This window comes from Phaethon aethereus, assembly GCF_964289735.1.
Source record: "Phaethon aethereus genome assembly, chromosome: Z".
In the NCBI taxonomy this organism is placed as follows: domain Eukaryota; kingdom Metazoa; phylum Chordata; class Aves; order Phaethontiformes; family Phaethontidae; genus Phaethon; species Phaethon aethereus.
Genome location: NC_138577.1, coordinates 30,580,364 through 30,724,542, shown reverse-complemented (window position 1 = coordinate 30,724,542; position 144,179 = coordinate 30,580,364). Strand labels below are relative to the sequence as shown.

The window sequence follows — 144,179 nt, the reverse complement described above, 5'->3', positions numbered from 1 at the left end:
TGCACTTTGGCCACAACAACCCCATGCAACGCTACAGGCTTGGGGAGGAGTGGCTGGAGAGCAGCCCGGCGGAAAGGGACCTGGGGGTGCTGGTTGACAGCCGGCTGAACATGAGCCGGCAGTGTGCCCAGGTGGCCAAGAAGGCCAACAGCATCCTGGCCTGTATCAGGAATAGTGCGGCCAGCAGGAGTAGGGAAGTGATTGTGCCCCTGTACTCGGCACTGGTGAGGCCGCACCTTGAGTATTGTGTTCAGTTTTGGGCCCCTCACTACAGGAAGGATGCTGAGGTGCTGGAGCGTGTCCAGAGGAGGGCAACGAAGCTGGTGAGGGGTCTGGAGCACAAGTCTTCTGAGGAGCGGCTGAGGGAACTGGGGTTGTTTAGCCTGGAGAAAAGGAGGCTGAGGGGAGACCTTATCGCTCTCTACAACTACCTGAAAGAGGGTTGTGGCGAGGTGGGTGTTGGTCTCTTCTCCCAAGTAACTAGTGATAGGACAAGAGGAAATGGCCTCAAGTTGTGCCAGGGGAGGTTTAGACTGGATATTAGGAAAAATTTCTTCACTGAGAGGGTGGTCAGGCATTGGAACAGGCTGCCCAGGGAGGTGGTGGAGTCGCCATCTCTGGAAGTGTTCAAAAAACGTGTGGATGTGGCGCTTCAGGACATGGTTTAGGGGACATGGTGGTGCTGGATTAATGGTTGGACTTGATGATCTTAAAGGTCCATTCCAACCTAGTGATTCTGTGATTCTGTGATTCTGCATTGCTAAAGGTTTAAGAGACTGGAGGAATTACTCCCTGTCCTGCTGTCCTAGCATCACATCACCTAAGACCAGAGGTGGCTCTGGAACCATGTGGTGTGACACGTCCAGAGCCTCCTCCTCCAGTGAACAGGGTGGAGAAGCAGCTCAGCTTACCCTGCAAACATTCCACTCATTTCTGTGGTGATCTGTTCGGTAACGATGCCAGAATGCAGCCAAGGAAGAGAGAGTGTGTTGCCCTTACCTATTTCCACAGCACCTCAGAGCAGAATCTAAGTAATATGAAGCCTCCTCGCATTTTGATGCATATAAAACTCTATTTGGTAGGAAGGAGACCTGTAACTACCTTTTACAAGACAGAAGAGAAACTGATTGAAATTCAGGCTTTTTGTTTCTGGTTTACCACAGGTGGCAAGATTTTTGCTGCATGAGGACAATGAAAACCAGAGCTGCTCCTTATGAAGTAATTAGTTAACTTCTACTTCTGAAGTGCTTCCTTCATGAAGTAGTTAACTTCATGTGAGAAGTGGATTTTGACTGCACCTGGTTCAATACTGGCAAAACAACAAGCTGTTTTTAAGAAGACTAAACCCATGTATGTTTCTCTGCTCAAAAACATCTCTCACAACTTCTCTTGTGACTGAGGTCAGCCTCAGATAACTGAGTCCTTGTCTGTGCTCTGCAATGGTGTGAGTGAGCCGGCAGGGAGGGGAGGCTTGCATTTATTCCCTAGGTTCACACTCGGCTCCCTTTGGCCTGGGCAAAGCAAGAAGTGTGTTCTGTGTCCCTGAACCTCATGGTGAAATTCTGCACAACTGTTATTTGCCCAAGGCCCCACTTCATTTCAAATGTCACTTGCACTGACTTCAACAAAAAACAAACACGAGAAACCTCTAGCTCTTGCTTTACTCAGTGCTGCAGTACTGCAGGGGTATCATAAGCACAGTAACAAATAAGGCACCAACAAAACATATGGTGATAATTTTCAGGAAGTTTCACATTTGAATTTTCACGTCGGCTATTTTACAGTTATACTGAATAGCAAATAGCTTCTGAATACATGCTGTAGAGAAGTAGAAACAGGATTTCCTTTTGAACCACAGACATCTAAGTACATATGTGGATAGAGCTCCCTGTCGTGGTTTAGCCCCAGCCGGCAACTAAGCATCACACAGCTGCTCACTCAGTCCCCCTCCCACAGTGGGACGGGGGAGAGAATTAGGAAAAAACCTCGTGGGTTGAGATAAACACAGCTTAATAGGACAGAAAGAAAGAAGGGAACAACAATGATAATACCAACAAAGGAATGTACAAGAACAAGTGATGCCCAATACAGCAATTGCTCACCACCCGGCGATAGAGAGCCCGTCCCCGAGCAGCGATTTCCGCCCCCCGGCCAACTCCAGTTTATGTACTGGGCATGACGTCGTATGGTAGGGAATATCTCTTTGGCCAGTCTGGGTCAGCTGTCCCGGCTGTGTCCCCTCCCAGCTCCCCGGGCACCCCCAGCCTGCTCGCTGGCAGGTCAGCACAAGAAGCCGGACTGTCCTTGACTGCTCAGCAACAACCCAAAACACCAGCACATTATCAACAGTTTCTCATCCCAAATCCTAAACACAGTCTCACACTGGCTTCTGTGAAGAAAACCAGCTCTATCCTGGCTGAAACCAGGACACTCTCCTAATAAAATTTCCCCACTGAGCAATAGACATGATGGCAATTGTGCAATTCTGCAGCCACTATAACCTGAATGGAGATTATATTTTTTTCATATTGCAATAGCAGTAACAGTATAGAATAAACTGATCTGTGGAACTTGGCTCCTGTTTAAAGAAATCACATTGTAGGTCACTGTACCATACTTTGCCTAACTGCATAAAGTTTGCAAACTTAGAGCAGGATTGTAAGTAACTTAGAGCAGTACTGTAAGTCTTTGAAAGTTTGAAAATAGGTTGAAAGACTACTGAAGTTTTGTATCTCCATACATTTCTTACCCTTAGTATCATATCCAGTCATCTAGTTTAATGGTAGTCATGTGTTTGCTATGCCTTTGAGATAGTCACCAAAGACATCGTCTGGTGTGCTTTAGTTGACTGTATATTTTTGTTGGAATCTTGAGGTAACTATGGAGAAAAGGCATCTTGAAGCTGGATCAATAAACAGAAGGAGTCTCTTCCCGTAATAGGAATTGAGACTTCTCTGAAGCAAGTCATGTCTTGGCATGTAGCATAAGGGGTGGTGGCTGGAGATGTCTTGGGCTCAGTTATTAGTTCTTTCTAGTTGCAGCTAGATATAAAATAATTGCAAAAGAGATGCTCTGACATACCTTAAACACCTCTCCTCATTCACTTCTGCTTGTAGCCAAATGGCATCTGCATTTTGCTCATGATGAAGGAAATATGACTGCAGTCTACCACTGGCATAAATTGGCATGGCTCCCTTGGCTCTTGCAGCGGTATTGGGAGGATGCAGTCCTTGGGACCTGGACAGGCTGATTTTTCAGTTGGATGTGATTGAACTGCAACTTGAAGTAGTGATTTCACGTTGTCTGAAACACAGGTACAGTGCCATGCTGTATTCAGTGCTCGATATCGAAAAGTGCATGACAGTTCCTACCAATAGTATAGATGTTAATCTGCTGCTAACTAGCAAAACATGCTCATGCAATATGTTTGCCATACTTTATGAATTAGTTTGGTCCAGCTTCTGATCTCCTCATTTCTTTTGTGATATAATGATCACTTGGACAAGGCTGGAAATTTTCTGAGGAGATGGGGTTTATCAAAAAGGAGCAAAGCTATTCCTGGGATTTAAAGGGAGATCTAGAGCTCGGATCACTCCCTTTTATTTCAGGAAAAAAACAAGTGTAGACTTTATGAAGCCATTTCTACCTGCTTCTTCAACCAACATTTCTTTTCCACAGCAACTCTTGAACAAGAAACTTCTAATTCTTCACAAGATGAAAATTGCTCTGGGGTTATTTAAAGACATCTGCTCCAGAATTTGCTCAAAAAAAGTCTATTGAAGGTGATGTGAAGGTCTCAGGGCTTGGGCCTTCATTTCTTAATGCACTGGAAATAATGAGCAGTGAATCTTTTGATGGATGAAAGGGAATGTTTCAAATCCCCCTCATCATTATTCACAGACAGTTTGGAAAGATAAGTATGGAGCAGCTTGCTGTCCAGAAGGGCATATACCCTTACTTCTCTTGTAAATTTGCCCAGGGAGCATTTCACAGGATACCAGCCTGCATTATATTGTTCCTGACAGTGATGTCAGAATGAGCAAATGCTGAGGTTATCTACAAGAAATGCTGCCAGCGTGGTACAGCAGTCTTTGGTTTGTAGACTGATTCTTTCCCTGTCTGAAGATAAACTAAAGGCAGCAGAATAACTGCCTTTCAGATGCACAGTCTGATTTCACAAGCCTCTGGCTGCAAACAGGCTCCCTGGATGCCCAGGACACCCCCCCTCCCTGAAGGGACCAGCTGCGTATGGGGACAAGCAGCAGGGACGGGGGTGGCCCCTGGCCCCCAGCAAGGCTGTCTGCAGTCCTGCTACCTGTGCTGAATCTCCACAGAATCACAGAATCATTAAGGTTGGAAAAGACCTTTAAGATCATGAAGTCCAACCATCAACCCAACACCACTATGCCCACTAAACCATATCCTGAAGTGCCACATCTACATGTTTTTTGAACACTTCCAGTGATGGTGACTCCACCACCTCCCGAGGCAGCCTGTTCCAATCTTTGACCACCCTCTCAGTAAAGAAATCTTTCCTAATATCTAGTCTAAACCTGCCCTGGTGCAACTTGCGGCCATTTCCTCTCGTTCTGTCCCTAGTTACTTGGAAGAAGAGACCAACACCCACCTCACCACAACCCCCTTTCAGGTAGTTGTAGAGAGCGATAAGGTCTCCCCTCAGCCTCCTTTTCTCCAGACTAAACAACCCCAGTTCCCTCAGCCACTCCTCATAAGACTTGTGCTCCAGACCCCTCACCAGCTTCGTTGCCCTTCTCTGGACACGCTCCAGCACCTCAACATCCTTCTTGTAGTGAGGGGCCCAAAACTGAACACAGGATTCGAAGTGTGGCCTCACCAATGCCGAGTACAGGGGCACAATCACTTCCCTACTCCTGCTGGCCACACTATTTCTGATACAGGCCAGGATGCTGTTGGCCTTCTTGGCCACCTGGGCACACTGCCGGCTCATATTCAGCCGACTGTCAACCAGCACCCCCAGGTCCTTTTCTGCCGGGCATCTCTCCAGCTACTCCTCCCCAAGCCTGTAGCGTTGCATGGGGTTGTTGTGACCGAAGTACAGGACGTGGCACTTGGCCGTGTTAAAGATCATACAGTTGACCTTGGTCGGACATTCCTCCTGACCACTGTTATGTCTTATATCTGCAGGAATCAGACCCATGGTGACCTGCTTTCTTATTTTCTGTATTTCCCATGTATTCTAGTTCCCTTGAATTTCAAAGAAATATCTGCTCTGATCCTTCTATACATGGGGGCCCATTCTGTAAGCGGCCACCGATAAACATGAAGTTTGCCATCCAGGCCAGACCTTGGTGACTTTAAAATCTCCTCTCCACAGCACCATACTCCGTAAGGTACAGCTGGTGGCAAACAGCTTACCAACGCTGCACATCCATATGTAGCTGAGAAGCCTGGTATTGCAATGTTCAAAGTAAAGCAAAAACTAGGTGAGGCTGAGCGTCAGGGTGGAGGTGTATGGTCATGGGGACAGAGCTGGCTGCAAACAGACTGGTTCTCGTCAGGGATGGCTGCATTAAAGAGCAGGGTGCCTCGGCAGAGAGCGGTGTGATTTCTCTGAAGCAAGACAGGAGAAGACCTGTGGTGGAGCAGGAGCTCCAGCAGTGTCCTCCTGTCAGCTTCAGGGACTGCAGGGCGATGGTGGCAAGGCACCGTGCAAGAAGAGAGGAAGGGTTTTAATCCCATCTTCCCCCACCTCTGCCTGGTTTCATTCACTGCCAATGTCATTTCTGATTCAGGCAGCGCCATGCGGTACTCAGTGTTGGCACAGAGCTGCTGACATGAGGATGAAACTCAAATTGTTGCCCTGCTGCTGCCTGCCCTCCTGTCTGTATTTCATTGTTATTTCCCCCACTGGTAAGGGTGAGGGTCGGTGGGAAGTGCAGGTCCCCTTGCTAGGGAGGACATTGTGAAGGACAGCCATACGACAAGCATGTCTTTTCTGCACAGCTGGCTTACTTGGGAAGGGTGGGTGCCTACGCAGAATTTGGCTGGGTTTTTTTTCATTGTCCCAGAAAGGAGAGGTATTTTCATCATAACTGTAAAAGCTCAACTCTCTACTGCTGAAGGGAAAGAGAAGGATCGGTTGTCCTTGTGGAAAGGGGATTGTAAACACATCTGGCAGCTGCTAACTGCAGTGAAAATGCTCAGCACCTCCAATTGACCTGCTTTGCGCATCTTGGATTACATGCCCGAAAACCTGCGGGCATGGGAATTTCAACCGCCAACTCCAGTGAACACAGTAATATTGCTTCCAATATTTTTTCAGAGTTATTTTTTGTACTCCAGAGATCTTGTCCACCTCCTCTAGTTCTTTATTTCCCATGCTCTCCACTATTTTCTTGCTGCTTCCACAGTACCAGGGCTAAATTAATCCTTATTTCACCTAATGCAAAGCTGGTCCCTGAGCATCGCTGTGTCTCTCCCTGCTTCTGCTGCACAGTCCTGGGTCATGGCAGAATGCTGCTATTTTGCTGTAGAGGCAAGTTAAAGGCTTTGCCCTCCCTGGTGAGTCTAGCAGTGCCTGCTGTGAGTTTGAGATTTACCTAAGGATACTCTGAAGGCAGAACTCCTCACATAAGGCATTTACAAGGAATAAAAAAATTCATTTAGGGAAAATAATTGTGAAAATTCATAGAAGAAACAAGAGTGGATGCATTTCTAGGTTTGGCACCTATCAGAGGTGCCAGAGCAACATAGGTTTAGGGACCATGCTCTGGCCTGATGTGAATAGGCATCTATAGCAGTAAAGGAGGAGCAGCACTTAGCTCAGGACACAATGACTTCAGGATTCTGCAGACTCTGCAGCTGAGAAATAGTTTTGTTACCTGCACTAAGCAACACAGTGCTGTGACCACTCCAGTAAAAAGACAGGAACTAAGCCATTTGTGTGTGTCTACACAGGAGTACTCACTATGCAGTGCTGGGACTTGCTTTTCTGGAGCTGTAAACCACTCTGCCACTGGCTGTCCCACTAGTGTCCTCTGCCAGAAGCCACTGCCTCCATCCTCAGCTGAACTAACAGGCATGAGCATGGTAATATTGTGCTTGATATGTGGATTTGTTTTTCTGCCTTTGACAAGAAAATGGCACTACAGTATTGAATATCCTCTCTAAATTTAGTACGAGGACCTGGAGTACTAGTGCATTACAGGTCTTTGAACTGAGACAAGTCATGTAATAGAGGATTCATGCCAAAGTGCCAGAAGCTGCTGCTGAAGTAGAAGCATTGAGTCTAATAAATCCTGCATTTCAGTCTGGATTTAGTAAGTAAAGCACCAATCTGGGAGAAATTTAGTAATGGTGAGTAGACTTCTTGCTCTATCCATAAAAATGAGTGTATTTCAGTGAATTATATATTAAACATTCCAGTTTATGAGATAAATTTGCACCTAGCTTGCTGGCATAAGACGAGGTTCACCTTTTTCAAAGGGGGAAGAGGGTCTTTGTTCAAAAGTTAGCAGGGCTTATTGACAGGGCTTTAAACTAGACTTGAAGGGGGAGGCGGGTAATATCAGGCTTGCCTGTGACAAACTGTGGGATGACATGTCAAGATTAGAGGGGCAGGCTGCTAGCGAGGGCCCTCAGCCTGTTGCTTTGAGACGTGCTGGCTACCCTGCACCATGCTTGAAGTCTTCATGGAGATGAGCCAGCGTCTCCTGAGCTAATAGGAGCCAAGAGGGCAACACCAGTGAAATACCTCAAAGGAACTAAGGGGTGTTCCTTAAAGGTGACATGGCCAACAGCTCAGCTGAAGCACCTCTACACCAATGCCCGCAGCATGGGCAACAAACAGGAAGAGTTGGAAGCCACCATGCTGCTAGAAAGCTACAACTTTGTTACCATTACTAAAACTTGGTGAGACGAATCCCATGACTGGAGTGCAGCTATTGATGGCTACAGGCTGTTCAGAAGGGACAGTGGTCAATGGCTCAAAGTCCAGATAGAGATCGGTGACAGATGGCATCCACAATGGCAAACTATTACAGAAATATCCTATACATGATAAGAAACAAAATAAAAAAGTAAATGAGATGATTTAGGAAAATCATGAATGCCTTCTATTTTTACCTTTGGAAGCTGAGTGTTGCCTTGCTCTGGGTCTGTTTTTCCCACAGGTTAGCAAAGTGCAAATTACGAAGTGTGAGAAGCAATCTATTTCCTAGCAGAATTTATTTTTAAACCGTTTTTAGTCTGACCCTCCCATCCACTCTCTCCACAATATACCCTCTTCAGTATTGTTTATTAATGTTTTTTGGAAACAGTCTTTTAAGAACTAGAAAAGCTTCAGCAAAAGAAACCCATTCAGAGAACGAGTATATCTGAAATACTAAAACAGTGTAACATTTCTGTTTAAAGAAACACATAACTGACTCGATCAATGGGGGCTGAAAACATGGTAAAACCAGCCTAAAAATAAAAAAATTTTAAAAGAAACTCTCTGGGATTGAGCCCATCCTTACTCAGTTAGGCAGCAGATTTTGGTGACTGAAATAGGAGCAGGAAAAGGCCAGTACATAAAATTGTGATAGCAAATGAAGGAAATATCTACATCTACAGATAGCAGGTGACACATTTTTATCGCAAAATGAATTTTCTAGCCTGGAAAAGTTCTCCCACAAATTCTTTAAGTTTAAAAAGTGATAACATCTTGCAGGCAGACTAATAAACCTTTTAAAAAGGTTGTTTTAATAGGCCATAGAATATAAAGTGAGGTTAATGAATCAGGGGCCAATCTGGTCTCATGAAGGATGTTACCTATGTCAGATGTCACCTGGGCATCAGGGCTGTGATGATCTGTGGCACCCAGAGGGGCAGGCTGAATTCTCCAGGGACAGCAAGCGCACACTCAGTAAGAGAAAGGAAGAAACTGCGGGTCATGAATCCTAATCCTAATTAAAATATTGAACACTCTAATCATGTTACCTATTATTGCTAACAATGGTTACTGGAGGCAATAGATGTGGTGATTCACATGTGATGTGGAAAATGATGAGTAGAGAGAGGAAAACTCGCAGGGCATACACACAGAAACACAACAGGGAAAAGGCATGTACAAAGCAGATCATGCTGTCCCAAGGTTAATAAGCAAAACTGTGGAATGATTGAAGATATAGAGCAAGACACTTTTAAGAAACAAATGAATTAATTATTGAAGACACACACTAAAAGAAGACAGGATAATATAAAAAATCTGTCAATTATTTACGCTTTATTGCACTGAATCTATAAGTGATGTGTCATGATACTGGCACTGTGTAGAGTGAGCAGCCACCGGAATAACACCACCAGCAATTTGTCTCCCATCAAGTTTGTGGTCATATAGACCCACTTCCTCATTTACAAGTGAGATTTCACACAGGAATGACTTACTGAAAAGTAACCTGCTGGGAAAATAGCTTCATGATCACTGGTCTGAATCTGCGTAGGCATAGCAGGCAGCTAAAGGAATGTTATTCAGAAATATCCTTTATTATTAAAAGACAAGGCTTATGCAATCTCTGTCATTGTGGAACATGGTACTATTTATTTGGCTTTTTATTTTTAAATGGTATTCTGATAACTTGTTCAGCATACTTCATTCTATTGAATTGGGCTATGATTTCTTGGACTCAGAAAATATCTGATTTTTTTCCCACTGATAGCACTCTTTCTCTCCCCTCACATACTTTGAGGTAAACCCTACATAACTGCAGTGTGCCAGTGAAGTTTGGCTGTGCAAAGAGAAAGGCAGATCTCATTTGTGTTAAGGAGATTACAACCATGTCAATAATCTGCATTTTACTGGTATATGTATGCACAGGTTTAGAGCAGGCCAGAGAGAATATTGTACTCATTATAGAGAAATCAGAGCCCAGATGTGACATTTCAGTTCTTGCCTGGAGTCTGTTGGCTATTTGCTTCTAGCGACGTAGATGCTTGCCTGGGGGAAAAGCTGTCTGAAAGTCAGCATCTGTACGTATTCCCGCTTCAGTACTTTGCTTCTTACCAGGTCTCAGGCCCCAGGACTTCCATCCGCTGAAAGTATGCTGGGGATCATGTGGCTTCGCTGCCCTCATGGAGGCAGTGTACCCTGAGTGTGGTCCTTGCACCTTGGTACACCTTTTGCCAGGAACCCCAGATGGGGTTGTGATGATTTAAAAATAGAACAGAAAGATAGCTGTGAATGGTTTTATTTGTGATTCTCACAAATTCTCAAAAGTCCTAGAGGATTGTGTACATTCCCAAACTCCTACTCACTTCTGTAAAGGCAGTTTGTTGTCTTTGTCCTATGTCTGGTGAACTTTGGGAAGAAAGTAGGTAACAGCAGCAGAAAACGTGCTTGTTAGCAAATACTGCTTGCATGAAAATAACTCTTAATCCTGCTGAATGTCTTCGTTTCGCTCAGATTTTTCATACTGTGCCTTTCAGTGGCCACTAAATGATGAAGGCACACCATATCCTGGGTAGCACGACCAGTGCTCCACAGGGAGTTGTGACCTCCCTCTCCATGGCCCCAGGGGCGCCTGCACCAGGGGTGCTGTGCAGGGGGTTTAGCCTGCTCAAGAGGGATGCGAGGAACCTGGTAAGGGTCCAGCAGGGACCCTCTGAGACTTCAGGTCGAAAGGCACATGGAGAGGCTGAGGGAGCTGGGCTCGCTTGGTCTGCAAGGAGGAGTCTAAAGTACAGTCTAAGAGTTGCCGGCAGCTGTGCGAGGGGTGACTGCCAAGGTGATGGGGCTGAGAGCATCTGGGTAGCGGCAGCTGGTGAGATGAGGCCACAGCATTGCATATTGAGAGCTCAGACCGGGCACCCTACTCACTAGGAGGTGGTGCAGCACTGGCACAGGTGACACACAGAGGAGTCTCCATCCTTAGATGCTTTCAAGGCTTGGCTAGGCAAAGCCCCAGCAACCTGTCAGAGAGCTGGAGAAGGTCCTGCCTCAAGTGGAAGGTTAGAGGAAAGACCTCCAGGGTGCCATCCCAGCCAACACTTCTGTGAATCTCTGGTATTTGAACAGCCATGCCACTGTTCTTCACACCTTAAATGCACAAAGTATTTCAATACCCTATTTAAAAGTTAAATTCACAGACGTTTTCTGCTTGTTGCCCTATAGCCCTCAGCGGAGGAGGTGTACAGAAAACTGATCTGTCTGCCTCTCCCCAGGACTGCATGCATTCAAATAGATGCCCCTGACAGAGAGGCTTCCTGGGGTGAGGTTTGCTCTTCGCGCAAGGCTCACCCTCTCTCTCATCTGCCGGCTTGTGCTTGTGGAGCTGGATTTTAACACTCCGAATGCGGCTGAAGACAAGTCACAGATACAATGTAGGTGCAATTTTTGCTTCAGAGCAATAACATATCTGCAGCAGCTAGCTGTCTCAGTAGCTGAATTCAAGGGTTTACTTTTGCTTTTTCAATCAGAAGGTTCATGTGGCTTTGAGACAAGGGCAACAGGCCTGAGTGTCTCAAGCAAGATTGAATCTTTTGTGTGTACTAGTGAAGAAGATCTCCCCAAGGAAAGAGGATATTGTGAAACAGTTGGATAAGCATGTAGTAGGCTTTCTGTCTCTCTTTTATTTCGCAAAAACATGTTTGCTCAAGTTTCTGAGATGCAGAAATTAATCTACAGGGAAAGTGATGAACCAAGGTCACACTGACCCACACATGGAAATACTTCAAATATGAGCACAGAAAGAGTATCTATATGCCTACTTATATCTGTCAATCATTTAACAATGATACTTTCATAGCAATATCAGAATTACGTCTGAAATCAGTCCACCTAATGCCTGTACCTTGACTGTTAAAAATCACTCTCACTTCAGTCAATCAGCTTTTGTACCTGCCACTGGCATGAACCACTTAATGAAGACAAGCTATGGTGGTTATCCACATGTGAATCTCTCCATCCAGGCATTTGTTCATTTACTTTCATAATTTTTATGGCTTTTTTGTCATGGGAAAGTCCTCTGTGAAGACATGCTGGCTAAGCTTACAATGAGAGAGGGAAAGTGAAAGTAATCCCCAATGGGCAATATTTCAGGTCCTGCTATAAAAAGGGATTAATTCAATTACATTAAATATACGGCATACAAGAATAGGGGTCAGGGTCAGTGACAGGAACAAAGTGACAGGAGCTAGTCTCTTATAGCAGTGGTGAGAGAGAGGAGAAAAACCTATGGCAAAGACCTAAGGAAGTAAAAAGCACCCCTTCAGACAAGTGTTTGGGACTGATTTACCTTTAAGATTGTCGCTGTGTAACTTTATGAATTCATTTACAATCACTTAATATTTCATCTTACTTAGCTTCTATTTTTGGTGCTACTTTTCAGTTACTTCCTAAACCAATGTGGTTGGTTCCTGCCCTTCTTGTTTGCCATTGTTTCCAATCTATCTCCTCTTTATCATAATTTTTTTTCTTAATAATTCTCAATAACCATAAATGTTTCACATTAGATCCAAGTAACCTATTGACTCCCAGCCTTTCCAATAGGAGTAAATTAAAATCCATTAATTTTTCTCTAGGACTTAACCTTAAAACATACATGTACCCCACAATGGAAGGCAACAATAACCCATCATGATTAAAAACTATGCATTTTTTCATACATAACACATGTGGAATTTTGCAAGTCCATCTTTGTTTAAGCTCTTAACTATCATCACAAATTTTAGCCAAATCTGCAGGCAACTCCAGAAGAAAGAAAAAAAATCCTTTTCCCATACTTTATCACTGCTACTATAATCAGCCATTTCTCCTGCCCTTTTCATCCTTGTTACTAGATCTGACATTGTCCTGGTTTCAGCCAGGATAGAGTTAATTTTCTTCATAGAAGCAAGTGTGAAGTTATGTTCTGGATTTGAGATGAGAAAATGTTGATAATGTGCTGATGTTTTGAGCTGTTGCTGAGCAGTCAAGGACAGTCCAGCTTCTCGTGCTGGCCTGCCAGCGAGCAGGCTGGGGGTGCCCGGGGAGCTGGGAGGGGACACAGCCGGGACAGCTGACCCAGGCTGGCCAGAGAGATATTCCCTACCATACAACGTCACGCTCAATGTGTAAAACTGGGACGAAGAAGAAGGAAGGGGTGGAGGGACGTTTGGATTGATGTCTGTCTTCCCAAGAAACCATCATGTGTGATGGAGCCCTGCTTCCCTGGAGATGGCTGAACACCTGCCTGCCCATGGGGAGTGATGAATGGATTCCTTGTTTTGTTCTGTTTGCGTGCGTGGCTTTTGCTTTACCTGTTAAACTGTCTTTATCTCAAACCATGAGTTTTCTCACTTTTACTCTTCTGATTCTCTCCCCCGTCCCACCGTGGGGAAGTGAGCGAGCGGCTGCATGGGGCTTAGTTGCCGGCTGGGGCAAAACCACAACAAACATGAAGCATTACAAAATGCTCGACTGCTGCTTAGAACTCACGGCTTTCTCAGAAAAATTGTCGCATCACCTTTCGCAAGCTAACACAAGTGGATTCACAGCATCAGGATTTTGCTACAAAATTTACTGCGATATCCCATTGCAAAGTAAGAAGTATCCCAGGTGTGACCATAAGGACATCTCACCTTTAACCTTGTTTTTACCCTAAGTTTTTCTTTACCCATCAAACAATTTTCTTTCCAGCTTTTGATTACACTTCTTGTCCACAGCTACCTTCAGAGCAGGAGTTGGCACACTCCTTTTGCATGGATGTGATTGAAATGAGACACCTGCAGTTTCTGCATAGTGTGTGCTCTTACGATGGAATTTCAATACGTGCAAAAAATATTGTCTTGGTTGAGGGGTATGGAAAAAACTCCCTGTCTTTTTAAATGGATGGCTATTTTAGCTCTGACTGCTGTCACTAAAAGGGACTAGCAAATGTGTCTCTAAAAATATGGAGATTATTTTTCAGCTATAAATAGACACTTTGAGAAATGAATACAAACCTCAGAGAGATTTTAGTGGTTGCAGACACATGTAATGGCTTGCCCCATGGTAGATGTAAGCCACCTCGTACTTAGAGCAAGAAGTAAGAATGAGCAGCTGGGTGGTGGATAAAAGGCTGCATGTTCAGGCTTTTGCTCAATATTGTTTGTCTGGGTATCTGTCTTGAGTCTTTTGAATAAAATGCAGCTACAAGCTTCCAGTCAGACATGGCGTGAAGGTGGGGTCAAACTGAGATCCGTCGTGTCAGCCCACGTGGTGAGCTGGTGAGGTGGTGATGGTTAAGCAGGCCAAGAGGATTCAGACCAGTGGTCCACCCACCCTTGCAAAAACTACAAGAAATTCTGGGGGATGCACAAGGGCAGCGCTTGTCCCCTGCCCTGTGATGTCTCCTTTACAGCAGAGGTCAAATAAATCAACCAGTCACAACCTGAACTTGTATTTGTCATCTCTGCCGTGGTTTAGAAACACGCACAGATTTTCATAAGCCTGCATCTGGCAAGGTAACGAGCAGTGTTATCACTTGAGCATGACAGTCCCCAAATGACAACTTAGTATTTGTTCATTTCCTTTTTATTTCTCTAACAACAACAACAAAACTGCTAAGGAATTAATAATGCTCCTCATTATCAAACTGAAACAACCAAAATTTAAGAAATGCCCATCGAAGTGGTCTTCTCTTTTTACACAAAATGAAGATGTGCCAGAAACTCCTGAAAGTGCATGTGGGACTTTGCTAAAACTTGTTGATTTATGTGGAAAGCACTGAAATGGCAGTCTTATAAATACCTTGGGTCAATACAGAGCTCGGCTTGCCAAAGCCCACAAAGGATGCTGGGGCTGGAAATCAGGAGCCACTGACTCCCCTGTCTGTTGCCAAACTGCTAGCTCATGTCTTTCTATTAACATCAGTAGTATTTTTAGAAAAGCTCCATGTTACTCTTTTCACTTACCCATTCAAATATATTTGTTTTCTCTTGACCTATTGGCTGAACTGTAGTTACTGTTTTCACCTTTTACAGCAAAAGTGGCTGACTTGTGGAGATACTGCAGCATTCTTCTGGATGACTCCTGACTGTAAACTAAGGGCAGGTTACCATAAAAACAGTGCTATCCTTGCTTCTATTTATCACTGTTTTTTAATCCTTAACTTTTACTAGGCTGATTAGTTTTCCGTGCCTTTTCTGGTGCTCTTTGTTGAGAGAGGATGTTTTGTGCTTATAAAGATTTTAATTAAAGGTTAACTCAAGTATCAGGCTTTAACAGCCTCTAGAACTCAATTTACAGTATGCTGATCTGTCTGACCTGGCTAATCATGCTGTGGGCTAATTAGCACCATGATGGGCACAGTGCTAGTGGAGACGTGATGGGAGAGATGGGAGCTGTGCCCCTGTGCAGGGAACACATTTTGCTTGGTGATGCTGGGAGGAGCACAGCTCTTTCACACAGCTTTGCTCGGGGTAGAAACCAGCATTGTGAAGGATCAGATGACAGCAAGCCTCATAATTTAGCCCGATGACTGTGGAAGACAAAGGTTTCTTCCCCTAATCAGCTGGAATTTTTTGTCAGCAAAGCCTCCCCTTTTTTATGAACTTCTGATGGATTATCAAAACTGAAACTTTTCATGGGGAAGGGGCATTTTCCCTTCGTTTCTGGACTGGCGGCACTACTGCTGTGTCCACTTGGAAATGGTGATGTACTAGATCTGTGATAGCATAAAAAAACAGGAACAGTCCAGAAAATAAACTGAATTACTCGGAAAGAGGATAGGAAAAATAGATTTGTGATACTTGTGATGTAAATCCCTGGCGTGCCCATGTGCTGGATGGTCTGTGCAATTCTCTTTCTGTGTCTCAGAGGGGATATGGCAGAAGTCAGAAAAGCCCAGCCAGGGGCAGGGGATCACCGGAGGCAAGGCACAACCTCTGCCAAAGGAATGAGAGGGGTTTACCTTGGAGAGGAGCTGACAGGGCGAAGGTGAGAGGGCCCTGTAGACCCCTGAGAGCCATGGGCACATGGGGAGAGGAACAATAGCTCAATGCCTTTTCCATCACCTGCTGTGCCGCGAGGACAGGGATCTTCACGCGACCTGCAGCTGAGCCAGGTCATTCCCAGGCTCAGAATATGGCAGGTGCTAAAATCCCACAGCGATGTAAAAGAGAATGAGCTTCTCAAAGCAACAGCCACTGGGAGCTGCTGATTACAAACCCAGCTGTCCTGGCTGAGGAAGTCCTGGGCTGCCGGTTACCGCCGTGGCAGCGTTCAGGGGCAGCCTCATGGACACACTTGCTCTGCCTTGCCCCAAGCACTGGCTTTTGGCAGCTGCCAGTGATGGAACACAAGGTGCAATGAAGATTTGGTCTAACTTGGTACAACACTTCCTATACAATAACTTTCCTTACCTCCTTTGTTTTGATACTTCCTCAGCAGAAAGTGTAAGTTTCCCAGAGAGAAAGCTTTTGTCAAGAACAAGTCTGTTTCAAAGGTCAAAAATAAATAATAGGTGATATCTGAATGAAATGTTTAGAAATTATTCTTTGCACAATTTTCCTCAGTTGTCAGGGAGATTCTTTGTAACTCAGCTGAGCAGGGCTGTGTGAGATGCTCAACCAGACATGTTGGATGTTTCTCAAGTCCTAAACACTTATGTTTTAAAAGTCTATTAAAAACTGGTTTCTGCACAAAGGACTGTAGTATGCTTCAATGGGAAATGAAAATAAACAATTTTCCCTTTAAAGAGTTCTGCTTTTTCAGTGCACATACCTTTTTCTAAATGCACAGTACCAGGAACTGCTATTAGCTGAACTGCCCCTCAGACATATAAACATAAAACATAGCAAGCATTAAAAAAACAATGTGTAAACTGGAGAATACAAGGTTTGTATTCTTCTCAAAAGGTTGAACTTACAGGATACCCAGCCAAGAATTTTGCACTGGTTGATTGTAAAAGGGAAAAGATAGATACAAATCTGCCAAAATGGGAAAGCCGATATTCTCTGTAGAATCAAAATTTTTCTCAAACCCAGCATGCACAGAGGAGGTAAGGCTCTAACTGCTGTTACACCGGGAAGGAGAGAGTTTACTATAAAGAACATTAATGAAGCTATCAAGGGTGCACCCTCATAAACCCACGTCAGGCTACCTTTGTGGCAATGGGCAAACCTCACTTTATGGTCTGACATAAAGTGCAGCTAGGGAAGCCTGTTGGAAGCAGCTGTGGATACTTATAAACTGTAACTTGCCAGATTCAACTAAAGTATCTCACAGACTGATAAGAAATGAGACAGAAACAGGATCAGATGCTCACATCTTTATCAAGGTGTTGCTTACCAGCCTTGTTGAAGGCTAGTTATTGGCCTTGGTACAGAGTTATTTTCCTTTGGGAAAAATCCTGAGGGAGATTGAGCAGTGTAAACAGCACCTGCTTCAGCAAGGGGACTGGCAAAGCAATCCCTGTGGAGCACAGCCTGCAATTAAATGCCCATGACTGGTGAAGGGGAACAGAAATCGCACTATAAACTGCCTCTTGTCACCCATCTATAGAGAGCATCCTGCTTTCATAGACTATAAGAAACAGGGCCACCAGTCTTTTAATTGCTGAAGGATACTGCATGGCTGTAAACAGTTCAGGCTGTTGTTTCTCATCCATGTGAAGTAGGCTCTGGTGGGAGTCCGTCTCACGTTGACCGTAGCACAAGTCTCTTGAGCAGGCATGCAGATGACCCAGGACCCCAACTAACAAACCCCCTGGGATTTATCACAGCGAGGTTGTCTGTGGAAGTCTTCTGCAAACACCATCCGGGTTTGAATGTGCAGATCAATGATGAAAATCTTGGTGATGGCTGGCAGGATTCATTGCTACTGCAAGGGCTGGTAGCCAGCTGCCCAGAGAAGCACAAGGCTATGGTCTGTTCTGAGATTTATAGTCTTACGTGATGCACTTGTGAACCAAAGGTAGAGAGCCGCCAATTGCAAAAGGAAAGTGAAAAGCTCTTCTTCCTAATGGAGGTGGAATTTTCTCCTAATAACATTTTGCAAGAAATAATCATGCATGAACAGAGATTTTCTAGACAAGCCTCTGCTGCAGTTACCTGCTCTTACAGGAGCTATGCAGAACATTTTGTTACTCTAATTATTTACTGAGTCGCCATAGTGTTTCATGTTTACATGCAAGCAGCCTTTACTCTGAAGAGCTCATGGGTTTATATCTGGAGTGTGCAAATGTTCAGCTTCGCTAGTGCAGTAGGATACTCAGCTGTAATGTTTCCCAGGTACGTTGTGTGACCAGGTCCGCAGTTCTGATAACTGCTAGTCTTCTGGCTATCTACAACACCCATTTTTGCTTTTATTATAAAACTCTATTTTCCCCTTTGTTTTCTTGTTAAACTTTATCTTTCTTCTCCCATACTACTTGCTCTGAAACTCTTTACTTCTTTTCTGTGCTTTTTTTTTTTTTTTTTACAACACTGTATAACTGGTTGTTCAGTGTTAGAATTCTCGCCTGCCATGCGGCACGCCTGGGTTCATTTCCCGGCCAATGAACCAGCGCTGGAGATTATATTGGATCTGGCTGAGATGGACCTAATTTTCCCCACAGCAGCCCTCACAGTGCTGTGCTTTGCATCGGTAGCTAGAAAGGTGTTGGTAACACACCAGTATTTTGGCTACCACTGAGCAGTGCTTGCACAGCATCAAGGCTGTCTCTCCAACACTTCCCCTCCTACCAGTAGGCTGGGGGTGGGCACCTGGCGTCTAGCCAAGGTCATCCCACCACAATTACATTTACTGATTTTTAAAAGGAGCCTTTTTTTACTATGAATTCAGCTTCTAGCCATTGGATCTTTTTAAGTCTCTGCCTGCTGAAGAGCTCTCTGCTAGTAGTAATCACCTCCACATGCAGCTACTCCTGGACATGCAGCAAGTCACCTCTTAACCTTTCCATGGCTAAATTGACTAGACTGTGCTTCTTTGGTAAACAGCTTTTCCTGAAACTCCCATTATTCTCCTTGTTATCCTCTGAGCTCTTTTCAATACTGCAATGTGTCCATCATGGAGGCTGCCAGCAGAGGTGTGGGATTGCATAGTGTGGGTACAAATGCCATGTATAGCTACAGGGCAACACCTTCCTACTTCTTCTTGTCATAGTCTTGTGCTTCTTACTTATTTTGTTAGGCATGCTGGCAGGACAGGGTCAGGGGGTTAACGTGCTTGACTCTGAACTGCTTTGAATCCTGGCTTTCCAAACTGTGATGGTATTTGTGTGTCCTGTAGCCTTCACTCCTACATTCACTCCTATAGCCATACACTCCTAACACTCCTATAGACATAATGCAACTTATTAATATGAAGTTATCTTACCATTGGGATACAGATCTGACAGTAGTCATGACCCAATCTATTCATCATTCCATCAGTTCTGCCTCATCTTCCAACTTTTCCTGCTTTATGTTTGCCATCATCTAGAGGAAAATGCATCAAACAGCATTGGACTGTGAACAGACTCCTTTGGCCCACCACAAATGCCTCCATTTGTCATCTACCTTTGTAGCTTTGAGATCTAGCAGCAGGCAGACATCTGAATATGGGTCTGCTAAGCTGATACACAAAAGTATCTTCTGGCAAATTTATACTTGGTGGGTAGGGTTTATCCAGTGTCTGACTGAAAACTGGACTAAAACCTCTGCTGAAGTAATGCTTGCTAGAGATCCAGGAACTGTGGACTTCATATTTCATGCCAGTTTTCAAGACCATGGACAGTCCCCTGTGGCTGGTCAACAGGCATTTTCCAAGCGTATGTTATGAAGGCATGCTTAAAAAAAAAAAAAAGACAGAAAAAACCCCAATCCAAAAATGGAGAAACAACCCCCCCCACAAGAGCCCTTCCTGGATTTGGAAGCAGCAGAGTGAGGGTTGTGGTGGCTCTAAGGAAGAGTTGAACATAGAAACGCAAGCTTGCCAGTCTTGTGTCTCTGTGCAGGACAGAGACACAGAATAGGGCAGCTGTTGCCAGCTGTGTGGGGTGGGTTGGTTGTTTTTACACCTGCTGATCTGAGCTCCTTGCCCAGGTCCTGGAGTGCTGCCACCCAGGGGGTGGTTGGTTTTGTCCCCTCTGCCCTCCACCCCACAACGTGGCCTCGGTGCCTCATGCCACTGGCTCTGCCTGCTGCTTTCTGCACCGGGCACGGGGGGCTCAGCGGGCAACCTGCGACTTTGGCTGGAGGTAAAGGCTTGGCAGCTCTGGCAGAGCTCAGCAGGCAAGAGCCTGCTTTGAGGCAAGAAAGGCAGTTGGTGCACCGGGGAGTTTCGAGATAGTGAGGGGCTGGGAAAGAGAAACAGGTAGCAATACGGGCGAGTACCACCTGAGGCTGAGCAAGGGCTCCTGAGCCTGGGCGATGGGGCAGCAGGACGTGGGGCTGAGGGAGCTGGCTGGCGTTGGTGAAAGATGGGTGTTTTGAGCTGGAGGCTGTGCTGAAGGAGTGGAAAATGTCCAGAGCGTCTCGTGAGGAAGGCGACCGGCCTGGCTGAACAGGGAGATTTTGCTGGGACTCAGGGAAAAGAGGAGAGTTTATCACCTCTGGAAGAAGGGCCAGGCAACTCACGAAGAGTACAAGGATCTTGTTAGGTCAAGCAGGGACAAAATTAGAAAGGCAAAAGCCCAGCTAGAGCTCAGGCTGGCCACAGTCATAAAGGATAATAAAAAATGTTTTTACAAATATATTAACAACAAAAAGAGAGGCAAGGAGAATCTCCATCCCCTACTGGATATGGCGGGGAACATTGTCTCCAAGGACGAGGACAAGGCTGAGGTACTTAATGCCTTCTTCGCCTCAGTCTTTAATAGCCAGTCCAGGTATCCACAGGGTATTCAGCCCCCTGAGCTGGAAGATGGGGATGGAGAGCACAATGTACTCCTCATAATCCGGGAGGAAGCAGTCAAGGACATGCTAAACCACCTGGACACCCACAAGTCTATGGGGCCTGATGGGATCCACCCGAGAGTACTGAGAGAGCTGGCGGAGGAGCTTGCCAAGCCACTCTCCATCATTTATCAGCAGTCCTGGTTAACAGGGGAGGTCCCAGAAGACTGGAGGCTTGCCAATGTGACGCCCGTCTACAAGAAAGGCCAGAAGGAGGATCCTGGGAACTACAGGCCTGTCAGCCTGACCTCTGTACCAGGGAAGATTATGGAGCGGTTGGTCTTGAGAGTGCTCACAGGGCACCTGCAGGACAACTAAAGGATCAGGCCCAGCCAGCATGGGTTCATGAAAGGCAGGTCCTGCTTGACCAACCTGATCTCCTTCTATGACCAGGTGACCCGCCTAGTGGATGAGGGAAAGACTGTGGACGTTGTCTACCTGGACTTTAGTAAAGCCTTTGACAGTGTCTCCCACAGCATTCTCCTGGAGAAACTGGCGGCTTGTGGCTTAGACGGGTTTATTCTTCGCTGGGTGAGGAACTGGCTGGATGGCCGAGCCCAGAGAGTTGTGATGAACGGCGTTAAATCCGGCTGGCAGCCAGTCACAAGCGGTGTACCCCAGGGCTCGGTTCTGGGGCCGGTCTTATTCAATATCTTTATTGATGATCTGGATGAGGGAATTGAGTGCTCCCTCAGTAAGTTTGCAGATGACACCAAGTTGAGTGGGAGTGTTGATCTGCTGGAGGGTAGGAGGGCTCTGCAGAGGGATCTGGACAGGCTGGATCGATGGGCAGAGGCCAACTGTATGAGGTTTAATAAGGCCAAGTGCAGGGTCCTGCACTTTGGCCACAACAACCCCATGCAATGCTACAGGCTTGGGGAGGAGTGACTGGAGAGCTGCCCGGCGGAAAGGGACCTGGGGGTGCTGGTTGACAGCCGGCTGAATATGAGCCGGCAGTGTGCCCAGGTGGCCAAGAAGGCCAACAGCGTCCTGGCCTGTATCAGGAATAGTGTGGCCAGCAGGAGTAGGGAAGTACTGTGGTACACTGGTGAGGCTGCACCTTGAATCCTGTGTTCAGTTTTGGGCCCCTCACTACAAGAAGGATGCTGAGGTGCTGGAGCGTGTCCAGAGAAGGGCAACGAAGCTGGTGAGGGGTCTGGAGCACAAGTCTTCTGAGGAGCGGCTGAGGGAACTGGGGTTGTTTAGTCTGGAGAAGAGGAGGCTGAGAGGAGACCTTATCGCTCTCTACAACTACCTGAAATGGGGTTGTGGCGACGAGGGTGTTGGTCTCTTCTCCCAAGTAACTAGTGATAGGACAAGAGGAAATGGCCTCAAGTTGTGCCAGGGGAGGTTTACATTGGATATTAGGAAAAATTTCTTCACTGAGAGGGTGGTCAGGCATTGGAACAGGCTGCCCAGGGAGGTGGTGGAGTCGCCGTCCCTGGAAGTGTTCAAAAAACGTGTGGATGTGGCGCTTCAGGACATGGTTTAGGGGACGTGGTGGTGCTGGATTAATGGTTGGACTTGATGATCTTAAAGGTCCTTTCCAACTTAGTGATTCTGTGATTCTGCGATTCTGAGAGAATCCCACACCTCTGAGTGTGTAATGCTTTTATTCATGCAAGTGTCCCAAGAAACACTTGACAGAAAAAAGTCATTCACTGCAGGAAAAGAGGGGGTCCAGGCAGCACAGGCTTCAGCCAAAAGTCCTCCATCCTTTCAGTGGGGAGAAATAAAAGAAAAAATAGGCCCGAGTACTGAGAGGTTAGCATTTGAACAAAAGGGAAGTTCAATGCTTTTGTGCCATCGAATGATTTATATCTTCTCAGCTTTATTGTGGTGAAGATAATAAAATAGAAATAGGTCACTGTGGTTTAAAGGTGAATGATCACTGGGAGGTTACACATACCGTGTTTTTCTTAATGTATTTACTGAGAACTTCACTGACTCTAGGTATTTTGCACGTATCAGTGCTTTTTGTGAGGTCTTATCCTTTATGTGACAGCTCAATTATCTATAAAGTCAATGCAAACAGCTAGGGCTTTTTTCTAGGTAGACATTTAGTTTTGAATTACTGGTCATCAAACTGGTATCTGCTGGACTTCTGTGCATGTGATCTCTTCACCTCTCATTCTTCTCAATGAGCTCCGCATGGACTGCTTAAATAGAACTATTTTTGTCTTCTCTTACCTGAAGAAATAATAATAATAGTTTAAAAAACCCACCACACAAACCCCCACAGCAAAGCCCAGATATTTACTGTGGAGTGTTCCTAAAGGCAGCAAAAAAATACAAACCTCTCATTAAAAAGATGTTCTGTATCTCAAAGGCCTCGTAAACAACCATATGATGTGGCAGTTTCTATAGCGACTACTCGCCTTCCTTTGAGAGATCACTAAGAAGTCAGACAAACCCAGAGCGACTGCTTGAGGTGGTGTATAATTATTTCCCCCTGTCCCCCTCCAAAAATACTGAACACACAGATTTTCTAACCTTGAATTGGAAATGCCCCTCCCTGTGAAAGAGCCTTTGTTGCATGATACAAAGGAGGGGGATGCTTGAGGCACAGCTCAGCAGTGGTGTGGAGAGCAGAAAACAAGTCAACTATCTGGTCTGGCTTCTGGCTCACGGTCTGGCATTTGGCTGGCTCCAGTGGGACCCTCGGTGGGACCGCTACCTGCCAGGCATGCCACCCCTGCCTCCGAGGCATCGCAGCCGACACAGCCTCTCTGTCGTTGGGGGCAAATTACCAAGCAGAGCACCATAAAGAGCATTAATAGAAGCACAGTAATATTTGGTTTCCTGAAAAACTCTGGGCTGTGTTGTGGGGTGACACAGAGCACGGTTACAGACCTTGGGAAAGAAATACATTTTTCCAGGAAAATGAAAAGCTGTGGGGTATTTTTTTGTTGTTGTTGTTTGAAGACATTTTTCTTTTCCAACATCTTTACCCTACATTTATTTGACAAAAATTTTTGCTTTCTGACATGAGCACTTCATGGCAGAGCATGGAGTGAAATCACATGATCAATTCATAGAATCATAGAATCAAAAAATAATTTGGGTTGGAAGGGACCTTTAAAGGTCATCTAGTCCAACCCCCCTGCAATGAGCAGGGACATCTTCAACTACACTAGGTTGCTCAGAGCCCCATCCCCCCTGACCTTGAAGAATGTTTCCAGGGATGGGGCATCTACCACCTCTATGGGCAACCTGTGCCAGTGTCTCACCACCCCCATTGTGAAAAATTTCTTCCTTATATCTAGATATACCTTGTGCTATCAACAGAGGCCCTGCTAAAAAGTCTGTCCCCATCTTTCTTGTAAATCCCCTTTAAGTACTGGCAGGCTGCAATAAGGTCTCCTTGGAGCCTTGTCTTCTCCGGGCTGGACAACCCCAATTCCCTCAGCCTGTCCTCACAGGAGGCTCATAGAATAGACTGGTCATAGACACAAAGTTTATGATTCTATGATTTTTATGAATGACTTTTTGAACACTAATTCCTAAAGAATATAGAATCAGAGACCTGATGAGCAGAAATTTAATTTTTTTTCCCCCCTTGTGACTTCTCCTACTATATTAGTAGTATTCCCCTTGACATTGTCACTCAGTGCTTCAAGAGCTGCCAGATAATCCCTGTGTCTGACTGGCACAAAGTGGGTGTAAGTACTTTAGTCATGGGGAAAAAAACCAAAGCACTTGGTGTCCAAAGTAATATGACTCACCTGACAGCACAGGCTGCAGGAACATTGAGTTTAACCTCACCTCTAAAGCAATACTGCTCCAAATATGTCCTGGCTAGTTCTGAGTAAATAATTCAGTGGTGCATGATTTATTTGATTTGTTTCAGCTCTCTGCTTACAGAATGGTAGTGAGACAATCCTGATTTCCTATCCTTGAGTTTCTCAGTAAAATTTTCGCCTTCTTCCTGAAGTCTGTATTTATGGCAAACATTTTGTTGTGAGAATTCAGTGCTTAAGACTGGAGGCACATTGACTGGAGCATCAATCATACACGCTGCTCTGTTGTGTTTTGGGTTTTATGCCTTTTCTGGATGGATATAGCTTGTGATCAAAAGCTTGTGAGATACTTCTGTTCAGAGAGAGGTGGTTTTGGGTATCAAACCTATGAATTTCAATTTTGGTCTATGCAGGTATTATGGGAATAAAGTGAAATTGCACCAATAATAATGCGAAATGACTATAAAAGGAAAGAGTGTATTGCAAGGAATAGTCAGAGAAAAACACGTGCATACCTTTATTAGTGGCACTTTAAAAGGTAAGTTGGCATACTGACCGTGAACTCTTTCTTCTCATAATTAGTTTTATTGTTGCTAAATGATGTTCTGGTGCTAAAACTGAGTACAATTTTGCTGCGCCTTTGGAAGGACAATACTGGTTTTGATGTATTAATATTCTAATACAGAATAAGACAAAAGCTTTGAAAATGAAAAAGGGATGCTGCAGGGTAGGTTTTCAGAAAGAGAAACATCATCAAAATGGTTGCTGTTTTTAACATATAATGCACTTAGAAAGCGTTTTAATTAAAAAAAGAGTGTGCTATCAAAGTAGATCTTAACTGCCTTTAAATTGAGGAGACTGAGTTGTGGATGAGATTATGATCTCAGTAACGCAGCTTCTGTCTGATGCGGTATTTTACTTCTGCATTTGTGACAAATCCAGCTGTTCTAGTCACACTTCGTAAAGAAGCACCATAAACTAACATGGTGTTCACATATAAATACTGAAGAAAGGGTGACAAGCTGGTAAAAATGGTGGTTGCAGTGCTCCAGAAATTAGAAATGCTGATACATGAGCATTTTAATATAGATATTAAAATAATATATATAATTAAAATATAGATATTTTAATATCTGGCTCTGACACTGACTTTCTCTGAGACCTTTCTCTGCCCAGACCCTTGAAGCCTGAGTAACACGAAGCAGTCTGCGGTGCATGGCCTGAGCTGCAGTACTCTCACTGATGTAGCCGTCCATAGGGCAGGGTCCAAAGTTAGGCTGGCATAAGGTGCTTTATATTGGAATGGATTATTGCCTTCTCAGAGGGGAGTATACTTTATGGGTACGAACAACAGCGTTTGTGGCTGGGATTTTCAGTATTTCTCAGAGCTGACCTAATTTTCTTCTGTGGGATCAGCATCAAGGTAATGCGAGCTGCCTTTGAAAATCTAGCCCTACAATGTCATTTCAACATTACTGCTAGCATTAACTGGTTTGTTTGCAACAGCAACTGAAAATGCCATTTACATCACTTCTGTGACTTCTACATTGTCATTGTGAAGGTGTTCGAAGAATATAAATAAATAATTTCATACCGAAGTTTGTGGGTTTACTACCTGCCAGGGTTTGTTTACAGGCTGTAAACAGATATGCTAAAGAAGCCAGCCATGCGATTAATGGAGACGTTTACCACCTCAGCTGGTTTTATTTGAGCACAGGTGTTTTTGTGAGATGTACACGCAGGCTGGAGAGGAGCTTGGAGAGACGTTACCTTTTTTTCAAGATAGACAGGCAGGCTTTTGTGTGAAACAGCATGCTTGTTTCAGAAATCACCTTCCTGATACGTATCCAGTCTTCTCGGGAGACAAGAGCAGCCAGAGACCTTGCTGCTGTGGCTCATCTGACTGCTCTGTAACCCCACGCTCTCCACTGCATGGGACCAAGCTGCTGCTTCAGCATTTTCTGCATCTGTAAGGCACTGGGTTTCCCGGCTTGTTTCCTCCCGTGGTCTCAGCCTGAGTCCCACTCGCACGGCGTAGTGCTGTTGCCCACCGGTGACCAGGCGAGTAACGGACTGGGCTAGTTTTCTCTTGCTGTTTGAGCCTGGTCATGCTGATGACAAAGGCATCTAGACATTTCTAACACATAGGAGAGGAGCCTTGGCGACTTTAAACCCTTGTGTCTCCCTAGTCTAGGGTCTGCTTCGTTCCACCCCAGGTAATGCCTCGCCCACTGTGTTTTCACGTCTTTCATGATTCATTTTGCACGCACAAGTGCCCACTTTCAATGAAAGCTCAACTTGCTTCCGTGTTGCAGAACTGAGTTTTGAATTGCTAGCAAGGTTCTGTCATCGGCTGAAATCAGAAGAGGTAAAAATGGTAACAGGATTTTTCAACTCCCAAAATGCACCTTTGCAGGTTGCCCTGTGCAAATACATCCCGTCACAGGAGGTGAGAAGGTTGCTGTGACCTTACAGGCAGGTCAGGTGGGATGCAAAACAAGCAGCACTTGCTTCAGGCAAGGGCAGGGGGAGGTTGTATACATGGTCTTGACTGATGTATATCTGGTGGGAGGGGAGCAGAGTTCATTAAAAGAGAACTCTCCTGAGCTGCAGGTGAGCATTGGGGCCCCTCTGAGGTAATTGCTGTGCCATGTTGTATGTCACGAGGAGGAGCCTGGAGCCTGAGGGTCATCAAATGATAAACTGACAAGAGACGGGAGGCACACTCACTGCTATGAAAGCTCCCACCTCAGAAAAATCTTACTTGTTGCAGAGAATAGCCTGAACCAAAATCTGAGATGCCACTGGTTGGGAGTGCAGAGGAAATACGGAATGAAATGGCTAGCCCGTCAAGGGGAGTGCAGGAAGCAGCATACGGGAACTGCCTGCACCTACAGCTACCCAAAGAGATCAAGTCCCAGAGCTCTCTTTCCTGAAGTATTATAAGAAACTCTGATATATTGGGCATTAAAGAATTACTTAGTATTATAAAAATCTCTGCTTGCAATGACATTGCCATCATGCAAGCGGTTAAAAGGCCCTGTCCACAAGAGCAGTTAATTCGTAGCATTGGAAAACAGTTCTGTTCCAAACAAGAAAGCAGAAGTATTTGCCCTGGGTTAGATGAAAAGATGCAGTAGCTGGAAATATCCTGGTATCAAAAGAGGGAGTTCCTAAATTGTTAATGAGACATCGTTTGTCTCAGCCGATACTTCAAAAAATTGTTTACATACTGAATTAGCAAGGGAGATTTATAGCTAACTCTGGTTCTCTGTAGATACTTTGACTTTCTTAACAATGAAACAATATTGTTCAAGATATTAAAAACCTAACTGGACGTGCTCTGGGCCAACCTGCTGCCCCTGACCCTGCTGGGGCAGGGAGTGGGACTAGAGGACCTCCACAAGTGCCAGTCAGTCCCCACAATTCTGTGATTCTTTTTTTCCTAATGCTAAAACTGTTATTGATTCCCCTCCCTCAAATAAACAGATCTGATTGATAGGTGTATATGTCATCTGGTTTTAGTGAGCCATTATCAATTAGGTAGAAAATCTAAAGAGGGATAAATTGAAAAAAGTATTTTTTAAAATAAAAGAAAGTTTTTTTCTTAAAAAAAAGACAATGCTCTCATGTAGACAGAGGGAATCAGTGGGGTGCTGCAAGCCATCTGCTTTTTCCGTCTCCATCCTGAACTCTGAGATATTGACCCAACTGTCCAGTTCATTCTTTTCCATTGGCTTGTCAGACCAGCCGCTTCCACACGGAGGGGAAAACCCTGACGTCAGGTCACACATGGAGGTCCAGGGCAGGTTGAATTACCGGTCCTTGAAGCAGCAAAGCTGCTGTTGGATGGAGGGGTCCTTCCTCCAGTAAAGGCACCAGCGGGATGGCTGGGGGAAGGAGGGCAAGTCCCACCAGCTCATCACCTAGCGTGCATTAATTGTGCTGCTGCTCTGCTGCTGCTGCTAATGCTCAAGTTGGCACTTGTGGGGACTGTACTGTGCCAGACCTTAGCCCAGGTGATAAAGGCAACCAAGAATAAAATCAGACATTGCTTTTAATTCAGCGTTTTCAGTTGTCAGAAGAAATGTACCATTCTTCACAGGTAGGTGCTGATTACAGGACTTGCAAAAGAATAAATGGAGTAAGATTTCTAAGCAATTATCCTGATAGTTAGAGAGGCGAATGCTCCCCCTGATCGTTAGAGAGGTGAACGCTCATGGAGCCACTTCTGAAGTCACTGGGACCAAAGGAACAGGAGTTAAACGTGTAAATCTTCTTGCCAATGGCACTGGTAGAATGTGAGATCTGTCATTTTCCTTGTGTTAGGAATAAAAGAAAAATGGCTTTGACAGTCTTGATTAAAATCCTATCCTGAAGCAAAAAAGTAGTGTTCAGACACTTGGATCGGTGATTTCATGCTGACCAATCTCTCTGTAAGGCCACCAGTTGTTTTATAATTTCTCAGCTATCTGGGACAAGTTGGCTGTGCTGGCCACATGAGAAATATCTTTGCATGAATCCTCTGTATGGTGCAAAGCTGCAGAACTTTAATAGCTGCAGTAACTGTAGTGAAACTTCAACTCCACTTGCTGGAAATAGGTCCATGCCCTGGAATAAATGCTACATGGGATGAAATTTCCGTGAACAGCTGTCCATGGCAAAACAGCCAGCAACAAGGTGTTTTGCAATGAGATTCAGTTGTGACCAGATGTCAACGGTAGTGATTTTATAATGAAATATATGCAGGAAGAGGACAGAAATCAAACTGGTACTTTCTTCTTCTTGACGTCTGAAGGATGTTTGCAAGAAAAAAAAAACTTTGTGGGAATTAAATTAGAAAACACTGACATGCATCATTAAATTTTAACACTCAACCCTAATAAAAAGAGGGATGTTAAGGGAAATTGGGCAAGTGATTGATGCAAGCTTGGCACGCTTCAATTCTATTAAGGCAGTGAGGTGACTGGTAAGCCTGAAATTCTCTGTCAATGCTACTTGAATTAACTTGCCAACTCCAGCCCTTCGCTTGCTCCTGCAGCTGTGCCACATCCAGTAGCCAGAGTGTGGATGCGGCTGCCACGGGAAGAAACAACGTTGGCGGGGGCTGTGAGGACTCGGTTTGTGACTGTTCCTCCTGTACAGCAAGATACCCTGCCTCCCTCTGAAGAGAGGGGTGGGAAGTGGGGCAGAGGCAGTGAAAATCCTCTTCTGTTCCAATAGTGAGATTTATTGATTCTTGAGAATAGTGCATTTTACAGGGATCTGCCTTTTCCAGTTAATGTAACTTGAATCTGAACCTGGAAAATTTATGATGGCTTTTTAGATCAATACAAGTCTGCCCAGAAGCACATTGTTTATGCAGTAACCAAAAAAGGGAGAGAAGACAAGGTTAGGTATTTCAGCAGCAGAGCAAGGATCAATAAATATGCTTTGGAGATTAAGCCTAATTTTGCTACAAGGTGATCCAGCTGTTTGAGAGTTCCAAGAAGAGATCACAAAATATGCTACAGCCTACAAGTAATCTTGTTTAACTGCAAACAAAAATTTTGAGCAAGGACAGCACTGAAATAACATCCTTAAAAAAAAAAAAAAATCATCTTATCTCTTTCATGCAGTGTCAGAAACGACCTGCACTGTTTTTTATGGGAAGACAAACATTGGGCCTAATAGCACAGTTGAATTCTGAGGATGAATTTTCCACATAAACATGCAGTTTAGACATTTCAGAAATCCTGTCTACTACTGAGATCTCAATCCTTCTTTGCCAATGGGCCAGTCTAGGTGACTTGTCTCAGCCTCGACAAGACTTCCCTTCCTCCTTGAGGCTGCATCTCAGGATCTGAGAGGTAAGAATACATGTCCCTTTAAGGTAAGTTATATCATAATTGTCTATTATGTTTTGGGGGTGGGGGAAGAAGGGGAGGGATGTTTAGGTCAGACCATTGCCTGAGATAGCCTGCTGAGGCAAATGAGAACTCATACGAACAGCCAGAAGAGTCCTGAGGGCTCCATACATTTTTTAGTTCAATTATTTTCTTTCAACAGGGTGCCATATTACAGCCATAAAAATAAATGCACTGCAATGGGAAATACTGCAGTATAGGAATGATGATTACATATGGTAACCCTCCATGGTATCTCATACCAGATGGAGTTGCCCGAACAATGGTGTGTGATCAACAAATGGTTGAGCAGTGCTCTCTCTTACTTTTCTTTTTTTTCCTCTTCCTTTCACAGCCATAATGATGGGCATCCGCATTTTTAATATTTCTTATCAAGGGTGTAGAAACAAGTGACCCCCCTCCCTACTCCTCCCTCTTCCCACCTCAGCTTAACCTTGATGAACTGGTGTTGCGCTGAGCCTCCAATAAACTCTGGTGAGCACTAAATGCATGTTTTACTGGGATGCATATTTAACTCTCAGTTGCATGGACCACACAAAAATGCCACTTTCAACTTCTTCACTGTGGCTCTTGATTTCCGCCTCCCCACCCCCTGCCAGAAACACGTTCCAAACATACCTGTCACAGAATTTCAAAGCCCTCCATCCCTAAACCTTCGGGTTCGGTAAAGATGCTGCTGTTGTTCTGACCACTGCAAAGGTCATTAGAACTTGCATGACTTGTCAGAACTTTGTATATAGCTAGCAGGAGAGCCCAAGAACCAGCTCAGTAGCCAGGTAAATAAAAGAAGGCATGTGCCACTAACTTCATTACCCATTTTTTGTGTTTCAGCTCTTTGCCATCTGAAGGCATTTAGGGGAAGCCGCCATAAGGTTTCCATTCTTTTGCACCCAGAGGAGCAAAGGTATCCATCTGCGGCCTGTGATGGGGCAACTACATGTGGCCTCAACACTACACACTTCCAGAGCACTACCAGTGGGGTGGGGGGCAGCAGGCAGAAGATTGGCTTAACCTCTGGTTGCCCTCCACGAATTACTTAATCCAGTGTCAGCTTCCACCTAAAACCCTGGAAAACTGTGCAGTCTCCTAAATGGCGCTCTCAGGTAGAACTTCCTTAGCTCCAAGTCTGGGTGTGAAGAGGCTTTTGTTAGGGTAATATCTGCAACAACAACACACATACACAAGCAGTCTTGTACCCACCCCATCCTTCTCCTGGTAAGAGTGCTAAACCCTCCCTTTTGTCAGGGGCACTGGTGCAGAGCTCACCCTGCTCTGCTCTGAACACAAAATGCATGTATTTCTTAAACCAAGAGCATCCTTTATGTTGCTGGGAAAAAATGCAGATGTGAGATCCTGAGTGGCTGGGGTTTAATGAATTGCTGAAATACAACCAAAATGGCTTTTTGCCTCTGTTTTGTAACATGTGATGTCCCAGCACTGCGGTTGGGTCCTTGCTGCCAAACACCGCTGAGTTCTGGAATTCACCCAGTCCCCATTTAGCTTTTGAAATGGTTCATGCAAGCACCTAGAATCCACTGAGGAGGACTGTGAGTTGCATGAACTGTAAAGATATGAAGAAAAGGACAGAAATGCCTTTAAAAGACTGAAAGGTCAACAAAGAAATGTGTTAGGGAAGCATCAAGATGTCCATTCCCAACAGGCCTTTGCTTTTATTTCAGTGAGTGTTTGAAATGTACTTGGCGCTGCAAAGGAAAGTTAGGGTCTTCCAGAATAAACTTCTAATCTCAGGCAGTTCATGGTTTTCCTTCACTGCTTTCCTGATACAGCTGCAGTAGATTGCGAAGCATTTCACAGATGCCAAGGCCCTGTGATTCAACCCTTTCACCTGACAGTCTGCAGACAAATGCATTCATTTTCAATAAAGGTCATAAGTTAAAGTGAAGCAGGAGAGCTATAAAATGAAAACGTATGCTATCTGAAACGCTGTCACAGAAACAGTATAGAGCACATATTGGTAACGCAATGTAAACATTGGATGCAAGCCCAGTAACAAATCTAGAAAAGCAGCATTTCAGCTAGAAAACCCTGAAAGAACTGGAAATGTAGGAAAGAGTTTTAAGCTTGTCAGCCTCTGTTTTGCCCTGGTGGTTTGAAATTGCAGCAGCAGGGGTTATTGTTTAGAAAGGACATCTTTCACCTCCATGCTGCCAGGGACAGTGAAAGGCGTGACACACCTATTTTTTTCCATGGCCACTTTGAACAGTGAGGCAAACCAGAAAGGAAGGTGTAGCAAAGACCTTTGTAAAATCAAGGGTGAAATGATGTGGGATAATAAGTAGTGAGCTGGAAATGGGCTTGCAGGCCACTCTCTGCAGAGCCAGCCCTGCTTTCATTTATTGCTGCTTTGTGCTGGAGGGTCATTTCCCCAGGGAAATGTCACATGTGTGTGTGTGTCAATGTCTATGTCCTTGCTTTTCTTACCCAGCTGTCCCAGGAGTAGCCCACAGGTGACAGCTAAAAGCCCCTGGTGGAGATCCCGGTCAGCAGCCCCAATGTGATTGGGGATGCTCATTTGCCAAGTTTAGAGTTTATTTAATGTTTGATCTAGAGGTTATTTGCTGCTTATGTCAATAGACACTATGAGTGAGTATTTGGATTCAGTTGCAAAAGTTTTGTGAAGAATTATTAATTGTCTTTGTTTTGTAAAAAATCTTGGTAGATTTTCAATTTTATCACTCCAAGCAAATGGAGAGTGCCTGTTGTGTTTCAGTTGGGATTAAGAGCATTTTGCCTCAGTCTTCACTGGCAGTGTCTCTTCCCATACCCCTCAAGTGAATTGACTGCAAGATGGGGACTGGAGGAACAAACTCCCTCCCACTGTCAGAGAAGATCAGGTTTGAGACCACCTGAGGAACCTGAACATAAATAAGTCTGTGGGACCTGACGAGATGCATCCGAGAGTCCTGAAGGAATTGGCTCATGTAGTGGCCAAGCCACTCTCCATCATATTTTAAAAGTCCTGGCAGTCAGGTGACGTCCCTGCAGACTGGAAAAAGGGAAACACTGCACCCATTTTTAAAAAAGGGTAGAAAGGAGAATCCTGGGAACTACTGACCGGTCAGCTTCACCTGTGTGCCTGGGAAGATCATGGAGCACATTCTAGAAGCTATGCTATGGCACATGGAGGACAGGGAGGTGATTCAAGACAGCCAGCATGGCTTCACCAAGGGCAAGTCCGGCCTGACGTGTCTCCTGGGCTGCATCCAAAGCAGTGTGGCCAGCAGGTCAAGGGAGGGGATTCTGTCCCTCTACTCTGCTCTGGTGAGACCCCACCTGGAGTCCTGCGTCCAGCTCTGGAGCCCTCAGCACAGGAAAGACGTGGACCTGTTGGAGCAGATCCAGAGGAGGGCCACCAAAATGATCAGAGGGCTGGAACACCTCTCCTGTGAGGACAGGCTGAGAGAGTTGGGGTTGTTCAGCCTGGAGAAGAGAAGGCTCTGGGGAGACCTTATTGCAGCCTTCCAATACTTCAAGGAGGAAAGATGGGGACAGACTTTTTAGCGGGGTCTGTAGCCATAGGACAAGGGGTAATGGTTTTAAACTGAAAGAGTGTACATTTCCACTAGATATAAGGAAGAAATCTTTCACACTGAGGGTGGTGAAACATTGGCACAGGTTGCTCAGAGAGGTGGTAGATGCCCCATCCCTGGAAACATTCTTCAAGGTCAGGTTGGATGGGGCTCTGAGCAATCTGATCTAGTTGAAGATGTCCCTGCTCATTGCAGGGGGCTTGGACTACATGACCTTTAAAGGTCCCTTCCAATCTAAACTGTTCTATGATTCTATGATTCTATGATTCTGTGGTTTGTACTTTCATCCAAAATAAATCTGAAATAGCTTCACTCCCTTGGTGCTTAAATGATTGCTCAATTTCAGTAGTGTCACTTATGGCTCATATTTTGGGTGAAAACATATCCCCCCCCCCCTTCTTATTTTTGCACATCCCTCCCTCTGAATTTGAGCTGGTGAGTGGTAAAGGTCAAAATGCCATCGAGATTCAAATGGATATTTGAGTTCATGTGTAGATATGCTGAACCTTCCTTTATTTCTGCTTTCAGAATTAGCATTTCTGTATGTGTGCAAAGGCCAGCTAGGAAGTAGCTAACAATGAATGCATGAATTTGAATGAATGAATACCCATTTGCATGCAAAACTACATTCCTGTACGTTTCACATACAGTTTTAGAGGCAGGAGTTTAAAAACTAGTACTGAAAATAGAACCTTCAAGTAGGCAGAAGTGGCAAGAGGCTGAAGACAACTTGATGTGAGAACTATAAAGAACTGCAGAGGTGTCATGAAACAACATCTATGGTTGACTTGCATAAGGGTGAGCGATAGAAGAATTACTATATGTGGTTCAGTGGGTAATGAATTTCAAGTTTTTAATGCTGTGTCAGTTATGGAATAAACTATTACATGGCCAAAGGGGGTTGATATAAACAGTGATTAAATCTTCTGACCCTGTAAGCAAATTCAGTATTAGTGATGCAACATGCCAAGTCTGTCACTGTTACGTTAATCTCCCATTGGCTTTTGTGGCAGTTCCCCTTTCAGGGTGATGGCAGATGGCCAAGGGCTCTGACGCAAGTGGCACTGTCCCAAAAAATAATGGGAATGGAAAAATAAGAAAATTTTGTTATCAAATATTTAGATATGTTTGGATTCAAATCCTGCTGCTGTCTTTTAATGCCTATTTGTGACTGATACTCTAGGAAGTAATTAATCCTCAATTTTAAGACCCCTCAACAATGGAAAATGAGCAAACCTGGGAGTCTTCAAAATTCTGGTAGATCACACTAAATACATTGATGGAAAAAGAGCCCAGAACATTGAAAGTTAAGTACGATGCTTTTGAAATGAGAGGGTGAGAGTACCTGAGAAAACTTTAGAGGGCAGGAAAGGCAATAGGACTCATCTTCTTGTCACTGCATCCAGACAGTGTGTGAGAGCTGCCTGGGCAGTACCTTCTCTGAAGCCTTACAGTATGAACGTCCTTACCTTGGAAAAGGCTTCCTCCCTTTTCATTTGTTTTTGCAGCTCATCCTGAGATGCTATTTAGCTGTTGATTCTGTTTCATGCAAGTAGGGCCTCTGTTTCCCTGATTAGCTGATTTTGTAGAGCTCAGGTTCTCCTCCCACATGGCACGCTAGGGTGGAGGGTATCATTTCATTACAGATCTACTGTGACTTGCAGTTTCCTGTTTTCTTGCATTGTTCCTGAGGGCTGTGATGCTGATTATTTAAATGCCCTCTTATTAGCAAACATCCTCTTGTGTTGAGCAAGCAGACGTTAGCTTTATTAAACAAAATTTCCTCTACAAATTTTGGCAATTAGAAAGTCATGAGAAAGAACAGACAGCAAACAGTAAGTTAAAAAGCTCATTTAGCAAAATGGGAATATTAAAATAATAATTAAAAAATGAGGAGAAGAGGTTTGATCAATTTTGAAAGTCCCTGATTCGTCACAAATATTTTTGTGCTCGCATTGTTCCTACATTAAGCATGGAAAGTAATAGACAGTGGTTGGAAATGACAGTGTATACAGTATCTAAGGCTGTTAAAAAAATGCATCTTGGAAGTGTCTAGTTAGGAAAAAGAAAAGGAGGAAGAGAGGAAAGCAGCACTGAGAGGTTATGAATGATGGATTGAACAAAATAAACATCAAACACAGCAAGACAGAAGAAAGCAGCAGAGATGGGGAAAGTGGCATTTACAAAACTCAAACCCGAAGGTCTTCTGCAGGCAGAGGCCATCTAGGAGGCTGCTGGAGTAGAGGAGCGTGTCCCTGCACTCTGCCACAGAGCTCATCTATGTGTTTGTATGCAAGCAATGGACGCTGGTCCTCTCCTGTTGCTAAGCCATGAGCAAGGGGACCAGCTCCCAATGCTCACCTGAAATCCACATGGGCCTGTGCATGTATTGCATCCCCTGTAGTCTTTTGGACCTTAGTATTTTTTCCTGCCCTGGCTTTTAAAGGAGATTTTTTGGGGCATGGAGGAATATCTTGGGGAAAGAATAGTGTCAGGGACAGGACATCCTTGGTTGCTTACAGCTGAGAAAAACTAGAGGCAGTATGTTTGTGGCCTTATGTTCTTGTGAAGCCAGAAGGGTTCTGTGGAGTGTAAATTAGCAGCCAAAAATATAGATGGGGCCATTTCTGAAATGTAATAATAAACATATGGGGCCTAAATTATTCACCTCTATGTTTTGCCTTCAAAACTCATAGCAAAGCATCATGATTGCTTACAAAAACTCTAAAGCTACAAGAGTGCAAATGGAGAGCTGGGATATCATGCAGTCTTGAAGTCAATTCACTGTCACTGATGATCAGTCCATGCAATTAGAAGCAAACCTAGGCTACCGAACGTGGTATCTGCAGGGCTGGGAGACCCTAATATGCCTATGACCCTTCCTGCTCATTCGTATTTCAGACCTTAAAGGATGCTTCTCTGTGGAAGAGAATAGCCTTTATAAAAGCTTGGTGGGGGTGATTGAGACGTGTGGGTGGGAGAAGGGGAGCTGACTCTTTAGGGTAGGAAAAGCCCTTTCCTCTGGAAGCCAGCAGCTCAAGGAGCTGTGGGTTCAGCTCCTCCGGGGTGAGCACTTTGAGTCCAGGTCTGAAGGTTGCAACCAGGAGCCATAGTCATAAGAGTAAAAATGATATCATCCATTACATTTTTAGCCACTGCTTTATTTTAAGCAGTTACTTCCCAATGTAATTTTAAGACAGGCTAGTCAATATGTTTGTTTCCTTCTGATACAAAACTGAATAAGCAACTCAAGCATGAAATATATCAAGCCTTGTTAATTTTCCATTAACTCTGCAAAAAGGGAATTTTCCCTACAGACAAGATGTTTATTATAATTAATACCTGACATGCTGAAACCTGGATTTGGACTTCTATTGCTGCCTTTCTCTTGTGAATGTCCAGGTATACACTTTTAATATACCTTTAAAAGACTCTTCATCCTACAGAACTCTAATCTGTAGACGCATGTATATAGAGAACTGTGTTTGCGTGTATGTACGCGTGTGTGCATACAGAGACAGCTCATGCATGTAGATATACGTATTAGTCTCTCTACATAGCATATACATTGCATATATATTTAAAGAACCACAGTGCGAGTGTACAGTTAGTGTAGCTGAAATGCAGCCATCACGTTGTGGTGGAAGGAGGACTGCTAACAAACCATTGTACAGGAAACAGCCGTTTCAGCCAAATGCATCAGGCAATATCTCACCCCTTTGTGAAACCCAGTGCTATCTTGAACACGCAGGTAACGAGGAGGCAGGTGGTGAGTTAAACTGTGTGCACAGCTAATCTACGTGAACGCACGCTCATGTTATCCCTGGTTTATCCTCCTCCTCGTGCATCTGTTTGTTTTGGGCAACTGTTTAATTCTATTATTGGTGGAAAAACGTTGGCCTTGAATACTGCATAGGTCATGCTTTTATAGGAAGAGCCAGGATTGAGCCAGAGAAGGACATTTTCATCTGTCTGAAATAGTCATTGTTGTTTCCTTTCAGATTTCTGCAGCACCCAACACCAAACTGTTCACCCTGGATTTGGGCTAGAGGGTAATGTTGTAACACAAATTAATAATTATAATAATGATAAAGTATTCCTGAGTGTAGGTGAAGCAAAACTGAATAATTCAACCAAAAAGGAAAAAAAAAGAAAGAAACATTTTCCAAGGAAAACATATACTTCTAGCCAGGTGTAGTAAGTACGGGCTTGTGACCTCTGTGTGAGTGTGTCTTGGCTCTATGTAGCACAATGAGCTTGTTTCTTACATTAGGAAACTGTATCTTCTTTGTCCTGGCAGCCTTTCTTGAAGACTGGGGAATTAAGAGGTTTACGACTTCAGTGTGGCTGTGAAAGCAGGGTCAACTTCACTGGGAATTTTTATTCCCAGCCCCTTTGCAGTGTTTTGGAGGATGGGTTCTCTGCTGCATCTGAGCTTTCTCAGGACATTGGGTGGGCAGCATCCCCACACACATACACACTAGACTGGGAGCTGGGCAGGTCCAGGCTCGTGTCCCAAAAAACCCCAGGAAAGCACTGCCTGGAGGTATTTCTCAGACTTCCAAACTCCCGCTGCGCCCCGGGAGCACATCCAGGGAGCCCACAATATGCCATGCATCAGGCACCACTTGCTGCTCGTGTCCGATGCTCTATTGTTGTTACTGGTGGAGCTTCAGCAGGGGTTGTGCTGGGGAAGAAAGGCTATTGTCCAGCCTGGCTGCAGCTGCGGGGCGAAGGCAAGAGGGGTGGGTGGGGGGTTGCGCAGCCACGGGGCTCTCCCTTGGTCCCGGACCTGTGCGGGGCTAACGTGTATGGGTGTGCGGTAGCACAGAGCACGTTCCCATGCCTCTCCCCCCGCATCCTTGTAGAACAAAGGACACGCCTGACTTCAGGCACATAGCCCCTCAGAGGGTGGGGGAAAAAAGGGATATCTTCGGAAGGCTGTGGAATAATATGTGTCTAATACAGAAGAACGATGTGCAGTGTGAAAAAAGTGCATATCTTTAGAACCACAACGCAACTGTTGTGTCAGTATACTATATACAAGATCCAGGCAAATGATCTCGCTTCTGATTTTTTTTTTGTCTTTGTAAATGAGATGGTTTCTGTGCTATAGAAACCACTTGGAAGTTAATCAAACTGTATATAAAAGGCTGGCACATGTTTCATTTTAATATGTTATCCTATTCTATATTTACACTAGCTTCACATACAGCAGGCGGGATGCTGATCTCATTTCTACCAGTACGAATGCAGAATAACTCTACTTGCTTTGATGTCAACACATGGCAGTGAGAATCTGACTGTGCAGTGTTCTCATTTATTTACCAGCTGTCACCCGGCAATTGTTGGTCACATGCTCCTAAAATGTTGCTTCACCTTAAGAGCAGCAGGGCCATCCTAGTTAATCCTATGGCCTTGGGCCCAGGTTTTGTACATGTGCGATGTCGTGTACATGCAGCAGAACCTCTGATGGGACCTCTGTGCCTGTGCAGAGCTGCCCTGTGATCTCCTCAGCGAGAGCTGGCGCCGGGTAGCATGTCAGGCTGAGTTCCTCTACGCATACCAGGCTCATTGGCCCTGCCTGCTCTGGGCGATGCAACTAGGATCAGAGCAAAAGCTAGGCACTTGCTGTGGGGCTACCTTCAAACTGTTGTTTTTTTTGGGGGGGAGATATGCTTGGAGATGAGATGGCACTGAGTAAAAAAGGGTCTGTACCAAAGAAGAAGAGATTTTAACATAGTAGACAGCTAAATGCATGTTATCTTGCCTGATGGTTCAAAAGGCCATTCTTGCCTGAAACCCTTAAATTCTGAAGAGCAGGGATTAGTCAGCTCTTCAGAAGTCTCTAAGTCACTTCAGACCCCTCAAGACTCCCCTTTTAAAAATCCTGACAGATGAGTTTTCTCTGCCCAATATCCTAAACTTTGCTGAACCACTTCTGGCAGCTCAATAGAATATCATCACAAAGTGGAAACTCTGCACTGTTTCTCATTTCATTAACAAGAATTTGACATGTGGTGTAAATCCAGCCCCATCATGATTCCTCCATGAATTTTCTGACCTGACTGTTAGTAAACTTCAGCTGTGTGCATGATCAAATAATGCCTGCTCAGGAGATGGGATTAATAAATCAGTATAGATCAGGGCAATGTCTTTTGAAAGCAGTGCCCAGTCTCACACGGATGAGATTGGCTCTGGACAATTAGACAGTGGCAACGTTTTTTTCTGACAGAAGAAAAACTGCTCTCTAATTCTGCTCCTGACGTGTCATTCTGGTGCATCCAAATGCCCATCAGTCTCCTCCTGCATCCACTGAAAAGCAGATTTTTTGTACATAAATGAATAAATAAGAAATCTGGGCAATATTTTGGAACCCCCAACATTTCATTTATTTTCTATTACTTTAATCCAGAAGTACGGCACAGAACCTGTAACTGCTGTGAATCAGTCTGTCACTACTGTGATACGAAGCATATGTCTGTGCTTTGAAAGCAAGCACTGCTCCTTTGTAGCCTTTTTTTCCTTTTGTCAGTTGTAGCATTAAAAAAAACCTTAATTTTTTACCCCCCATGAATTAAATATGAAAGGTAAACACCATTTATCAGTAAAACACAATACAATTTTCCATTTTGACAGCTGAAGGACGTCTCCTATTTATAGGATGATCTCTGTATGCATCTAACTTTTTTTATTATTGCATTCACAGCATTACCAGCTGAGGCAGCAATGTGAACCCCAGTGACATAAAGATGTCTGAGTTTTGGCAAATCAAGTGGAAAACTTTGCTGCATTGGTACTGAATAAGGAATCATACCATTGAAGGGTCTGTGTTAATGGGCTACTTTTGAGTGAAGGAAAGCAAAGTCCGTAAGGTAATAATTAAACAAATAAGGAAAAAGCACAAATAACAAGGTTTCATCATCGTTCAAAGTTATCATTAAAAATGAATAAATAGTGAGCGTTCACCACATCTGTGAACTATTTGTTGTGTGAATTGACAAGCACCACATACTCCAATTCCAGCACATGTACGCAAGAAAGTGCTAAATGACATGCAAACGTGCAAGTAAAATGACAACGCAAAGGCCATGATTCTATCTTAAAAGGAAAGAAAAAAGTGACCTATAAAGGCAGAAGTATGGAAGTGTTCCTTTCAAGGACCTTAGATCATAAGCTCATGACTGCAGGGTATAAAAATCAAAATTGCAAGGAGTGACATGCCACAACCATAAGAAATCCCATCATCAGCCTCTTGGGATATCATTAAACTGATTGAGGACAAGATCACAATGGCCTGGTTAGTCATTTTCAGAGTTACACTGATGACATCCATCCAACAGCTCCAGCATCACCCAGGTTGCAAATTAAAGGGGAGCTGTCAAAAACATCCTATGAAATCTTAGACGGTTGTTTTTTGTGTTAAAAGTGTATACTTAAAGTAAACTTTATGTAATTTTATTTTTTTCAAACACTGAATGCTATTGTACACACATACATGTGTAAGCATGCAGACAGCCTTAAACCATATTTTAGCTCAGCCATCATCAGCATGTCCCATTATTCTTTTGTTTCAGTGGAAGAGAGGGAATAGTGAATATGATGGGTTTAAGTGAAGGCAAAATGATACCCATGGTATATGCCTCTCTGTTTGGTAAATGTAGCCTTAACAAAAGAAGGAACGGAGTATTTCTTCTGTATTTATATTGCTACTATTTTTTCTGGTTTCAGGTGCCAGCAGTGAGAGGTAGATTAATGAATCACTATTCTGGGTATCATGTGTCCTGATTACCAAATACTGTGCTTGGGCAGGTGATTATAAATACAAATATTTGGTATCACACTGGAAAATAGAGGTGAACAAACATGCATTTAAAACAATATAAAAACCATCCCAGTCATTTATCTCATAAAAAGCCATTTCAATTAATGTCTCTGTGCAATGTCCCTGCCAAACCATTTTCATGTGAAGGAAAATAATACCATTGTTCACCATGGCATTGCTCTTATTTTCACTAGTGGACCTGGGGATAGCTCTGGTCCTCATCTATAGTTGTACTTACCCAAGCCTGGAAGAACTGTTTCAGAAACTCAAAGCTGTTACTTGACTAAAGTTCATTCTTAGCCAAAGGCTGATTCATCAAAGTAGTTGCTGTGCTTTGATTAGTAAAAAATAAAACCCAGTAGCTGAAACAAGCCCGGATGAGAGATCAGAGTTAAAGATATTATTCATTCTTTTTGGAGAATGAAAATGTCCATGACAACACCAAAAAAGAGGCTGTATGGTATGGCTCTTTCTTACTTTATGTCTGTTCTCATTCTCCTGTTTATTTTGGCAGAATCTGGCCCTTGGTCATCCATTAAATTCAAGAGGCTACAGGACCATTACCAAAAAGAGAGATATTTGGCCCTAAACTGATAGGATATTTTGTAAATGATGGGGTTTGGGGTTTTATGTACTTACTTATTTTGGAGGTGCATAGATTTGAGACTGTTTAGCCTGTTGCGGGGTTGCATGTAATCCACGACTTTGGATGGATTACTATTTATTGCTGCTTAGTAGCATATGAAACCGTGCAGTATCAAAGCTGTGCAGTGCCTACTGAGGTATAGAATGAGGTTCACGTTCCGTCTTGGGGCTGTTCCATGTGAGGTAGTCCAAGAGCGATGATATTGTTGTGTGCATTTGTACAAGCTGTGTGCTTCGTCAAGGAGATGTTATAACGATTCTTTCTGTGCTAGCTGCAATAATCTAAATAAAGACATTCAGACTAAAATAACGTGTGAGCTGTGAAGATGCATAATACCGGGTTTCATAAAATAACATAACAGTATTGGGCTGGAATTTCTAGTGCAAGAGTAAACTGTTTTCAGTGAAGTAGTGCAATAAACCATGAGAATTGTTCTAGCTGTAGAGCAAACAAACAACAAACTTTACTGTCAGGGTCTGTGAATGTTCTTTGTCAAAACACAAATAGTTTGAATTACCAGACGAGCCTTTTTTTAAGGTGACCCTGATGTCAGGATTGCTTTGATTTTTCTCAGGTGTTGAAATAAACAGACAATATCCCTGTCTGTTAGTGACTATGAAGAAGCTATAAGCTCCTTGAATAAGCCTTCTCAAAAAGCTCTTTGGCCAAATTCTGCTTTCGAAAACTACACTGATTAAAAATTAAAAAAAAAAAAAAAGAAGAATTGTAAAGTTTATTTTAATTTGTTAATCTTTAATCTTTCCTCACAATTTCAGCTAATAAGTTGGCTTTTGAGATTTCTTCATTGCTCTGAATGTGGTATTTCTATTTTCACACTTACTGGCGACATTAGCCTTCAAGTTACCCTCCCCTCTGTTTTGTCAGCTTGACACTCTGCTATGCTTAGGAGTAACCTGGGGGCTACTTGTCCAGTCTCAGAACCCTTCAATACTCCAGTGGAGGTGATAAAATTTACCACTGTTGTAGCACTTCCCAGACTTTTTTACCAACCGTGAATCTAACAACAGCACTGAAAATGTTGACATTTGAAAAATCCAAGAGGAAGGGCTGAAGAAACTTGCTCTTGCAGGAGAAAATCTGTAAGTCACGGCAAAGACTTTTTGCATTCGAAGTGTAAGATATTGGGAATTTAATGATCATCTAGGATTCACCTAAATGCATTTACTTTAACAGCTCATTTCACAAGGGTGGATATATGATCCTTGTACGGAGATAGATTTTAGGTTGGCTCCTGTGTGATACATACCATGCAGGAAAAGGGGCTGGGAAACAATGGTAATCTGTAGTTCATCAACTATTTATATTTTTCAAGACTACAAAACCAGTGATTCACCCTATTGTACCTCAGGAAAAGGCTGAAGCTTGACTTCTTGTTTCACCTTTCAGGCCATAAAGGGATGTTGATGGTAATTAGCAGATGATGGGTGAGTTCTGCGCACGCCTAGTGCGGATGCTTGTTTTTTTCCAAAGCACAGTTTCTATCTTGAGAAGAGAAGGAGGGAGCTGAGTTGTGCTTCATCACTCTCCTTGCAATCTGTTCTGGCACAACTCCCTGTGCTGTGCAAGGGAGTTCAGCCATCCTCCCGCACTGCCTTTGGATAGGAGTTAGGATTAATGAAGAGTGAGGACTGAAAGGGCTACATCAGAAAGAGGTGAAAATACTGACATGTTTTTAGCAGGCGAAGGATGAAAATATTGTAATATATAGCCCCTTGTTTTGTATGAGACTGATGCAGGAATGCAATACTAACCTATTTTCGTAGCAAGGTATGTGTGAGAAGCCTCCAGCTTTCCCATTTAGCTGGTCCAGATAAAATACAAGAAAAGCAAATAATACAAAGGAAATCTTAAGAGCTGTTGTTTGAGACAAGCAACATTCCTCACCTGCATCAAAAAGACTACTCTCCATCTAGCTTAGCTGACTGTGAGCTTTGCTTTATCATCACTGCTGAGCCTCCAGCTGGATGGGGTCCTAGACCTAAAAGCCTGAAACTTCCAGAAAAGGAGCACGTTTAGCAGCCGTTGCTGGTGGTATTCAGGCAAGGCAAGTTGAGATCAAACTGGAAATTTCTTCAGAGCCTGGTGGTACAGACTGAGCTTGTCTTCTGCAGTCACCTGCAGAGCTCTGGTTTTAATCCAGCTTTTGAGCCCACCACGCCACCAAGGAGAGTAGCACAGTGGGGAAATCTTCACTTATCTTCTTTTTTTCCACTCCATTCCCCTTATTCTTTATGGAAAACTTCCTGGATGGCACTTTCACTTGGGCTTACAGTAGCAAATTAAAACTTAAAGCAGGGTGTTTGCTGTATTTGTCTGTGCTCTCCAGGGCTACACGCTGTGCCAAACATTCTGATAACAAGAAGGAGAAGCTGCATTGGGCTGGCAGAAGTATAGTCACAGGTTACGTTTCTTCTAAGCTGCCAGGGAAGCGAGAGGCAGCATCAGTACTCATGGCAGGGCCAAAGCTGGGAAAAGGAGAGCTGTGGTAGCTCCACTTACACCGTGCCGCTCTGCTCTTGGAAACACGGATCGCAAGCCTCTGGTGACGGTGTTACTATAGAGACGATGCCCTGTGCCACTCGCCCTGTCACTGCAGTCAGCAACCCGCATGAATAAAGTCTGCCGAAAGATTTCTGCTAAGTGTTTTCTCTAAGATGGAGGGTTTATATGACATGTAAGTATACATTCAGATGCTCTCCTTATTAATCGTGATACAGAAATTTTGCCGGTTCCTGGTTTCCCAAAGCAGAGTGTCAGCTCTGCTTGGATTTTTTCTTTCACAAGATTGATTTAAGTGACAGGTTAATACTGTACTCCCCCAACATATGTATGCACTCACAGCACATGCAGCACTTACCTATTTTTACTGCAGCCCGATTATTGATCACAGTTACGCTGATTCTTTTTTTTTTTTTTTCCAGGTAATTATTTTACTAAGTGCTACACCAAGTATAATACAAGCAAACCAACAGACCATATGGTCACAGGCAAGAAATCAAATACCATCTTCTGTCCCCAGCTGGTCCCTCTGCTGCAATCCACCTGACCAAGGCACGTGCAAGAGCAAGCCGTTGTTAGACAGCCGCTGAGACTGGTCTGCAGCTCAGCCGGGCAACTGAAATCACCGTTGCGTCTTACGCATTCTCTTCTGTGTTACAGTGAATTGCAGAGCCGCGGTGGAGTTTGAGCTGTGTTTCCAGTTGGGTTTCGAAGGGCGTGGGACTGGCGTGATCACACTGCCTGTCTGTCTGTCTGTCAGCTTCCTTCCTTCCTCCTCCCTGTGACTTCTGGACTTATGGACAGGTTTCGACCAAGTTTGAGAGAGTGGATGATGTCGCAAATACAATTAAGTTCTTGCACATCTTACCAGCATTAGTGGCAGGGTAGCGAGAGACCAATTAGCACCCCTGTTTCAGAGAAAGGCAGTAAAATGTCATTATTATATGCTGCTTGGCAGTAATCTCCAGCTAGCCTGTGGCTGCACCCTGGTCAGGTGTCTGTCTAACATTTGGCTAACACTTGGCTGGACTCAGCAGGACTCAGCAGATGTACTCAGGTGGCGGTACCACAGAAAGCATAGCGAGGAAAAGCTGGGCTCATTGTAGCGGGATTGAAATAAAGGAGGCAAAAGATGCCAACAGGGGCTGAAATCACCCTTCTTAGAACAGTTAGCATCTTGTAAAGGAAAGTGCCTGCTCCTGCAATCCTGTGAACATGAGACTTTGAGACTCTGCTTTCATTTAACAACAATTTCCAGCTGACGTGCTTTCTGAGAAAAGTTTAGAAACAAGATTTATGAGTTTCAAAAGGCAAATTAAAACAAACAAACAAACAAACCCAATGAAATTTAAAAGTTTCTCTTTTAAAATCTCAGAATGTTTTTAAAAGTCCTTTGACCTGGAGTGAGAGGACAGAATGTATTCCTAATGCAGTAAATATGCTTGTTTTAACTTTGTAAGACAAGGTCTTCATCTAGCGCTCTGCTGAGTATGGTATCACATCTGCAATCAAACTGTTTGCCCATTTACTTCCTTGAGCTGAAACCTGCTATCGTGTGTGCTGCTCTACACGTAGAAGAGTTGACATGCAAGGAGCTGATCATAAGAGAAGCAAAATTTAAAGCATGAAGTGAGCTTGTTTTTCAGAAAATGTGTTTCTTCTAAAAAAATAAATCAGTTTAATGAGTTGGTGGGAAAGCAAGTCAATTAACCTTATACATAAAATACTGGCATAACACTTACAGTTACCAAATACTGTATATAGATGTAATAATAATATCATAAAATCATAGAATCTTTGAGTTGGAAGAGACCTTTAAAGGTCATCCAGTCCAACTCCCCTGCAATAAGCAGGGACATCTTCAACTAGATCAGGTTGCTCAAAGCCCCATCCAGCCTGATCCTGAATGTTTCCAGGGATGGGGCATCTACCACCTCTCTGGGCAACTTGTGCCAGTGTTGCACCATCCTCATTGTGAAAAATTTCTTCCTTATAAAGAGTTAGAAGATTAGCAATTTTGGCTCTAAAGATAGGAGTAATATTTTACTATATTTAAGCTGCATTTAACTTCATGTTTGGAAACAGTATTTTTTATATGTGGGCTGCTTTTAAATTACAAATTTCAGAAACCTGTCCAGCTTTCAGTGCGTTATCTGAAGGCTGAAGGTGCTGAAAAGTGTATGTCATTTTTATAGATTGCATGTATGCTTAGAAATAGAAAGCCATAAAAGCAAAATACATAAAAACTTAGAAGCAGTGAAAAAAAAGTATTTACTTTTAACATTCATATTAAAGTGTGAAGTTCTTATTAATACCTTGAAGACGGTTGAGTCAGATTCCCAAAACAATGCAGGTGTACAAACGTTGTAGGCACAAGCCTGTTCCCTTGTTCACTGATGTTCCCTTCACAGCCATAGTCATGCATGCAGAGGTTTGGCAGCAACGGCGTGTTGGGTTTTCCCCCTTGAGTCTCACTGACCATGCAGACAGTTAAGAACACAGAGAATATATTAGAATACAGTCAGCAGCTAAGTACGTTCATATTCTATTATATCATGGGTTAAACATCAGGGAACTTGTATAGCAAATGGAGGACAACTGCAAAGATGCTCCGATGCTTCAGTTGAAGAAAGTGTTGGCATTCGGGAAGGTTCAAAAGGTGTTCTGTGTTTCAGTTGCATTGAATTATGTAAAGAGTGGGAATTTGTATTTCTCTACATTTTATTTGGAAATTATCTTAGAATCATAGATTCATAAAATCATTTCGATTGGAAAAGACCTTTAAGACCATTGAGTCCAACCATAAACATAACACGCCAAGTCTACCACTAAATCATGTCCCTAAGCACCACGACTAGACATCTTTTAAATGCCTCCAGGAACAAAACCACCTCCCTGGGCAGCCTGTTCTCGTGCTTGACAACCCTTTCAGTGAAGACATTTTTCCTAATATACAACCTAAACCTCCCCTGGCACAACTTGAGACTGTTTGCTCTCGCCCCATCACTTGTCACTTGGCAAAAGAGACCAACACCCACCTCAACACAACCTCCTTTCAGGTAGTTGTAGAGAGCGATGAGGTCTCCCCTCAGCCTCCTTTTCTCCAGGCTAAACAACCCCAGTTCCCTCAGCCACTCCTCATAAGACTTGTTCTCCAGACCCTTCACCAGCTTTGTTGTCCTTCTCTAGACATGCTCCAGCAACTCAATGTCCTTCTTGTAGTGAGGGGCCCAAAACTAAACACAGGATTCGAGGTGCGACCTCACCAGTGTTGAGTACAGGGGCACGATCACTTCCCTACTCCTGCTGGCCACACTGTTTCTGATACAGGCCAGGATGCTGTTGGCCTTCTTGGCCACCTGGGCACACTGCCGGCTCATATTCAGCCGACTGTCAACCAGCAGCCCCAGGTCCTTTTCTGCCAGGCATCTCTCCAGCCACTCCTCCCCAAGCCTGTAGCGTTGCATGGGGTTGTTGTGACCCAAGTGCAGGACCTGGCACTCAGACTTGTTGATCCTTCTACATTTGGCCTCGGCCCAACGATCCTGCCTGTTCAAATCCCTCTGTAGGGACTTTCTACCCTCAAGCAGATCAATGCTTCTGCCCAACTTGGTGTCATCTGCAAACTTACTGAGGGAGCACTTGATCCCCTCATCGAGATCATTAATAAAGATATTAAACAGAACCAGCCCCAGTGCTGATCCCTGGGGAACACCGCTTGTGACCAGCCACCAATTGTATTTAACTTGATTCACCGCAACTTTTTGGACCTCGCCATCCAGATGGTTTTTACTCAGCAAAGAGTATGCCTGTGCAACCTATGAGCAGCCAGTTTCTCCAGAAGAATGCTATGGGAAATGCATTCAGAAAAAAATCTTGATTTACTACACATTCCTCTGTGGATCTATGGTATACCTATTATTGATCTGTTACTTACCCTATGTTTGTTTAAACCTGAATAACAGATTTACAAGACTCCATGGACAAAAAAGAATGTTAGAGAATATAATTCAGGGAGACAAGAGAGTTGGCAGTGTGATATGTTACATGTGTGGTCTTTTCTGCTTTCGGTGTCTATAACTGAAATACATATTGTCATATACACAACTAGGATTTTTTTTTTAAATAGGTGTCTCCAGTAAGATTCCTTTGCCTATAGGAAGCCAGTGGGGAAAATCCACTTAAAAATGAGATTATACTTTCAATACAAATACAGGTCTTTACCTCTAGGAGCACATCTTTCAAAATCTCTGCTTTCATGTTCCCAGAGTTTGGCATAGCCCTGACTTGCAACTGTTTACAGCAATATTTTCAGAAAACATCGTCCTTTTTACACTGACATGAAAGCACAGTAAACGCTCTCCGTGCACACATGTCTGTGGGTGTCCACACACATACTTGCATTTGTAGATGCTCATCATTTTCCTCATCCTGTGCGCAAGACTCAGAGCATGGGAGCAGGTGTCAAGCTGAGGTCGCAGCTCAGTGCCATCTCTTCACAAAGCTGCTGGCTCCTGCCTCATTGAGGAGTGTGTGCACAGACCCATGGGACAACAGGCTGATCAGTGAGGTTGGTCCCATCTGGCACTGTGGTCCCAGCGAGAGCTGGAGACACTGTGCCTGGAACCCAAAACCTTACATAAAGCAGGTAAAATATTCTCAGGAAATACAACCGCACTGCTTGGGTGTTTGTGACTGTGCCTGAATACAGCCCTATTAGCCTGAGTCTGGATACGAATTAAACTTTGTACGTATAGTCTGAAATGCATTAATGTTGTATTGTGACCTTGGAATATGTAGCTACATTAGGACTGGGCAGCAGGACTCTCAGGATAGAAATAATGAAGAAAAATGATGCAATGAGGATGAAAGACCTCCCCACAAACTCTTCGGAATTTGTTCAAAGATGACTTGGTGAACAGCTGATTCAAAGGGCTTGGCATGACCTTCTGTGAAGTTCAGGAAATAGGTGGTAAATGGCAGGGTAGGGAGCGGAAAACTGACAAGGCAAAACTTTGCTGTGTAAAAAGTGTCTAATTTGCAAGAGTTGTTTGGAGGCCCTTTCAGGAATTAGACAGCTTGTCTAGAGGCTTTCCTCTTCCTTTATATCATGCTCTGTTCCTATCATGAGGTTAATCAATACATTGTTTTAAGGAATCTACCATATTCATCATCAGCCACACACTCACAAAGGGAATAATGTCAATACTGGACCAAGTCAGGCCTCTTGGGTAAGGATGATCACTGCTTTCATTTAGCACTTAGCATAAAAATGGGAAAAGAACATGATAGATTTTCTGAAGGGATAGCATTGTAGAGAGGCGAAGAAGCTTAGTTGCAGCCATTTGCCTAACCATGAATACTGTTAATTTATAAAACACCTTCACTCCCATTTTATTTAGAAATATTTTCAAAGAAAATAAACCTTGTTGTAAATGGTGCATAGAAGTTTGTGTTAATGCATTTACTGAATTTGCATTCTGAAGTAGTATTCATTTCTGTAGACAAAGTAGTACAAAATGATGTTCCAGGTGCAACACTAGAGGCAAAACTGCTTATAGGCCCTTGACTTATTAAGAACAGAAAATCAATTTTTCTTCAAACATCTTATTGGACAGTACTTGTAAGCATCCAAATAACGGCATTATTAATGATTTTGTACTGTGCCTCACGGGTTCACTGTACAGATCTGGAGAAAGCTGAAAGCTTCATAAAGTCTTGTTAAGATTTTTTTATTGGGAAAGTAAAAATGCATGGCACAATCTCCTACTCCTCTGGAACTGGGCTAACTATGTCTTTCGTGCTCCAAGACAAGGATTTTTAGAAATCCAGCATAATTTGCCTACTGTTCAGTACATATTCACTGCAGGCATTTATATCAGAGACCATAGTCAGAAGGCTTCTCTTTCTCACCTTCCACACAGTCAATACAGCGGAAGGCAGGGGAGCTCTTGCAGAGTTCAGCTCAGCTCCCTGACCTCCCCAGCTGCAAATAAGACTTAAGTAACTTTTCTTGCTACTCTGGTTGTCCTATGCACTGTAATGATGACAGAGTGGTGGGGCAGATCCCACCTTGAAAAGAGGAAGAACTAAACTACAGTGCTGGTAAGTCTGAGGGAAAGAATGCAGTAATGAATAATTCAGTCATTGGTTGCTGTCAGTCATTGCATTTTATTCAGTCATTTAAATTTCACTTTCGATACCAGTGAAACTTACTTGATAGAAAACAAGCCTTTTAAAGAATGACCTGCATTACAATATGGCTGTGACCTGTGGGTGTTACTAGAGAACCAGGTGATATTCAGTGAGAACAGACCCAAATCAATATTATAGGATGAGGTTATGGGTCAGCATCTACCAATATAACATGGAGGCAGTGGAAAAAGGCAGAGTAAATGAGCTTTCTTTCACCTAAAGTATACATCAATGTTTCTTCCCTCAGGGCATCCTGGCAGTCAATGAACATTTCAAGCAAAATCAGGAGGTTCATCTCCAGTCATTTCATTAGCTACCTCTTTATTTGGACAGTTAAGTTTAGATGAAATGCAGCAATGATACCACTGAACAAGTAACGAAGTGTTCATTCACTTCAGCTGGGCTTCCTTTAGACATCAGTGGTGGATATTCAGCATCTTCTAAGAAGCAATGAGTTGTCATCAGCTGAGCACCCAAAACTGCTTTAGCCTTCATTCAAAATTAGTAACTCAATCACTTTCCACATACAATACAAAATTTTAACATTATAAGCTTAAGTTGCCACAGTTAATTTTTTAGGCATCTAACCTAATGGCCTGAATGGAAAGGTTCAGCACCCTCAGTCCCCACTGCACTGAGCAGAGGAAAAGGGGCACTCCTGCGGAGTGCTGCTTCCAGCATCCCAGCTAGGCTCCTGCTCTGAACACCACCTCATCCTCCCCTGATGATACAGGAAGCAGACAGAGATTTCGTTCCTAGCCTAGAAACCCAGGTGTGGTGTCTCAGAGAGCATGACTCTTCCCAATATTCACAGTGCAGTTTTGAAACTTAATGGCTATTGCTGAGAAATCCTGATGTGATTGTTACCCAAGGCACATGTATGCAGCATTAGTAGCAATGCACAAGGGCAGACCGTTATGTTATTAAGGCTGCAATGAAGGCAAGAGATGCAGTTTGTCCTGGTTTCAGCTGGAATGGAGTTGTTCTTTTTTTTTTTTGTCTTCCTAATAATTGATTAAACTGTACATCAGAAGATGAAGTGTCCATATTGAGGATATCACATTTTCTGGAAACATAACCTTTTAAGACGGGTTAAGTCAATTGAATGCAAAAATCTTAAGTATTTCAAAAAAGAAAACTAGAAGCTATTCAGGTCAATTTACACATTGTTGCAGCCCCTATGAAATGTCGAGCACACATTTAAATCATATGGCTCATGCACACCTTACTCCTTAGGCATACCCTACGCTTACCCAGGGATGCTGCCTTTTTCTGGCCCTTCCTCCAAACCTAAAACACCTACAGCCAGTCTCATCTTATAATAACACACACAGCTGCATTTTGGGGCTCTGCTTGAAGACTAAGGGCTTGTTGTTATGCCTTGGGCCATGTGTTTATCCCCATCAGCCATTAAACCATCAGCAATGTTCACCCCCCATCATTATTACTTAAGTTAATATTAGTCTGGTTACTAAGCAGACGAGCTCTTACCAGGGTGATTAGTGTGTCATAACTGCATAGCTGCAAGCAAGTCAGATCATTCCCTAGCACTGTCAACAATATGAGTAAAAATAATTCTTCCAGGTGGTTCAAAGCAGTTGGCTGTGTGCCTAACAACGCACCTAGGCATTCTGCGATGGCATGATAAAATAGTACTCACCATGTCTTATTGCTTAATTATTGTTATCAGCTTCCAGAATTTCAGTAAACTGGGCGTATTGCATAGTGAGTTTATACTAAGGCAGAGACATTGTATCACAGGTACAAAGAGCGTTATACCACTATACTATTACCCCAACACAGTAAATGTTTCAGTCTCTTCTATTTTGCCTAGGGAAAAAAAAAACCAAAACAGTTTACAGTAGACTTTTCTTCATTGTGACTGCATCTTAAATTCTCTGCAAACAATACATTCTCTGATACGACAAACTCCCTTTGTTAATATTACCACAGCATGCTTAAAATGTGTCTGGAGAGTAGATTAAGAGATGCCTCAGGCTAGGAAACAGCAAAAGGGAAAGCAAAAGGAGAATGATCATCCTCTCATGTTATGAAATCTCACCTTCACTCATTTGCATAGTGACATCATCTCCCTGCTTTTTGAATCATTGACATCAAGAGCATAAATGCTTAAGGTAAAAAAAAAACCAACAGAGTAAAATTAACAGAGAAATCCTTAAAAGTAAAATATACATGTAGGAGATCAAGCAGAAGGAAATAAATGTAAACAAAAATGGAGAGCAGAAATTCCTCAGGTTTTGCTGTTCTCTAAGAACTTCTATCTACCTTTTCTCCTATGTATGTCAAACAGCTTTCCAAAACCAAGCAAATCTACAGCTTATAAATGAGAAAACAGGGGAATAATGAAGATCAAGTACATGATTTAATATAAACACCTGCATGTGACAAGTGTAAAATACATTGTTTCCCTTAGCAGGTGGGCTCCTCTCATTCTTTCAGAATTACCTAAACGTACTATCCTCACTAAAGTAGGACTTTATTAATTTTTACTCCCATTAGTGGTAGAGAACAAATTCCGCTCTTAGAAGATGAGCTAGATTATATTCTGGTTTATCTATCATGAAAAGAACTGTTAGTTAAATTAACAGTGCAAAATATCACTGTAGATGCAGCATCCCAAAATAACCCAGCTTGGCTTTCAGTGTTTATTAGATTCTGGTGTATATTTTCCTGCTCATGCTCAGGAAAAAAAAAAAAGCAAAACAAAACCCTAAAAAAAGCATTTAAATGGAAATTTGTCTAGAAGCCACTGGAAAACAGTCCTTATGGAATGAAAATTTCAGTGGCTACCCCTGGTCAGACAGCAAGGCAGCACCAATTTGGAGATAAGGTTAGATGCCCCTGATTAGTCCTTGTGCACTCGCTGCTGGTACAATAGTGGATGGACAGGCCAAGCCACCGGTGGCACAACGCAGAGGTGGAGGGAGGCAGGGGTCTGCAAGCAATCTTGAGAAATTTCTCCCCAAAGACACAGAGTTCAGAGAGATCACAGTGCACTCAGTCTGGAAAGTGCTTACTCATGAGAGCATCCCATTAGCTTTTAGACTTGGAGCCAGGGCATGTTGGCACTGCTTGAAAAGAAGTTGAAGAGCAGCACACTGTAGAGCAATCCTACGACTTGATGCTGTGCCCCAGCTTTGGACAAACAGTCCTGTTGATTACAGCAGGTGTTTTAGTGCAGTCTGTAGGTGCGTAGCAATCTTCAGGTGCCCTCTCAGGAGCTGTAAAAGGCAACTCAGAAAATCTAGCCTGTCGTCAGTAGGTTTAAATTCTCACTGTGGTAATTGGCACCTCCGTAAGACAGTCCATACATCTGATAAAGGCTAAAATTGGATTAAAAGAATAAGGAGATGTTTGCTCAGTCTTAAAATCCTGCAGGCAGTTGGTGAGTGCAGTCAGTATTGGTCATCTTTCATAAGTTCCAAGAGGAGAAAATGAGAGCTGTTGCAGGGATCCTGAGCGTCATGAGATGCCAGAGGTGCTGACTGTGTGGCCAGTACTCTGCTCCACGGGGAATGCAGGTGACCATTGCTGCAAGAAACCATGCTGCTTGTCTGAGGGGATGAAGTGACTTTTTTGGCCAGTGCCCACCTTGGCTTACCCTTTGTGCAATGCCTTGGATTTTGCAGGATTGAAGCTGAAGGGGAATTGTGCCAGAATCAACCCTCTCCCCCTTTTCTCCCCAAATGATGAATTCCCATCCCACATCTGGGACACTGATTCTCCTGAGGAGAGCACAAAGGAAGAGAAGTGATCAGGTTTAATGATTGTTTAGATTCCTGCTACATCTGCCCAAATCTCTTCCTAGAGATGCCCAAATTTTATTTATGTAGTTACTTTCCAAATTCAATTGACAATGCCATGCCCTCTTCCTAGTCACCTCTTTGCTCTTACTCTACTTTTCCCCCAGTGACCACATACTGAAAGCGGGTACTAATAGGTATTATCACAGAAAGCTGCACAGTATCTGAGGCATTTTTCTCAGACAAAATCATAGAATAGAATCATAGAATCATTTAGGTTGGAAAAGACCTTTAAGATCATTAACTCCAATCATAAACATAACATGCCAAGTCTACCACTAAACCATGTCCCTAAGCACGATGTCTACACATCTTTTAAATACCTCCAGGAACAAAACCACCTCCCTGGGCAGCCTGTTCTCGTGCTTGACAACCCTTTCAGTGAAGACATTTTTCCTAATATACAACCTAAACCTCCCCTGGCACAACTTGAGACTGTTTGCTCTCGCCCCATCACTTGTCACTTGGCAAAAGAGACCAACACCCACCTCAACACAACCTCCTTTCAGGTAGTTGTAAAGAGCGATGAGGTCTCCCCTCAGCCTCCTTTTCTCCAGGCTAAACAACCTGGTTCTCTCAGCCACTCCTCATAAGACTTGTTATCCAGACCCTTCACCAGCTTTGTTGCCCTTCTCTGGACACGCTCCAGCAACTCAATGTCTTTCTTGTAGTGAGGGGCCCAAACCTGAACACAGGATTCGAGGTGCGACCTCACCAGTGCTGAGTACAGGGGCTCGATCACTTCCCTACTCCTGCTGGCCACACTATTTCTGATACAGGCCAGGATGCTGTTGGCCTTCTTGGCCACCTGGGCACACTGCCGGCTCATGTTCAGCCACCTGTTGACCAACACCCCCAGGTCCTTTTCTGCTGGGCAACTTTCCAGGTACTCTTCCCCAAGCCTGTAGCATTGCATGGGGTTGTTGTGACCCAAGTGCAGGACCTGGCACTCAGACTTGTTGATCCTTCTACAGTTGGCCTCAGCCCATTGATCCAGCCTGTCCAGATTCCTAGATCCCTGTAGAGCCTTCCTACCATTGAGCAGATCAACACTCCCACCCAGCTTGGTGCCACCTGCAAATTTACTGAGGGAGCACTCAATCCCCTCATCCAGACCGTTGATAAAGGTATGAAACTGAACCAGCCCCAGTGCTGAGCCCTGGAAACACCACTTGTGGCCAGCCACCAACTGGATTTAACTCCATTCACCACAACTCTTTGGGCTTGGCCATCCAGATGGTTTTTTACTCAGCAAAGAGTATACCTGTCTAAGCCATGAGCAGCATTTTCTCCAGGAGAATGGTGTGGCAAACGGTATCAAAGGCTTTACTAAAGTCTAGATAGACAACAACCACAGCCTTTCCCTCATCCACTAAGCAGGTCACCTTGCAATAGAAGATCAGGTTAGTAAGGACATCTGGTTAGTCATGCTTCTTTCTTGATTTCATGTTGTTCTTAATCAGAAATTTCACAGTCCTTGATGTTTACCCATTTTCTGTGCTGGATGCTAACAGAACATGGGCTTTGCCGGTTGGCAATGTCCTTCAGAGCCAGACTGGCACGCTAGCCACCTAACTCAACTTTCTGAAAAGACAAAGGCAAAAAAGCTTAACATCAACCCTGGTCATGTTTGCGAAATAAAACCAAAACCTAGAATTCAGAGAATATTTCTGAGGAAGAAAATAGCTCTTTGTCCACTTCGTTATAACTTCACCAATGTCCTTTGTACTTCGTCTCCCAATCTTTTCTTCTTCTATTCATGACTCTTCTCAGTACTTTGCACCCTAAGGTGGTTTTAGCAGTTTTCTTCTAGAAACAGTTTTGCTGGTTTAATTCTACCATGATCTTAATTTAATGTTCTATAAAAGTGGTCATGGACAGCTGCTTTATACTCCTCACTGAGTTTGTTAATATCAAATGAGATTGAGACACTAATGGAACGCAAGGAAAATGCTGTGGTCAAACTGGAAGCCTGAGCCTACAGCTTTGAGATGTTGGAGAATGAAAAGGTAATCAGAGACTCTGGAGGTAAGAAAAACTTTTCATTGAATGAATCATCTACAGTGATTTTAATGCTGTTAAAAATAGAGCATGTGAATGCAGGAATATAACAACAAAAAATTTTATGTCTTGTGGGCCATAAGGAATTGTTTGGGTGTTTTTTCTCAATGACAACAAAAGCTACTCTGACTGAACTTATCCACTGCAAATCCTCCTAAGAAAATATGTGATGCTTCTGGTAAGGATGTCCAGATAAATAACACTGTTCTCTCAATTTATTGGTAAACTTACTTCTGATTACGGAGATTGCACATTATGGTTTGCAGAACCATGATTTTCTCAGTGAAACATGAAAAAACAGCTCTGACCATGTATTGCTAAAACCCAGAGCCTTTGTATTACCCGAAAATGGAGATTACATTCTGTCTGTGCAATGTGATTCTATGACTTTGCTTGAAAAGTTCTGTCTTTTCACAAAACTGAGTGCAACTGCAGCATACTGTGTGTTATCCCAGAAATAGCAGAATTTCAGCACTGGAAAAAATTACTCCTGTATCTAAAAAGTTGTAGTTGCAGAATTATTGGGAGGAGAAAGAGGCTTTATATATATCATGTACATGATATATACAAATACATATTATTGTGCCACATAATGACAGTATAATAGCTGCTATGTCAAAAGTGTGTATGCAGGGTGACTGCAATAAAACGCATCAGACCTGGCTGACAGAAATCTTGCCTGCTTTGAGTTTTGAAGACTAAACTATGACTTTTTAAATTTGGAGTTCAAAAAGTTGTCAGAACCAGTATAAAGAGAAATTGGAAAAAAAACCACAGCCAGAGAAGTTCAATCTATCTTGGGTAAAAACTGAATGGAATATTTGGAAAAGAATATTAAAAATAATGCTCCTTTTCTGCATTTTGAGATGTGCTTGGTCATGGATCTATATTTTTGTATTGGAAGTCATACTTTCCAACAACGGCTCTAACATCGTTGCTCTACTGTCTTTGCAAGTAACGAAGAAGAACAAAATTTTCTGTATTTCAGAAATATGATAACAGCACTCTAGCATTACCCGAAGAAGTTATTATGCGATATCTGGCAAACTGGATACCTGACAAAAATCAGGACAATTCTTAGGTACAAATAGTGGCAGATTGTTGTCTGTCCCATGGCATGGTTCTATCTCCACAAGGAGTCTTGGGACACTGCTGTGGCAAGACTAGTAGAGAATCCCATGGGCACAAGGCAAACACTGATGGTGAACCCCGGTACATCAGAATGCACAGTGGTGGTGGTCTCTGCCTACTCCCAAAACAGGGGCCCTTTAGCAAAAATCTCAGCTAGCTGCCCTTTCTGGGCAGCCCTGCTGCACAGTCTCCAGTCAGGCTATGCACTAAATGTGGTGTGACCCTTACTCAGCACATCCCAATCTATTGCAAAACACTGATGACTAGGAATGACTTATTAAATTAAAGAGCAGCTGAAGTGCAAAGAAAGAAAAGATCAGAGGAAAAATATCCTTAAATCATCTTTACTTTCTATCAGTTTATTGGAATGCATGGAGCAGACAGATAAATAGTAGACAGAAATGAAAGGGAAGCCAAAAAAACCCCAAAATGATGCTGCAAAATTGTACCAATAGTAATGTTGCTATTAAGCCACGATAGAAAGTACAAGAAGATGGAAAGGAAGCAGCTGGTCAGTCTTGCAGGTGGTCTGAATGAACAACTCTGGAATTTGCTTTGAGCCATGTAAAATGAAGTTAACTACTGTTGATTCTGTAAGAGTATCAAGTTCTCTGCAAAAAATATGAGGTTTTGTTGTAGTTGAAATGGTTAAAGAACTGGATTATTGTGGCAGGAAGACTAAAGGATGCATCAGTAGAATGACTAAAACTTGCTTAGGCTGTATCAGAGTCACAAATTATTCTCATAAGAATAGGCCACATTTCATTGTAATTTACTACACATACTTAGGTGAAATCCAGAGTTGCTGAAAAAGGACTAGAATGAAAGGCCCCATCATGACTCTCGCAGGAATATAGTTTGTATGCACAAAAAAATCCTGAGAAAGTGATGCACTATCCTGGTTGCAGCTATGAAGTACGTGAAATCGCCATGGCCTTGAAGAGCTGGGATGTTCCCAGTGCAGGACCTTTGCAGTAGGCGGATCCAGCAGTTCCCCAGATTCCATGTTGTGGTGGGTTGACACTGTCTGGATGCGGGTGCCCACCAGGCAGCTCTATCACTCCCTTCCGCAGCAGGACAGGGGGGTGAGAGAACAAGATGGAAAAAACCCACATGGGTCAAGATAAAGGCAGTTTAATAAAGCAAAAGCAAAGGCCACATCTGGAAGCAAAGGAAAAACTAAAGATTTATTCTCTTCTTCCCATCAGCAGGCAATGTCCAGCCACTTTCTGGGAAGCAGAACTTCAGTACTTGTAGCGGTTGCCCTGGAAGACAGACATCGCAATAACAAACGCCCGTCCTGCTCCTCCCTTCTCTTAGCTTTTATTGCTGAGCTGGCGTCATATGGTATGAAATATCCCTTTGGTCAGTTTGGGTCATCTATCCTGCCTGTGTCCCCTCCCAAGATCTTGCCCACCCTCAGCCTACTGATGAAGGGGGAATGTTGGAGAGACAGCCTTGATGCTGTGCGAGCACTGCCCAGCGGTAGCCAAAGCACTGGTGTGTTACCAACACCTCTCTAGCTACCGATGCAAAGCACAGCACTGTGAGGGCTGCTGTGGGGAAAATTGGCTCCATCTCAGCCAGACCCAATACAGAAGCCTGCCAGTGCATTCTATGAAATAATGCTTGCCTGGATTTCTTGTTTCCTATTCAATATGCAGTAGCAATACGCCATTGCTATTGTGGTGTGCTCAAGAGAACATGAGAATGGACCCTTGTAAAATACTAAAAGTCAGTTTTAAATCCAACAGAACTAGCAGAGCTAGGCAACATGTCTTTAAGGCATGTCTTAAAGCTGATTGAGAATACAATGTAAAATATCTACTTGCTCAAGGTTCCCAGAACTTGGAACCCGAGTTCCCAGAGGCAGTTTTAGATCATTCATTCTGGAGAGGGCAGGGAAAGTCCTTTGCTCTAGAGCACTCAGTGTGCTTTTACCACCTGAGTAGCTAAAATGGAGCAGCATGTGGCTGACAGCCCATCAATATTTTTCTCCTCTGTGCTTGCAATGAGTTACAGGACTAACACCCTGCATACAAGAGAGCTGATGGTCTTCCAGTGGGACCGCTGCCAGGGCAGGCAGTTTTCCAGCAGCCTGCACCCAGGCTGAACACCAGTGGTACAGCAGCCCACACCACCTCGCAGGAACTCAGCTGACAGCTGTCCCCCAAATTAAGCAGATGACAGTGTACATATAGTCATTCAAAACGGGCGGCTTGATTTGCCCCCCTCTTAAGTCAAGAGGGAGCTCTAAGACTGGATTGAAAGGAAGGTTGTTGAGCCTCTGGGCTGCAGGGCTCCTCAGGTTGGTGTGATAGGAGACAAGTTGTATCTTGATCCTAGAAGCCAAATGCAGTTCTGTAATTTGCAGTCCTTCAATAAGAATTAAAAACCTGCAGAACCCACCTCCTGAAACCCAAACTATATCCCATATCAACAAATCATTCTTCTCTTGTTCAAAAGGGTTCAAAACCGCTCAAAGGAAGCTCAAAACTATTGCCTGATGTCGATTGGTATTGTCTTACCATTACTTTTTGCTGCTGCTGTTTTAATTACACATCCAGCTTTACTGTACAATGTGTATCATTGCTTTCAATGTCTTTATTATCATTTATTGCTGAATTTTAAGTGTCATCCTAATTAGTAAACAGGTTCTAATTACTTAAAAATGCTCTATTTTCTCTCCAACGGTGGAGAAGCAATCATTATATTCTCATGCAAAACTATGTGTGTTTTCATAGCAAATTTCAGGATAGGTTTGTCCAAAATAATTAATTTCTAATTTACCTTTTTTTAATAGTCAAGAGGAAGTTCCTTTTATTTTTATTTCACTGTCACTGAAGATAAGTATTTTTCCTTTTTTTTTACTTGTAACTTCTCTTTCCACTGAACAAAAAGAGGGAAATTACTCTGATAAAAAAATAATTAACTTTTTCCATTGGGAGCTAAAGCAAAATGTTATTTGATGTTATTTTTCTCTCACTTCAAGAAAGAAAGTTGAAAGGGAGAAAATTTTTTTTTAAAAACAATAGTGTTGCTTTCTTCACTTTTTTATTTTAATATTTAACTCCCCCTTTTCTATGACGAAAGTGGGAAACAGCTGAAATACCGACTGAAATGGGTATTTATTTTACCACAAGCAAATAAAAACATTCTTTCTTTTGCTGTTTAAAAAGTAATCATTAAAATTGAAGTAATCTAATTTAAAACACCTGAATGTCAGACAAGTAATTTTTGTTTTGCATGTAGTTAAACATAAAGCTTGCCACCTTAAAAAGTTAAGTAAGTATTTCTCCCCTTAAGGAGTCTCTCCCAGAGTCCAAGTCCCTGGCTGCTGGCTCAGGTACAGTTCTCTGGTGCCCCTGGCCTTTGCCATATCACTGCTGCAGGAGAAGCTCCTCCAGCAGTGCTGGCTTGAGGATGTTGGGGATGAGGATGCCCCCTTGCCTAAAAAAATGGGGTAAGGCAAGAGGAGTTGTCTTTAGGAACCACACGGCCAGGTTCTTGCAGGGACATGCAAGACCAAACACATCATTGCCCAGGTCTCGTCTGCAGGACGAGACTTCTGCTCTGCTGGGGTCAGGGCGATGTGCTGACTGTCCCTCTGCGCCAGCGCTGCTGCTGCTGCGTGCTCTGCTGAGTTGCCCTAAAGGGGCAATGCACAGAGGAGCCTCTGGTAAAGGCTGGACCACGTGGGGATGGTGGAGCTGCTGACTGCAGGAAATGGGGAGTGTGGGGTCACACATGGGGGAGTGGGAGTATTGAGAGTATTGGGAAGGCATCAGGTAAGGTAAAAAATGTTATGGGTATTATTTGCTGTAATATCAGTGGCATATTCTTGGCTTCATCATGCATCAGGAAACACTTTTTCATTGTGTCGATGGTGGAGCACTGGCACCGGTTGCCCAGAAAAGTGGTGGAGTCTCCATCCATGGAGATACTCAAACCTGACTGAACACCACCCTGAGCAACCTACTGTAGGTGGCCCTGCTTGAGCAGGGGGATTAGACAAGATGACCTCCAGAGGTCCCCTCCAACCTCAGGCATTCTGTGATTCTGTCACCTCTGGTGTAGCCTGGCAAAGCTTCTTCTCTAAAATACATTATGCCTTACTGCCTCGCCTTATGAAAACCTACCCACTTTAGGAACCTGCTTCGTGACACGTTGTGCAGTCCTCAGACTGGCATTTCTCTCCATGAAGACAGCCTTCTGAATCACTTCACTTTCAGTAAAGTTCTTAAACTGGTCTGAAGTAACACACATGGGTATGTATTCCTTTTATGCTAAGGTGACATTGGCCTCATACAAAAAGTCAGTCTAAGAGTTTGTGCATCACTGAAACCTCATTTAAAACTTGAAGATAGGACTTGAACGAAACCTGAATATTAGTGGGTAACAAATGGCACACACCACCAAGATGTATGTTCTAGTGTTAGACTTAAAGTGCTTTATTTAAATCGGCCTGTTTACTTTAAAAAAAAAAAGATCCGCAAGAAAAACACAGCTCTTCATGTAATGTTTGACTATATTCAACTAGGGGACACCAATTTGGTATGGAACATACTAAGGGAACAAAACCAAAACAAAATGAAGGAAAGAAAAGCCAGACAGCAGCGGGTATCAGCCATTGTCTCTTTAAAACAGTAAGACATATTCCATAGTCCACATAAGTTTCGTTGTTTCTTCTCCTGAAGTGCCATACCTATGTGATTTATGTGCAGCTAGGAAGCTGGTATCGCTTTCAAACAGTGAGGGCCACATGACACTGCATCAGCTTGATACAGCCCATCACCACATTTCACCCAGCAGCGGATCTGTTGATATGCTCCATGTTGCAGAACATAAACAGGTTTCCAGATAGGGAAAGATGATGACAAACAAAACTGCCCGAGTGAGATACCGACAGAGCAAGTCACAGTGTGAACACTGACCATGGAGCTGGGAACCTGCAGCTTCCACAGGGACACATCCCAGAGGTTAAAGCATTTTTTCTTGTCTAACTTCCATCTCAGGTGAAGAGGCATATGCTTGTGCATAGATGAGGGCAGAGGTCTGCATCCCTTGAAGAGTTTAGTGCAAGACCATTTTCTTCCAAAGGCAGCCTCTTGTTCTTAGGGTTTTAATGTGTGATACATCTCCCATCACAAGACAGTTTGACTCTAACAGTTCATCTTTTATCTTACCATGTTCTAGCTGCATATTATTTTACAGTGCAATATAAAATAGAGGACTACCTCAGCAGGCTATTTCAAACATGCCTCTATTACCTATCTGTAAGTAGGCATTTTTTCTTTTGATACAATACATTCTTTTCACCTCTTACTTTTCAAATTCACAGGTGTTTTTCCAGTTACGTATGTCTTCATTTTTTCTTAAAATAATGAAGTGCTAAAAAGTACATATAATGCATTTTGTGTACTGATGTGCGTTTCTCAGGGTAATGCGTTTAACCTGCTGTGCTCGTGAGGCAAGTAATTGTTTTACCATTATGTCTGGGAACTACTACCAGTGCATTCTGCATGCAGTTAGCAAGCCCCCTTGGCAAGCCCCTTCCACGCTCCAGAGACCAGCTGCTCTTGTTGGTGACTGAAACAAAGGCTTTTCCCAAAGCCAGAAGCTGGCTTTCTCCAGTGGGCACCACGTGGTAAGTCTTGAGGGTATCTGTAACTAGAATAGATTATTAGGGTAGGGATCATATAAGACGTAGCCACAGGGGAGTGGACATTATTTGTAGGTAGGCATCTAAACTATCCCATGGAAACTGCCAGGATGAACAAGGAAACACCAAAGTCACAGCCGGGCTCAGGCAGACAGGGGTAGCCAAAGAGCAACCCTCTGTACCTATGAATACCTCGCCAACTTCATAAGAACTGCTGGTAGTTCTTCTGCATCTACGCCGCTGCATTTGTTCTATCATCAGCAGTGTCAGCTCTAGTGAAGAATGAGCACCGTTGCCCTTTACCACCGTGTCTTCTCAGCCACCTGACATGGCTGTAAAAATGCTTGTCTGCACTCTACAACCTTCAGACTAATGGCAGCTCAGAAAAATAGTCTGCTTCAGATGCAACATCCAAACACATCATGGCGTATTAGCCAAGGCTCTCAATGCTGCATTTATCATAGGAGCTATTTGTATTAAAAACGCTAGGTGCTATAGGCAGATACAAAGTTATGGACCAGCACCTACAAAAATGGTGTTTCAATTTTGTGGGTGCCTCTAGGCAAGGAAAACAAATAACTTAGTATGGACAACCTGAAATGCATGTTAAATAGAATGAGTCCAGTGTGCCCTGGAACCAAGTACATATCTTAAGGAAAGAGGACTGGTGTATCGGTTCATCCAGACAAGCATTCTGTGTCTCTGAGCAGCAGGCAGGGAATCTGAGCAGTCAGTACTGGAAGGAGTTCCGCACAGAGGAAGTGTCTTCCCAGTCAGGGACCAGGGGTTATCTTAAAAAAGCATGTTATAGAAGTTTATATCCTTTCCTAGGTCATAGCAAGATTTCTCCTACATCAGTTTAACCATATAAAAAAGAGGCTTAGTGTAAACCAGTGCCTGGCTTCTGCCAGGGAAGTGAGAGGAACACCTCAGAGAGGCTGATTTATCTGACTGCTCTATCCCATTTTAAGAGAAGATAAAACACTTTTTAGGAGGTGATTGAGTTTCTCTCTTGAGTGGGTCTCAGTGAGTATGGGGGAGCAGATGTCTAACGTTTATGTGGACAGGAATGAAACCTTTGTTTCTGTAATTGTAGATATTTTCCGACACCATTGACTTCCTGGCATCAAAATTAGTTACCCAAAGCCCTTTGAACTTCTGGACCCTTAAGAATATGTGTTTCAGCAGCTTGTCCAAAACCGGTGCTTTCTGGTGTATATATCTGTATGTATCTATGAGCCTTGAATACATGCAGAAACGCTATGTTTGAAGTATCTTACTAAATGAACTGCTTTCAGATGAAAAAAGGCAGCAAGAATATTGAGGCTGACGGTTGTGTGGGGGGGGGAGGAACACTCAAATTTTGCTGCAGTGCTACAGCGAGATGCAGGAGGCAGGACCCTGAGCCTTGGGCAGCGGAACTGCCTTTTCATCCCTCGGCGTCAGGGGTGCAGCTGGAGCCCCGACGCCGGCTTTCCCGGAGGAGCTCACCGGGTCTGCCAGGGCAACACCGGCGGCGGCTCCTCACCGCCGCGCTCCAAGGCCGGGACCCGGGGCCGAGCCAGGGCCGGCCGCGGGCTCGCGCCGCCGGCTGCGGGGCGCGCCCTTTGGCGCCCCCTCGGGGCGTTGTTCGCTCCCCGCGTCCTTCCCGCTTCCGGGGGCCGCCGCGGGCAGGATTTGCCGCAGATGACATCAGCTGTGGATGCTGGAAACGCGGCGGCGGCGGCGCAGGGATGCGCCGGCTCCCCCCCTTCCTCCTCCTTCCTCCTCGCCAGGTCCCTGCCCTGCACCGTCTCTGTATAAAAGCGCCGCCGCCTCGCCACCCGCCCTCGTTCCTCCTCTGCCGCCTGCGGAGCCGCTGCCGAGCGGTCCTTCTCCCCTCAGCGCCGCGGGGCCGCCGAGCGGGGAGATGGCCACCGTCGTGCTGGATGCGGACTCGGAGCCCTCCTGCAGCATCCCCAACCCCACCTCGCCCAGCCTCTCCCACCGCTTCCTGGACAGCAAGTTTTACCTGTTGGTGATCATCGGCGAGCTGGTGACCGAGGAGCACCTGCGGCGGGCCATCGCCAACATCGAGCAAGGTGAGGCGGCGGGGAGCGGGGACGCCGCCCGTAGCGCCGCAGCACCCCCACGGCGGCGCCTTCCCCCGCCTCGGACGCGGCCGGCGCTCACCCTCCCCCTCTCCCCGCAAACTCCCGGGGCACGCGAGCCACGAAGTCGCGGTATCCGAATCTTTATTTCGCGAGGGTCCCACCGCAGCGCCCCCCCCCCGCCCCCCCAATCCTCCCGCGGTGGGGTGCGGACGCTGCGGAGCAAAGGGCTGCGGGCCGGACCCCGCTGCTGCCCGCCCCGAGGGCTGCTCGCCTTGCTGAGCCAGCCCGGCAGCGAGGAGCCCCCTCCCCGCCCGCCATTGTGCGGGCGGAGGGGCCGGGGCGGCAGCCCGGCTCCCGCAGCGCCCGTCCGCCCCGCGGCACCGGCGGGTGGGCGTGGCGCAGTCCGCACTGCGGTCCCTATGGCAGCCCGGGGCGGACAAAGGGCGGCCGCGGCGGCGAGCGCGGCGGCGAGCGCGGCTGCGGACGGGGATGGGTTGGGGCTGCGGGGCGGCTGCTCCCCGCAAAGCCCCGCTCCCCACCGCCAAGCCGAACCGGCGGCGTTCGGGGCGTTTTCTTCCTCGGCGGCGCGGGCTGCCCGAGCGGGAGCGCAGCCGTGCCTTTGTGTCTAACTTTGGGCGGTGAGACTTTTCTCTCGTCTGCAGAATTTTTCAGGGCCCAAGGTTCATATGCGTGTATATATATGTGTATATCTCGCAAGGTTCATATGCGTGTATGTATATATATTTCAATAAAGAAAAACCGTACGGGTAACAAGGCTAATGCCTGAGTGCTCAGCCCCATTATTGTCCGGCTACGGGATGCTTTGACTCGCGGTTTCATTTGTCATGTCCTTAAGACGGCGATATAGGAAGGATCACAAGTGAAATGACAGTTTTATAAGTTCTCGATGTGGTTGCTGATACAATAGATTGCGGTGTGCGTGCAGGGCGGGGGGTGGGGGGGGCTCCGTTGCAGTAATAGTGGTATGAAGCACAAAGAAAATTATTGCCGGACCCTATAGTTTTTTAAACTCCATTGATACTTGATTATGTAGTGTATATTTTTTTCTCTGGGCTGGTGAAAGCAGAGATTTCGGAAACCTGCCATTGTTAGAGGGGAGGAAGAGAGCCTGGAATGGGGAATTGGTAGCAGCCTCGTCGTGTAGGTGTGGTTCAGCAGTCCAGCTAGGACTTCATTTGTCTCTATTGTTGCTTTCTCAAGCATTGTTGCTTTAGTCGGCTATTTCTCTTGGTTCTTTTTCATGACTGTTTGTGGTAAAGGGCTGCCTCATCACAGCTAACCAGCTTCACCACGACCTGTTCATCTTTGTTGATACCTTTGCCTCCTAGGGAGGACTACTGAGGCATATGCTTTGTCATTCAGAGCCTCTTCAGCATTGCACTTTGCTAATTCTATCTAATTTTTGGTTGTGTCAGAAGTGAATTGGCTGCATTTTAATTACATTGTTAAAAATTAGAGAGCAAATGGATAAAACTTCTGCCCTCAAGACAGCTGATGTCATCCTTCCTCTGAAGAAATGCTCTTCAGTCTCTTCTTGAAGCTTCTATTGTACAGTTGCTGCTGCATAGCGCTGTTGCTGCTACCTCCTACTAAGCATAACACCCACTTACAGTTTTAGATGTTCAGAAGGAATTCTTTGGCCTTTTTATTCATCATTTTGGATTAGAAGCCACCTTGCTGCTCCTGGTGTCAGACAATTGAGATTTCGTCTGCTAGGAAAAAAAAGTTGATCAAATTTTGAGGTGCATTGTTCTGGGTAACTACACTGGGAGTCTGAAGGCTATCTGCGTGAGGCAAACAGGGGTGCGACTAACCTCTTTCTCCTTGGAAAGTGTGCTGTAGTGTGGAACACCGTGCTTCTTTCATCCTTTATTTTCAACAGAGCCTGAAATGCATTGTTGGGCTTTTGATAACTCTGCCTCACTGTCTTCTCTGGTACATCTCCTGAGTACCATCGCTGAAAAATGTGGATTCATGCGCCAAACTGCAGAGCAACGTGTCAAACATCTGCTGGTAACACATCAGTGGCGTGATGCTACGCAACCTGGTGGAATGCAGAGTCATTTCTTAATAAATCACAAAGAGGGAACGGTGCAGCGAGATGCATTTTCAGTAATTACATTTGGGATTTGCTTTTGCTAAGGGGGCAATCCTCCAACCCACCGTCCACCAAAAAAGAGGAGGGGCGTGAAGAGAAAGCTTCAAGATTTTTCCACTGATTTGGCAGATGCTACTGGGTGTGCCCTGCCTGTTGTCTTATTAGTCCTGTATCTAGTGGCATTGCACTCCTAAGACTGCAGAAAGAAAAAGCTCAGCTCAGCGATGCTTCCAGTCCATACTCTTAATGATCTACATCATTGGATTGACCTTGGATTTTAGTTCCAGATTTACCTCAGTTCTACCCAAACCTGATTTGATTATATAATGTATATAATACATTATGCTACTTTTTAATGTACACGTGTAATTTTTGCATCCAGACTGCTGAATCATGCAGCTGCAGATCTGGGATATTCTACCCAAATCCCAGCTTCAGCTTCTAGGACTACTGTGTGCATGGGATGTTTAAGCTTTTTTGCTGTTTATTTTGTGTCCTGTATTTTGGACTATATTGCCTGGGTCAGCAGTCTTGACTATGCCTGATCAGAATCTTATCCCTATGGCAAATTTGGATTAATGACAAAAGCAGCTAGGGATGGTGGACAGGCCCTATCATTATCAGCATTGCTGAATCATAGTCCATACTGCTTAACTGATCTCCAGAAAGCTTTGTAGGCTCCACACACAAGCTTGCTGTCAGAGGCCAGCGAGCTGTTTATCTTCTACCTTCTTGAAGTTCAGCACTCTTTCATTCAACATACTTCAGCTTTGTGATCGATGTCTGTTTACTAGTCATAGTTTTCATATGCACTGTATGTGCGTGGTATATCATCTTTACTTTCTTGCTCTCAAATATTCTAACACCTGGAAAACATTAAAGCCTGCTGAGCTGTATTTGTCTGCCAAAACTACGCCCCAAAAAGGCACCATATGGCCAAGAGATTTTTGAGACATGAAAATAAGGAGACTTCCAGAAAAGACTCACTGCTTATGCCTCTGAACAATGATGCATTAGTCAGGAAGTGCAGGTGGCTGGTTATAGCTCAGTTATTTTTCTCTTGAGTGGTTACAAAACACACAAGGCAATACTATATTCCAAATTTATTTAGAGTTTCAAATGGCAGCTGCTTGATACCTGGTTGCATATCCCAGTGGTAAGCATGCTCCTACCTGGACTGGGATGCTGACAAGAAAAAGCTCTGGATGAGTTTTCCCTGAAGAGGCTTCAGGCTCTTGAAATGCAGATGTTTGTATTTGCATGGAGAACCTATCCAGAGCTGCAGTGGGAGACTGGCACTGCAGATCTGGTTTCTCTGCTCTTCCCCCTCTTCATCCTCATCTGTCATCTCTATAACATGGCTTCTGTCAGAGTCAGTCCTGACGTTTTTGCTGCTTTGAAAGAGAATACAGCATGGGAGGTAGCGTTGATAGCAATGTTCAAAGCCTGAAACCCTACCGAGTTACCAGCAGCAGTGTTAGTGCTGGTCTCACGGTGAGGGGTTGGCCACACACCTCCTCAGGCATCTCCTCACCAAACCCCAAAGTGATTTAACTCAATTTCATGCAAAGGCACAGTCAGGCATGTGGGGAAGGGCCACCAGACACTTCCTCATCTGCAGTCTCTTCTGGGTTTGCCAGCTAATTTGTGTAAGTCTAATGATGTTCCTTTAGGAAAAAAAAAACTGTAATGTTGGTGTTCAAAATCACAGCAGTGCCTGGACTTACCTATAGTGCAACTACCTGCTCATTATTTTTTTTAAAACTAGAAGATTTTTCAGAACAATTTCAAAACAAGGAAATTACAGAAAAATGTTGTGTGTTCTCCTGGGTTGGATTTTTTTTGTTTTATTTAGTCATCAAAATCTTATGGAAGGAAACTATAGAATTGTTTTTTGTCTGCAACAATTTTTTTGGTCAAATTTCAATCCTTGAAAATATATTTTGGAATAATACATATTTTGATCCTATATGTGTCAAGTGTCTCACTTCCTAAGTAGCTGGGGGGGAAAACAGTAGGGAATAGAGATGTACTTTTTTTTAAAGATCAGGCATAGCATTTTTAAATCTCAAAACTAGAATTTTGATACTTCATAAATAAAAGATGACTTAAATTTTAATTTAAAATGTGGAATGCTTCAAAGCTTTTGAATGAAGAAGTCAGCAATTTAATACTTTGTATTTAAATATGCAACGTGCTAGGTGATGCTGTCTTTTTTCCTGAGAGGGCCAAGTACAATGGTCCTGCAATGTGACTAAGGTGTCCTCTGAGCAATTCACTCTTTCAGTTTTGTAAATCAGTGTATTGCTATTTTAAAGTCAATTCAGGGACATCAGTAACTTCTCGTAATGTGGCTGCCAGCAGTCGTAAAGCTGGGGCTTTAAAGGATGGTCACCCTTTGGAAAGGCAGATTTCCTCTTGCTTGTGACGGATTCCTTCTGAGCTCCTTCTGAGCACTCAGCATTTTCCAAAAAATAGCTGTGCCTTGAAAGAAAGAGAGGCTGAGTTTGGAATTTAGAAATATGCAAATAGTATGAATACAGAGGGAGAAATACTCAGTTAAAACTTCTAGTGCTCGTGTATCAAGCTGGATGTGTTTTGTATTTTGAATTTTAGGAATCCGATCATGGGACACAAACTTGATTGAATGCAACTTGGATCAAGAATTGAAACTTTTTGTTTCTCGCCATTCAGCTCGCTTCTCTCCTGAAGTACGAGGTGAGTTTTGGAAGTGTTTGACAAAGGTGTTTTTTTGTTGTTTAAAGCAAAATTAATAAATACACTCTGGAATTGTACAGTCCACTGTGGTGGGTTGACCTTGGCTAGATGCCAGGTGCCCACCAAAGCTGGTCTATCACTCCCCTTCTCAGCTGGATGGGGGAGAGAAAATGTGACTAGAAACTTGTGGGTCGAGATAAAGACAGGGAGAGATCATTCACCAGTTACCATCATGGGCAAAACAGACTGCACTTGGGGAAAATTAATTTCATTTATTACCAAACAAATCAGGGTAGGATAATGAGAACTAAAACCAAATCTTAAAACATCTTCCCCACACCCCTCCCTTTTTCCTGGGCTCAACTTCACTCCCAATTTTCTCTACCTCCTCCCCACCAGCAGCACGGGGGCGGGACGGGGAATGAGGGCTGTGGTCAGTTCATCAGACATTGTCTCTGCCGCTCCTTCCTGCTCAGGGGAAGAACTCCTCACACTCCTCCCCTGCTCCAGTGTGAGGTCCCTCCCATGGGAGATAGTCTTCCATGAACTTCCCAGCGTGAGTCCTTCCCTCAGACTGCAGTTCTTCACGACCTGCTCCAGCCTGGGTCCCCCACGGGTGCCATCCTTCAGGAACAGACGGCTCCAGCCTGGGTCCCCCACGGGGTCACAAGTCCTGCCCACAAACCTGCTCCAGCTGGGGCTTCTCTCCCTACGGGGGCACAGGTCCTGCCAGGAGCCGGCTCCAGCGTGGGCTTCCCATGGCATCACAGCCTCCTTCAGGCATCCCACCTGCTCCGGTGTGGGGTCCTCCGTGGGTGCAGGTGGAGATCTGCTCCAGCGTGGAGCTTCATGTGCTGCAGGGGCATAGCTGGCCTCACCATGGTCTTCCCCAGGGGCTGCTGGAGAACCTCTGCTCTGGCACCTCCTGCCCCTTCTTCACTGGCCTTGGTGGCTGCAGAGTGGCTGCAGCTGCTGTGACATTTTCCCCCCACCCCTTCTTAACTATGTTATCCCAGAGGTGCTACCACCATCACTGATGGCCTCTGTCTTGGCCAGCAATGGGTTCATCTTGGAACCAGCTGGCACTGACTCTGTTGGACATAGGGGAAGCTTCTAGCACCTTCTCACAGAAGCTATCCCTGTAGCCGCCCCGCTACCAAAACCTGGCCACGCAAACCCACTACATCCATTTTAATTTGTGATTACAATGAATAATTTTTCCCTTTATTTTAAAATATGGATTGAAAACTATAATTTGTTTTAACTTTCTCACAACTTAGTTTTAAAATAATCAGCCTTCTAGGTTAGCTTCATGTGTATCATCATTATTACTTTAGTAGCAGATGTTAGTTTTAGGGACACATTAAAGTTAAGTAAAAGTTACTTTTTGACAGAGGAGTTTGTTTACATTGCAATAATCTAGTTGTCCCAGAGACTGATGCTATCATGGTAGGTAGAGCACATACAAAAAAAAATAACCTGAAAGGTTATCTCTGCAGTTTGATAGAACCAGAAATAGTGTCACAGCTGTTGCGCAAACATGGCCTCAAGCCCTGTGTTTCTTCCCAAAGGGTTTGAACTTTTATCTTTCTTGGTATGAAAAGCTATGGGATGGAGGGTCTATCTTGACTCACAGGAACTTTCTTTAGCTTCTATGAGGAAATTAGAAATGTACAGGGCTCATAAGACTAAATCTCTTTTGCTGCTTTTTTTTCAAGCCTGTCCTTCCTTTAGAGGATTCGTACAATAAAGCGAAACAAAACAAAACAAAAAAACAGTTTTGTGAAGTATAAAATTCAATTTTGTACTGGTTGCAGGGGACTCAAATGTTTGGTAAGTTTTCTAACATCTCATTACCTTAACACAAATGCTGAGTAACCATGGGTGAAGTTAATCAGTTCTCTTGTAAAAATATATAACCTTCTCAAAGAAGCAGAGTTTGCTGTCATTGGTGAAATCATTGTGGCCATGTGCACGTTGACTAGTATAACTTAGTGCTGATGAGTGTTATAAATTCCAGCTTCAGGAACATCTTTTAAGTGTGGTGAAAAAGGTCTATGAAATGTTGTGTCATGCTACTACATCACATTCCTAGGGTCAGTTCCTATACAGAGTTGACAAGGAAATCCTGATGTCTTGCTACCATGACAGCATTGACCTGATGGTTTCGAGTAATGTGCCAATCCAGAGTTAAGAAAAAAAATATACCTCTATGATTCTTCCCCTGGTTTGAAAACCAACAGAACCAGTACAACAATACTCAGTGTGAAGATTTAGAGTCAAGGAATGTAGTTCCTGATTTATCTACAAGTAAACTGAGGCCTAGAATTCATGTCTTTAATTTCGTTTCAGTGTCGTGAAGCCAATTCAACTTCTCAGTGACACTAATTGATTACAGAGAGGATATTCTGATAAGTGAAACTAATAGAATTTATCTTTAATGCAATACATCCCATTTTTACCATGTATATATTTTATTTTAAAACTTCTGGGAGAAAAAAGATCCTGCACTTCTCCTTTAGCAAAAATATTCCGGCATGTCTAATATTTTTTACTGTCTTGTTTAGGTGATACATCTTGATACCATTGCATGAATTAAAAGAAAGCAAATACTCTGCTTTCATATAAATAAAATATTTTTTCAACAAAAAGGTTTTGGAATCCTCTAGGAATTTTATTTTTGGTTGATTTTTCTCTTGTTTGTCTAGACTTGCCTGTTTAGTCTGTCATTGTGTTGAATTACAGCTTAATTGCATGTGACTGGAATTCATCAACATCTCTGACAAGCAGTAATGAATGTGTTTTTTCACCACTGCTCAATCTTTAAACAATAAACTGTCAAAAACTATGTTGAAAGAGCATTAAGGGAGCCTGAAACTTGGATAAAGGGAACATCCAGGAATAAAGTTAGCCCTCTTGACCAATCTCTTGTCTAAAATTTTGTGGGGAAGCCTGTTGGCACCTCCAGAATCCTACTGCACAGACTGGAAGATCATTTATTTTAGTTTCTTTCTGTGATTCTCTGATGTTGAATCTGCATGAGGCTACTTTGTATCCTCTCTACTGTTTGGTAAGGAGAGGAGGTTTTTGTGGCCATTTGTTAATAAAATTTCAGAAGGTTTGATTTCTGTTACAACACCTAAATGTTGAGTGTTGAGTGTTTAACCACTGAAACGGTCAATGCTCATACTGAAAAGATGATTGTAAGTATGTATTCCTTTATGGTCCCAAACTCTGAAATTCTGCAGAATTTGGGTAACTAGGTGACCTTTTGTCCGGGAAAGTATTCATGCAAGATGATGGGGTAGTCTAGTCTGTGGGATGTAATTAAACAGCTTTTTTTTCAGACCTTTAAGACTGAACTCTTTGACTCGCACACTGGGACAGTTTACTCTTGAGGAAGGGTAGAGTCACCTAGTGTGTCTGTACATCTCCTAGTGTAGTCAGGTCTGACTGCTGACTGAAGCCTGTTTGATTATAATGTTTAATTATGATAATTGCAGTGCCAGCTCAGTACATGCTTGTATACTTCTCAAAGCAGCTCGAGGATATGCACAGCAGCAATGTGAAGGATAGGACTCTTTCTGCAAAAGGAAGCTTGGAGGAAATGGGGCCAACCCTGTCCCCACACCATATGCCTGTGGTCTCAAAGGAGAGACATGTGGGAAAATATCTGTCAAAGCATTCATGTGTTTTCACTTGAGGAATTTGAGGTCTAATCCTTCTCCCTGTGTAGTGAATAGCAATGTACATATTGATACTGCAGGGAGCATGACTGGATCACAACACTCTTTTTGTGCTCCTTTCAAGGAAATGGATTGTCACAGTGATATTTGTGCATCAGCTGCTGGGCAATTTATGGAGGTTTTATAATTCCTGAAAAATAGGATTCAGAAAGGAAATGCCACTGGATCTTTTCTGATACCTTGTAAAGCAGCTGAGTTAGCAAACTCCTTACTACTAAATCTTGCAGAGATGTTGTTGTCATGTGCTGGTGAAAAATGAGTAACAGAGCTTATTAACTGGTTGCCAAGACAACAGGCAACATGACTTAAAATGGGTACTCCAGTGCTTGCCTCTGTTTCTCTGTCATGTACTGATACTTCCATCTTGTGTTAACATCACAAGGACAAAAAAATTCAAACAACAGATTATAATGTGTGTGTGCTAGAAAAGGAACTGTGTATCTGGTAGTGAGACAGAGCCTTGGAAAGATCTCTGAAATTGCAGCTGTACCTACTGGTCTTTTGTTCCTTTAAAAAAGAAGTTTCAGCTGCATAAAGCAGCTTCACAAAAGACCAAGTAAATGGGTTTTGGGGTGGGGGAGGGTGAAGCCATTGAAGGCTTTTCTGCAAGACTTTCACACCTGCTGTTTTGTCCCTCAGCTTCCACCTGGGGACCCTTGACTGTTGCATTGGTGCCTATTCATGCCCTTGTCTAGATGAAGTCCATTTTATTTAAACAGCTGTTCAGTAGCTAGTCACCCCTAGCCTTCTAAGAAGTGGCACTCAAGCAACGCACTGTTGCCACTTTGTACTTTGTCCTGTTGTTATGGAGAACGTGTATCTGTGGAAGACACGATTCCTATTGGAGCCATCCAGGAGGTCTCCTGTTGCCTGTAAGACAGCAGTTGGTGACTGTACTGTCTTAAGTGAGTCCTTCCTTACCTGTGCCCAAGACTTCATTTTTGCCAGCCTGCCTGTGGCCAGCAGGGACCTTGGCCAAGTGCAAGATATGTTTGGTGTCCTCTCGGCAGCCACCTGCATCAGCAGCAGTGGTGGGCTTGCCTCCTTCAGGATTCCTAAAGAAGGTCGTTGTTCTCTGGAACTGTCAGTATCCCAAAAAGCCTTAACAGCTTTCATTCTGACAGTTACCGTTTCAAAAGTTACTGTTTCGGCCTGTTAATATCCTGTGGAGACTTTCTGGATCCGGGAATTTTGGTCATCAATGCCCACAGCTCCATACTGTGCCAAAGTGATGTATAGTCCCATTGCCTTTTTCAAAGCAGACCTAAACCCAGCTGATATGACAGCTATTAGCTTTGCAATGTGAGCTCGTGGAGTTGCTGATAAAATCCTAAAGTGCGTGGTTTTAGTGCTGTCTTACTGAAAACTGCAGTTCATCAAAATTTGTCAAGTAAGAGGACATAGGTACTTGAGCAAAACCTATCACTTAAAATGAAAGAAAGAGAACAGAGCCAAGAAGTCAAGACCAGATTTCTGAGCTGGTATCAAAGAGCCATCACTAAGTGTCTAGGAATTAATTTTTCTTGAAATCTCTAGTAGTCTGGTATGCACATGTAGGGACATCCTATAAATATGATTCTTCAGCTATTTGAGACTGTGAAAGCTGCAATAGCTATTGAGTGGAGTCATCTTAGCTCAGTATATGTTTGGAGAGGTTAATTTTAGTTGGCTATCAGACTTGTTTTGTGTCTTGAAGCATTTGTGCCTTGGAAGAAAGAAAAAAAAGGGCGGGTGTGTGAAATAGGACTTGAACAGGGCATTGAGTTGACTCACACTACTGTGGCTGTGAATAGTGTCCCCGCAGGGTGTTGCTACCAGTGGTCCAGGGTTGCAGCGGTGGGACTGGTTAGTGGTGCGAGTCAGGGGACCCCGGTGTCCTCGTGGGGGCGATTGGCCGGGGGACACAGGTAGTGCTGTCATCCGCTTGCAAGCTTTTTTTGTGTGGGATGCTAGGATTTTGGTGGCTTAGGAGAGGATTGCAGTGTAATAGCCTGTATGTTCGGATACATGAATTGTCAAAGCCTTCCTTTCTTGGTACTAATCAAAATTCCAGAGGTGGGCTAATAAGTGAATTTATCTTTTATTTCAGTGAATGAATTGTTGCACTTATGTGACAATCATTCTGGCACTGGCTTATGTTTCTGCTTTTTTAGGAATGATCTCAGAAGAAAATTAGCATTGCTGCCAAAACACCATTACCTGCTGATGCTAAGCTGTTAGCATGAATCAGCAAAATTACTGAGAGGTTATTTTTAAATGCCTTGTATCACAAGTACATTCAATGAGTTCAGTGGTCTTAGAATAGCCCATATTTTATGGGAACAGGTTTTTGACCTGTGTGAGGCAGCTACCAGAAGCATGGGATTAAGTTAGTTGTGAATAATGATAAAATTTTAACTCCATTATGAAATTCGAGTCCCCATTCGTCTTTATTAGAATGATAATTCAGCATACCTAATGCTATATTCACAAGACTTATTTTGTTAAGGGTCATTTAACAAAAAGTTTAAGAATTATAATTCTTAATTTGCCTCTTAAGAGATGCCTCAGTCTTTCTTTCCTAACACTTTGTCTATGTGGAACATCTGAAACTGAAGACTTAAACAATATTTTATTTTTTTACCCTTGCCTAGTTTTTTTGACATTTTTACATTTTACATTTTAGGTCATTTACAGATGACCTACCTCTCATCTCTTCCATCACGGATTTGTAATAAATACGTAGCCAGAACACCGTTGCCACTTTTTTCATCTAGTATCTGACTGTCAAGGGCAACATTTTTCTCAGATGTATGTTTTTCTTGATTTTGTTAAGACTTATTCTTTTAATTGCCTGGATTTTCCATTACTTTATGGTACAGTTTATCAAGCACTTGAGAGAAATACTAGATGTTTATAATTGGACTTTTTATAAAGAGAAAAGAGTTGATCCAAAGGCCACTGAAAAAATTGGATTAGAGAAAATGCCATCCAGTATTTTTGAGGTAGAACAAGGACCACATTTTCACATAACAAGGGAGAAAGTGAACATTTTAAGTTCTTTCTTGCCAGATAAAAATGGTGCTTCATTTCCAGTGTGTTGCCTACCACAGTATTCAGTTATAGGACTAGACCCAGGGAAGAAGAGTTGAGATGCTCCTTGTCTCTAGATTGAGTGGAATGGGGGGCACATGTTCATCCCTGTTGCCGACTATAGAATGGGGGTTGTCACTGTGGCTGCTGCTGTCAGCCTTGCAACAGCATGAGGAGCTCCAGCTGCTATTTTTCTGCTATATTAGAGATGCATTAGTGCTGGCTGTATATCCAGGTGCTCCTGTCTGTAGACTGCAGGGAGTATCCCATAGTACCTCACAGCCTGCATAAGTAGGTAGGGAAGATACACACTTTCACCAGTAATTGTCACAAATAGAAAGCTAGGTAGTTCTGTAACAAAGGCCCATGCTATTGCACCAAACCCCGAGATGGTCCCATCAAAAAGATATGATGTTACTTTTGGCTTGTAGTTTGTGGAATCATGTTGGAAGGGACCTAGTCCAACCCCCCTGCAATGATCAGGGACATCTTCAACTACAGCAAGTTGCCCAGAGCCCTGTCCAACCTGATCTTGAAGAGCATTTCTAGGATGGGGCATCTACCACCTCTCTGGGCAACCTGTTCCAGTGTTTCTCCATGCACATTGTGGAAATTTTCTTCCTTGTATCTAGTTGAAATCTCCCCTCTTCTAGTTTAAAACCATTACCCCTTGTCCTATGGCAACAGGCCCTGCTAAAAAGTCTGTCCCCATCTTTCTTAAAAGACCCCTTTAAGTACTGGGAGGCTGCAGTAAGGTTTACCCAGAGCCTTCTCTTCCCCAGGCTGAACAACCCCAACTCTCTCAGCCTGTCTTCACAGAAGAGGTGTTCCATCCCTCTGATCATTTTGGTGGCCCTCCTCTGGATCTGCTCCAACAGGCCCATGTCTTTCCTGTGCTGAGGGCTCTAGAGCTGGATGCAGGACTCCAGGTGGGGTCTCCCTATAGTGGAGTAGAGGGACAGAGTCACCTCCCTGGACCTGCTGGTGATGCTTCTTTGGATGCAGCCCAGGATACGGTTGGTCTTCTGGGCTGGGAGCACACATTGCTCACAGGGCGTGTGCAGGACAACCAAGAGATCAGGCCCAGCGAGCATGGGTTCATGAAAGGCATGGTCTTGTTCAGATACTGTGGGCCGGTTTATCTGGGGCCGGTCTTGTTCCAGATCATCTGTAAAGATACTGATGAGGGGATCGAGTGCTCCCTCAGTAAGTTTGCAGATGACACCAAGCTGGGTGGGAGTGTTGATCTGCTGGAGGGTAGGAGGGCTCTGCAGAGGGACCTGGACAGGCTGGATCAATGGGCCAAGGTCAGCTGTATGAGGTTTAATAAGGCCAAATGCCAGGTCCTGCACTTGGGTCACAACAACCCCATGCAACGCTACAGGCTTGGGGAGGAGTGGCTGGAGAGATGCCTGGCAGAAAAGGACCTGGGGGTGCTGGTTGACAGCCAGCTGAATATGAGCCAGCAGTGTGCCCAGGTGGCCAAGAAGGCCAACAGCATCCTGGCCTGTATCAGAAATTGTGTGGCCAGCAGGAGTAGGGCAGTGATCATGCCCCTGTACTCGGCACTGGTGAGGTCGCACCTCAAAGACTGTGTTTAGTTTTGGGCCCCTCACTACAAGAAGGATGTTGAGGTGCTTGAGCATGTCCAGAGAAGGGCAACGAAGCTGGTGAGGGGTCTGGAGCACAAGTCTTATGAGGAGCGGCTGAGGGAACTGGGGTTGTTTAGCCTGGAGAAAAGGAGGCTGAAGGGAGACCTTATGGCTCTTTGCAACTACCTGAAAGGGGATTGTGGCGATGTGGATGTTGGTCTCCTCTCCCAAGTAACGAGTGATAGGACGAGAGGAAATGGCCTCAAGTTGCGCCAGGGGAGGTTTAGATTGGATATTAGGAAAAATCTCTTTACTGAGAGAGTGGTCAAGCATTGGAACAGGCTGCCCCGGGAGGTGGTGGAGTCACCATCTCTGGAAGTGTTCAAAAAACGTGTGGATGTGGCGCTTCAGGACATGGTTTAGGGGACACGGTGGTGCTGGATTAATGGTTGGACTTGATGATCTTGAAGGTCCTTTCCAACCTTAGTGATTCTGTGATTCTCTGATTGCTGGCTCATGTCCAGCTTTTCATCCACCTTCTGGGCAGGGATGCTCTCAATCCCTTCATCCCCCAGCCTGTATTGGTGCCAGGGGTTGCCTCCACCCAGGTGGAGGACCCTGCACTTGGCCTTGTTGAACCTCAGGAGGTTCACACAGGCCTATTCCTCGAGCTTGTTCAGGTCCCTCTGGATGGCATCCCACCCCTCAGGCATGTCAACTGCACCACTCAGTTTGGTGTTGTCTGCAAATTTGCTGAGGGTGCATTCATTCCCACTGCCTATGTCACTGATGAAAAGATTAAAGAATACTGGTCCCTGTATGGCTGCCTGAGGGACACCACTTGTCACTGATCTCCATCTGGACATTGAGCTGTTGACCACTACCCTGTGCATGCAACCAGCCAACCAATTCCTTGTCCACCCCTCAAATCCATATCTCTCCAATTTAGAGAGAAGGATGTTGTGGGGGACCGTGTCAAAAGCCTTACAGAAGTACAGATAGATGACATCTGTAGCTCTTCCCATATCCACTGACGTGGTCACTCCATCATAGAAGGCCACGAGACTGGTCAGGCAGAACTTGCCCTTGATGAAGCCATGCCAACTGTCTCGATTCACCTCCCTATCCTCCATGTGCCTTAGCATAGCTTCTAGGAGAATGTGTTCCCTGATCTTCCCAAGCACAGAGGTGAAGCTGACCGGTCAGTAGTTCCAAGGATCCTCCTTTCTACCCTTTTTTAAAAATGGGTGCAGTGTTTCCCTTTGCAGGGACTTCACCTGACTGCCAGGACTTTTAAAATATGATGCAGAGTGGCTTGGCAACTACGTTGGCCAATTCCCTCAGGACTCTGGGATGCGAGTGGCAATGTAGTTGCTGGTGGCAATCTGTTCCTACAGTTGAGAAGAAAAGCCAGTGCTCCTAATGACCCAGGTTTGCATATTGTCTGTGTGTGCAGCATAGACTCATAAATATAAGGACATGAGTCTTCTGATTCCTGGCTTTTCTACTGGTTGCAATTGGTATGTGTATGGTTCATAGAATCATTAAGATTGGAAGGGACCTCCAAGATCATCAAGTGCAACCATCAACCCGACACCACCATGTCCAGTAAACCTGTCCACTAAACCATGTCCTGAAGTGCCATGTGACTCCACCATTTACCACCTCCCTGGGCAGCCTGTTCCAATGCTTGACCACTCTTTCAGTAAAAATTTTTTTCCTAATATCCAATCTAAACCTCCCCTGGCACAACTCGAGGTCATTTCCTCTCATCCTAGATTCAAAACTAGTTGCTGATACAAGAAAAAAATAACTTTTAAAAAGTTGTATTAAATTAATAACTAAGAAAAAAATTGTGTGAATTTCAGTATTATTTTGATGTTGTACCTTTATGTATTTTGGTACTTGAGAACCTGTCTCTAGTGTTGAGATGAATCACTGTTCTGTGTCCCTTTGTCCCCATCTGCTCCATAGCTCTTTGTGGGAGATTCTGCCCATTACAACTCTGGGCTGTTTAAGGTTCTATTTAAAACAAACAGACAAAAACCCACAAAAAACCCAATACAAACAAAAAAAACCTCTTCTAATAAGATGAACCATATTCTTAGGCCATATAATCTCTGAGTGATTCTAATGAACTATGGAGACTTTTACCCCCCGTGCCAAAGGCAGCCTTTGGAAGCTGTCCCAGTTTTATGGCAGTTCTGTAGCTCTTCTGGAGAAAAGGCTGATCCCAGCTTCAAGTCTTTATGGTGGATTGAGGTCTTGCCCTGCCTCTGAGAGACTAGAAAGAACAAAAGCAATAAATACTCATGAGTCAAGATAAAGATGATTTAATAGATGAAGGAGAGAGGAAAAAACCAACAAGCAAAGCGAAGGAAATCACTCATCACCTCATACAGACAAATGCCCAGCCAGTCTCTGAACAACAGCCAACTTGGAAACTTCTTCCTTTACTCCAGCTTTTGTTGCTGAGCATGATATTATATGGTATGGAACATCCCTTTGGCTAACTAGTGTTAGCTGTCCCAGCTTTTTCTGCTCCCAAATTCTTGCCCACCCTCAGCCTACACACTGGCAGGCAGAGTGGGACAAAAGAAAGCCTTGATGCTGTGCAAGCAGCTCAGCAACAGCCAAAATATTGGTGTGTTATCAACACTGTTCTAGACACGAATCCAGAACAAAGTACCTTACTGGCTGCTGTGAAGAAAGTTAAGTCTATCCCAGTCTTGGATGAGTCCTTTCAAAAGACCATCACGAAATGACTGAAGTTTCCTGCATGACTGTAAGCGTGAGGAAATTGGCATAATGAAAACTGTCCTGGACACGTGGGACAGACAACACAGACTAGATAAATACTGAAACAGTGGAAAGGGAAGCCTTGCTTTCATCTTTTTGTGTTCAAGTCATGTTTTTTTCATGGCAACATTGTTGAACTTCTGAGAAATAAATATGGGATGAAGTCTGACAGACCCCTGAGAAGAGAGCCCAACTACAAGAGTCTTGCTTCTGGGGCTTTGAAACATCCAGTGCACATCCTGGCATGGGTATTATGGCCATCCAGCATGCTTTCCTAACCTCAGGCTGTGTCCTGAAGTTTTCTTTATCTTCTAGAACCTGCACAGAGTTTAGACAAACTGAAATTTTTTTTTTTTTTCTGTGTGACTAGTACTTTAAATAGATATAGAAGGCAATGCCTTCAAGAGTATTTCTGGATAGGATTTAATGCTTGTTGCAAGCTAATAGTTTAATGGCATTACTCATAATCATTTGTCTAGCACTATTGAATTTTTCAAACTTATCATTACTAGCTGCAAAGCTCAGATTCTAAAAGTTCATTAGACTTGGAAGATTTAAATATTTTTCAATCTTAATTACGTTTTTGTACATTTAACATTTCCTAACAACTTCATACATTTTAATATTTCTGTCCACTTTCTCAATAATTGTATTACAGAATGCCATTCTTTCTACCTTTCAATCCACTATATATAAAGTAACTTGAAATGATCTTTTGTTTGTTTCCTATTGTGTTCTACGATGTGAATTGCTGGGTCAAATGAAAAGCATACCACCTTTCAACATAACACATGGAAGACATGGAAGTCACCAAAAAGAAATGCACATGGAGGTGGTGTACTGTTTAAGTTACTCTATGGGCTCCTTTGATCATAGCACTGTCTCAACTGCATAAATAGTTTGGCTGCACCAATTGTATTCCTGAAAAGTCCCTAGTGGGAATAGTTGCTTTGCGCCTAACAACCTCTATACCTGTTAAAGCCTGTAATTACAACAAGATTTACAATTTGCCTCCTGCTTTCGTGGGATGTCATTGTATGTCAAGTAGGGGATTATCATGTGGAAAGAGACCTTTTGACATTCTCATTTTGTGTTGAACTGGAGGATCTGATAGTATTAATCTGTTAGGAGGAGCTGTTGAGTGGGGGAAACCCATTTACTGGGCTATGCTGGTGGGTGTAGGTCCTCCACAACCATTTATAGACAGAAATCGCAGGAAAGAGGAGATGCAAATCATACAGGTTTCCTTAAACAGTATAGACTTACTATTCAGTTCATTAACAGTATAATACAATCAGGTGTTAGAGCCATAGCTAAAAAGGTATAGTTTTGACTTCTGGATTGTTTCATGGCCTGTATGCGCCCTTTGTAGTTGAATTGGTTTAAACTGAAAGGAAATTCCAGGCCAAGGAATCAGTTTGTTGCAGAGAAATTGGAAGAAACCGAGAGATTTACTTTATTTTACAGGTGTCTACTTTTTTTAGTTTCACACGGCAAGTTATGTATTTGCAGAGTTGATGCTCCTCTAACTTTCAGTCCATTCGTAACTTGAGTCTTTTTCCCTGCTGATGTTGGAGGCAGCTGGGCATCTATGAAGTTACCTGTGTCCTCCCATGCTTTTCGGTCCTTCCTAGAGTCCTCTGAGAATCAAATGCATTTTTAACACAGTGCCTGGGGCTTTCCAAGGGAGTAGTAGTTAGTGTGGTATGTTCAGCCCAGGGCAATGTTCTGGTCCTGGCATGGTAGCACTTTCTGCCTTCTTGTCTTGACTTGTAGTCACAAAAAAGCAAGGATGACTTTAAAAGAAGGGACCACTCCAAAAGCTTTCTTTTGCTGTTGGAAGTTAAAGGGTGGTGGTGCAAGGCAGCCCTGTGTAGAGCTACCCTACCAGCTCTAGATGGGCGGGTACCTCTACCCAGGACAGAACAGCCCCATGCAGGCGCAGCCCCAGCCTTCAGTCTCTGGGAGCGAATGATCTCATCAGCGATGGGCCTCTCAGAAGAACATCAGGAGGGTCCAATCACATCAGTATTTAGCTTCGACACAGCTCTAAGTTCGCACAGCTCTACTGCCATGTTTCAGAGACAACTTTGCTGCCTCTGCAAGGGCAGTTTTTGCATGGCCGAAGCATAGATAAAAGCTTTATTCTGTGACACTGACATCCGAAACCATTTTTCCTATTTTCATGATTTATTTTTTTTATTTCTTCGATTTATTTTAAACATTGTATCCTATTCCCGTCTGCTTTCCTAACATGAGTGAAATGCTGAGTTTTGATATTAGCAGATGTTTTCAAGACTGCAGAGGAGCTTGTGTTTGTCCTAGATGACACTTTTCTTCCTTCCCCCCTGCTGTTCTTCCCACAGTCTTCCTATACGTCTCAGTAAGTCATGGTGATTTAGTGGTAAAATGTGAATAGCATCTTGTCAGTACTGGCACTTCCAGGCTTGCTGCATTTCTTGGAGCCACACCATGGCTAGCAACAAAGGCATGTTTACTTTTTTAAGAGATGAGTTTAGAAAAAGCTATGGTCAGGAATGTCTCTGCTCACAAATGATGTTTTGCTGTTTTTTCCTCCATCCACTCCTGGCTTCCCTCTGCTATTAAATATGTTGGAAGCTACTTCTGGCACCTCCGATTTTTTTGTTGGTCTTCCTTTTGAGCAGATTGCTGTCTTTTTGTCTGTGATTGTTACCTTAATCTAGGCAATGGTCAAATTAGATTTAGACCAAAGTCCTTGCTGAACCTCACCAAATATTACTATTCCATGTCTGTGACTTACTTGCAAAGATGGGACACTCTCAGAGAATACGTGGTCAATATTAGACCAACTGTTTTTCATTAGTTAGTCTAGGTAACCTGGCTGTTGGCTAGGTGTGGACTGGACACAATAAAAAATCTCATCAATAATTACTGGGGAAAAAAAAAAGAGAAGTTCTCAAACCAGCAGAGATTTAGCTTACATGGATCTGCCTTGCCATAGTACTATAACAACAGTTACTGCTTTGTAAGTGGAGTTAACAGGACAGAGATTCTCCACCGAGGTGGCTATTTGTGATCAAGTCACAAATTGGCCACATAAAGCTTGGAATCATGGTTGCTATAGCTGACAGCACAATAACAAACAGATTCGCTGCTGAGTTTTATGCTTTTTCAGATTTTAGTGTCAAAGATTTAGACTCTGAATATTCTCACCAAATATTTCAAGAAATTTTGAGATTCATTTCTGAGATCCTGTGAAATAAGAGGAAGCATAGGAAGGTAGAATTAATATCAGTCTTGCAGCTCTATTCATATTTTCTCATTATCTCTGATGTCTTTTAAATTGTTACTATTTTCAAACATTATCCTTTTCTGGTACAAAATTAAATTGTAATAATATACTTCAGGTTCAAAACTCATTCCCACCAGTCTCTACATGAAATTCAGCATCATATCAGTTACAACTACTTGATTTAAGAAACTTGAAATGAGCAATTAAAAAAAAAAACCCAAAACCAAACAAACTAATGACCCAGATCATGTTTTCTTACCCGTTCCCTTTTTTGGAAATCCCCTGCCATGGAATTGTGCTCCCTCGTGCCTTCTTACCAGTAGATGGCATTCTCAATGCCCATACTCACTGTCCTCCAGTACACGAGCACATACTGAAGACAGTATGAATACTTCTGTACTGTTTTTAGGTCATAGTACTTAATGTGAGACATATGTTTCTATTTTGCTCTGAGATCTTGCTTGGAGTTTAAATTTCAGACAGTTCAGCTCTGTTGACTGTGAAGGACGAATCCCTCAATGTGAAATGAGGTTGGCAAACTTCACATCTCTCATAGTCAACGGAGGAAAAGCAGAATATAGCTCATGTAGGGTGAGAGCTCGCTCAGTTTGAAGACCACAGATAGTGACCATTCATGAAAATGCGTAACATGACATTAACTCTGAAGAGCCGGTAGGGAGAAAAGCAAGGCCATTTTACATACAGCTGTATTTGTGCATAGGTTAATACATGCTGATATAGCTGAGAAGTACTTGTTAAATCAGCCTTACAGATCATGTATTCTCTGTATTTTCAGGATGTTATTAACAGACCTGAGCTTCCCCTGTTTTGAAGCTGCAATATAACCACACCAAGATTTATAGTAGTGCCTCCTCTCATGCTGAATTTAGAGCATGGAATAAAAGACCTGAGACCTAAGCAAGTAGACTCTGACTCACTTGTCAAGCTTAGTATATCTCAGTTTTTTTCCCCTGTCTCAGTCTGTGCTATGACTGTCTGTTAGGAACACAGCAATACAGTAGCACGTAGTTTAACAAAGCATTTCAGTATTGTCTGTCTAAAAATACTTGTTCATACGACTTAAATCCCAATGTGGCCTTTTGTCTTTCTGAACCATGGAAAAAAAAAATCACGGCTTTCTAAGTGACTATAGAACACATGATATATCTAAATCGAGAGACCTGAAGCTTAGTCCCTAACTTTGCTCCTCAACTACCTAGAGACTGACTGTGGCTGTCACAGACGCTGTGGACAATCCTTATCTGGATTATTCACTTACAGGGACATAATGACATTTAATTCTTTTTGTCTTGCTTCAGCTTCCCATCGAGGACTGCTCTGCCAAGTGTGCCAGTAGGGACTCTAACATCAGTGATTTATGTAGCGTAGTCTTTATTAGAATGCAAAATGAGGCCACCAACTCTCTTCAAATAAGCAACCAGACAGATGTTAGAAAGTAATCACCACAGGGATCACTCAACTTGATTTGAAAATAACACTAAAGATGAAAAGCTGAGATTAGCCATTCGCCAATTTGTATAACTCCTTCAGATTTCTGACTTGTATTGAAAAAAAAACCAAAATATGAGGAACATTTTATGAAACTGAACACCTGCATACATATGTGTGGGCAAAAGCTTTTGATATATGCAAATATGGTAAACGGGCATTCAGATACTTTTCAGTTGATTTGTGGGTAAAGTAGCAGGGATCTGGATGCTCGCTGGGAGCACCTGTCTGTTACCACTTATTACAAAAAAACCAAACCAAACAACAAACAAAAAACCAAAAACACCCAAAAACATAGCCAGCAGTTTATCTTAAATTATGATTACTACATCACTTTGACAAATTCTGCTTTTAGCAAGTGTAAGTTATGAGTAATTTTACTGAAAACAAAGGGTCCTTCCAAATCTGCCCAATTATATGGTAGGGCAGCAGTGGAGTGCTGTTGAAGAATTGCGATTTGCAGATCCCAGTTATAGGCAGTTGAAGGGAAATGGTTGTGGGGAGCTGGACTATAGTTTGTAACAGGGTCCACATAAAATGAAATGCAGCACTGTTGGGTTGCTGTGGCACCACTTGGAATAAAGCCAGCAATTCTCTCCTGTGGTTTCCTGTGAGTCTGGGCTGTGCTGGAGTTGGCAATAAATCGGATGAATTCCATTAGACCTAAACCTCTGTAGGAAGCCGAGTGCCTGCGCAAAGCGTAAGCCAAGCTGGTAAAATATTGTCTGCCATCTCTAACAAAGCTCCGTGTCAAGTGGGAGTGAAATGCTCCTAAGTGCTGCCGCGTGTCTGTGGAAATGGGTGCTTTTTTATTACCAAAACATTCTTGCCAGTCCTAAATGCAGGAATGCTTACAGGGTAAAAGTTAAAGTGCCATGGGGACATGAAGTAAATGACATTTTGATTACTCCTCTAGGTTTGGCTTAGAGACTGACAATCTTCAAATCCTGGGGGAAGAGAAGTGGCGAGGAGCAGTCTTTTGCCTTTTGTCACCTCTGCTGTGCCATCCCTGCCTCTGCACGGCTGCTCATCTCACAGCTGAGGGTTAATTAGAAGACTTTGAGGCTGAAGTTATGGAAGGGAATTTAAATTGCATCTGTATGGATTACGATCTGATGGAGTTCATTAGCATGCAGGCAGAGTTCCTGCATGCCTCTGCTTCTCTTCCCAGAGCTTGCGGCTTCCAGGCATTTCCACACTCCAAGCAGATCTGTTGTGCCTTATGGGCTTGGCCTGCATTTTCGTATTAGCACAATTTAATTAGGCAAGGAGAGATTGCTGTGTCTCCAAAATGATCTACAGATATGATAGATCAATATTTATTGCAAAGATATTTTCAAATAAATGTCTGCTCTGTTAGACAGGTTTGGTCTTTCAGAGGATCTAAAGCCATTTAAGAAACAATTAAATCCTCTCTGATGTGAAGCAGAATATTACGAAGGATTAACACTGAGAGACCATGTATTCTCTCTAGTTTCGGTTGTGTTCCTATGCCTTGCTATTCTCATCTGATGCGTAGGTTTGATAGAGGGAGTTGGGTTCAGGGACAGCTGCCCCTCTCTTGCAGCTGTGAAGAGCGTAAGAGATGATGTAAAATGGGTCAAGGCATTGGCTAAAAATGATCAAGCACAAACAGAAATATGTAGCTGGAGAGGAATATACAATAACTGTACTGGGAAGAACTTTGGATAGCTTAATTCCATAAAATTTATCCTGGTTATCCAAATTTGATGTGAAAGACAAGTATGAAGTGGTCCAGCCTTCTAAACACTCAAGTGAGTAGCTAGGTTTACAGTGGCCATCCAGTAAATGCCACGTGAGGAGTGCTTACATGATCAGGTCATAGAATCATAGAATCTTTGGGTTGGAAGGGACCTTTAAAGGTCACCTCGTCCAACCCCCCTGCAGTGAGAAGGGACATCTTCAACTAGATCAGGTTGCTTGGAGCCCTGTCCAACCTGACCTTGAAGAAGGTTTCCAGGAATGGGGCATCTACCACCGCTATGGGCAGCCTGTTCCAGTGTTTCTCCACCTTCATTTTGAAAAATTTCTTCCTTATATCTAGTCTAAATCTACCCTCTTTTAGTTGAAACCCATTACCCCTTGTCCTGTCACTACAGGCCCTGCTATAAAGTCTGTTCCCATCTTTCTTATAAGCCCCCTGTAAATACTGGAACGCTGCAGTAAGGTCTCCCCAGAGCCTTCTCTTCTCCAGGCTGAACGACCCCAACTCTCTCAGCCTGTCCTCACAGGAGAGGTGTTCCATCCCTCTGATCATTTTGGTGGCCCTCCTCTGGATCTGCTCCAACAGGCCCATGACTTTCCTGTGCTGAGGGCTCCAGAGTTGGACGCAGGACTCCAGGTGGGGTCTCACCAGAGCAGAGTAGAATCTCCTCCCTTGACCTGCTGGTGATGCTTCTTTGGATGCAGCCCAGAATATGGTTGGTCTGGGCTGGTAGCGCACGTTTCCGGCTCATGTCCACCTTTTCATCCACCAGTATTCCCCAAGTCCTTCTGGTCAGGGCTGCTCTCAATCCCTTCATCCCCCAGCCTGTATTGGTGCCAGGGGTTGCCCTGACCTGGGTACAGGACCCTGCACTTGGCCTTGCTGAACCTCATGAAGTTCACATGCGGCCATTCTCAATCTTGTCCAGGTCCCTCTGGATGGCATCCCACCCCTCAGGTGTGTCAACCACACCACTCAGCTTGGTGTCGTCTGCAAACTTGCTGACGGTGCACTCGATCCCACTGTCTATGCCATTGATGAAGAGATTAAAGAGTACTGGTCCCAAAACAGACCCCTGAGGGACACTACTTGTCACTGACCTCCATCTGGACATTGAGCTGTTGACCACTAACCTGTGCATGCAACCAGCCAACCAGTTCCTCATTCTTAGAAAATTAAGTGTGCCAGACTTAAGATGTATCACGATTCATCTGAAAAAAAAGAAAAATAATGCAACTTCAACTACCATGCAAGACATTGGAATCTTCCAATGGAAATCTTAATGGCACTTTACACTTCTTTGTCAAGAGAATATACTAAAACTCACAGGATTTCTCTTCCCAAAAAAGAGAAAATAAATTAAATACTGAGTTATTTTACTCTTTGGGGGAAATAACTCAGTATTTAATTTATTTTCTCTTTCCTTAAGCACCCCCCTGCATTGTTTTTTTCAAACGATGATGATCCTGAAAGTATACTTGAGTTGTGTTCATTTAATACTGGGTGGATTAAATGTCTCACCAATGCCAACACTTTGTCATTCTAATGAAGTACCATTCATGAGTGCCTGTAATTTCACAACCCGTGTGCAATCAGTAAGATATCTAAAGGGAGAGTAGCACATCTGAAATAACATTTTCTTCATTGCGTAGTCTAATTTCACCTGACATTTTGCCAGCCAGGGCACAAGCTTTCTGCAGGAAGCAGCAGAGTATCTCTGGTCTCCCTCAGACAAAAGAAGGTGGAAAATTAAGTTGTTATAAATCTACTTCTAATTATGTTAATGAGCTATTACATCATGTAGATCAACCTGCTGTAGATCCTAGGTATTTCATTTATTGTTTTACTAATTTGCTCTATTTGTCACCCATGAAAAATGCTTTTGGTAACCCATGTTGATCATACTTGCTAATGAACCAATGCCTACAATTATTGCACTTAAGGATATATCTTCAGAACATATAGTAGAGGGTTGATAATGAGCACAACAGTAGCTGAAGACACTGATTAAATTAATCAGAGTTATTTTGCCTACCGCCAAAGTATAGGAGGATGGATGCTGCCACTGGAAAATGCTGGAGCATTTAACCTGTGTCTATTTAGGGAAAAAATAAGTTCAGCCAGCTTGTTTCAGAAACAGTGGGAATGCAAAATATTTTCTCCATTATAGAGGCAGTACATATTTACTACCTTGTTCAGATCAATTTATTATGAACCAGTATGACACTTTGTACTGTGAATCTTAACGCCTGGAGGCATTCACATGAAAATTGCTCTTTTAATGTTCGCTGGATAACTTTTCTCATTTAAACAACAATAATAATGTAAAGTTAAGTACGGAGCTCTAATATCTTGCAAGAGTTCTTTCCCAACATTCTTAACCTAATTTTGAATGGTTAATCTCTTAAAATACAGCTTCAGATTTCAAAGATAATTTTTTTGTCTTATGTGGAACGCTGAATATTTGTTACTCGTTCTTTTAGTTCAGCCAAAGCAACATGCTTGTCACCAAAGAATACAGGCCATTTTTTAAGGCAAAACTTCTGTCAGCCCAGCTGATTGAAAGAAAATGGGTAATAAAGACAACTTGCACTAGGTCAGTGATTTCCACTGTCAAAAAAAGGGGGCCAGCACAACACTTATGTATGAGGTTGGAAACCAGACACGTAAAAGACATACTTGGTCATTGAGATGGATATTGCTAATGGAATTGCCTGTGAGAGTGTTGCCTGCCGGATGATGAATAAATCAGCACTAGCACAGCCTCTCAGAGGCTGCAGATCCTGTCCTCTGAGGCAGAGGAGGAGTGATGTGTTAGTGACAGCAGCTCTCAAGGGAGGAATGATAGGGGCTGAGGAATATATCAAGGGGAAGATCAGTGGTAAACAGGCAGACTGGATGGCTTTTACTCACTTTCTATGAATTCAATCTCCGGATGTCCCCCATGGCTATAAAATAATAAAATGGCAGAAATTTACTGTGGTTGTATCATTCACTAATACATGAGCTGAAAGAATGTCTTTCAATTCCTTTAGATTTACTTATGTCCAGTTTTCCAATATTTTCATGTCAAAACACCATCAGGAATTTTTTTTTTTTTTGCTAGCTGCTGCTAACAGAAGCCCTGAAGAGAGAGAGAGAGAGAGAAAGGGATTTTTTGCTTCCTTTTCTGCCTTTTAGCATGCTCTTTCCAGCAAAATGCCCCCAGTCCCCCCTCCATGGGGCAGGCGCTGTGGTCTGCTCAGACCTCTTGCGGTACCTACTGATGTATCTTTTGATAGGCTTAAGTGTTTAATGAGAAGGGCCAACCACCTAAGATGGAGTTGGCCAGAGATCCCTCAGTTTTCACAGCTACCAGCTGCTTTCTTGCTCTCTCAGTGGTAAGTACAGATCACAGAAGCCAAAATTGACACAGAAATTAAGATGAGAGCCAAGTTTGCCCACTACTTTTTTGCATTTTCTGATTGCACGTTGTCCAGGTAAGGCTGCAAGAGAAGAGATCCAGAATCACTCTGGACGTTATAGAAAAGGCTTGGATTTGTTTCTTGTGCTAGCTTTGTTTTGAGATAGCTTTTAAAAGAAGACCACCCCAAAGTGCTAGACTTAGTATGTCCATCCATCCTGCAGCCAGCCCTAGAAAAGAATTGGGCTAATGCTGACCGAGCAGAAGAGGAGAAGCAGGTGATGAGGGAGACTAGAGGTAACTTTCTTTTCCTGAGTATTACTCAGAGACTTACTGAGCAGGCTTTATTCCGTAATAGGGAAAATGTCTTGTTGGTTATATCAAACTGCAAAGTAACTAGTTTTGTCTCCATTTTGCTGTTATTTGAAAAAGCTATTAAAAAAAAAAAAGGTTGAATATAGACCTTTTAAAAGCCTCTTATTTCCCTTATATCAGCCCAAGGGAAATCTTGCTATTTTCAAAGTAATATTTTTTTTTCCATGGAGGGAACACTTACTAATAGCCTATACTGAAATTCAGACCTGGAAATTGCTTTTGTGTTCCCATGAAAAAAAATTAGTGCAGTACATACTCTATGTTTCATGTGCTCTTCAAACATCATTTTCAGGTTAATCAGTACTACAGGAGAATTCTTATAAAGCTTAAACCTTTAAAATTTTACTAGGTGAGTGGCTCTTCACTAGTCATACAACCTGTTCAGACCAGTCATCAGCATAATAATATTTGAGGGTAGAAATAATTCACTACTGTGTTTCTTTATATTTGGGTTTTTTTTGTTATCCCATTCCATTGCTAACAACTCCCTTCTACTGCACTAACCTGATAATAGGGGATAAATTGCAGCAAATCTTGACATGGTCACATACTTCAGAACTTTAAATGGTTTGTTTATGAAGAAATCTGCATTTGTTAGCGAAGTAATAAAATGCAGAAATAGTCCTCAGGTGGAAGACTGTACATACTACTACTACTCTTGTACAGGAATTCTTACTCTGCATAAATAGTTAGCAGTTTATATGTATATGTATAATTTGCATAAACAATGTAAAAGCCAAAGTTGCCACAAGACACTTTGAAAAATTATTTTAGTATTAATTTTTCTTTCTCTTCCTTTTTAATGGAACATAACAGATGGGCAGCCAAGCCTTTCTTTTGTACTTCATTTAAACAGATTTCCATTCTGAATATCTGTAGAAAGAAGGCTGAAAAGTTGTAATTAATATCAGAGGAACTAAGTATAGTCCATGGATTATCAAATATGACTAGCCAGTGCTGCTACAAGCCATTATATCTACAGAGAACTCTGCTGATGTCACATTAGTTATGTGGCCCATATGGTTATGTGGACCACAGTGTAGTGCATGCTAACAGAAATGAAGGCATATGGGGGAGCTGATTCTCCCTGTGGATGCAGAAGTCAGGGACCCTGGGGACCCACAGTGTGTGCTTGTCTTCTTGGAATCCCTTGGTAGTCCCAGACTGTCGGATCCGTCTCCTGGCAGCTGCCAAACCCAGCTCCTCTTCCGTGAAGGAAGGGTCCCCAGTCTGCAGTGCTCTCTGCCTGTGTTACCCTTTCTCAGCACTTTCTTGGACTCTTTCATATTTTTCTTAGTTACTCCACTTGCTTTGCAGGTTTCCCATCTAGTTAGACTCTGAGCCTGTAAGCACAGGAAATATATAATTTTCATAAAGGAAAAGACCATTAGATTATTATAAAGGGCAGAACTAGGTGATTCACAGGAAAATTTTAAGCTGAGTGAGATAATTTTAAATTACGTTGTTTTTTTTCTTTATTTGTAGAAGAAACAAAAACAATCTGGGCAGTAGGAATGTAACTAAACCCCAAAGTTTTTGTGAACTTTCATTACTCCTTTAAAAATAGTTCAATAGACTTCTATCTTGCCATGCTTTTTTCTAAGGGAAGCAAATTACAATAGTCAAATTATAAACCCCTCAAAACCAGTAGCTTATGAAAAAAAACCCTGAAAATATCTTATTTGTATCTATACTACCGGGCCATTCCTTTGATGAGGTTACAACCTAGCTTTGACAGGTATACTACAAAGGATCTTATACTGTCAGATGAATTCTGAGTAAAAATATACCCAGATCCCAGGAGGAAATTCAAAAAACAATTTTTTGTCAAGAAATTATGTTATGGTTGTACCTTGTTCTGTCAACTTCCTTTGCTAGACCATTTCACATATATTGCCATGGATCCAGACATTGTCTTACACTCGTTCCTACCCCACACAGAAAGAAGAGATGGCAAAAATGTTGTCCCAACAACAACATTTGTTTGGCTAAGAGATGGCCAAAACTGTTGTCCCAAATATGGGTTCTTCCCATCCGGTGTGCAGAGAGCCGAAAAACACGCAGAGCCGAGATACTTTCTTTTATTCCGAATCTGCGCAGAGCTGGGTGCTAGGTGGTAGGCCCGCGAAGCCTGCAAGCCTCAGTTAACAGGCAGAAAATACTTACACACTTTGAGCAACAGTTATCAGTATTTGTTAAAAGTTGGCTCCCTTCCCCTTGGTTCTCAAAGCCTCATCTCCACTGAAAGTCACAGCGTCCTTCGTTTTTTCCCAGGCATGCTCAGTGAGGAGGGGCCTTTTGTGAGGAGGGGGCTTTCCCCGCCTAGGGGTGGGTTTCTATTATGCATATTATATGTTAATTAGATGTTAATTAGGAGTAGCTGTGTTCCTTTTGTGATTATCTTGTTCCTTCCCTCACCTGTACCACCAAACAATACCCCCAGCTTCATTCCTTGCATGCATCATCTTCAACAGATTCCCCCCTTTGAGACTTAGAGAAATAATCAATATTTCAAATAAGTCTCACTTAGATCTTTTCATTTTAAAGTCCCCATCCTTGGCTTCAGAATTTTCAAAAATTGCTCTATGGTTTCTTCTCATTGCCATATGTCTTGTTGGAAATTTTTCTATCCTTTATAGGAAAGCTTTTAGGTCTGAGGAGTTTACTTTCCTCTGTGGTGAGCATGCCTACCTTGCATTAGAGCTATTTGCTTCATTATGATCCAAACCTTAAAGTACAATATGATTATAAGCAATACATGTGAACATGTTAGTGACAATAAGACCACAATGGGATGTCGCATGACATCAGAGGAGGGCTTCCCACCATCTATGTTCTCCATCTTTCTTCATTCAGTCCAAAACACAGTGTCTCTCCTCTGCCTCATGGTGAACTGTGATTCAAGTCCTTTGTCCATCAGCTCAGGTACATCCCAGCAACTGCCATAGATCCTTATGTTGTAAAAGTTTGTTTTTTTTCTTTTAGCAGAGTGAGATTCATCCCAATGGGAGTAGGCAATAGATTTTTAACTAATGTGTAATTGAATTCTAACAGCTGATAAGACGTAGTAGAAGCTGCATAGTTAAACTCACATCCTATAATGTTAATATTTGAGTGATTACTTACATGAACAGTGATATTATCTACAACTAAAAAATTACCAAGAGTTCTTATACATACACATCCCTTCCCAATATATATAAGTACGGTTCCAGGGATCTCTTCTGGATGTATCTCAAAGTGACAAAACATTTTGCTCACTGTCAAGGCAAATGTCCTGAGCTTTAATGGTGTTACTTCCCTATTGTTCTCGTACTACACATGCATCAATTTCAACAGTCTGCCATTTGTTATTGCCTCTTTGGGCCTATACTCTAATGGATAGAGTATAGTACCATTGTGATTTAATTGTAACGCAATAATCAGGTAGATGGTTTTTACTGATGCATTCTGTATGGTTAAAACAAAAGCCGTGGCTTTATTATTAATAGGGTCATGAGTGAAATTAACTAGATACCACCACAATTGGAATTTTCTTTCAAATTTGGCTGTGTTTTCCCAGATTATTTTTCAAATTTCAGTGGGTAAGGTGCCATCTTCTCCTTCTCCTACAATTGCTGCTATTGTAGATTGCTCAACCCACAGTTGAGCTTAGATGCCACTGAGAGCTAGAGAAATATTACTTTGAGTAATGCACACCAAGTGCATCTAGGATTAATTGGTGATCCTTTTCAGTAACTTTTTCCCATCGAGGTAATATTTTAGATAAAAGCCACTGATGAGTTCCTAAAGCTGATTGGGAGGTTCCTGATAGGGAGGACTGTAATGGATGTTCTAGTTTGTTTAGATCATGTGTGGCTGTACGAAGTTTGTTTGCAAGTATTTCAGCATTTACAATCCCAATTGTTTAAGACTCCCAATCCTGTCCCTAAGGTACCAGTTATATCTCTCTTTGCTCGTTTTGAAGGGTAAGGCTTACATAACCATGCTAACCACCCTGTATAAGATGTATTTACGAATGGTTGGTTTAACTGCAGAGAGATTAATTTGCATTAATAGGGACCATGATGGGTTAAACATCACTTGCTGTCATCCTACATATCTGACTCCATACGATCCAATTTCAGAGATCAATGGGCATATAGGTGGTGTGGTTGTATAAGTAGTACTATGATGTTTAGGGGTAGGTGTTAGCATGCTCTTTAAAGACAGTCCATTTCCATTATCTTTCCCTGTACCTACCCATAAGCATACTACTGCCAGAGGTGTGTCACTGAAGAAGCTAATGTTACAGTAGGGGCCTTGTTCTGTCAACTTCCTTTGCTAAACCACTTCACATATATTACCAAGGATCCAGACATTGTCTTACACTTGTTCATACTCCACACAGAAAGAAGAGATGGCAGCTCATGATAAGTCTGCAGGTAAGTCTTACTGAAACTATTTGATGTATTATTATAAAAGGTAGCCAGGATTTTTTAGAAGAATCATGCAGTAGTATGATACACAGTGAAGACAAGATAACAGTGCAAGAAACACAAGCCTTGTTTCAAGAGGACACATAATGAATTCTTAAATCTTTCCTTGAATAGGAAAGTGCTGAAGTGTAAGCCTTAGTTTTAAGCCTTGAGCTGTGATGTTCGAAACCACAAACCTATGCAAGGTATATCTTCCACATATCAAGTCCCTAGGCTTTAGAGGGCAGAATATTAATGTTTTCTGCATTTCTGTTAAGTGACCAATCACGGAATCATAGAACCATACAATTGTTTGGATTGGAAGCAACCTTTGAAGGTGATCTTGCCCAACTCCTCTGCCATGAGCAGGGACATCTTCAACTACAGCAGGTTGCTCAGATCCCCATCCAACCTGACCTTGAAGAATGTTTCCAGGAATGGGGCATCTACCACCGCTATGGGCAGCCTGTTCCAGTGTTTCTCCACCTTCGTTGTGAAAATTGTCTTCCTTATATCTTGTCTAAATCTGCCCTCTTTTAGTTCAAACCCATTACCCCTTGTCCTATCACTACAGGCCCTGCTATAAAGTCTGTTCCCATCTTTCTTATAAGCCCCCTTTAAGTACTGAGCAGCTGCAATAAGGTCTCCCTGGAGCCTTCTCTTCCCCAGGCTGAACAACCCCAACTCTCTCAGCCTGTCCTCACAGGAGAGGTGTTCCATCCCTCTGATCATTTTGGTGGCCCTCCTCTGGAATCTGCTCCAACAGGCCTATGACTTTCCTGTGCTGAGGGCTCCAGAGTTGGACGCAGGACTCCAGGTGGGGTCTCATCAGAGCAGGGTAGAAGGGCAGAATCTCCTCCCTTGACCTGCTGGTGATGCTTCTTTGGATGCAGCCTAGGGTACAGTTGTTCTTCTGGCCCATGAGCACACATTGCTGGCTCATGTCCAGATTTTCATCCACCAGTACCCCCAAGTCCTTCTCGGCCGGGGTGTTCATGAGGTTTGCACAGGCCCATTCCTTGAGCTTGTCCAGGTCCCCCTGGATGTCATCCCATCCCTCAGGTGTGTCAACCGCACCACTCAGCTTGGTGTCGTCTGCAAACTTGCTGAGGGTGCACTCGATCCCACTGTCTATGTCATTCATGAAGAGGTTAAAGAGTACTGGTCCCAGTATGGACCCCTGAAGGGCACCACTCATCATGGATCTCCATCTGGACATTGAGCCATTGACGACTACCCTCTGGATCCAACTGTCCAACCAATTCCTCATCCACCCAACAGTCCAAATCCATATCTCTCCAATTTACAGAGAAGGATGTTGTGGGGGACCGTGTCAAAGTCTAGATAGGTGACATCTGTAGCTCTTCCCGTATCCACTGATGTGGTCACTCCATCATAGAAGGCCATGAGACTGGTCAGGCAGAACTTGCCCTTGATGTAGCCATGCTGACTGTCTCAAATCACCTCCCTGTCCTCCATGTGCCTTAGCACAGCTTCTAGCAGAATGTGCTCCATGATCTTGTCAGGCACAGAGGTGAAGCTGACCGGTCAGTAGTTCCCAGGATTCTCCTTTCTACCCTTTTTTAAAAATGGGTGCAGTGTTTCCCTTGTTCCAGTCTGCAGGGACTTCACCTGACTGCCAGGACTTTTAAAATATGATGGAGAGTGGCTTGGCAACTGCGTCAGCCAATTCTCTCAGTACTCTGGGATGCATCTCATCAGGTCCCATTGACTCGTACATGTTCAGGTTCCTCAGGTGTACTCAAGCCTGATATTCTCTGACAGTGGGAGGGACTTTGCTCCTCCAGTCCCCGTCTTGCAGCCCATCCACTTGAGAGGTGTGGGAAGAGGGATTGCCAGTGAAGATGGAGGCAAAGAAGTCGTTGAGTACCTCGACCTTCTCCTCATCCATTGTTTCTAGTCTGACAGTCTTGCTCATCATGGGGGGTTATGCTTTCTTTGACCTTCCTTTTCTGTCTGACATACCTATAGAAGCCCTTCTTCTTACGCTTTGCATCCCTCGCCAAGCTCAGCTCAGCTGCACCTGACTCCATCCTTCCACAACTGGGCAGCGTCCCTGTACTCATCCCAGGATACCTGTCCCTGCTTCCACTGCCTGTGCATTTCCTTCTTGCCCTTTAGTTTGACCAGCAGGTCTCCACTCAGACGTGCCAGTCTCTTGCCTTCCTTTCCTGATTTCTTACGCCTGGGCATGGAGAGTTCTTGTGCTCTGTGGAAAGTGTCCTTAAAGATCTGACAGCTCTGTTCTGCTCCCTTGTCCCTGAGGGCAGTTTCCCAGGGGGTCCTATTGACTAACTCCCTGAAGAGCTGGAAGTTTGCTTTCCTAAAATTCAGGGTCCTGACTTTACTCTTCACCTACCCCATATCCCTTAGGACTGCAAATTCCACTGGTGCATGATCACTGCAGCCCAGGCTGCCTCCAATCTTGACATCACCAGTTAGTTCACCTTCGTTGGTGACCAACAGGTCCAGTATGGCATCCCCTCTGGTGGGGCTGTCTGTTACCTGGCATAGCAAGTTCAACAGCAATTGAATCAATCTGAAGTGAATAGCCATACTACTGTCACTGTTAACTTTGTTTATTAATTTTCAACTGTATTATCACTGTGCTGAACTAGTGAAATTAGACAGACAGTACTGAATTCTGTATCTTCAGCTGAAGACATCAATATGGATTTGGTGCTTTGCAAGCAGGGAGTGTGAGATGAGACTGCCTAAGGAGAAAATGACAGTGCTAGTTTTAACAAGTGATTAAAAACCGTCTTTTATATTAATGAAAAGGGAAACTTGTACATCATAATATATTTCAGATCTTCCTATTCAAAGATGTTTGCACAGTCCCTAATGTTGGAGGGCTTTGTTTTTACATACATTCAAATAGGATAGAAGATGGAATTTCTTTTCGTTTTCGAAGTACTTGCACTCTGATGTACTGAAGTGTTATTCCCTTGTAACTTTAAAGTCCTTTTCAGAGGTAGTGAAAGGTCCATGATCAGAAGCTCAAGGCTTTGGAGGCCTTGTTGTGTCTTACTACCTGTAAGGTACTTTCCACTCCTCTTCAGACTCCCAGGCAGCAGTGGCATGAGTAGAGTGGTCATCCTTTATCTTGTGCTGACAGCTGCCCGTGCAAGGTCTGACTGCATGGAAAGTTCACACTCCAGCTGGAAAGCCTGTTGGTTCCTTCATGGATTGTCTCTCCAATCTGGCTGGAACCAGGAGCAGTGTCTCACAGATGTGTCGTCACACATCTCTGAACCCATCCAGAACCATAGTAGACCTCAAATAGTGGCAGGTGGTATCGTGGAGAGAGTTGACCTGTGCTCTATTCTCTACAAGAAAGTATTTCATGCCCTAGAGGGTCTTTTCTTCTGGCAAATCTCACTGGGACAATCAGTCCCGGGGCTTTTTAGAATAAGTGTTGCTGATGGTAAATAATGTTTTATTTATGCTACAGATACAATGTTTTTGTATTTCTGAAGTCCCTTGCAGTGTTGGTACCTAGGACTTTGTAGCCCTGATTTAGTACATAAGAAAACAGATACTGGCCATAAATGCAATGAGACTGAGTGATATATTTTCATTGTCCAAGAACACATGGAAAGTATAGAAACAGTGGGAAGTGTTTTTAACTATCTCTAGGCTTAAAAGTTGTCCAAGGTCTTTTCTTAAGTGCTTTTTTGGGAAGACTGATCAGCAGTGCAGATAGCTTTTTCGCAGTAATAGTAATAGCAAAGATACATAATGTAGGAAAATAGCAGAATGAAAGCTAAGGTTTTGTTTCCTTAAAAATTACTAATATTCCCAGTGATTTCATTGCACTTATTTTATCTCCCTCAGAATAATACTTATGAATAATAATACTTACGAATATATGCTTAATCCAAGGTATGATTTCTATGGGGAATCTAAATCTTGCTTCTTTAACTTTAGAAACAATAAGTTTATGTCAACGTTTGATCTCATAAAGCCCAATATATGTTAATGGGTGAAATATGTTTCCATTTCAGTTGGTTATTTGGAAAATGTTACATTCAGGCTGTTCCCAGTCTAGAAATATAACAGGTATCACTATCCAATGACTTGAATCATTGCAAGGTGCAAGTATATAAACTGAAGGAACAGTTTAAACCATCAGGAAGATATTAGATCTCAATCCTCTGCAAAATATGTTAAATGTTCCTGTTTCTCTAAATCAGATTTCACCTATTGGTAATAGTGAGACAGAAGAGAGCCTCTTCTAACTCACTTGGTTAAGGCCAGCTGGAAAAAGAAAACAAGAAATGGGAGAACACACAAAAATTTGAAATGGAAAAATGTCTTGAATTCTTTAACAAGCTTTTTCCTTCTGATATTTTCCCCATGCCCTAGGGCAAAGGCAGGTGCCCTTTGCTGGTTATTAGGGCAAGAAATAGCCACTTGAAAGTCAGGTTTTGGAGCTCTTGACTCTGCAGTCAGTGTTCATTGAACCTTTGATAGGACAAATAACAAAGAAACACTGTTACTATTCATTTGCGGTATTTTTTTTTTTCCACTGGATTGGATTAGAGGCAATTTATTAAATATTAGAACCAAAGCAGTTGCTTTTAAAGTAGCTGTGTAGGAATTGTTGCCTTTTTTCTCTATTGATACTCAAGTCATCTGAGACCTAGACTAAGTCCTACTTGCTAGTAGCGCTTGAGATGGCACTGCAAGAAGTTGTGAGATGTCAGAAGACAACAGTATTTACCCTTAGGGACGAGGGTAGAAGTCTGACCAGGCAGTTTGTTTATATTTAGCAAACCCCTTTCTCTGCTGTTGTAGAATATTTATCATACATTTATTTTTGTGTCAGTTGATAAGCCGTGTGCTGTACAACAGGAGATCACAAAAGACAGACATGAATAAAATCAGACATGCAAAGAGGTAAGAAGGAAGTGAAATAACTTTTCATCTCTCACTTGTCCTTAAGCTATCACTGGATAAGTATCTGATATGATAGGACTTGTCTTCAACAGCAAAAGAGAACGTAAACTAGAACGTACTGGTTCTTTGTGGACCAAAGAAGGGTGGTGATTTGCACATGCACTTAAAGAAATAAGCATCTGTGAGAGTTAAAAGGTAATGATTTAAAATAGTTAGCATGTCCCCAAATATATTTCTTAAAAATACATTTTAAACATGACTTTAAGACACAATAAAAAGCTAATAGATGGGATGAATAGATATGAAAGCAAGAGATTGTCTTTGGAAATTTTTAGAACAACTTTAGTATCACAATAGCTATACTACTGCATGGTTAGGTCTACTTTTGAACTTCTTACTCAGGTGAATCATTCAGTGGACTTACAGATTTGGCTGGATCCTGTCCTTCGAAGATTTAAGCACTTGCTTGTGTTTTAGCATAATCATTTTACAGAGATTTAAAAAAAACAGCACTTTGAAGTGTGGAGTTTTTTAAATTTTCCCTTTATCTTCTGATTTGTCTCCGTAGACTGATTTTGTTGAGAAAACCTTGAATGAAAAGGGACACATATATCTGCAGATGCTTGGACCTAAATTAGAAAAATTAGACCAATGCCTTTAATTTAAATTGGTTTTAAGCATTTTACTGAAATTGGTATTTCTTTATACTATCTTCTACTGCTCTTAATCCATCTGGTAGACGAGCCAGAGAGTTTATATTGGGACCACACTGCACATGTGTGTTGCAAAACTCAATCCACAGGAGCTGTTTAGTTACTGAAGACATTCTCAAGTAGAATTTCTTAAGCTTATTGCTAAGGGCACGCTAAACACAGGGTAACTGTGAATATGTTGTTGCCATGCCAATTTACATTAGATGGAATGTGAGCCAGGGGTAATTTCCATGTAGCTTGCAGATGGGTTATAGAACTATATGAGAGAGGATGAATAATTTATGTCTGAGTTCACAATATTAGACCAAGAACCAACTCACAATTAACCTATTCTTGAAGCCATGGGAAAATTCACATTTTGGTGCATGGTAAATGTATTTATTAATTGAAAATCTGTCAACGTTAATTTTTCTTGGGATTGCTAATTAGCAAGTTAAAATATTTTGGCAGTGTGAAAAATCCTGTATTTTTATCTTGTAAAACGTATTTTGTAGACTGTTGTTTTTAATTACTGCTTCTGGGTAGGAGTTAATTTGTGACACACAAACTGTTCTGCAAGATGTCAAGGACACTTTGTGGACAGGACGTTGGTTTTGCGTCTAGCTGAGTCACCACAGCTGCAAGTGTGTCCTGACATCTACCAAGAGATGAGCTATGAGCTATGAGCTGTGAGATGAGATGAGTCCCTGCAGGATCTGGCTATCCTTTGGACATTTCCTATCATGGACTGGAAGGCACAATAGTAACCTTGGTTCTGCCACTGTTGTGCAAAGATGATTTGTCTAGGCCCACCCTGAGTCTGAACAGGCAAAACAAGGGAAGGAGAGTTGAGGGGAGGATTAATGCCTAACTATTCACACTGGAGGTGCACTGATGAACCCAGAGGTCTATTTAGAAACAAAATACTCGTGCTATTAGCATCCCAGCCATCAGTTTAAGAGGTCTGATGTCGTAGCCACAGGCTCAGTGTTGCCATTTCAAATCCCAGTGCTCCCCCACCACTCCAATCCCCAGGGAATAGATTTTTTTTTTTTTTGCCAGAAATGTTCTTCGGTATTCGGAGACAATCATAGAATCACAGAATATTTGGGTTGGAAGGGACCTTTAAAGCTCATCTAGTCCAACCTCCCTGCAATTGTATACTGTTTGGAGGTACAGCGGGGCGTGGATGACAATGCTGCTTAGAAGTAGGGAGGGGGAACAAAGGGGATTAAATGACACTCGAGGCTGTTACGAGGAGCAGGACTGAATGCTGCCTTTACAGCAGGAGTGGCCGGGGTGGTTAGTTGTGCTAAAGATGGGAGACTGCTCTTCATTCTGCTCCCTGCAGAAGATCTGCCTGGTTGCAGACATGCTAGTGGAGTAGGAACACCTTGCAGATGTGCTGCCACGCCACAATGAAGTGTGTAAACTGAGGTTGTGTTCAACCATTGTTACACACAACGTCCACGGAGTTTGCATAGGGATGTTGCAGCTTCTCTCTGACTTTGCTGCCTTTTTTATGTTCCCCTAGAATCTCAATTTATAACACTACTTGCAGTTACTCCATTATGGCTAACACTAGCCTCCAAAGTAAGTTTCCAAATTCTGGATCAGTGCAAGTGAGAAATGACCTAAAGGACATGGGAACAGGGCTGAGGTAAGTATCAATCTGTGAATTTCAGATCAAACTTCCAGCTAGGAAATGCAGACTTCTATAGCACAAGAGACATTTGGTAGAGCATTGTAAGATACTTGGGAGAAGAAAAGAAGAGGAAGAGTTATTAAGCCTCAATTTCTTTTCTACTGCACTGTTTTTGGAATCGTATTTTAATGTGTTTAAGATGGGCAACAGAGGTGATTACCTGTTGAAAACGAGGTTACCACCAGCTGTAGAAAAAGTTTCCTCCTTAGATTAAAGGTTTTGACATATAAACACTGTTGATCTTATCTGAAATGGTACTCAAGCATTAGGGACTGTGCAATCTTACCAAGTTTTCCATGTTTCATTACTTCAGCAGCTGAGCCAGATTAGTAAAAGGCATTTGTTTTGCATGCAGAACTTCAATTTATTTTGTCGTTCATTGCTTCCATTGATTCTGGTGAAATGCAAATAATGGCAGAGATGGTAGCCCGACAGCTGCAGCTGTGAACCGTGGCACTCACTCCAAACGTAAATGCGACACAGAAGGACTAACCCCTCTGCCCCCCGTGGCCTGGAGGGTTTTTTTCAGGAATAAAACAAGTAAGTGCTCCCAGGAGCTAGGGAAGTGAGCTGGAAGGAGTGCTGAAAGGAAACCAAAAGTAGAATTTTTTACTTCTGTCACTACAAATAGAGATTGCAAGGCCGGTCAAAGATTTTAGCTAAGCATATTTTAATTGAAAATACCCTTTCAATAGAATTCACTTTGTGCTAAAATGTCATCTTTGTTTTTCCTTAGATGAAGGATTTTTCAGATACAAGCAAAATGTGTCAAATCATACCTTCCTTTTGCTGCCCCCACAATTTCGAAATTGAATATGGTATAAGAATTCAGTTCCGTTTTAAAAAATTACCAGAAAAACATTGTTTTCCATACAGCGTAAGATTGGCATTATCAGGGACATTCGTACAGAGGTTCCCTATCCCCCAGTCTGTTCAGGGCGCGGAGTGAAGGAGGAAGGAAGGTCTGCACAGCTGAGGCATGGGCACTTACTCAGGTCGTAAGTAGTAGTGACAGCTGTGGCCTGATGTACTGATACTGCCCACGTCCACTCCCCTGGGTGACCTGCAGCCAGAGGATGTCCTGGATGTCTGCGTTGCCTCGATGCACCTAATACACGCTGGGCTCATGGGCAGCACGTGCTGCTCTTGTGTTACTCGTTTGTGTCAGTTCACATACTCCTCACAGGAGTTTTTGCCCCTGAAAATTACAGTTAAGATAGAGACGAGACAAGGGACAAGTGGAGAAAGGGATGAGAGAAGAAAGGATGAAGGTTTTGTAACAAATGGATTCAATGCTTTGCAATGCTGGTGGCGCAATGGAAATGCAATTCCATGTTGTAAAGTGGGGGACACACACCTGAGCATCCTTGTGAGGTAAGAGAGCCAAACCTTCCCATCTGGTTTCTTACCTCTTTCCTATTCACTTCCAAATCACCAGGAGCTGCAGGTAGGCAGCGCTGGATTTGGCCAGGGAAGACAGATCCTTGCAAGCCCCCAGACTGCACTGCACTGAATGACAGTTCCTCTGGCTGGTGTGCAGACCTTGGTTTTGTGAGCAGGAAAGAGGCAAACGCTGGAACTAAGTTGTTCAGAGACAGAATTAAGATCTTTCATGATTCAGAAAGGCTTAGAATTTACTGCTGTGCAAACTGTGAAGATGTACTGCAATCTGTAATTAAAATGAACTTATTGTTTAACACATTATCTGATGCTAAGAAGGGCAATGAATATTTTTCTTGGAGATTAAAATGACAGAAAGGAGGGTGCTACAGGAACTGTATGTACGTGGATGTAGAATGGCATATATAGTAAGTCTGACAATGGTGCAATAATAAGTGCTCAGATATTTGGATTGGATAGGGAAAATGTAGGCATATTAATGTTGGCATAGATGAACTTTCAGAGAAATGGGAATGAAGCATCATCTCATAGGTATGTTAATTTATAGGAATGTTAATATATAGAAGTCAAATGAGGGAAAAGAAATTGTGATACAAGGTGGAGCAAACTGCATCAGTGTAATTAAAACTTCAAGTCAGACGTACTAATTGATTTTATGCTGATAAATATATCCTTCCCCCAAACATAGTTTACGTACCCAACTCATGTGGCTGGAAAACTGATGCATACTCTGAAGATATAAACGAGCCCTTAATATTTTTAAAAACTTTGTGGTCTGACTTAGTTGAATGTTATAAAGTGTTTCTGAAAGTCTCATACGTTAAGTGAAATATTACAGTGCTAGCTGAATTCTCAGTATCCCTAAGCAGATCATGAAAGCAATCTATTGCATTCAAAGGAGAGTGGCATGGGACATTTTATAAATATATTGAAATAAAAGCAAACATGCTGTGGCTTGATGATACATCTATAAAATATAAGTCCACATGCTTTTACCTGAGGGAACAGCAGAGATGTGTCTACAGTTGCATATCAAGATTTAATATTCACTAACAGCAAATAGATTAAACCTATATACAGTGAGAGCTGTGCCAAAGAACTTGTGTTTTTGTTGTATAGCGACAAAGCTAAGGACAGTTTGTAAATAAATATGCCAAGGAATCCATTCACCACTCCCCATGGGCAGGCAGGTATTCAACCATCTCCAGGGAAGCAGGGCTCCATCACACATGATGGTTTCTTGGGAAGACAGAACGCCTTAACTCCGAACGTCCCTCCACCCCTTCCTTCTTCTTCATCCCAGCTTTATGTACTGAGCATGACATCATATGGTATGGAATATCCTTTGGCCAGCCTGAGTCAGCTGTCCCGGCTGTGTCCCCTCCCAGCTCCCTGTGCACCCCCAGCCTGCTCGCTTGCAGGCCAGCATGAGAAGCTGGACTGTCCTTGACTGCTCAGCAGCAACTCAGAACATCAGCACCTTATCAACATTTTCTCATCCCAAATCCAAAACACAGCCTCACACTGGCTTCTGTGAAGAAAATGAACTCTATCCTGGCTGAAGCCAGGACATTTTGAAATCTAAATCTGATTTATTCCTACCCTGTTATTGATTACTTAAAGCACTGGAAAGCATGGCTCTGACCCACCAGGTTTTTCCTGAAAGTGATGGGGAAGCAAATATACCCACCTCGACAAATCTCTCTGATTCAGCAGAGGTGGATGGGTCCTAAAACTGGGATACAATCTCCCTGTGGATTCCTGGTGTAAACTATCCTGAGGTAGTGACAAAGCCCTCTCATGTCTGGTTGATACCTGCTGTCCTTGAGGATGACCTTGGTTTGTTTCTCAAACCCCCCCACCTTGCAGGTCAGTAAATGGGTCTTCTGGTTCTCTCCTTTAACTGGTGTATACAAGCAGCTTTAGGATAAGTGCTGAATGTTCCCAGCAGTGCAGTCCCAGTGTAAGGATAAACATGTATGGTTTTCTTTTTATCTTTCTTAGCTATATGCAAAGAATAAATAACTTCTCTATGTAAAGATACAATTGCTTACCCCATGCCTACCAGCAGTCATATCCAGTTTTTTTCTTAAGCATTCATAAAAAATAAATAAAATTTTGCCCAAGGACCTATTAAAAATTGAGTAGCAGCATATAGGATTTACTCCACACTGCTAGGCTTATCTGGGAAAAGCCACTGTAACCAACAGTTCTTTTTATGATCACTGGTTATTTATTTTTTCCAGGTGCTTGCAAATCGGCTATTTCAGTGTTGCACTGTGCCAGTTCTGTTTCGAACAAGGAATGTACACAGTTATCATGACTGGGTGAGGTTTTCATCAGTCTAAGTAGAACTGTGTAGTAATGAGCGTGGGGTACGGAGCACATCCTGCGGCACTGTGTGGGCTGCAAGCCGAATAAGAAAGCCTTTTTATGTATCAGATGAAAATTAAGAAAAAGCAGCTGTGTACTGACTATTCTTTGAAGAAGAGGTCTCCAGAAATTACCTTTCCGTTAAGAAATGCAGGCAATATAAACTGCTCTTTTTCTTAGGAGGACACAGTGAAATCTCACCCTTTGTGCAAAGGTTTTGCCTTGCCTCCTGCCACGTGTGCCGACCTAGTGCTTACTGATCACCATCAACAGACGTGGCTTGAGGCACGCTCAGTCTGCATTTCTGCAGCGCTGGACTGTCCCAATGCTACTTTTGGACTTGACTTTCTCTGAGAGAGTGGTCAGGCATTGGAACAGGCTGCCCAGGGAGGTGGTGGAGTTGCCATCACTGGAAGTGTTCAAAAAACGTGTGGATGTGGCGCTTCAGGACATGGTTTAGGGGACATGGTGGCGCTGGATTAATGGTTGGACTTGATGATCTCGAAGGTCCTTTCCGACCTAGTGATTCTGTGATTCTGTGATTCTGTGATTTAACCTGTAGATGTCTGTTCTTAGATAGCACACAACATTATACCATCATACCTGAATCAGGAAAATGTTTTTCTCTTGATTTTTCCAGCGGTCTTCTTCAAGGTTTCTTGGAATGGGCCTCCTTTTATGTGTGCCTGTCCCAGGACACAGTATTAAAGCTTATGAATATCTAAATGCTGTATATGCCAAATGCTATAAAATCCCACTTTTGCCACTCTAGATTCTGCAGAAATTTGGGGGAGGAAATCCTACAGGAATTTTTGAGATTAACTAGACCAAAACGAAGATGTTGGTTACTGATAAACGATTTATACTTACAAAATTTCAACAAAACTGTCCTTACTCTATCTACTGAATTTACAACACTCCCTTATTCTCATCTACGTAAGAGCTGAGATTTTTTTCCCTGTTATTGTGATTTTCCTGTTATGTGATTTTCCCTGTTATGTGATTTTCTGCATACCACCTTCTTTTAAAAAACTTCCAGGACCTGTTTTTTTTCTGGCTCTCATGTTCCCCAGTTGTTTTATCTGGGACAATACAGCATGAAGATAATTTCAACAGAATGACCCTTGGGGCTACAGGTAAGAGCATCCAGACTTGAGGACTCCTGGAGCACATTTCCAAGAACAATCAGTGCACAGAGATAAAGGCAAAGCCTGGAGCCTGCTGGGGAGAGGGGCCAGAGACTTGGAGGGACCATCTTTATATAGGAGAAAGTGGGCTGGCTCTCTTTAAAAATCTGAACCATTCTAGATCCCCTGATTTAAACAGAACATCTCTCTAGGATCCATCCAGTATTGTTCAAGAGGTAGTACTTTAATAGATTATCAATGTCAATCATTATGAAATCCCGAGATGGAATAAGCATCTTTTAAAACACAGGAAATAAACTTACTGTATGTTTCTTTCTTCAGGGCTTCCATTTTAATTCAGCCCTCATTTCTGTATATCCATATTAAGATATATCAGCTCTATTAATAATATTCTGACAACACATCTCTAGATCCCAGTTTTGACACATTTGTAAGAGTATCTTCTCTAATTATCTTTAAAGTCTCATCTTTGCAGTCCATTGCTGGAGGCTACTTGTTGTCAAAAGCCAAAATTAATTAGAAAGATGAAATTTGTTTAAAAAGTTGGTGATCACCATTCTTCCTGCTTGTATCCTAAAGCATCGCAACTGTATGCAAGCCAGAGGAATTAATTCTAATACTGCGCCTAATGTGAACGAGTCTTTTTCTTAAGTTTGATTTTTGTAAATTTCAAGATTTCAGATACAGAAACAGGGCTTGACAATGGTAAATTTTTTTTTCACAGCATGATGAAATCTGTATGATGAAACCAGCTTTAATTATTCAGTTGGTGCCTGCAAACAGTTGCTTAGTGATTGGTGGCCTTTCTGTTCAAATTTACAGTAAAACTGATTGGTGGGCTAGGTCACTAGCTGGTTTAAGTTGGCATGACTCTGCTGATTTAATTGGTATGCATTAAGTCAACCTAGTTAAAAATATCTCTGTGTATTTAAGAATAGTATGGATAGCTTCTATAGACAAGACAATGCTGACGGATAAAAGAGGTATTTCATATGGTTTTCAGTGTACTAGTTTCTCTTTTACAGATGTCTCTATTTGCTCTGATTGCTGTGTTGAAGAGTACTTAAAATCAGCACTACAGCATTTTTACTTTTGGAAAAATTTACTTTACTTTACTTCACCTTATTAGGTGAAGCTGATCATATGGTAACTCAAGAAGACGAGCCTGTGTGGTTTGCACTGAAAAGCATCACATATATTAATGCCTAATTAATTGTCATTAAAGTAAACACCTTTGTGTTTGAATTCATGATTCTTAAAAAAATTTTTTTGAAGGATTTGTGTAGTTAAAAATTAAATAAAAGTGCTCTATTGTTTAGTTACAAATATTCAAATGGAAAATAAAAACACATGTTGTTCTCAGTGGGGGAGAAAGTGTCAGGAGAATAGATTCATAGCAGCTTACAGATTAATCTCCTAAGCAGAGACTGGTCTGTGCATGTGTTGTGGAAGCAGCTTTCCAGTTACAGGGCACCAGGTGGTCACCTATGCTTGATTTAAGAAGCAAACACTGCCACAAATGCTATTAGTAGTGTGTCATGAGATTAACTCCCCATAGTACTTGCAAAATCCTTGAGGTTTTTCCCTAAAGCAGCACAGGGCTGATCACCACCTCTTAAACAATGAAGAGTTTAATCTTTCATTGTTGTATGCACATAACTCTCATCGGCATTAATAGGAGTTAAGCGTGCACATAAAGGGAAGAATAGACCTTAAAGTTTTAGGTAATCATGGTGTGCTAAAGGTTTCCAACAATTTCACAAAGGGCCAGGACAAAATTGTATGACTATTCCCACTGCGTGACATTAAGTATTTTCAGAGATTTGTATTTTTGAGACATAAGCGGTGATTGGAGGTTCCAAGATAACAATGAAGATTGAGGAAAAGGTAAGAAGACTTGCTGCAAGAGACAGCAGGTTCTATGAGGCAGACCTTATATTCAATTAAATGTTCTCCCTTTCCATGACAGGGTGAGATTTTCTTTCTTTCATTTTAAAGTAAATAGTTTTGATGTGTAGTGAGCATTGCGGTGGTCTTCCTGGGAGTTTGGTGGACGTTTATCTAGCTAGAGATGACACGGTTCTCTACAGTAGTATCATATCAGTGGATATGAGCTATCACTGTTTCTTGTTCATACATTGCAGTATCCACCACTGATTAGGGTAATTACTTAGTCAAATTTTAGAGGTTGAGTATTAAAAAATACTGACTTTTCAAGATAATGTTTGGGTATGGGTTTGCATTTCCTAAAGATACGTACCATTTTTTCCCACCCTCCCTGTTTTTGATCTTCTAATTACAGGATAGCATTTACTTTTTCAGTCTTGCAATGTAGTCCAGTCGGTTGTACTCAGGCACAACATCAGGAAATGTAAGGCCAACGACTGGAGGGACTATTTTATGGCTTGTTTTAATTCCAGACTTGAAAGCCAAAAGAATGTTCCCTTTGTGCTGAAACATCTAGCTGGCAGGTGCACCTTCCCAGTTTCTTCTTTGTAAAACCTGGAATTAATTAACAGTACCTGCCTATATTGTACACAGAGGCAATTGATTTCATATTACATTTCTAATTTGTGTAAAAACATCGCAGTGGAGAATTGCGCATATCTGTGAAGAGTCAGAGGATAAAGTTTTGAGGCTTTCAAGTGAGTCTTTCTCTTGGCAGAGCAAGGTCTCTGCCTTCGGGTAAGAACGGTTGCACTGCTCTTTCAGACCAGGAAAGCAGTTGCTGCTAGAATAGCACAGTGAATTCACACCCAGAAATTGATTAGCAACACTGCTTATTGTCGTGGCTTTGTCACTGACTATATGTAAAGCAAAAGAAAAGCTTCAGGCAAGTTGTCCCATTGAGCTGGGAAGCCGGTCGGTTGCCAGGGGAAAAGCTTAACCCCGGTTCTCATTAAAGGCTTACAAACAGAGCATCTTGTTAGGTTTTGCAGTGGTTGCAGAGGCTCAGGGATATTCCACAGCTGGTAAATTAATTGATAGTAATAACACGTTTAACAGAATTAAAAGTTTCTAAAGTACACGAAAGTAAGACCAAGTATTAAAAAATACAACTTTTCCACTGTAATAGAGCTATTATGCTTGTGTGATATCTTCAGGAAACAGCAATAAAGCTGTGGTATTACTGGTGAAAGAACTCTACAGTTCTTCAAAGAGCACCACTAGGTAAATTATGTTTAAGGAGGTATTTTGGCAAACAACCTGGGATTTTTATTTTACATAGAAAATGTTACAGTACAGTGTCAAGGGTAGGTTATAAATTGTGGGGTTTTTCCCAAGAAAACTTATTGATTGCCAGAACTATGGGAAGATTCAACTGTAAATAATTTTATATACTGCTAAATTAAGTGGCTAATCTGGAGTGCAAGGCTCCTTGCAACAGCCACTAGTGCTTACAAACAGATCTGTCATTCATTATTCATGGACTGCCAAGGCAATGAAATCTTTCTCTGATGTGAACTAGGAGGCAGGATAGAAATTATATATAAACTGAGTGAGAAACTTCAAAAAACACTTGTTAAAGAAAATGTGCTTGAGGGAAAGAATGGATTCCCCATTTGTGAAACCCTTTTAGGTTGTATTAATTTGTCTGACTTTCAACAAAGATAGCAGATAAACTTAAAACTAAATTGCATATGCAGTAATGACCCCAAGACCAGAAATATCCCCCAGAGGATTTTAATTGGAGGTTTGGATTTGGCTTCAGCTGCCATAGTGATGAAAACCCATTAGTAAGTAGGCTGTGGCAATTTGGAAACATTAACAGAGACCTTCTGAAATGATCAAAATTCAGACACGTCTCCCTGAAGGGAGGTAGTAAAAGACTAAAAGTGTAGAGATGTCTGCGAAGAGGAAAGGCAGACTTCTGAAATTATTTTTTTCTGAAATATTCATTTCAGTACTTATCCCTGTGCTGCACATTTTGCATTTATATCAGTTTTTCCCTGATGCTGCTGTGCCTCATTTTCCATATGAAGGTGGGAGTTGCGGTGAAGTGCAAGGAAACACCCGCACAGAATGCTGCCGAGAATGGGAAAAACTCTGAGCAAACTTCCCTTCCCTGGCAGTCAGGATGGTGAGGGCAGAGTGGTACAACCAGGCACTGCGGCACAAGGAGGTAAAATGGAAGGATGTAGAAAGGAGGTTTTAGCAATGGGCAACATTTGAAAGGAAATAAAGTACATTTCACTGAGGTTGTTTGTTGGGGGGGGTTTAAATACAGGAAGGATTTTGGCTACTTGCTTCTATTCTATTAAGGCGAAACATAATGGTGATGTTCTCTATCTTCTCTGTCTCTTTTCAACATATTTATAATCAGAGGACCTTTTCCATTCCTCACTGAGCTCAGTGACAATTTTCCTATGGAGTGCACTTGGATTTGACTTAAACGCTATGTTACTTAATGCAGATTGGCACAATCGTGTTTTGTTATAAGAAGTCATTACAATAAATCTGATGTTTGTTTTCTGTAAAAAGCAGCCCTTGGAAAAATTCCCAAACACTTTTCCTTTGATGCACAAATTTGCTTATCATCTTTAACAGCCCAGTAAATGGTTTTGTTTGTAATGTGAATATACCAAGCGCTTGGTATAACAAAAGAATACTTCAGCTTCTAACCAGTCCTGTGAGTTATAATCTATGGTGCTGTTCAATAAGCAGTGGAGTGTGAGGAAAAGAGCCACAGAGGTATTGACAAAGTAGTATTTCTTCTAAATACGGTTTTATTTGGCTATTTGACAGATAACACCGAGTTGGGATGTGAGAGAGAGATTCCTTTTCTGAACAACTGAGCAAAGTTAAAATATCACATTGTGGGGACTATTGCAAATAAATTATACTGGGGGGTGTTCTGCTCTGCTCAGGATTATTTTAGTTTCTGGGTCCGAGAAGTTTTCCAACGGTAAAAGAAGAAATTTCCTTCTTTCTAAACAGAAAAGGTGGTTTCTGGAAGAGGTGTGGCGTCACACAGTGCTCTGTCTCTTCCCTGGTTAGTAACACTCCCAAAAGCAGGCTCAGGCGAGGACTTCCATTGACCTTCAGGACTGACGAAGTGATGAGTCAGCTCTGCATCACTGCAGTCTTCCATCGTGGTGCGCGCTCGCTGGCGGTTTCTATGCAGTACGGAGGCAACGTGCTCGAGATCCACGGCTCAGTTCTGCAGCGTATCATCAAGCTGACCTTGCCATTTTCTATGCATTGAAGATTTAAGGGTAGGAGGAAGATTAACATGAGAGAATGAAAGGATTACAGCCTAAAAATATAGGGCTGGCCGTACTATACATGCCTTTAGTTTAGTAACTTGCTGTTAACAGCTTTTTAAGAGTATTACTTGTAACGGAGATGCGTAACTCAAGACACCTGCTTACAGAGAGTCTCACATTTGCCTACCTGCCTGCCTCAATTTTATGAATTACAAAAACTAAGAGAGGAAAATATTACATTGCTCTGCGTTTGCCTAGATAGTCCCAAACAAATTTCTCACAAATTTCAGTGGGTGTTGGTTTCTGGTTTCTGTTGCCATTTGTAGCTAGAGCTTCAAGGTCTGCAGTGATTACATTATTATTTGCTAAATAGTATAGCAATCCAAATAGCCCAGCAAATGGTTTATTGGAAGAATTTCAGCTCTGCAAAGTAGTTAAAGGTGACCTAGGGGATCCATCTAAAAGAATGATCCATTATGCATAACTTTTTAAGTATTCAGTATTTTCTAATGCATAACATAGTTATGTACCTTTTAGAACCAAAAGGATTGTGTAGCTGCAGCACCCTGGTTGACTTCTAAAGATGCAGGTTTCTGTTTCTGTATGACCTTGGAAATTCTATTTTAAGGGGTTAAAATCCTTTCACACCTATCGGATGTGTTCTAAAGATAAAATTGATTGTGAAATTAGTTGCTCAGAGATCACAGTTTCTCTAGAGTTTTAAGCTACAAAATCGATATGTGGAAATATTCCTGAACAAGATGAAAACATGCATTTCAGGAAGCCACTCTGAACTGTGAATATTTGTGAGAAAAATTATCCCAAATTTTTTTTATATGGAGCATTAATAAGTGCTATGTATTGCCTTGAAAATAATGAAAAAGGCTATACAATTTATATAAAAAGGCTTTAAAGGCAAAACAATTGAAGAAAAAGACAAAGGTAAATACAGAGTTTTCCATGTTGATGCGTGCAGCAGTCTTCTAGCTGTCTCTGAAACCTCTCATTTCAAGATTAGAAGGATGATTCCTGAGGGAGATGGTGACTTCGGGTAAATGAATTGTTGGTGAAAGCCCATGTCAAGCACTTGGGATGAGACGGGGTTTTTGCTTCTCAATGCCACACTGCCTACAGCCATGCTATTGAACAAGGCAGTTGTCAAGACTAGGGACATTGCATGGCCCCATCACTCTTCCCTCTCAGCCATATATTCAACTGCCCTGCTCTCTAAACATTCCTTTTTTTTTTTTTCCTTGCTTTAATTACAGGAGATAATTTCTTGGAGTAGGGTCATAAAGCTGCACTCACCTGTCTGCAAAGCATAATTTCAGCTGTGCCAGTTCAGATTTATGTCCTTTGCTTGCCATCCTCTCACTGAAATCACAATGCTGCCAAATAGTGTAGAAAAGGCTTCTGGGATCCAAGCTTTATCCACCATGTGGATTGTAAAATACATAGGTCAATGAAAACACAGAAATAGCAGGGTTCAGAGACAGCCATGCCTGACTACAGCAACAATTGGGCATGAAATGAGAAAGCAAAGACTGCTGCCAGGGTCCCGTATCTCTATGCCAACAGGTTTGGATATTGGGCAGTTCCCCCAGAAATACAAAATCTTAGGTATTGGGACTAATTGGTTACTGTAGGGTGGATAAGGAATGTTTGGCTTCCCAATCAAAGAAATATTCCAATAATTAAAGACAGTCACTCACTTCAAGAAAAGGCTTGTCTTTTTCCTGTCTGTAGCAAATTTTAATGCTTCATAGCAATACCTTGCAGCTCAACTCATTGAATAGATTGGTGCTGTTGACTGACTACTGGATATATTTTTCCTTAAGCAAAGTCAGGGGTGAACCCAGTTATCAGGAGCCTTGGATTCCACTACTGTTGCAAGTTCAGTATATAAACAGGAGGTGTATTCTTGTTCTCTTTGACTCTGATTTTATTGAGGTCTTCAGCAATCTTGGTTTTAAATTTCACTTCTGTCCAGAGTCTCAGTGAAATCAATAATGAAATCCCTAGGGTACTTGGTTCAGTTTTTGTGGCATATCCCCTTTTTGGGAGGTAAACCTATTTTAGTAGGCATTAAAAATATAATATGTAACCTATTATTGTTATTGTGCTTTAGACTATTTGCTTCAACCTTTTTTTCAGAGTTCTGTTTGTAGTACTACTGTGTCCAGAAGAGAGTTTTAATCCTTTAGCAGTCCTTCATAGAGCCCTGAAATTATAAAAAAAAAAAAATCAAGAAGTATGTGAAATATACCGTTTCTGAAGGTGGGGAATGACAGTTGAGGGTAATAATTTGTCCCTGACAGTAACAGATGGGGGTGAAAGACCAGCAGTTTGCTTCCGCTTGATAAATGACTGTACTTTGGCAGCAAATTAGATGTCACACGGAATTGGCACATGGTGCAAGAAATCAATATTTAGTGTGAAAAGTTGAGACAATTAGTCGGTTGATCAGCAGGGTATGTGAAAACGTGATTTAATGCCTTGGATGTACTTCAGGCGATTTCAGCGGGAGCAGGTTTTGGGGCGGTCAAAGCTGCTGCGATCACTTGCAGCTCTTGCAGCAGCTCCTCGCACAGCTCAGATCGTAGGTCTGCAAGTGCGAGAGATTAGAGCGTGAGGCAGAAGATACAAATCCAGCTACGAATATTAGTGCAAACAGCTTGGCTTGCTTTCCCTCACTGCTCTTCAAGAGTCCTGAGCAAGGGTTGGTGGACTGGGTTCCTGTACGGTAACTGGCGGCCGGATCTTGCAGTCACTGTTCAGGCTGCATCATCATCTTCTGCCCAGCCTTCCATTTTCAGTGCTCTATTATTACCTGGAAGTACAAACCCAAATGAGATCTGGTGGATGTGAGATCTGATGGATAAGGACTCATCCAAGAACTAAAAGGAAATTATATGCAACTAGCCTTATTTCGTTAAATAAATGTGAGCTTAAAAATCCTAAAATACAATATGCTGCAGGACATTGCCTCTCAGTTCTTGTAGTTTATAATTGTTGCAAGTCAGATGTGAGTAGGAGAAATGTTTAACTATCACCAGGTTGCAGCTGAACTGTATGAAACTTGAATATGAATTCCATTTATGCAGGGAGAGGATGCAGCTGATATAGGGATGTATGCAGAATCACAACACAGTTCAGTATTCCAGCAGATCAGATGCAAGAAAGATAGCCTAACTTTGTGGAGACAACACATTCTTTATAAAAAGCACATAAAATTAGATATGAATCTGAACTAACCATGTGTTCAGAGCAAGCAGGTTTAAATAATTACAAGGAAAACAGTCACACTTTGCAGTCAGTGTCACTCTTCCAAATCTTTGTCACCATCAGAGGGCTCAGCAATGTTAGTAGAGCAGACTTCTTGTTCACAGCTGTCACACCAACTCAGCATCCTAGCAGGTATGGGGCTTGTTTTCACCTAGAAATGCATAAATTACTCTTGGTGGAAAAAATCACTATACTATCCTTGCACCCAGCTCAAATTTAAGAAGTCATTGGGCTGAATTGAGCCCTGGAGGCAGTGAATCTATCTTCTCTGATGTAAATGGAGTCATGCCTGTGTTATGCTCTCCCCATCACATCAGCTAGTTACAAGACTGAGTGATTAGCCTCTGCAGCCCCCAGCATCACCTGCAGGACTTTTCAGACTGTGCCTGGAAAGGGCTTTCTGAAGTTCTGCTCTCGCAGCTCAGTGCCTGGACATTATACAGCCATTTCTCCATCAAGTCTGCAAATAATTTTCTTCTTCCTTTCAGATATAGAACTCCAGATTTTTACAACATCAGAATTTGCTTTGGCAACTTTCTAAAACCCACTGCCTTGCTTAATGATGTACACTTACCTATTTCTCCAGCTTGCAATTTAGGTCAGCAGGAAACATAACCTCCTCTGATGGCCCCATCTCAATGGAGAAGGTGAATGCTCCTTATAATTTATGCAAGTTTTCTTCAGATAATTGATAATCTGCTGTAATAGGGGATCTTGATCCTTTCTCCTTGGTCTGGAATCATTCTTGCAATGTAGTGCCTTCAGGTTGACAGTGGGGATGTTTGGAGGCTGGTCACAATTACAGCATTATTTGACAATTTATGCCCATTGATCTTTGTGTTGAAAACAAGGAAAAATAGATTTATTCAATCAGTATAAGAAATAGCAACCATAAGGTGACCAGTCATCCACAACTCTAAATACTCTGTTGATAACATAGAGCAACCATGCTGAACACAAGGTTAACACGTCTTTTTTCAAGGACCAATTTGAAGTCCCCACTAGAAAAAAGTGAAACAATGAGCAGTTCGAAGTTATTTAAAATATATGGGCTATTGCATTACTGTTGGCTAGGCAAAAAGCTCCTTTTTTCCCAAAGGAGTTTATTGCTTTAAATATATCATGTCCAAGGGATATGATAACCATCTGATAACCTTCATCAGACATGGTAAATCTGAAACAGATGTAATTGACATGATTCATGAACATCAGATACGGCTTTCTAGCATAGTGACTGGCAAACCCCAATAATGAAGTCTTTCAGAGTCTCAGCAGCTCAAAGACTGTCCTCTATTCAGTGGTGAAGGTCTTTGTTGCGTTACTCAGGCCACTTACGTCTTTGCTAAAAGCATATTTTCTTCTACCAAATTAATTAAATGTAAAATAGTGTCTGATGTGCCCATGCTTTGACCTTTTGTGCTTGGATGCTTAGAAGTGAGTGTAAAACCACTCCTCTCTTCCCTCACCTTGCCTCCAAGCCCCCTATATACTCACATACATGAAATCCATAGCTCCTAATAGTTTTCACTCATCCAGCTCTTGCTTACCATGGATGTAAAGGCAGCAAGGACTAAAGCTTTTAAAATGTTACTATGTGTGGATATCAATAAACAGGGTATCGTCCTGAGTAGGAATTAAAATACACCAAGCCTTTTCTGCCATCTATAGCCAGAAATGTCAAGGAAGAAGGTTGCACTTTGCTGTTCCTCAAATGCAGCGTTGCCCTGTTGGGAAAATGTCTTTTCCTCAGTCATTGTATTTTTCTGTTAAAGATGTCTCTCAGCATTGAAGAGCAATCTCTAGGAATGGATGTTTTATGGCTCATTTTGGAGGATTTTTCTCCCCTCAATGTCCAGAAATTCTTCTACAAGGCAGAGGCAGCTGGGAGGACCTTGGGCATTGGAGCACTGAATGTTTCTAGCTGCAGAGAAATTTTTCACTGCCTAGTCATGGCTTGCAGGAAGTTTTGTTAGCAAGCCTTGCAAGTTGTGCCATCTGCTAATGCCACCCAGCACGGTGACTGGTGTAACATGGCAGTCGTGTCTTCTGACAAAGAAATGATACTTTATAGTTCTTTACAATGAAAAAGATGTTTAAAGTTGCCAAAGGGTTATATTTGCATGCCAGTTCAGGTATCAAACAGCCATCCTCTTCAAGGAGATGGTCTTGTCCCTTCACCCTTTCTGCCAAGAATTATCACAGGAAAGATTTGCCTGCTTCCATTATGTAGGAATGGCATTGATGGGAAGTGAGTGTTGGTGTCCATCTGAGGTGGCGGGAAGGGTTGATTGGAACCTCTCTGTTGAGTAGGTTGTTGCCTACAGCATGCCTCCCCATGGGCTGGTGTTACACAGGCATGTCCGGTAAGTAGAAGTGTGTCAGTAGTGATCCTTGGTTAAACAAGACTTGAAGGAGGTCTTGCTTTCTTTCCCTTGACATTCATCTACATTTTGTGTTTACACAATGTTAGTATAATCACTGTTAAAAGTGATCATTCTGCTATATTGGCCTGAAAAGATCAACTGTGCAAGTTAGAAACCTGCTCAATCACTTCTCTAGGAAATGTTACTGGCACCATCCCCATCTCAATAATCCCACTACAAATATCATTGATATTTGGCCGAGTAGGGAAGCAATAGGATCCTATGGCCATAGGAACTGCGATGATGCATGTGGAAATTACCCTTTAAGCAATTGTCATATGCTGTTTCTCCTCTCTGTTCTGTTTCTGCATCAAACAGCTGCCAAGACCCTTTATTCATATCTGGTTTTAATCTGAAGCTTTACTTAATAAAACCAGGGATGAGCAGATACTTAGATTTCTTCCAAACACAATTACTATTTATTTCTGAAAGTCGTTAGATAGGACTTTGACTTCCTGTCCAGAAACTGTGAGCAGGTAAAGTCTATCCACCCAACCACTCTGCACAACCTGGAATTTTCTTCCTTTCTTCCTCTGACACATCACAGAAATGTTCTATCAAATGTGGTAGAGATGGGTTACAAAAATCCAGTAGAGTTCATTTAAAGCAACCCCAATTTTCTACAGGAATCTCAGATTCGCCCACTCCATCTGTAGTTCAGCAAGTAGCACTGTCTTGCCAGATTGTGAAATGCTGTTGGTGCTTTCTGTTTGATAGTGATAGTTCATTTGTTTGATAAATCTGTTCCCGTAGAAGACTTCCTTTCATTCCAGCTGAGCATCTCAGGGTATCAAACTGGTCAGTAAGCATGTACAAAATGGTAAATAGTTTTGATAAATGACATATTTTTTTATTCCTCAAGCGGTGACACGGGGACAATGTTGCTGATACCAGCAAGTAGCTGCAAACTTCCCGAGTTTGACATGGGATGGGAGCCCACGTAGCTCACACGGTACCAGTGCTGGGTCCCTACCCTGTGTGATAAGCAGTAACACATGCTGATGCTGAGGAGTGGAAGGGGGAGGCAGTTGTGCGTCCAGCTCTGAACAGGCACCGTGTACATGGTGCAGACCTCTATGCCTGCCTCTGGAAACCAGTCTGAAGGTGCATGAACAATGCAACCACTGGGGCTGGGTGTCTGGCCCACAGGAGCACAGGCTGTAAGTAACCACCATCGTGCTGGTCAGCTGGAGCTGTAAGTCGTCCGGCCAAGTCCGTCCCAGCTCTACAGACACATGACTTGGAGCAGTTTCAGTGAAGTCCATAGTGGGTGCTTTGAGTCAGGTGGACACTATGCATCTTTGCATGTGGATAATTGCATTTCTTTTCTACCTGTGTGTAATGTGTTAATGTCTAATCATATGTGAGGCTTAGTCTGGCCTGAAGCAAAGTCTGTGCTCAGTGTCACCAACTATTAAGCGAGAAATTTCTGTGGCAACTGAAGGGTGACAATTTCTTTTGTTTCCCTACCTACGCTAAAGACTAGAGTCAACAAACACTGCTTAATCTCTTAATTTGAGGGAAATCTGCAGAATAACTAAAATATCAGATTGCAGAGCATCTTCTGAAGGAGTCTGGTAACAGAACCATCTGGATGTTTTATTAAATGTAGCCTTATATATGCATTCCTGCTTGCATTCCTGCAAGGAAGCAGAGCTATAAAAATAAATTTAATTACAAATGGTAATGCCAGAACTCGATGCTGCAGAGGGAGTCCTGCCCTCCTCTCCTTTTCTTAATATACAGTCTGTCTCTTTCTTTGAAGGGAGTACAGCAAAAAGAATATGTTAAGACAACTACGTTTCTTCAAAGGAATTAGATTATTATCTGCAAGTCTCTAAGGGCACTGTCATGGACAAGAGAGTAAACGGCAACACGGTCTCACATTTTAGGAACATAACTTTTTTTTTCGTTCTCCATCACTTTCTATCATTTTATTATAAGCTTTTATGCATATAAGCTCAGAACTTCCCGGGAGCAGAAGCGAAAGAGGCAGCACAGTGGGAGCTCGGTGGGCGAGGAGCAGGGCAGGAGGGGTGCAGGCAGGGCAGGGAGGAGGAGGAGGAGTCGGCAGGGCCCGCTGCCTGGGGAAGGGCTGCCCGAGGAAGGGCCGGGGGCAGCCCCGAGCCTGCCCTGAGGCGGGGGTGGTGTGGGAAAGGCTGGCTGCCCACCCTCCCACGCTGCCTCCCCTCCCCTCCCCTCCCGGGCTGCCCCTGCCCTGCCCGCTGCCCCGGAGCGCAGACCTCCGTTCAGCGTGGCCGTTCTCGGCCTCGTTCTTTCACCTTACCTCTCTTTACGGGGGATTTTCTAAGAGGGCAGATAGGTGACTGATTCGGTGTCCCTCGTACTTCCTTTCAAGCGCAATTGTTTTGATTGACTAATATTGCATAGAGCAGTTTGCTTGGAAGGGACAGCTCTTACGGTTTTTTGGACTAATTGCCGGTCTGGATTTCTGAATGACAATACGTCTGCTAATTAATGTCACTGCAGTTCTCACAGAAAGAGACCCTGATAAGAACTTGCCAATTAACATAAAAAAAAAAATGTCAAGAGTCCTGTTGTGTTTTTCTGGCATCCGCTCCCAGTCAGATGAATATCACTATTAAATACAGAGACAGACTAACTACTAAGCATGAAAGCCAGTGGGCTGTGAGGCTGCTCCGAACTTGCCCAGATGTTATTAATTCAGCAGCTAGCTGTTATTTGTATGCCCGTTCACTCCTGTTGCCTAACATCGCTTGCTACACTTCTTGTAAGCAGGAGGAAGATGAAGCAAGACGAGCAAGCAAGCGCGGCAAGCGTCCGACCATCCTTGTAGGGAATTTCTCGCAGTGTCCCAGGGTTAATCAATATGGGGGGAAAGCTTGAAGGGGAGTTTTGGCAGGGTGGGTCCCAGCTTTCACCTGGTTCATTGGGTGCGGCTGGGGACCTGGGCTCTGCATGGGGTGCTGCCTGGCTCGAGAGCACTCCCATAGTGTGTAACAGGGAGCATGCAGGTGCCCTGTGGGATGGTGTAGTGGTGGTGGGCAGCAGGGACATCCCTGGGCTCCTTTGCTTGTCTCACAAATTGTTCTCGATAGCTATGGTGGGCAGCACTGGTGTACAGCCCAAGTATTCACTTTGCTTCTTGCATGGGAAGTGTGCAGCCTGTGATGACTTTCTTGCTGCTGCAGCTAAGCCACTAATAGTTCCTGGAAAAGCCCATTTAAAACCACCTGGGTATGTTACAGGACTATGTAACCTCAGCTGTGTCTGTGGTGTAGGCACCCATGAAAATACAAGGAGAGGTGCTCAGCTGGTGGTGGTTACTCCAGTCCCTGATCTGCCCCAGCTGTGTGAGACCAAGGTGAGTTATAAGGACTCCTCCAGTCATGGGGAAGAGACAAGACCTGGTGCTGTTGCCAGTTTGTTTTCATTACTTTGAATTTTCTGGAAGGTGTTTCTGGCTTGCAGCACCATGTGCCGTGGGTGTTTCTGAAGACATAAGCAGTGCAGCAGTTGCTGTGGCTGGTGTGTGCTGCTCTGGGTCACTAGAGAGCTGTCGCACGGTGGGATGTACAACAAGCCTATGGAAAGTGCTGGGTTAAACCATGCTGCTTGAATTTAATTTCTGGGTTTTTTTTCTCTCTGTGCTTGCAGGTCAGAAGATTCTTCACCACAGAAGTGATGTCTTAGAAACTGTAGTCCTGATCAATCCCTCAGATGAAGCAGTTAGTACTGAGGTAAGTCAGAAATACTTCATTGGATGTGTCATAAAAGCTCTGTTATGTGGACAGGATGAGAGCAGTGAAACAGATGTAGCTGAGATGATTCTCGAATATCAGTTACTGCCTTCCAGCATAGTGACTGACAAATCCCGATACTGTCTTTCAGAGTCTTAGCAGACTAGGAGCATGTCCTAACTGTGGATGAAAGGACATGTTAGGAGCTAATATCATGAAAAATATCAGCCATCCCTTGATTTTTTCCCCTGGTTTCCCAGACTCCTGAATAAAACATCAGAGGCATAGGACAGAAATACAGCTCTGATCCCAGCACTCCTTTTCTCACAATGCACCAGATTTCCTTCTTGATGAAATTGAGGCAGCTGTGGTGAAACTGCATCTGCTTTTCTTCTGCTCCTCCATTGTTTGGTAGCTCTGGATGCCTATTTTACACATGAAAAAAGTGCCTGAAGGTGCCCTAAGACAAATTTAGGTCTTTGAGAAGAATTACCAGCTATGTGGTGGTGACTCTAGATTGATCTATCTGTCCTTCAAAGAGTATGTGACATGATCAATGGACTCTGGGGAGTGCCCCAGAAGCGGGCAGCCAATTCCTTATGAACTTGCTACAGCAAAGAACTGAGTATGTTGCTCAAAGACAAAATTGACAAATTTAGCTAGTGTGGCTGAATGTTGAAAAAATAGGGATAATTTCATTGCCAGCCTGTGCTGGGAACCACATTTTTTTGGGAAATGAAGCGGCTCTGCTTGTAGTGCATAGCAAAAAACCTGTTTTGTTACCAACCTTAAGTTGTAAACTTAAGTTATGTAGTAAACACAAACAGGAGGAAGGGCACTGAAACAAATGAAATTTCTTAAATTGTAAAAGTTTAAATAAGTAAGTCACCTTAGTTAATGGCAGCTCATTCACTACAAACTATACATGAAAATCTCTTACAAGGCTTTAGAGGTACTTGGTAAGGAGCAAGAGGTCCAAGTGCTGAGTAGCAGCTCTTAATACACTCAGACATTCAGAGTAAAAAGCTATAAAGTGTGTGTGTGGCAGGATGGAACAGCTGAAGGAACTGCCAAAAGTAGGCAAATGCCATTTCTGTTGCTGTTGCTCATCATACTTTTGATGGATGACCACATGGAAGAATATGGTCTGAGGCCTGTTAATGAATTCTGAACACTGGCTTTACTCCTTTGGCTCTGGAAGGTGTTTGGCTAAGTTAATTTCCTCTGGCTTGACTGTGAGAGGCAAGCTTTTCTTCACTTTCATCTTGCCAAACTGGTCACAGCCAGAAGTTACAAGCTGAGATTTACCTTGGCTGGCTAAGCAAGACTCTGACTGGACAAAAGCCAGAAAAAGGTGATAAAAGAGAGACAGGAGAATTAAATTGGAGGATGAAATAGACATGCTCTGCCCATTATGGCAAATAGAAAACTTAGTTTCGTATATCAAGACATTTCCATGCTGCATCTCGGGAGGCAGTGATATACCATGGAGCTCTGACTTCACCAGCAGAGGAATTTGAATTTGTCTGTTCAGGAAAAACAAAAAGGAGAATGATATTAAAACAAACTCCCTCTAATCAGGCTAGTAATAGCCATACTGGTGGTAGTCTGAGCATGGTTCTGCTCAAAGCTTCTGTCATGTTCTGTCAAATGCCAAAATACCTCCAAGAAGAGAGAGGCCCAAAGGGAGAGAGACTGTAGTTTCCTGAAGAAAACAAGTTTCTGAAACCCCCATGAACAGTTATGTCCTTCAGAAGACCCCACTCCGTTGTGCTCCCGCTCCTGTGACTGTACCATGAGTCTGGGAAACAGCTGATCTGCTGATGCACCTGTCTCTGTTCACACTTCATCTTTATCTCCCTTTTAACTGAGGCTACATCTTGCTATTCCTTCAAACAATTTGGAACTTTGACCAAGAGTAAAGCTGAACAGAATCATCACCTTGCAGTGTTTCTTCTGAAATGGAGTGGTCTTGAAATCAGGAGATGAATTTCTGTTCATCCTTCGGGAAGCCTTGGTTATACCCAGACACAGAATTTATGTGTCTCTTGAAGGTCTTCCATGTGTATTACACATTATGCTCTGTAATCTGCAAGCATTTATTTACTTTTTTTCTTGCCATAGTTTGCTAGCTCTGCAGAACATATTTCATCATCAATTAATAAAATAGGTTGAAGGAGAATTATGTGACAGTCACATATCAGTGATTCACAAGGCAGGAAATAATTTTGCTGTTGGAAAACCTGGTGAGCTTACACATAAGTTGGTAGGCTGCCCAGAACTGCTGCCAGCAACGAGAGAAAACATAGAAAAGGCAGCCAGTTCTTTTATGCTTTTAATACAGCTAGAACAGACAAGATTTGAGCAACATGCACCAGACAGCCAGCTGCATTTATCTATGTTTTTGTCTCTAACAGAAATAGATACACTCAATTCAGCAAGGATATTGCTGAATTTATAATTGTTCAGTGCAATTGGTAACACACCAGCACTAGCTTTGTGTTTAATTAAGAGGACTTTGTTCTGCTCAGCATCAGGGTCACTTATTAAATAAAATAACCTTGACAATGTGGTAGAGTTGGGATCTTCTTTCAGATACCTACTTTTCAGTGCCTCTTTTCTTCTTGTACTGAAAACATGAGTTGTTCAGCAGAGATTCAGGTCGAGCCTGCCTGACTCAGCCTCCCTGACGTGAGCGGAAATTATTTAGAACAACTGATTGCTAAACGATCAATATAAAAATTTGAAAGAATAGCTTGCTAGGAGAGCTGAGGTGATTATGTCATCTCCATGGAGATGGAGCTTGGATGCAATATCATGTGGAGCTGTTCCAGATGGACTGTGCTCATTTAGTTTAGTATGTGGATAGCCTTGTTCTGGAAATAAGTATTCTGTTTTAACTTAATCCCTCCTAAAACAGAGGAATTAGTGCACTTGAAATTCATACCTTACTGTAGGCTGGATTGATTTTTTTCAGTGTTGGACAAGACTTTTGAAGTATTTGCAAAAAATTCACTCAACAGTACAGAATCTTACACAGCTTCTGTTTAATTTTATTCTTAAATTTAAGTTGAATTCAGCCAACAGAAGTTGACTTAAGATATGGATTTCTCTTAGCATGCAAGTAAATCTTCCCCTGGGGTGGAAACAGTAGTTACTAGTAGCTGCAGTGAGGCTCAAGTAAAGTAACAAGCCTCTCCTTTAAAATAGTTAAGAGTTACTTCAAACAAAATGCAGAAGAAGGTTATTTCTCCAAGTAGGAAGCTCATTTGTGCCATCAGGCTTCCACTTAATTTACTATTGTGTATTGAAAAAGGTCTTGGGTTTGGACACTTTAAAAACTTGCAGTGTCCATAGTTAGTGACATCATGAGATGTAAATGGTGCATGTGACTGTATCTGAGTGCTTGAAGTTCAGGTTTATGATTATGGTGAAGCAGAATTGTCCTTTAACTTTGCAGATGATTCAGGTTACAACAGAATGACAATCTAAATGTGCCACTTTTGTGCGTGATTTGTGGCTGTTAATTTTCAGTGAAATTTTTGCAACTGAGTGGCAAGTAATGCTGTACTCTGGGAAAGAATGGCCTTCCAAAAACTGAGTCTGACACATGTTGTCCCTCATTAGCACGCAGTACAGAGTTTGCCAAGGTAGTCCTGATACAGTGCTATTAAAATTCACCAAGAGTTATATTCAGTGAATATCTTTGTTCATTGAAAATATTATTTTTACATTCAAATTTTATTATGTTCTCCTCTTTGCTCTTTTTTCAATATCATTAGTTCGGTTTATTCATCAGAGCTTCTCTCTAACTGCTTCTTGTCCCTCCTTTTTTCATTTTTGCACCTTTCTCATTGTCTTTTTGTAAACAGCACGATAACTTGCTAATTTTTTAACAGTCCTGGGAGACTCTTCTGCAAAATATGTTTTAAATTAGGAGAGGTAAACTGCATGTTCTCAGTAGAATATAGAAACACATGATAACTCCCATTATTGATTTATTTCTCTCCTTCACCCTAGGTGCGCTTAATGATCACAGATGCTGCAAGACACAAGCTCCTTGTATTAACTGGACAATGCTTTGAAAACACAGGAGAACTCATACTTCAGTCAGGATCCTTCTCGTTCCAGAACTTCATTGAGATCTTCACAGATCAAGAGGTGTGTTCTGAAATTGTCATGTGATGGCAGAGGTTTCTAGAAGACTAAAAATGGCCTCTGTGTTAGAGTTAGCAGCAGCAGGCTGATGCTGATGCTCTTTACTCTTCATTATAGGCTTTCTTTCAAAGCATTTATTTAATTTGCTTTAGATTTGATGTAAATTGCTTAACAAAAGAATTAAACTTTAATTTGGGAAATTAAAATGTAACTTGCTGAAACAGAAAATGAAGGAACCTTTTGACAATAGAAGGAGATAGTGCTGTGTTTAAAATATATAGGTTGTTTATGAAAGGTACACACACAAAGCAGTCAAATTGATGTTGACACCAGGTTCTTGCCTGGTGGCAGCTAAATAATAAATGACACATTAAATAAGACAGAGGCTGTCTATTGGAATAGCTGTAGTTTTTTGCACCACCTACCTGCTTGGCTTCTTTACTATAGTGTTTAAAATTTGGCCAGTGAAATCTGAAAAACTCGTGATTTTTACATACCAAGAAGACAAGTATGAAGTATACCAGTATTTAATGCCGTTTGTTTCATGACTTACTATTTTCCTGTCTTGCTTAATGTATGGTGTCTGAAAGCTCCCATAGGGCAGGAACAAGCTGTCACACAATGTGGCTGCTGTGTAAAGTATATATTTAAATAAGCTATATGGCTGCATCCCTAGGAATTTAGTTTCCAAAATTAATTAGGAGCATGTCAGTGGAGTGAGATTTGGAAGTTCAGTACTGGAAAAGCAAAAGTTTGCATGAGCTCTAGAATGACTTTATCATATCCATTTGATCCTATTCTCAAAGACTCCTTGTTCAGCATATGGTTGTAGGGTGGCGGAAAGAGCTGGATTCCTGTTCTCTGAAACATACGTGACACTTAAAACTCACTGGCAGTTCGCAGAGTTACTTTTCTATGAAATTGCATGCCTGAGCTCGTTGCTCCTACTACATGCAGAACTAGGGGCAAATCCTACCATTACTGTTAGGAAGCAAAATTGTTGACTGGAAAGTGGAAGGGTGATGGGTGGCCATGAGTTACAGCTGCCGAGGGATTGCTGCAGTGGTGGGCATGCAGGGCATACTCCTGTGGGTATGAGTAAGGCTCACTTGGCTCATCTCTGTAGTTGGCAGCAGGATCATCAGCCAGCCAACATGGTTCTTTCAAAGTCTTGGCTTCCAGGTTATTGTTTCTGAAGCCTTGGCCTCTCAAAGCTGCTACAAGATTTCACAAAAGCAAAGAAAGTCCGCATTTGCCATACTGCAATCTCTGTATATGACATTTTTTAAAGGGTCCTATTATTGGGAGATTTTTAGGTGTTCTACAACTTGGGGAAAAAGATTAGAAAAAAGGGCTAGAAAAAAGTGGTTAGTGGTTTTCTAAGTGGTGATTGGAAGAAAGAATTCCTGTGCTGTCCTGACCCTGGGGGACTTGGCACCGTTAGGTTTATGGTTGGACTCGATGATCCTAAGGGTCTTTTCCAGCCTAAATGATTCTATGATTCTGTAAGCATGTAAGGTTTGATGAGTACTTTGTGGAGTTGGTGCTTCTGGCCTCTGCCTATTTTTACTTCACTGGACCACACTTAAACTATGGTCATGGGATGGTCTTAAAAATAAATAAATACCCTTTGGGGGATACTCTTATGAAGTCTAATTCAGAAATCCATCTGTAGCCTGCAGAACTCCCTGTGGGCAATGCCTAAAAGTGGTTGTTTTCAACTTCTCCCATGCCAGAAGATTAAAGATGTCCTGTTCCACTGCCTCTGCAACAACAACTAGCAGAGGAAAACCTTTCTTTTTACCTTTGTGGTCCAGGGTAGGACACAGTCTTGAGTTTTCTCTGAGCAGCTAACTTCCTGTTTGCCTTCACCAGATGTGACATCTTTAAAACTCGAGAATTATTCAACAGATGTCTCTAAGTGCTTGAAGAGATGATCAGGTTCACCCATATATTTCTTTGCTCCCAGAGTGACTTTGAATCCAGAGAAGAAACAGAGCGTTTGCATCTCTCTGTTTATCAAATAGTGTAAACAGTGGAACTGTTGATATCCTTGGTGTCACCATTTGAAATGCAAACCATTGAGGCCTTTTCTGGGCCATTCCTGAACTTCCTATTCCTAGCAGATATGATCTATGTCTAGAAAAATTTTTCTGCAACTTCTCATTCACCTGTGCTACCAGTGGCTTAGCACTGCCTGCATTATGTGTGCCGACTTTTAGCAGCAAAGAAAGTCAGAATTTAGGAGTATGAAGCAGAAATCCAAATATTGTATAATATAAACTGGAGACGGGGGACTAACCCCAAACCTTGGCCCAGTATATTCATTAGCCCAGATATGATTTTTATATCTAGCCAGAAAATTGGCCATGCATGAGAGAGTTGGTACTTACGTTTTCTCCTTATGCGTGCAACAAATTTGTGTTTATTCATCCAGAGGAAGTGATCTTTTACTACTTTTGTCTCTCCCTAATAATGTGTTCTCAACCTTGACCAGAGACATAGCATAAGGAGTACACTTGAGATCCTAAATCCATTTCAGAACTGTGGTCTATGCTGCCCCTCTTTTCTTATTTCTGCAATAAACAACAGGAATGTTTTTCTTAATTTCCTTATCTTTCAATGAAAGAAAGGAAAATTCTTTATCGGTTTCACCCTTTTCTCCTTTTATTTTGTTCTGCTTTCTTTTTTTCTTTGCTCCTTTTCAGACAAAGCCATGTTTGACATATGGGTGATGTATATTTATAGTCCTGTCAAATGGTTCAGATACTAAGTAAGGCTGACAAAGGAAGATATTTATTTTCTGCTTCAGTTAGGTATTGGTTGGATTATTTTTGTTTGGGTAACAGCCACTGCATCTTTGTTTTATTTTTGGTAAATGCTGAAAGTAAATTATGTAACACAAAGAAAGGAAGTGAGACATACACACACAGAGGCCCAAAGATATCTACTGCAATCAACCATCATTAATTTTTTATGTATTCATTTCTTTGGCTGACTCAGCTTGTGGACCAAGACTTTCAAGTTATTCAGCTGTAGCATAAGCTATATCATCTTTATGAAAACTGTTCTTACAGCTTGAGTTGACAATTGAACCTCTGCATTTTTTAACCCTAACACTTTTTTTCTGGCTCTCTTTTTAGCCCTGTACCTCATAGTCTCAGAAATATAAAACTTGTAGCTGTTTGCGTTTCTGAAGGAATAACTCATTTCTTAGTGTTCTGGAAAACTCTCCTGCAGTCAGTCATGCCAATCTGGGAGCGGTGCTGGCTTTTCAGCAGCCAGCCTGCAGAAAGAACTGCAGTAACAACAGTGTGGTGGAATACATCCCATGAGAGAAGATGTGAGGAAAGTGGCTGCCCCTGGGAGGATGCTGGGTTGCAGTTGCGCTCTGCCTGTTAAGAGGACATGCTTTGTCCCATACATATTTGGCTGGGTTTTCTGGGTGGACTGGGGCAGCAGTGAGGTTCATGAGCCAATGGTAGAGGTAGTGGCAGCGTTAGCCTCATAGTTCTCATACCCTCTCAATATAAAAGCTTGTGCCATCCTCCTATAAAGGGTGGAGGGAAGGAAGGGGGAACCTTGGGGTACTGTTGTCCTTTGGGCAATAGGATCCAGGAATAAGGTCCTTCTTTGTATTTAAAAAAATACGGTAGTAAACTAATTGTGATAACAGGTTCCTTCAGCTTCTAGGACAGGTACTCACTGCTGCAGAAGTGAATGAAAAACGTTTTATCTATCTGATCAGGAAATATTATGTTCTGACATTAATTGTCATTAAAAAATGAATTTATGTGCATCTTCTTGTGTTTTTGTTTTACAACCCTAGATTGGTGAATTATTGAGCACTACACACCCTGCCAATAAAGCCAGCCTAACTCTTTTCTGCCCTGAAGAAGGAGACTGGAAAAATTCCAACCTTGACAGACACAACCTTCAAGACTTTATTAACATTAAACTCAACTCAGCTTCCGTATTGCCTGAAATGGAAGGACTTTCTGAATTCACAGAGTATCTGTCAGAATCAGTAGAAGTGCCATCACCCTTTGACATTTTGGAACCTCCAACCTCAGGAGGCTTCTTGAAGCTCTCCAAGCCCTGCTGTTATATTTTCCCAGGGGGAAGAGGAGACTCTGCGTTGTTTGCAGTGAATGGTTTCAACATGCTTATCAATGGAGGTTCTGAAAGAAAATCTTGTTTTTGGAAACTCATCCGGCACTTGGACAGGGTAGATTCCATTCTGCTCACTCACATTGGAGATGACAACCTTCCAGGAATCAATAGCATGCTTCAGCGAAAGATAGCTGAACTAGAAGAGGAACAGTCCCAAGGGTCTACTACCAACAGTGACTGGATGAAAAATCTGATCTCACCTGAATTAGGAGTTGTATTCCTTAATGTACCTGAGAACTTGAAGAACCTGGATCCTAGCTTTAGAGTAAAAAGGAGTGTCGAAGAAGCTTGTTTTACTCTCCAATATTTAAATAAATTGTCTATGAAACCAGAACCTCTTTTCAGAAATGTGGGAAGTACCATCGACCCCATCATTTTATTTCAAAAAATGGGAGTTGGCAAGCTTGAGATGTATGTGCTTAATCCTGTCAAAAATAGCAAAGAGATGCAATACTTTATGCAGCAGTGGAGTGGTACTAACAAAGATCGATTCCTGCTACCAAATGGCCAAGAACTAGACATTCCCTTATCCTACTTCACCTCTATCTCGTCCCTGCTTGTGTGGCATCCGGCTAATCCTGCAGAAAAAATAATCCGAGTTCTGTTTCCTGGAAACAGCACCCAGTATAATATTCTAGAAGGACTAGAAAAACTCAAACACTTAGACTTCCTTAAACAACCAGTGGTTGCACAAAAAGACCTAACTGGGAACATTGCTAGTGTGCCTGTGAAACAAGCGAAGTTGAAACAACGAGCAGACAGCAAGGAGAGTCTCAAGACTGCTGCAAAGATAGCACCAAGCAAGCTTGTCAGAAAAGAATCTAAAGAAGAAACACAGGAGCCTGCAAAGCCTAGTTCAGCACTGGAAAAGCCTCAGAAGTTGGAAAGCAAAGAAAAAGTTCCAGTTAAAAAAGAGAAACCAGCAAAAGTGGAGACCAAACCTATAGTGGCAGAAAAAACCATAACAATTAAAGAAAAAGTAGTAAAATCTGAAATTCCTGAAAAACAAAGTATAGCTGTAAAACCAAAAGTGTCAAAGGAAAAGCCAGTCAAAAAGGAAGTCAAAGCAAAACCTGAAGAAAAGAAAGAGGAAAAGGAAAAAACAAAGAAAGAAATTTATAAAAAAGAGGAGAAAACTTCCATCAAAAAAGAGGAAAAGCCCAAAAAAGAAGAAATCAAGAAAGAAGTTAAAAAAGAGGTGAAAAAGGAAGAGAAGAAGGAAACTAAGAAAGAAGTAAATAAAGAAGCTTCAACAAAGGCAACTAAAAAAGAAGCTAAAAAAGAAGAGAATAAAGAAATTAAGAAGGAAGAAAAAGAAGACAAAAAGGACATCAAAAAGGTTCCTAAAGAAACAAAGAAGACAGCTTCTCTTTTGACTGAAGCCAAAAAGCCAGCAGCAAAGCCTAAACCACAAAAGGAGGAACCTGCTAAAAAAGAAGCAGTACATGCTGGAAAGCCAAAGGAAAAAGGAAAAGTTAAGACTGTGAAGAAGGAGATCAAAGTCAGTGGTGCACAAGCTGCCCTTGCAGCAGCTGGAGTTGCTGCCACAACTGTAGCAGCTGCAGAAATTACAGCCAGTGGAAAAGAACTTGAAGTGGAGAGATCCCTTATGTCTTCACCAGAGGATTTAACAAAGGATTTTGAGGAATTAAAAGCTGAAGAAGTAGAAACAATAGAAGAAACAAAACCTCAAGTTGCACTCATAGAGGATGAACTAAAACTCACTGGCGCAGTACAAAAAGAGGCCTTTGAAGTACAAAAGGAAAAATTGGATAATGAAGGACCTGCCGAGTCCTCTGATGAAGGCATAACTACCACAGAGGCTGAGTGTGAACAGACACCTGAAGAACTGGAACCTGTGGAAGAGCACAGGGTTGATGACAATGAAAAGTTTGAAGATGAGGGAACTGGCTTGGAAGAATTATCCGAAGCAGGAGATTATGAGGAAAAGGCAGAGACAGAAGAAGCTGAAGAACGAGGTGAATATGAAGAAGAAAAGATACCACTGGACACTATGGAAGAAGCAAGAAAAATTGAAGAGAGCTCAGAAATAATGGCCGAAGCAGATGCTAACATTAAAGATGAAAAATATATTGAAAAGGCACGTTATGAGGCATCAGATGAACGGGCTGAGGAAGACAGGGACGAAGCAATAGAAAAGGCAGACACCGAAAAGACTGAAGAGGAAGAAGACAAAGCAGAAGACATCAGAGATGAAGAGGAAACTGAAAAAATAGAAGCTGAAGAAGATTATGTGATGGCTGTGGTAGACAAAGCTGCAGAAGCTGGTGAAGTTGAAGACAAATATGGCCTACTCATAATTACACCAACAAAACGCTCAGAGCCTCAGTCTCCAGCAGTTGAACCAGCATCTTCTATCCACGATGAGACATTACCTGGTGGTTCAGAAAGTGAAGCCACTGTTTCTGATGAAGAAAATAGAGAAGATCAGCCTGAGGAGTTCACTGCTACTTCAGGTTACACACAGTCTACCATCGAAATATCCAGTGAACCAACTCCAATGGATGAAATGTCAACACCCCGGGATGTTATGAGTGATGAAACTAACAATGAAGAAAGTGAGTCACCCTCTCAGGAGTATGTGAACATTACCAAGTATGAGACATCACTGTACTCTCAAGAGTTTGGCAGGCCTAAACTTTCTCCATTTCCAGATGCTTTTAATGGATTATCTGAAGGATCCAAAACAGAGGCCACAGAAGGTAAAGACTATAACGCCTCAGCTTCCACCATCTCACCACCTTCTTCATTAGAGGAAGACAAATTCTGCAAATCTGCCTTCCAAGATGTATACCAGCAAAAAGGAAGTGAAATCCAAGGCACTGCTAAATTAGAAATCAAAGAATCCTATCAAGATGATGTTGGTGGAAAACATAGTGCAGCCAAGAGTCCAGCTGACAGTTTGTCCCCTCCATCACCTGTTGCCAAAACACCACTGGGTGAACGTAGTGTGAACTTTTCGCTCACTCCCAATGAGATCAAGGTCTCATCTGAGCCTGTCCCCATTGCTACATTACCTGATGTGCATCAAGAAGTTGCTGAAGAACACTGTGCAAGCCCTGAAGATAAAACGTTAGAAGTAGCATCTCCCTCACAGTCTGCTGCTGGTAGTGCGGGCCACACACCTTATTATCAGTCGCCCACTGATGAAAAGTCTAGTCAGCTTCCCTCTGAAACCAGTGAAAAGTCAACAGAAGCTCCTGTTAGCTTTGAATTCAGTGAAGTCAAAGATGACTCTGCAAAACACAGAATAAGCCCTATGGATGAGCCTGTACCAGATTCAGAATCTCCTATTGAAAAGGTTCTCTCACCTCTACGGGGTCGACCACTGATAGGTTCAGAGACCACTTATGATATATTTTTGAGTGCTGATTTAAAGTCTCCCACCAGAGACTATGGAAGTGCTTCTGAAGTGAAACCTGAAAAAGAAAAATCACCTATTCAGATGAGCCCAGCTTCTGAAGCCAGCTCTGTGGGCCTTTTCCAAGAAAAACAAGATGAAAAAAGTATGGAATTTATGGCAGCTAGGGAAGGCTTCAGCCTAGAAAGGAAAATGGAGGATACAGAACCCAGCAGTTCCCAGTCTTCACTGGTCTTGGATGAGCGGAAGTTACCAGGTGATCTCTCACCTACTCAAATAGATATCGGTCAGTTTGGTTCTTTAAAGGAAGATACAAAAATGTCCATTTCTGAAGGCACTGTTTCTGACAAGTCTGCAACTCCTGTTGATGAAGTTGTGGCAGAAGACACCTATTCCCATATAGAAGGAGTAGCTTCTGTCTCTACAGCATCTGTTGCTACTAGTTCATTTCCAGAACCAACTGCTGATGATGTATCTCCTTCTTTGCATGCTGAGGTTGGATCTCCCCACTCTACTGAGGTTGATGATTCCCTTTCAGTGTCAGTTGTACAAACACCAACGACTTTTCAGGAAACAGAAATGTCTCCATCTAAGGAAGAGTGCCCAAGGCCCATGTCAATTTCTCCACCAGATTTCTCACCTAAAACCACAAAATCAAGACCACTGGTGCATGATCAAAGATCTCCTGAGCAGTCAACTATGTCAGTAGAATTTGGTCAGGAGTCCCCTGAGCAGTCTTTAGCAATGGACTTTAGTAGGCAATCTCCGGAATATCCTACTGTAGGCACTAGTGCACACCATATATCTGAAAATGGACCAACAGAAGTAGATTATAGCCCTTCAGATATACAAGAGACTACTTTTGCACAGAAGATTTCCCCTGTGGAGCAGTCATCTTACTCTCAGGAGAAAGATATTTCAGAAATTATTTCAGTTTCTCAAATTGAAGCTTCATCTTCAACTTCCTCAGCTCATACGCCTTCCCAGGTAACTTCACCACTGCCAGAGGAAACTTTTTCAGGTGCTGTTCCACCCAGAGATATGTCACTACATTCTTTTACCTCAGAAAAGGTGCAAAGCCTAGGAGAAAAGCTGTCACCGAAGTCTGACCTATCTCCATTAACTCCAAGGGAATCTTCTCCTCTGTACTCTCCTAGTTTTCCAGATTCACCTCCTGCAATCACAGAATCAGTGTCAGTTAGTCACACACCGTTGTTGTCACTGCAAATGTCCTCTGTCAAAGCATTTGGTTACCAGGAACCCCCAACAAAGCACAGTCCAGAACCTTTACTCAGCCCAGAAAAAGATGATTCAGAGAAAAGCAGCAGGTCACCAGAAGAACTTAGTTATTCATATGAGGCCACAGAGAAAACTACTAGGTCACCAGAAGATATTAGCAACTCCTATGAGGCTATTGGAAAATCTACTAGATCACCTCAGGCCACGGATTATTCCTATGAGAAAACTGGGAAAACTACTAGGTCACCTGAGGCCATGGATTATTCCTGTATGACAACTGGGAAAACTACTAAGTCACCTGAGGCCACGGATTATTCCTATGAGATAATTGCAAAAAACATTAGGTCATCTGAGGCCACAGATTATTCTTATGAGATGACGGGGAAAACCACCAGGTCAACAGGGGCTGTGGATTATTCCTATGAGATGACTGGGAAAACCACCAGGTCACCTGGGGACACAGATTATTCCTATGAGATAATTGGGAAAGCTACGAGATCACCCGATACTATGGATTACTCCTATGAGACAACAGAGAAAGCACCTAAGTCACCAGAAGCCATTAGGCCCTGCTATGAGACAACTGGGAGAACCACTAGGTCACCAGAGGCCATGGCTTACTCCTGTGAGGCAACTGGGAAAGCCTCCAGTTCACTTGAAGCCACAGATTACTCATTTGAGACGACTGGGAGAGCCACCAGGTCACCTGAAGCTGCTAGCTATCCCTATGAAGCAAGTGGTCACTTCACTCCAGGAAAATCATTAGCAGAATCCCGTCAAGATGTTGACTTATGTCTTGTGTCCTCTTGTGAATATAAACACCCCAAAACTGAACTTTCACCTTCATTTATCAACCCAAACCCCCTTGAGTGGTTTGCAAGTGAAGAACAGTCTCAAGATCAAGAGAAGCCATTAACTCAATCTGGGGGATCTCAGCCACCTTCTGGGGGAAAGCAGCAAGGGCGGCAGTGTGATGAAACCCCTCCCACATCTGTGAGTGAGTCTGTCCCATCTCAGACAGATTCGGATGTTCCCCCTGAGACTGAGGAATGTCCTTCCATCACTGCAGATGCTAACATTGACTCAGAAGATGAGTCAGAAACCATTCCGACAGACAAGACAATTACGTACAAATACATTGACCCGCCGCCTCTCCCGATGCAGGATCGCAGCCCTTCCCCTAGGCACCCTGATGTTTGCATGGTTGATCCAGAGGCTCTGCCTGTTGATCAGAATTTGGGTAAACCTTTGAAGAAGGACCTCAAAGAAAAGACAAAGACAAAAAAACAGGGTACTAAGACAAAGTCGGCTTCTCCTGTTAAAAAAAGTGATGGTAAATCAAAACAAATGGCTTTACCAAAACCAGCTCAAAAAGAATCTTTAGACAAAACTCCCAAACCAACTTCAAAAAAGAAGGAGTTTGAGGAGAAGGCAACCAAAAATATCTCTAGTCCACAAGTAAAGTCTCGAGTGGAAGAGAAAGATAAGGACACCAAGAATGCAGCAAATGTAACAACATCCAAGTCAGCAAAGACTGCAACCACAGGTGAAGACAGATAGCAGTTCTCTAGTGTTAAGATTTTCTTAACAGTGAAGTTAGTTTGCCTTTATATCAGCTGAGAATGTGTTTTGTAGCAAATCAGCAAAGAAAGTCCAAGTTTTAAATATAAATTCAGCGTGTAAATGCCAAATTTAAATGCATGAAATTCAGTAAATTAACTTTTGTAATCTGACAAACTTGGTGTGTCAGTTTGCTCAGGGAGTACATAAAATATAAGGAACTTAATACTAGCTGTCTAAACTGTTAACCAACTAGCAGAATTAAAAGTACCACTTTTTGTAGGTGAAGTGAAATCAGTAGTAAAGTGAACCACTGTATTCATTGTAAGAAACAAGTAAGCACAATTCTGTTAACATAAATTAATGCAATTTAATATCGTGGGAGGCAAAGGTACTATTGGCCATTGGATGCTCTTATTACTTCTTGAATTAATTGGATTAATTTTAAAAGAAGTATTTAAAAAAATTCTAACAGTAGTAAGAGCACTTTCAGTGAACTAAGCACGTACATCACATAATCTGGTTAAGGTCTTATGCCATCAGTGATGACTAAACATACAGAAAGTTAATGTAATTTTGAATGACTGTTGTGTATTCCAAGTAGTAATAAAATATTAATTAGATTACTGAAGGAGGCATTGTGCTAATCTGTTGTTTCCGGCAGATCTTGTTAGAGAGTATTTGGGGGATACTTTGATTTTGCTGTTGTCAGGACTGATGTTCTGTTGAAAGCTTTTTTACAAGAAACAGGTCTAGGATTCAGCACAAACAAACCAACATTCAACTGTCTTTAGCTTCTCCATTTTAAGTGGTCCACTGCACCTTTCTTACACCATTATTTGCGTATCTTTGTTAGTAGATACGTTTCAAAGCAGCAGCATATTTCCTCATGCTCTACATTTCTCCAGCACTTTAGCTCTATATGACATTCTTCTTCCTTCAAGTATACTTCTGAGGTATATGCTAGAGCAAAAGGCAAGACTCTATTTGATGACGACATTTAAGTGTAACATGTAATATCTAATATTTTATCTAGTGTTAGTATCCACAGTTCAGATTTTATGGTAAAAAATTGTAAGAGATAAAAGTGAAAACTCTCTAATTCAGGAAATCTTATCATATCATGATGCTTATTTGGCATATTGCCCTATGATGAATGGCGGGGCATACTAGACAACTGTAGTGGACTTTGCTGGCTTTAGAGAATGTGACCCTAAGTAGATTGTATTGCTCAGATAATTAAGTTTGTTTACCAAACTTAATCCTCCGTAACAACAGGAGAAGGCAAATAGAACATACATGGTAATTATCTGCATAAAATTACTGGTTGAATCCTGATTTTCAGTTCTCGCCATGATCCAGTGCATAGCAAAAGCTGCTTTTTTTTTGGGGGGGTAGCATTTTTAATGTAAGTGTTTAAACTTTGAACTTCCTTTTGACTAAAGCTCTTCTTAGAACAAGTACTATACTATGTAGAGCAGCAAAACCATGCTTCCCCTACTTTTTGTGATAAGTGGCTAATTTGTGTATGCAAATAAGTATCCAGCAGGCAAATAAATACTTGTTCTCAGTTCCCTGAAGTAATTGCTTTACAAGTTTCTCTGTCCTGCCAAGTTCCTCTCTGCCCCTTTTTCTGTTCACGTGTAGCATCTTCCTGATGCACTTGTAAGGCAGTCTGAGCATTATCAACAGCTACCATGTCTTGCTATGTGCTGATACCCCAAATCTCAGGACTGCTTAAAATCTGCATGGCTCCCTGCGTGACCGTAGGTTTTATAGTCATGCATACCTGAGACTTTTGAAAAGTTGTACTTCTTAACCCAGAATTAAATTACCATTTATTGAATGGTAATTCAGTAATCACAGCCCTGCATAGAAATTGTTGGATAATAGTAGTATATTACTGGGAAAGGTTCAGTCAGTTGCTGGTTATGTGGTAGTGAGTTTTTATTGTATTATATAGTTACAGTTATTCAGGTTTGTTCTCCCGTTACAATCATAATTGGAATACAACAAAGCTGGAACATGTCATTAGATGTAGGAGGGTAATGCCAGAATTGGACACATCTCACCTCAGCGGTTATAACTAATTAATAAATACATGTTTTTAACTAGTCTGTTATATATTCTTTTGTTGTTTGATTTCTGAAGGACCTGGGAATACTAAGGTGGCAAAATCTACAGCAGTGCCTCCGGGACCTCCGGTGTATTTGGATCTGGTGTACATTCCCAACCACAGCAGTAGCAAGAATGTTGACATTGAGTTTTTCAAGAGGGTGCGATCATCGTATTATGTGGTGAGCGGGAACGATTCTGCAGCAGAGGAGCCAAGCAGGGCTGTTCTGGACTCCCTGCTGGAGGGCAAGGCACAGTGGGAGAGTAACATGCAGGTAGGCTCTTCACTAGTATCTCTACCAGGAAATCTAACCTTCTCTAAGAAGCAACTATGGGAAGCCAGAGCACCTCTGGAGTGGACAGGGGCTGCCGGGGAATGGGGTCCCCAGGCTGGGCACCTTGTTTCACCGATGATATGGGAGGACACCCAAGTGAAGCACAGAGCTGCACCGCACTTAGACACACCCCCATTTCTGGCCCTTCCAACATATTCCTGGAGGATAAAACAGTCGGGAGCTGGTTTACAGGACCATTTGGCTGTTTCATTTGTTACTATACCATGTATGATCCAAGTTTGGAAATGCTGCAGTTTGTAAGTAGGAAAGAAAAGTGAATGTTTCATGGTTTATATGGTAATCATGTACACTTGCAAACTTCATATGCCTTTCCATTGTGATCAAGAAGTGAACAAAATATTTGGCCATAGTCTGAAGAGCAGACTGCAGACTGCTACTTCTCTGGAAAGCTGCATCTCAGCACCTTACAAAAGCAAGGTTTTATTTTGATAAACTACTTCTTTGCAGTAATATTACCTTACCTACATGCTTATATATTTCCTTTTGTCTGTCCATCCATCCGTTTATTCAAGTATTTATTGCATAAATTCCCATTCTTTCCAAAATAGAAACGTACTTGTTGGCTGGGGCTTCTTACAAAGACATTTTTCTTATCAGCTCTTTCTGTTGTCCATTCCTGAGGACATCTCCTGTTTTGTGTTGTAGGTGACCTTAATCCCAACCCACGACTCAGAAGTGATGAGGGAATGGTACCAAGACACGCACGAGAAACAGCAGAACCTCAACATCATGGTTTTGGCAAGCAGCAGCACTGTTGTTATGCAAGATGAATCTTTTCCCGCATGCAAGATTGAACTGTAAGAACAAGACCACGCATCACAAGATTAAACTTTGTTTCCAGATATTCTTCAGTTTGAAAACACCTTTTCTAAAAATTCAACCCAGCTATTTCAACTGCTGAACTATATACCTGCCAAATGCTATACTGTGTCATGGTGATGCAAGTCACTAATATTTTTCAGTCTTTGCTGATTGCTAAGGGAAAAAACAGTATTCCCATAGTAGGGTTCAGATTACTCCGAAAATACAGATCCAGTTTCATCTCCGCTGAACATTTGGAAACCATGCACTAGCAGCCCCAACTGACTTCTGCCAGGTGGAGGCATTTGCCCTCTAAAGAAACACAAAGAGAGAGAAAGCGAGGGAGGGGTAGGAGGAGGAAGTAATAAATAATTAGATCTGCATTGGTCTCATGGCAATAGATGTATCGCTTACTGCAGTCTGCTTATGCTGTCACATGAAAATAAAGTTTCAAATTTGTATCAATCTGACCTATTGTAAGGGGGATTCTTTTTTTACAGTATTAAGTTAGCTGGAAAATAAAAAGAAATAGAACGTGGCCAGGAAGGGACGTACACCTAAACGCTCATCAGCAGTTTTCCACTTTAATTTGAACTCTGCATACTGACATACCATAACAATCATAGGCCAAATATGCACATAGGCTGCACCCCATCCAGAAATCTAAAACCTTTCTTTTAACATACAGAATTGTTGGTCTAAGGCATGCTCCCAGTGAAAGTCCACTCATTCCAGCCAGAACTGACCTGTCCGCATGCTTGAACACCCATGTCCACTGTCAATTAACTGAATAAAAATACCAAAGCGGTCGGGAGTACATATAGTAGACAGTTTGCCTTAGAAAGTGACTTGAATGTACAAATAAACTTGATGCACTTATTTTTTAATGTTGAGACAGCAAATTTATAAAACATCTGTGTAGAATCATAGTTACACTAGTAAAGAAGTGTGAGTGTGCATATGCGGTACTAGAAACCTATCTGACTGGTCAAACAGCTTGGTGCTATGAATTACCTGTGTTAGTTATGTGAACGCTTCACAGATGCACCTGGACAGCTCAACAACACAAGATGAGCATTTTTGCGAAATCTTCTTTTGTACTGTGGAAGCGAGATTGAAGTGGTGTCCAGTATCAGAGTTACCAAACTTAGTGAAATGTTCAGAATGATGAAAAATGTTACTTGCGAGCCTGTACGGTATTCAACCTTCTTTTATCTTACCTTACTTGTTTAAATCACGAGTGAATATGGGAACAAATGTACAGAAACCTTTTTTCAGTGCTGCGTGAACTTGTAATAGATGAATTTTTAACACACGTTTTCATTTACAGGAAAATGCAAAGCAAATTTTTTCAGGTGAAGGCAATTTTTTTTAGTAGTTTTGTAAGATAAATGAATTACATTGTTTAAGGTCTAGTGAGAATAGATATTGAGGTAAAATTTATTGAAAATGGTCAACTGCCAATACCTTGTGGGTGGTGGGCGGCATTGAAGGGCACCCTGGTGGTAAAATTAATCTATTGATGATGACAAAAAATGGGATTTGAAAAGCTGATTGCCTAATACTTACAAGGGTGCAACCTCCATTCTCAAACCTCACAAGATCTTGAAAAAATAGAACAAGCAATAAGCTAAAATAAGTCCCCTTCCCTCCTCTTATTTCCTCTTCTTTTAATCTTCCTCTTCTTTTACTCTTCCTCTTCCTTCCTTCTTCCTTTCCTCTTCCTTTCCTTGCCTCTTCTTTTATACTTCTTTAACCCTTTCCTCCTTCCTTTCCTCCTTCTTCTCCCCCTTCCTTTCCTTCTCTAGACTGCTTGCAGAGGAACAGCATCGCTGTTCTGTGATTTAAAACAGTCTGGATTTTTTAGTCCTAGAAATTTTACCCCAACTTAAAAAATCTTGTTACATTGTAGAAGGTTTGCAAATCTGCATTTAAAGAAGGTGCAAAGGCCTCCAGAATGGACATATGTGCTGGTCTGTATGATTCACTATGACGGCTGGTATTAAGTTTCACAATGTAGTGAACTGTGACCTCATTTTGTTTTCTTTACGTATAATTTATTTCAATTTTACATTGTTAGGGTATTTTTGTTTAACAGGTATATGTTTGCACTCCTAATTTTTATGAGGTTTTTCTTTATACTGCTTTAGGGTCCCTTAAATGTGGGCCCCTGAGGCCCATTTAATGCTGTGAATTACTGTTTCTTAGTTGTTGGGGGTTTTGATTTATTTTTAATGTCTTCTCTTTTTTTTAGGTATCTCTAGCAATGCTGTTTTATTTATTGCTATACCTTTTAAGTCGTTAAGAATAACTCGGAATGACTGTGGCACAAAAGGCAGATGGAAAGGTATTGTGAAAACAAGCATGTTTGCTGGGCTCATAATCGTTCACTTAAAATTGCTGTTGTAATACAGTCTACAAAGTTATAGGCAAAATGTTTGGCAGAATAGTTGTACTATTTCTACAATTCTTTCTGCTTTGTCTACTTTCTTATATAGGTCAGATTTCAGACTTTTTGAGTGGGTGGGAACAGATTTTCTGATTTTCTGACAACATCTGAAGTGGTTTGTATCTCTGCTTTGGTAGAAAATATGTTTGAAGTACAGCAGTTGTCCTGAGACTAATCTCACTTATGCCACTTACTCCTGTGAATCGGGAGCAAAGTTATGGTCATTTGGTCCTACTGTAAATGAAATTGGAATCAAGCCTTAAGTCT

General features: G+C 42.6%; 1 protein-coding gene across 2 annotated transcripts; it reads left to right on the top strand.

Moving 5' to 3' along the window:
- Window positions 1-65,488: 65,488 nt before the first annotated feature.
- On the top strand, window positions 65,489-141,463 carry MAP1B (microtubule associated protein 1B; the record flags this gene model as incomplete). Of its 2 annotated transcripts, XM_082013258.1 has the most annotated exons (8): window positions 65,489-65,998; window positions 70,746-70,847; window positions 123,597-123,679; window positions 127,700-127,840; window positions 131,667-137,077; window positions 137,282-138,177; window positions 140,343-140,581; window positions 141,308-141,463. In XM_082013258.1, the coding sequence occupies exons 1-8, from the start codon at window positions 65,620-65,622 to the stop codon at window positions 141,461-141,463; spliced, it is 7,407 nt and encodes a 2,468-aa protein (XP_081869384.1). In that variant the 5' UTR covers window positions 65,489-65,619. The 2 variants fall into 2 exon arrangements, with proteins under 2 accessions (XP_081869384.1, XP_081869383.1); XM_082013257.1 differs by having other exon boundaries at window positions 131,667-138,177.
- Window positions 141,464-144,179: the final 2,716 nt, after the last annotated feature.